This window comes from Vulpes lagopus, chromosome 2, assembly GCF_018345385.1.
Source record: "Vulpes lagopus strain Blue_001 chromosome 2, ASM1834538v1, whole genome shotgun sequence".
Taxonomy (NCBI): domain Eukaryota; kingdom Metazoa; phylum Chordata; class Mammalia; order Carnivora; family Canidae; genus Vulpes; species Vulpes lagopus.
The window spans coordinates 52,157,464-52,299,122 of NC_054825.1; the positions used below are offsets into that span (position 1 = coordinate 52,157,464).

Below are 141,659 nucleotides of genomic sequence, written 5' to 3' on the forward strand. Positions count from 1 at the left end.
TGTAGCAGCAGCCAAGGGGTTGGGGCTGGGGCTGGCTAAGCCACCACTCTCACACTTTGACCTTCCCTGCCACCAACCGAAAAAGGCCAGGAATTACTGCGACCGTCTGGAACACCGTCTGGGACTACAACTCCCGGCATGCATCACTCGAGCGTCCGCACCACCCTTTTCGAGGCTACGATAAAGGCGCTTTCGGGAAGAATTGCATGTCGGGAACTGTAGTTGTCCCAACTGGGGCTGGACGCCTGCCGTAGCGCGCTCATTGGCGCCCAGGTCACCGCCCCCTTCCCCTCGCCGCTCGTCGGTGTATCACGCACGTACACGCAGCGCGTGCCCACGCCCCCTCCCTAGGCCTAGGACGCAGGCGCGCGCACGCTCCCCGGGCCCGGTAGGCGGAGGGGGGTGGGGGGGGAAGAGGAGGAGGGGGAGGGAGGGAGGGGGTTTAAGTATCTACTTTACAGAGTAGACGGCAGTCGGGTACGAAGAGCGCGAAGGCCTGGCTTCCAGGCAGGTGAACTCTGCCCTGAGCCTGGGGCCGGCGGGACGGTCCGGAGCCAATTTAGCGCGCCTGCGAATAGGAGTCGGGCCGCCGAGACCCGGAGGGCAGCGGGGGGCAAAGCCCCGGCCTAGGCCCCGCGGAGATGTCCGGCTGCGGCGCCTGTACTTGCGGCGCGGCGGCCGCGCGGCTCATCACCTCTTCGCTCGCCTCCGCGCAGAGAGGTAACGAAGTAGTCCCTCACCTGAGCCAGTGGCCGGCGGTGGGGATCCCGGGGAGGGCAAGAGGCCTGCCCCACCCTGCCGGTGCGACACCCCCCCTCCCGCTTTGCTCGTGGGATGGGGCTCTGCCAACCTCTGGGGCAGCTGTTTCTCTAATTTGAAGTAAATCCGTTGCGCTCCCCCCGCTTGCGCGCATTCAGGCCTCTTGACTTTGGGGCCGGAATGTGGCCGCTTAGCAGGAGCCCCGAAAGAGGCACGAAATGCTCCTCGCCTTCAGAAGTGTCCTCGGAGGTCCGCCGGCTGCTGCCACCTGCCCCGGCGGCGGCTGCTTCTCCGGAGCCCGGCCGGATTCCCTTCCGGCCTGTCGGGGCGCCGGGGGAAGGGCTGGGGCTCCCCGGGGGCCGCGGGGCGCCGCGCCGGCCGTCCCGGACGCAGGCCGCGCGACACCCACGCTGTCACCGTCATTGTGCGGCCGCTTGCACCGGAGCCTGAGCAGGGGTTCACAGCCCTCCCGGCGCCGGGAAGCCCTCGCGGCCCGCAGGGAAGCCGCCGAGGTGGTGCGGGAGATTCCCGCAGACACGGTTTCTGAAGTCCCTAAACGTCTCCGCAGTCGTTTGCCGGTTTTCCCAACTTGACGGTCCGAGAGAGTGTCTTCAGGGGTGGCGCTTGTTTACCTTTACTTTCTGTTTATCAGGAGCTGTGTGTGTGTCATCCCAGCCAATAGATTCCGGAAAAGAAACCGTTTTCCTCTTCCCCAAATCTATGAATATCAGACGACAGGCTAGATCCTGTTACAGGCACTTTTAGATGAATTCGTTTTATTTTGGCTTGTCAACGATCCTTGGATAGGTTTTGAAAAGTCCCCCTTTGCCTGGTTTTTATGAATGCCTTGACCCGTTCACTGAAGGTTTATTTTGCGACATTTGAGTTCACAAAGCGGGATTAAGTGAAGTAAGGTGGGCAGGAGCGTTTGTAAAGTGGTAACAGAAATGTAAAGGAGTGAATTTTGTTCCAAGACGTTGTTAAACCTGAACAACAGATGTTCTTATTCCAGGAATTTGAGTTGAAAACGCTTGGATTTGACCTTTAAGTTTATTTGACATCTTTTTCTTGCGGGTCTACTGTGTGCTGGGCTCTGTTTTGGTGCTGGAGATAGAGTGGTGGACAAGTCCTCATCTGCAAGTTTAAATCTACTAAAGCAGACAATAATATAATTTCCAGAAGTGGGTAAATGTGTGTGTGTGTGTCTGTGTGTGTGTGTGTGTTCTCTCTGGGCAGAGAAGTCGTCTTTGACAAAGCTCTTCAACCATTCCAGTCAGTTGTATTGTTAAATGGAATCATAGGAGGCATGTGGTAATTCATCTTTACGGAACAATCAGTGATTTTAAAATTTAATATATCATTAGGTGAAGCAACACAAATTAACAGCTTTAGGTATTATCATATTTGTTGCTCTAAGTTTGCCAGAGGTTTTCAGAAATACTGAACCATTGTCTTCACTGGGAAGGAGTAAATGAAGCTTAAAATATAGGATGTTACCTCATATTCTTGTAGAATTTAGTATTTTTATATGACAGTGAAACATCAAATGGTTTTCACATTGATTTAAGACTTACTCAAGACTTCATTAACAAACTGTGTATTGTCTGTAATAGAAACTCTAAAAGTATACACTAGTCTGCAATATAGAGATATTTTCTTTAAGAACTTTTAAAAGACTCCAGAAAGGGTTTTTTTTTAAATTTTTTAAAAACATTTTATTTATTTATTCATGGAAGACACAGAGAGACAGGTGCAGAGACGTAGGCAGAGAGAGAAGTGGGCTCCTTGCAGGGAGCTGGATGTGGGATCTGATCCTGGGACTTCAGGATCACGCCCTGGGCCAAAGGCAGGCACTCAACTGCTGAACAACCCAGGGATCCCCAGAAAGGTTATTTTTATTTAGGATATTTGGAAAGAGGAAGAGAGGCAAAAGAGAAAGAAAATTCAGAATTGAACTTAAGCTAGTTTATTCTTCTAGAGTTAAGAATCTCAACAATGTAATATAGGTAATAAAGAATGTAATCAAAATCAAAATAGTCTTATAACAAATTATACAATGAAGTAAAAATAAAAGTAGAGATTTCAGTGCTCTCTTGAAATATAGTACTATTCTCTATTTCCATTTGTTGTGTTAGACTTTAAAATTTTTAAACAGTAGTTTGAAAATTATTTGGTAACTTGCCATACTAGATACTGGATCTGTTTTCTTTTCCTGGTTGGCTTATATGTATTTCCAATTTAATGTGTTTTTTCTCACTGTTCTCTTTGAATATGAAACCTTTACTAGGGACGCCTGGGTGGTTCAGCGGTTAAGCTTCTGCTTTCAGCTCTGGGCATGATCCTGGAGTCCTGGGATCTAGTCCTGTGTCAGGCTCCCGGCATGGATCCTACTTCTCCCTCTGCCTGTGTCTGCCTCTCTCTCTCTTCTCTCTGTCTCTCATGAATAAATAAACGAAAGAAAAAGAAACCTATAGTAAAGTAGAAATTTTAAATATTTTTTTCTGCCCAAATTGCTGATACTTTTTCAATTTGTATACTAATACATGTATATGCAAAGTACATTATACACACACGTAACAGTTTGCATTCTAAATATGTACATTTAGAAATGCTTGACTCCATTTACAAAATTCTGAAAATCTGAATGACAGTACTTCATCTGAATTTGGCTGTGAGAATTGTGGAACCACATGTACCTCCCTTGGTTTTTCACTACTTTCTGTCCATGTCCAGTGAAAGGGTGTCACCTCATGAGGGTGTAAGTGAAGATGTGAAGATGTTCAAACATGTTGGCACCGATAATTTTCATAATAGTTGTGTAATGGGCCTACCTTAACAGTTTTTAGCTAGATTTTAAGTTTCTCTTTTTTGTTAAATATAAATTAAATAAGGCAAAGTAAATAAATGATAGAGTATCTTTATTTCTGCAATTGCAAACTATTTCTTAATAAACATTTTTTTGGCATATTCCTTTTTATTACTTATTTACTTATTTATTTTTATTTTATTTATTTATTTTTTAAAAAGATTTTATTTATTTATTCATGAGAGACACAGAGAGAGAGAGGCAGAGACACAGGCAGAGGGAGAAGCAGACTCCATGCAGGGAGCCTGACGTGGGACTCGATCCCAGGACTCCAGGATCATGCCCTGGGCCGAAGGCAGGTGCCAAACTGCTAAACCACCTAGGGATCCCTGGCATATTTCTTTTTAGACCAGCAGACTAGCCTTAGTGAAAACTAATCAGACATTTTTAAATTTGAGGAAAGCTATTATAGGACTGATGTTATTTTTCTTTATTCATATGTATTCAGGGGTTCCTGGGTGGCTTAGTCAGTTGAGTATGTGACTCTTGATTTTGGCTCAGGTCATAACTTGGCAACCTGAGGTTGGAGGCCTGCATTGGACTCCCCACTCAGCAAGGAGTTGGCTTGAGATTCTCCTTCTATCTCTCTCTGCCCTCCAACCCCACTCCAAGCTCGTATGTGCATGTGCAGGCTCTCAAATCTTTAAAAATATACATATTTTAAAGCAGTATTTGGAATTCAGGAAATAATAACTTGGGCATAAAATGAAAATTTGAGACCAATAAAAGCAATAAGTATCTACTAAGTTGCTGGCATTGTTTTTGTTGAATTTTTTTCCCCAATTTTTATTTGACATTAGAGGCCAGGTGGTTAAGCAAGCATTTAATTTGAGTTGCCATATCATCAATTGTTATACACTTAAGTATTGTCACTACAAAAAGATAATAAATTAAAATTTTTTATTTTATTTCTAAAATTTAAAGATCAGTTTATCTTTTAAGCTGAATCTAAGGAATGTTTTGTTTAAGGTTAAATATAGGAAATCAAATATTTAAAAGTTGAATAAATTACTCTCCTAGTTCTTTTTTTTTTTTTTAAGATTTTATTTATTTATTCATGAGAGACACACAAAGGCAGAAACATAAGCAGAAGGAGAAGCAGGCTTCCTGTAGGGAGCCCAATGTGGGACTTGATCCCGGGATCCTGACCTGAGCCGAAGGCAGATGCTCAACCATTGAGCCACCCAGGTGCTCTGTCCTAGTTCTTAATAGCCCTAAAATCAATGTACTTTATTCTAGTATTTCTTTTTAAAAATAACCGCTATAAAACTCAGAATATTTTATTTGTATGACAAAAGTTTTGTAAATGGTTTAGCGTTTAACTGTCTTCTCTTGTTGCTGCCAAGTATTATTTCGAAATACACTTTACAGAAATACTTCCCTTTTTGACTTTTATAGGGGTTCTTCACTTGAGGTTCACAGACCTCCAAAGTGTCCAGAGAGAGAATTCAGAAGTTCTGTTAATCTTATTTTCATTGATCATTAACTGAAATGTAGCATTTCCTTCAGTTATGAATGTAGGCAACAACTCACAGTAGTATTAGCAATATCTGTGGACTTGTTACCAAGTAAAATCAGAAATATTTTCTTAACACATTACAGTTCATATCTCAAGATATTTTTTATACTTTCCAGTATTTGAGATCATGATAGTTACTTAAAAAGCTCTTAAAGGAGCCTCTGGATGGCTCAGTTGGTTAAAGGTCTGCCTTCGCCTCAGGTCATGATCTGGAGGTCCTGGGATCAAGCCCAGCCTTGGGCTTCCTGCTCAGTGGGGAGTCTGCTTCTTCTCTCCCCAACCATGCCCACACTCTCTCAAATAAATAAATAAGACCTTTAAAAGATAATTTTTTAAAAAATTTTATTTACTTATGATAGTCATACAGAGAGAGAGAGAGGCAGAGACATACGCGGAGGGAGAAGCAGGCTCCATGCACCAGGAGCGCGATGTGGGATTTGATCCCGGGTCTCAAGGATGGCGCCCCGGGCCAAAGGCAGGCGCCAAACCGCTGTGCCACCCAGGGATCCCTAAAAGATAAATTTTATAAATAAAAAGCTGTTAAATATTATTTAATTTTGTTTATAGAGAAGCCCATTTTATTTTATTTTGTTCTTTTTTCCAAAATAAGTGAACTCTATAATTCCTGTCACATATTTCACTGGTCTTCCTAGTTACTTCCCAGGTGGTAACTATCAAGTTTGTTCTCTATAATTAAGAATCTGTTTCTTGATTTGTCTCTTTATCTTTTTTTTCCCTTGCTCCTTTGTTTTAGTTCTTAAATTCCACATATGAGTGAGATCACATGGTACGATCTGACTGACTTATTTCACTTAGCTTAATACTCTTTAGGTCTATGCTTGTCATTGCAAGTGGCAAGATTTCATTCTTTTTTATGGTTGCATAATGTTCATCTATCTATCTTACCTTTTCTTTGTGCATTCATCTGTAATTGGACATTTGGGCTGCTTCCATAGTTTGGTTATTGTAAATAATGCTGCAATAAATATAGGGGTGCATGTATCCTTTTGAATTAGCGTCTTTGCACTTTTTGCATAAATACCCAGTAGTATTGGGTACTGGATCATAGGGTAGCTCTATTTTTAATTTTTTTAGGAGTCTGCATATTGTTTTCCAACTGGTTGTACCAGTTTGTGTTCCCACCCAACGATGCAAGAGGGTTCCTTTTTCTCCACATCCATGCCAACACTTGTTGTTTCTTGTGTTTTTTTATTTTAGCCATTTTGACAGGTGTGAGATATCTCATTGTAGTTTTGATTTGTATTTCCCTGATGATGACTTATATTGAGCATCTTTTCATGTGTCTGTTGGCCATCCAGATGTCTTTGGGAAAATGTTTGTTGATGTCTTCTGCCCATTTTTATTTTTTTTATTTTTATTTTTTAAAATTTTTTTTAAATTTATTTATTTATGATAGTCACAGAGAGAAAGAGAGAGAGGCAGAGACAAAGGCAGAGGGAGAAGCAGGCTCCATGCACCGGGAGCCCGATGTGGGATTCGATCCCGGGTCTCCAGGATCGCGCCCTGGGCCAAAGGCAGGCGCTAAACCGCTGCGCCACCCAGGGATCCCCCTTCTGCCCATTTTTAAATTGGATTATTTGTTTGATACTGACCCTTTATTGGTATGTGATTTGTGAATATCTTCTCCTATTTAGTGGTTTGCCTTTTAGTTTTGTTGATTCCTTCACTGTGCAGAAACTTCTTGTTTTGATATAATCCCAGTAGTTTATTTTTGCTTTTATTTCCCTTGCCTCAGGAGACATATTTAGAGAAATGTTGCTATGGCTGATGTCAGAGAAATTATTGCTTGTGCTCTCCTCAAGGATTTTTCTGGCTTCAGGTCTTACTTTTTTTTTTTTTTAAAGATTTTATTTTTTTATTTATTCATGACAGAGAGAGAGAGAGAGAGGCAGAGATACAGGCAGAGGGAGAAGCAGGCTCCATGCAGGGAGCCTGACGTGGGACTCAATCCCGGATCTCTAGGATCAGGCCCTGGGCTGAAGGTGGCGCTGAACCGCCAGGCCACTGCGGCTGCCCCAGGTCTCACATTTATTTGAATTTTGAATTACATTTTGAATTTATTTTTGTGTATGGTGAAAGAAAGTGGTCCAGTTTCAATCCCTCATATGTTGCTGTCCAATTTTCTCAACACCATTTTTTTTTAAGAGACTGTCTTTTTCCCATTGTGTATTCATTCCTACTTTGTTGAGGGTAAATTGACCATAAAATTGAGGATTTATTTCTGGGTTTTCCATTATACTGATCTATGTGTCTATTTTTGTGTCAGTATCATACTGTTTTAATTACTGCAGCTTTGTAATATAATTTTCAGTCTGGAATTGTGATACCTCCAGTTTTCTTTTTCTTTTTTAAGATTACTTTGGGTATTCAGGGTCTTTTGTGAGTCCATATAACTTTTAGGATTGTTTGTTCTAGCTATGAGAGAGATGCTGTTGGTGTCTTAATAGGGATTGCATTAAATCTGTAGATTGCTTTGGGTAGTATGGATGTTTTGACAGTATTCTTCCAACCCATGAGCATGGAGTGTCTTTCCATCATCTTGAATTTCTTTCATCGTTGTTTTATAATTTTCAGAGTACAGGTCTTTCACCTTTTAGGTTAAGTTTATTCCTAGATATTTCATTGGTTTTGGTGCAGTTGTAAATGGGATGTTTCTTTTTATTTTATTTTATTTTATTTTATTTTATTTATTTTATTTTATTTATTTTATTTTTATTTTATTTATTTATTTTTTTATTGGAGTTCAATTTGCCAACATATAGCATAACACCCAGTGCTCATCCCATCAAGTGCCCCCCTCAACGCCCATCACCGAGTCACCCCCAACCCCCACCCACCTCTCTTTCCACCACCCCTTGTTCGTTTCCCAGAGTTAGGAGTCTCTCATGTTCTGTCTAAATGGGATGTTTCTTAACTTCACTTTCTGCTGCTTCATTTTTTACCATTTAGGAATGAAACAGATTTCTGTACATTGCTTTTGTATCCTGTGACTTTACTGAATTCATTTCTTTGGTGCAGTCTTCAGAGTTTTCTATATTTATTATCACATAGAGTTCTACTCCTTTACCATTTTGGATGCCTTCTATTTCTTTATGTTGTCAAATTGCTAGTGGCTAAGACTTCCAGTATTATGTTGAATAAAAATGGTGAGATTAGACATCCTTATCTTCTTCCTGACATTAGGGATAAAGCTCTCAGGTTTTCACCCTTGAGTATGATGTTGGCAAGAAACAGATTTTTAAAATATTCTAATAAGTACTTCAGATTGGTTTCCTTTGTCATGTACTTTGTTCTGTACATTTAAAAAGATTATTCTAAGAAGGGGTCCATCCGTAGGCTTCACGGACTCCTACAGGGGTTCATGGTACAAAAAAGGCTTAAAACTCCTGATTAGGGGACCCCTGGGTGGCTCAGCCATTGAGCATTGCCTTTAGCTCAGGTGGCGTGATCCTGGGTCCAAGGAAGGAGTCCCACATTGAGCTCCCCACAGGGAGCCTGCTTCTCCCTCTGCCTGTGTCTCTGCCTCTCTCTCATGAAAAAATAAATAAATCTTAAAAAAAAAAAAAAAAAAACAGCCTCCTGATTAGATGACTACAGTGATTTTTGTGAAGATTTTATAAGATTGGTAAGTGACTAATCTTTTAAACTGACCAGTACTGTGTTTTAAAAAGTGGGGTTCCCAAGGGCACCTGGCTGACTCAGTTGTTGAGCAGCCAACTCTTGCTTTTGGCTCTAGTCACAATCTCAGGGTTATAGATGGAACCCTGCATGGGATTCCATGCTCAGCGGGGAGTCAGCTTGAGATTCTGTCTCTCCCTCTGCCCCCGACCCAGCTTGTGTGCACACTTTCTCTCTCTTGCTCTTCCTCTCTAAAATAAATCTTTAAAAAAATTAAAAATGTGTGGTCCCCAGACTAACATCAGTATAATCTGGCAGTTTATTAGAAATATGTTCTGGGGTCCCACTTCAAACCTTCTGAGTCAGAACCAGGAAATAGCCCTTGCAATCTGTTTCATTTTTAACAAGCTCTCCAATTAATTGTGGTGCATGCTCAAGTTTGAAATAGTACTTAGTATTATAGTATTAGTATTTATGGCACCTTGTTGGTACAGCCAGCCCATAGATTATAGAATGTTAAAACTGTATCAGGGCTAGCAGAGAAATTCTTAAATTTAGAAGTTTAAATGACATGAACATGTTTTTCAGGTAGTATTTTCTGTGGTAACTATGATCGCATTGGTTTCATATGTTACTTGATAAGTTATTTAAGGCGAAGGACTTTTTTTTCTATTCTATTTTCTATTCAGAAGTCTATAGACTTTAAAAGGATCATGTTCAGGGATGCCTGGGTGGCTCAGCAGTTGAGCATCTGCCTTTGGTTCAGGGCATGATCCTGGGGTCTAGGATCAAGTCCCACATCAGGCTTCCTGCAGGGAGCCTGCTTCTCCCTCTATCTATGTCTCTGCCTCTCTCCCTATGTATCTCATGAATAAATAAAAAAATAAAAATAAATAAAAGGGTCATGTTCATAATTTTTCTCTTAAATTTTTTTTAAGATTTTATTTATTCTCTGCCTTCAGAGAGTCTCTGCCTCTCTCTCTGCATCTCTATGAATAAATAAATAAATACATCTTTAAAAAAATTTTTTTAAATATTTTATTTATTTATTCATGAGAGACACAGAGAGATAGAGACACAGGCTAAAGGAGAAAGGGCTCCATGTAGGGGGCCTGACGTGGAACTCAATCCCAGGTCTCCAGAATCAGGCCCTGGGCTGAAGTCTGCACTGAACCACTGAGCCACCCGGGCTGCCCTGACAGAGTCTTTAAGCCATATTATATCCTTTGAAAAATATTAATGTTTAGCTTAAAATTCATGAACTACCTTAAGTCTCAGTCTAATGAGAGTAATGGCCATCATTTACTGCAAAAAATAAAATTGGAATTGTTACACTTGAGAAAATTTGAAATTCTTTTGAAAACGTCACTTAGAAGAAAAATATCAAATGTAATTTTTTAATATTATTATTCAAGTTTATTAGTATTAAGCAAAACATTATAGTCTATGGATTAGGGACCAATATGTTATAAATCTTAATCCTTTTTTAGTGTTGTTTTTGAATTTATATAGAGATGAGAATATTTATTTATATCTTTCCTGGGATCCCTGGGTGGCGCAGCGGTTTGGCGCCTGCCTTTGGCCCGGGGCGCGATCCTGGAGACCCGGGATCGAATCCCACATCAGGCTCCCAGTGCATGGAGCCTGCTTCTCCCTCTGCCTGTGTCTCTGCCTCTCTCTCTCTCTCTCTCTCTGTGACTATCATAAAAAAAAAAAAATATATCTATCTATCTATCTATCTATCTATCTATCTATCTATCTTTCCTGAAGTTTGATCATTTTATTTTTGTATTTTGTGGAACCGGCAATAAATAGCTAAAGAAACTAGTTCTAACAGGGTACACACATATGTTGGAAAATTGGAGTTAATAAAGTCAATTAGGGGTGCCTGGGTGGCTCAGTTGGTTAAGCAACTGCCTTTGTCTAAGGTCGTGTTCACTGGGTTCTGGGATGGAGCCCCCCCCCATCTGGGCTGCTCAATCAGGAGTCTGCTTCTCCTTCTGCCCTTCCCTCTGCTCATGCTTGTGCTTGCACATGTGCGCGCTCTCTCTCTCTCTCTCTCTCTCTGAAATAAATAAAATATTTTTAAAAAACTAAAAGTCACATATAACTAAGCAGTTGCTTTTGAATTGTTCAAAGGATGTTATTTTATTTTATTTTTTTAAGAGGGGGTGGGGTAGGGCAGAAAGGAGAGGGAGAGAAAGAAAATTTTAAGCAGACTCAATGCCCAGTGCAGAGCCCAGTGCAGGGCTCGATCTTACAACCCTGAGATCATGCCCTGAGCCACAATCCAGAGTTGAATTCATAATCAGCTGACCCAGTCCCAGGTGCCCCTGGAAGGATGTAACTTTAAACCAGTTTTTGTGTTTGGGTACAATATATACATATGTGCATGATCTCTGAAAAGCCCTAACAGGTACAGAAATAAAAATTTTAAGCCTGAGTTGAGAATTTTGCAGGGAATAAAATGAGGGAGATAAAATCAGTTTCTTAAATTTATTTAAGTATTAATTTTAACCCCTTTACCCCCTTTTTGTTATTACGTGCTAACAGCACTCTGATACACTGCTGGGAAACTTCCTTTGGCAATTCATTAGGATTCATTAATGTACGTTGTACATTAGCTTATGCAGGGTTGTGAGTAGCTCTACCATACTCAATACTGAAATCTGTGGAATTTTATTTAACCTAAGACCACTGGGTTTTCTTGTGTAGGGAACACTCTTTTAAAGACCAACTTGGGAAATGCTGCCTTATAGTATGCAGTGTGGCTTTTTGCCATTGACTATAATTTATTTAGGGGTTTATTTTGTATTTATATGAGAAAAACCAGGGGTTAGCTAACAGTGATCCCATAGACCAAATCTGGCCACACCCATTTGTTTGCATATTGTTTTCATGTTACAAAATAGTTGGAACTGAAACTACAGGGGATCCCTGGGTGGCGCAGCGGTTTGGCGCCTGCCTTTGGCCCAGGGCGCAATCCTGGAGACCTGGGATTGAATCCCATATCGGACTCCCGGTGCATGGAGCCTGCTTCTCCCTCTGCCTGTGTCTCTGCCTCTCTCTCTCTCTCTCTCTCTCTGTGACTATCATAAATAAAAAAAAATTAAAAAAAAAAAAAAAGGAACTGAAACTACATAGCTGAGAAAGCTGAAAATATTTACTATACTGGTCCTTTACGGAAAAAGTTTTTGCCACAGAAGTCAGCGATTAACCTGTACCCTTTTTAATAATTTTAACTTCAAATATAGTAAAAGGTTAAAATGTTTGAAGGCAGGATAGCTGTTACATAGTATTTACTGAATTACGTTTTTTTATAGGATTGAAGTGTTTCATTAAAACGTGTGTTTTAATGAACATGCTTAACTTTTTTTTTTTTTTTTAAGATTTATTTATTTATGATAGACATAGAGAGAGAGAGGCAGAGACACAAGAGGAGGGAGAAGCAGGCCCACGCCGGGAGCCCGATGTGGGACTCGATTCCGGGACTCCAGTATCGCGCCCTGGGCCAAAGGCAGACGCTAAACCGCTGAGCCACCCAGGGATCCCCACATGCTTAACTTTTTAAAGAATATTTGAAGTTTGTTTCCATTCTCTAGGATATTACCCCCCAAAGAGTCAAGGAGACAGATAAGAGTTTGCTTATTTTCATTGGTAGAAATACTGTAAGAATAGGAATAGGATGTAAATAGCCTTTTCCCCCTAGGGGTGAGGCAGATGTTGAACTGCTTATCTCTCACACTTTCAGAGCCACTCATTGTTATAACCTGGGTGGTCTTTCTTCACTTCCAAACAACAAGCCCAGAAAGAAACATCTTTATGTACCTGGAATCTGTAAGAGGCCCATGTCCGGCCTATTTTTATGGGGACTTTGCCTCCGATTGTGTCACTATTTTCTCTACTCTTTTGTTATTACTGCTGTGAAAACTGTAGCTTTTTCAGTCTCCTTTATACTTAAGTAATTTTTGTTTTCAGGGAATTTATTGAAGGGATGTTAATAATTGATGTATAGACTAATAAATTTCATCATATTTCCAGGTATCTCTTGTGGCCGCATTCATATACCCGTTTTAGGAAGGCTCGGGACCTTTGAAACTCAGATTCTACGAAGAGCTCCCTTTAGAACCTTTACAGAAACACCAGCATACTTTGCATCAAAAGATGGCATAAGTAAAGATGGCTCTGGAGATGGAAATAAGGTATTTTATCTTTATTGGCATTTATATACATATTTGAGTTCCTTCAGGCAATTAAATGTAATAATAGTATTCTGTATCAGTTTATACGTTTTCTTTTTTTTTTTTTAAGATTTTATTTATTTATTCATGAGAGATACAGAGAGAGGCAGAGAGACACAGGCAGAGGGAGAAGTAGGCTCCATGCAGGGAGCCCAATGTGGGACTCAACTCCGGGACCCCAGGATCATGTGAGCCCTGAGCTGAAGGCAGAGGCTCAACCACTGAGCCACCCAGGCATCCCTGGCTTATATGTTTTCTGTAGGAAATGTGAAATATATAAAATGATAGGAAGAAGTTTATATAATTTTACTTTTAGTTTCAACCATAAAATAGTTTTATAAGCATTGCACTTAGTCAGCAGTAGTTAAGATTTGTAACACTCCACAAAGTAATAAAGAAGCTACGTTAAATTATCTATGCAGTCAGCACTCTGTAGATTGAATTAGGAATAGCCATCATTTCTGCTTTCACACAACCCTTTTTTTTTTTTTAAGATTTTGTTTGTTTATTTAGTCATGAGAGACACACACACACAGAGAGGCAGAGACACAGGCAGAGGTAGAAGGAGGCTTCATGCAGGGAGCCCGATGCGGGACTTGATCCTGGGACTCTGGGATCACGCCCTGGGCCAAAGGACCCAGGTGCCCCAACACAAAACTCTTAACAATACATGATAGTATAAACCCCACTTCATTCTTTACTTAAAAAGTTTTGGTATCTCAGTGACTTAATGTTGGACTACTCTGTAGCTACCAAGTAGATGATTGGTGATTGTATTGGGTCAGTGAATTATTACCAGTTTCTTTTAATATGTGAATTTTACTAAGACTTGAGTTAATGTTATATGCAAGACAAAATGTTAGGTGCTTTCCTATTCACACTCGATCCTAATAGTGACTCTCTAAAGTAGGTAAAATTTTAGAGATGAGAAAAGTTAGATTCTCTGCCTCTCTCTCTGCATCTCTATGAATAAATAAATAAATACATCTTTAAAAAATTTTTTTAAATATTTTATTTATTTATTCATGAGAGACACAGAGAGATAGAGACACAGGCTAAAGGAGAAAGGGCTCCATGTAGGGGGCCTGACGTGGAACTCAATCCAGGTCTCCAGAATCAGGCCCTGGGCTGAAGTCTGCACTGAACCACTGAGCCACCCGGGCTGCCCTGACAGAGTCTTTAAGCCATATTATATCCTTTGAAAAATATTAATGTTTAGCTTAAAATTCATGAACTACCTTAAGTCTCAGTCTAATGAGAGTAATGGCCATCATTTACTGCAAAAAATAAAATTGGAATTGTTACACTTGAGAAAATTTGAAATTCTTTTGAAAACGTCACTTAGAAGAAAAATATCAAATGTAATTTTTTAATATTATTATTCAAGTTTATTAGTATTAAGCAAAACATTATAGTCTATGGATTAGGGACCAATATGTTATAAATCTTAATCCTTTTTTAGTGTTGTTTTTGAATTTATATAGAGATGAGAATATTTATTTATATCTTTCCTGGGATCCCTGGGTGGCGCAGCGGTTTGGCGCCTGCCTTTGGCCCGGGGCGCGATCCTGGAGACCCGGGATCGAATCCCACATCAGGCTCCCAGTGCATGGAGCCTGCTTCTCCCTCTGCCTGTGTCTCTGCCTCTCTCTCTCTCTCTCTCTCTCTGTGACTATCATAAAAAAAAAAAAAAAAATATATATATATATATATATATATATATATATATATATATATATATATCTATCTATCTATCTTTCCTGAAGTTTGATCATTTTATTTTTGTATTTTGTGGAACCGGCAATAAATAGCTAAAGAAACTAGTTCTAACAGGGTACACACATATGTTGGAAAATTGGAGTTAATAAAGTCAATTAGGGGTGCCTGGGTGGCTCAGTTGGTTAAGCAACTGCCTTTGTCTAAGGTCGTGTTCACTGGGTTCTGGGATGGAGCCCCCCCCCCTCTGGGCTGCTCAATCAGGAGTCTGCTTCTCCTTCTGCCCTTCCCCCTGCTCATGCTTGTGCTTGCACATGTGCTCTCTCTCTCTCTCTCTCTCTCTCTCTGAAATAAATAAAATATTTTTAAAAAACTAAAAGTCACATATAACTAAGCAGTTGCTTTTGAATTGTTCAAAGGATGTTATTTTATTTTATTTTTTTAAGAGGGGGTGGGGTAGGGCAGAAAGGAGAGGGAGAGAAAGAAAATTTTAAGCAGACTCAATGCCCAGTGCAGAGCCCAGTGCAGGGCTCGATCTTACAACCCTGAGATCATGCCCTGAGCCACAATCCAGAGTTGAATTCATAATCAGCTGACCCAGTCCCAGGTGCCCCTGGAAGGATGTAACTTTAAACCAGTTTTTGTGTTTGGGTACAATATATACATATGTGCATGATCTCTGAAAAGCCCTAACAGGTACAGAAATAAAAATTTTAAGCCTGAGTTGAGAATTTTGCAGGGAATAAAATGAGGGAGATAAAATCAGTTTCTTAAATTTATTTAAGTATTAATTTTAACCCCTTTACCCCCTTTTTGTTATTACGTGCTAACAGCACTCTGATACACTGCTGGGAAACTTCCTTTGGCAATTCATTAGGATTCATTAATGTACGTTGTACATTAGCTTATGCAGGGTTGTGAGTAGCTCTACCATACTCAATACTGAAATCTGTGGAATTTTATTTAACCTAAGACCACTGGGTTTTCTTGTGTAGGGAACACTCTTTTAAAGACCAACTTGGGAAATGCTGCCTTATAGTATGCAGTGTGGCTTTTTGCCATTGACTATAATTTATTTAGGGGTTTATTTTGTATTTATATGAGAAAAACCAGGGGTTAGCTAACAGTGATCCCATAGACCAAATCTGGCCACACCCATTTGTTTGCATATTGTTTTCATGTTACAAAATAGTTGGAACTGAAACTACAGGGGATCCCTGGGTGGCGCAGCGGTTTGGCGCCTGCCTTTGGCCCAGGGCGCAATCCTGGAGACCTGGGATTGAATCCCATATCGGACTCCCGGTGCATGGAGCCTGCTTCTCCCTCTGCCTGTGTCTCTGCCTCTCTCTCTCTCTCTCTCTCTCTGTGACTATCATAAATAAAAAAAAATTAAAAAAAAAAAAAAGGAACTGAAACTACATAGCTGAGAAAGCTGAAAATATTTACTATACTGGTCCTTTACGGAAAAAGTTTTTGCCACAGAAGTCAGCGATTAACCTGTACCCTTTTTAATAATTTTAACTTCAAATATAGTAAAAGGTTAAAATGTTTGAAGGCAGGATAGCTGTTACATAGTATTTACTGAATTACGTTTTTTTATAGGATTGAAGTGTTTCATTAAAACGTGTGTTTTAATGAACATGCTTAACTTTTTTTTTTTTTTTTAAGATTTATTTATTTATGATAGACATAGAGAGAGAGAGGCAGAGACACAAGAGGAGGGAGAAGCAGGCCCACGCCGGGAGCCCGATGTGGGACTCGATTCCGGGACTCCAGTATCGCGCCCTGGGCCAAAGGCAGACGCTAAACCGCTGAGCCACCCAGGGATCCCCACATGCTTAACTTTTTAAAGAATATTTGAAGTTTGTTTCCATTCTCTAGGATATTACCCCCCAAAGAGTCAAGGAGACAGATAAGAGTTTGCTTATTTTCATTGGTAGAAATACTGTAAGAATAGGAATAGGATGTAAATAGCCTTTTCCCCCTAGGGGTGAGGCAGATGTTGAACTGCTTATCTCTCACACTTTCAGAGCCACTCATTGTTATAACCTGGGTGGTCTTTCTTCACTTCCAAACAACAAGCCCAGAAAGAAACATCTTTATGTACCTGGAATCTGTAAGAGGCCCATGTCCGGCCTATTTTTATGGGGACTTTGCCTCCGATTGTGTCACTATTTTCTCTACTCTTTTGTTATTACTGCTGTGAAAACTGTAGCTTTTTCAGTCTCCTTTATACTTAAGTAATTTTTGTTTTCAGGGAATTTATTGAAGGGATGTTAATAATTGATGTATAGACTAATAAATTTCATCATATTTCCAGGTATCTCTTGTGGCCGCATTCATATACCCGTTTTAGGAAGGCTCGGGACCTTTGAAACTCAGATTCTACGAAGAGCTCCCTTTAGAACCTTTACAGAAACACCAGCATACTTTGCATCAAAAGATGGCATAAGTAAAGATGGCTCTGGAGATGGAAATAAGGTATTTTATCTTTATTGGCATTTATATACATATTTGAGTTCCTTCAGGCAATTAAATGTAATAATAGTATTCTGTATCAGTTTATACGTTTTCTTTTTTTTTTTTTTAAGATTTTATTTATTTATTCATGAGAGATACAGAGAGAGGCAGAGAGACACAGGCAGAGGGAGAAGTAGGCTCCATGCAGGGAGCCCAATGTGGGACTCAACTCCGGGACCCCAGGATCATGTGAGCCCTGAGCTGAAGGCAGAGGCTCAACCACTGAGCCACCCAGGCATCCCTGGCTTATATGTTTTCTGTAGGAAATGTGAAATATATAAAATGATAGGAAGAAGTTTATATAATTTTACTTTTAGTTTCAACCATAAAATAGTTTTATAAGCATTGCACTTAGTCAGCAGTAGTTAAGATTTGTAACACTCCACAAAGTAATAAAGAAGCTACGTTAAATTATCTATGCAGTCAGCACTCTGTAGATTGAATTAGGAATAGCCATCATTTCTGCTTTCACACAACCCTTTTTTTTTTTTTAAGATTTTGTTTGTTTATTTAGTCATGAGAGACACACACACACAGAGAGGCAGAGACACAGGCAGAGGTAGAAGGAGGCTTCATGCAGGGAGCCCGATGCGGGACTTGATCCTGGGACTCTGGGATCACGCCCTGGGCCAAAGGACCCAGGTGCCCCAACACAAAACTCTTAACAATACATGATAGTATAAACCCCACTTCATTCTTTACTTAAAAAGTTTTGGTATCTCAGTGACTTAATGTTGGACTACTCTGTAGCTACCAAGTAGATGATTGGTGATTGTATTGGGTCAGTGAATTATTACCAGTTTCTTTTAATATGTGAATTTTACTAAGACTTGAGTTAATGTTATATGCAAGACAAAATGTTAGGTGCTTTCCTATTCACACTCGATCCTAATAGTGACTCTCTAAAGTAGGTAAAATTTTAGAGATGAGAAAAGTTAGATTCAAGAAAAATTATGAGTCACTTTTTTGTCATGATAGTAAGTCCTGATTCAGTTTCATTGAAATGTATTTTACCTGTAGTAACTTTTTTTCCTAGTGTTTATTGAGTCATGGAAAGAACACTTGATTACACAAACTCATACTATGTGAGGAAGGAATACATGTAAAATATATGTGTTTACTAGAACTGATTTTATTTTTGTGGTAAATAGATCTTTTGATACCAGTGATACTAGAGATGTAAATTATACTAATAATTCCATTCTAGAAATTATAGAAATTGGGAAGCCCCGGTGGTGCAGCGGTTTAGCACCACCTGCAGCCTAGGGCGTGATCCTTGAGACCCGGGATTGAGTCCCACATCGGGCTCCCCGCATGGAGCCTGCTTCTCCCTCTGCCTGTGTCTCTGCCTCTCTCTCTCTCTCTCTCTGTCTCTCTGTCTCTCTATGAATAAATAAATAAATAATTTTAAAAAAGAAATTATAAAAATTGTCAGATTAATTACAACCTATCTTGCTTATATTTGTTACATATAAAATGGTTGCCTGAAAGTAATAATTGACACTCTCTCTTTTTCTCCTTTACTAACATTAGAAATCAACAAGTGAGGGAAGCAGTAAAAAATCAGGCTCTGGGAATTCAGGGAAAGGTGGAAACCAACTGAGGTGTCCTAAGTGTGGCGACTTGTGCACTCATGTAGAGACCTTTGTGTGTAAGTATTACTTCTTCTGTTGTTCTTTTTCTCTACCTTTTCTATAAATCATAGGCTGCATAGAAATATATATATATAGAGATATATGTTCTTTCTGAACTTACATGATTCAGTCTTATGTTCACCAAATACTAAACATCCCCTGGACTGGTAATTCTTTGCACGGTGGCATAAAAAGTAATATAAGAAGACTATTTCCTTCTTTATTTTGTGTGTGTTTATTTCAAATTTTGATTTTGCGAGTGTTCTTTGATGTAACAGTTGAGCTGTAGGAGAATGAAGGCTTATTTATTCTGTATTCATTAACTGTATTCTTTGAATAACTGTTGAGCATCTCATACAGCTGGAATGGACAGTCTTTCATATATTAAGGTATTTATCCTCTCTAAGTAACAACAGGAGGAAAGCCCTCAATTCTAGAAAGTATGATGATTATTAATGATTCAGACACTAAGAGCAGGGAGAAATCAGCAGTCCTGTTTTTTGCTGTTAATGTGAGTACCTCTCCCTGGAATACAGATGCTACTGTAAATCTTTTGTTTCATGAATCAGATAACTCCTTTCCTACATGATTAGAGTTAATGGTAATGATTCCAGAGTAAATTACATTGTACTTACTACATGTCAGTTACTATATAGTCAAACTGTGAAAAAGTCAGTGGTGAGGTTTGGCAGAAGTTTCAGTTTCTTGTGATTAGCTGGAGAAGATTCTCTATATTCTAATCCAAATCATTGGGATTTCAGTTACAGTTTCACATTTTTCATTGATATTAATTGGCCACTGTATGAAAAAGCATTGTTATGTTGTAGCATGTTTTTACACTTTTGGAAAGACCTTTTAAAGCAGTTCCATTCTGTAGGTGGAATGTTTGAGATTCTCTTAACATTGTTGCCTGGAAAGAGGTCAAAGAGAAGAATCACTTTGAATGAATACTAATTTGGTTGCAACATAAAATGAAAATGGTAGAGCTAGATAATGTAACTTCTGAATAATATTTGGTATTAACAAATTTTGTGTGAAATAATAAAATTGCTAAAAGGTCTGAGAATTGCTTAATTCATGATGGCAGTGTCATAGTAACTTTTTTTTTTTTGTAGAAACATTTTAATCAAGAATTTTATCTTTTCCTTAGAGAAAGATTTCAATCTTTGTAGACTTAGAGAGTAATCCTTTATAGTAGAAAAGGAAAGAAACTAATATTTAATAAACGCCAGTATATACAGTTTTATTCTCACAATCTTATTTTTGTCAGGATGGAGAATATCCTCAATTTATAAGCTAAGATTTATCAAGTTTAAATAACTCATCCATGGACACAGTGCTATGAAGATTTGCTATTTGGAAGTTCCTATCCTGTACATTTTTAGCAACTGGAATTCTTTAGGATAAAGTAGCTCTTGTTGAGATTACATTTATTTTTTATTTTACACAGTATTTTTTTTCTTTTGTTCTTTTTTTTTTTTTTTTAAGATTTTATTTATTCATGAGAGACACAGAGAGAGAAAGAGAGAGACAGAGAGGTAGAGACACAGGCAGAGGGAGAAGCAGGCTCCATGCAGGGAGCCCGAAGTGGGACTTGATCCCGGGTCTCCTGGATCATACCCTGGGCTGAAGGTGGCACTAAACCGCTGAGCCACCTGGGCTTCCCACACAGTATTTTCAAAACTTGCCAGGTCCTATTAATCACTGAGGGTTGTTGTTCAACATATAGATTCTCTTCACCAGATATGAGATTCTGTAGATTTTGGGTGGTATTCCAGAATATGTATGTTTAACAATAAGATGAGGTGTGGACAACACTAATTCTAATGTTATATAATCTACTCAAGGCTGAGATGGTTTCTTTTAGGAATTCTAATTGAGGAGAGGAATATGGGAGTAGAGAATGGGGACAAAAAAAGTAAAAGAGTAGTAGATACTTACATATTGTTTAGTAAGCAAACATCTGTGAGACAGCCACTGCTAGGCTTAGAAAATAAACACAGATAAACATGACATTGTCCTGTCCTCTGGAATTTTACTGCATAGGAGTGATAGGACCTCAACAGTGAGACAAGGCCCTCCTGTCTTGATTTTTGCGGACCCATAATACAAGTCTCTTCAGAATGCATCTCTTTTGAATGCTGAGGATCTTCTGTGTCTGCTTACTGGAAATTCAAGAGTTTGTTGAATCTCGGGTTATTCATTTTGTTTGAATCTGTTTATTTGGTTATTGGTTCATAAACATCTTTTTATGTACTTTTTGATCACTTATAGTTCTTTTATGAACAGACTGTTTAGATAATTGTCCACTTTTTTGTCATTTTAAATTGTTTTTAATTGCCTGATGAATATATGTGTGTACCCCCCCTTTATAAAAAAGTAGAGGGCCGTCTGGGTAGCTCAGTGGTTTAGAGCCTGCCTTCGGCCTGGGGCGTAATCCTGGGGTCCTGGGATTGAGTCCCACATCTGGCTCCCTGCATGGAGCCTGCTTCTCCCTCTGCCTGTGTCTCTGCCTCTCTCTCTGGGTCTCTCATGAATAAATAAATAAAATCTTAAAAAAAAAAAAAAAGGTAGAACTTTGTAAAGATATATTTCTGTAATATATCTTCATCAAACGTGTAACTTTTAAGAAGCATAACTGGTATCATTTTCATGTTTTTATAGATTTTTTTTTCCTACCTCAGCAGTGTTTTAGGAGATACGTATGTTAAGACATACGAGTCTAGTCCTTTCCTTTTAATGTGTACGCTTCAGGGGTTTTTAGTATATTCATTAAATTGTTCATTCCAGAACATTTTTTTTCACCTCAAAGAGAAGCCCCATCCCCCTTAAGGAGTCCCTTTCCACCCCTTCTCCCTGGCATCCCTGTCCCTGGCAACCATAAACCTACTTGCTGTCTCTATGGATTTGTCTATTCTGAGTACTTCATATAAATAAATAGAATCGTATAATATGTAGCATTTTATGTCTGGCTTCTTTCACCTAGCATGTTTTCAAGGTTCATCTGCGTTGTATTATATATCAGTATTTCATTACTTTTTATGGCTGATAGTATTCCTTGTTTATCCATTCATCATTGATGGACATTTGAATTGTTTCTGCTGTTATGAAAACCAGTTTGTGTGTGTACATGTTTTTACTTCTCTGGCATATGCTTAGGAATAGAATTGCTGGGTGAAATGGTAACTCACGTTTATTTAGCTTTTTTTTTCTTAAGATTTTTATTTATTTGTTCATGAAAGACACAGAGGCAGAGACATAGGCAGAAGGAGAAGCAGGCTCCATGCAGGGAGCCCAATGTGGGTGGAACTCGATCCCAGATCCCAGGATCACGACCTGAACCGAAGACAAGTGTCCAACTGCTGAGCCACCCAGGCGTCCCGTTTATTTAGCTTTTTAAGGAACTACCAAACTATTTTTTTTTATAGATTTTTTTTAAAGATGTATTTCTTTCTTTTTTTTTTAATTTTTTATTTATTTATGATAGTCACAGAGAGAAAGAGAGGCAGAGACATAGGCAGAGGGCGAAGCAGGCTCCATGCACCGGGAGCCCGACGTGGGATTCGATCCCGGGTCTCCAGGATCGCGCCCTGGGCCAAAGGCAGGCGCCAAACCGCTGCGCCACCCAGGGATCCCGAACTACCAAACTATTTACCACAGAGGCTGTGCCATTTGACAACTTGACTAGCAATGCTTAAGGGTTCTAATTTCCCCACACATTCTTTAACACTTTTTTGTTGTAACCATCATAGGGATGTTAAGTGGTATCTCATTGTGATTCTGATTTACATTTCCCAATGACTAAAGGTGTTAAGCATTTTTTCATGGGCTTATTGGCCATTTGTATATCTTCTTTCGAGAAAAGACTTCAACTCCTTTATCCATTTTTAAATTAAGTTGTCTTTTTTTGTTGAGTTATACAAAGTTCTTTATATATTCTGAATACTAGACCTTTATCCAGACATATGATTTAATTAATTAATTAATTTTCAGACATTTTCTTTATTTATTAATGATTTTATTTATTTATTCTTGAGAGACACACACACACACACACACACACACACACACAGAGGCAGAGTCACAGGCACGGGTATTGATCCCAGGACTTCAGGATAATACTCTGAGCCTAAGGCAGACACTCAACTTCTGAGCCACCCAGGCGTCCCTGACATATTACTTAAATATTTTCTCTCATTCTGTGGGTAGTTCTTTCCTTTTAAATACTGTATAGCAGGAGCCAACAAACTTACTTAGAAAGGCCAAGTATATATTTTAGGCTTTGTGGGCTCTTGTGATTTGTGTTGCAGCTATTCTCCTGTGCTGTTAAAATGAGACCTTGTAAATGAATGAGGATCGTTGTGAAGTGTAAAACTATAAGCTCATGGACCTTGCTATATATATTCCCATCTCACAAGTATATTTGTCATGATTTTTATGTTCTCTTACAGTGCTATTACTTTTGACTTTTTTGAAATAAAATGCCAGGGACACCTGGGTGGCTCAGTGGTTGAGCGCCTGCCCTTGGCCCAGGGTGTGATCCTGGAGTTCCACGATCAAGTCCCATGTCGGGTTCCTGCATGGAGCCTGCCTCTCTCTGCCTATGTCTCTGCCGCTCTCTCTCTCCTTGTCTCTCATAAATAAATAAAAATTAAAAGAAAAAAAAGAAAAGAAATAAAATACCATTTTTATAGGTAGCATTATGAATGCATCAGAAATCCTCAGAAATTGAAATAATATCTAAGGAATTTTTTTTCTCTTTAGAGAGCTTAGAGAGAGAGAGAGAGAGAGAGAGAGAGAGAATCTTAAGCAGGCTCCATGCTTAGCATGTCATGACCCTGAGATCATGACCCGAGGTGAAATCAAGAGTTGGATGCTTAACCAATTGAGCCACCCAGGCACTCCTATCTAAGATTTTTTTTTTTTAAGATTCTATTTATTTATTCATGAGACACACACAGAGAGAGGCAGAAACACAGGCAGAGGGAGAAGCAGGCTCCATGCAGAGAGCCCAGTGTGGGACCCGATTCCGAGACTCCAGGATCACAGCCCAGGCTGAAGGCAGGCACTAAACCACTGAGCCACCCAGGTGTCCCAAGAAATTTTTTATTATAGGGACTAATATATACTGTTCTTTAGTTTTCTCTTGCCTTTCTAAATAGTTTATTCAAACATGAATAGTCTCCCCACTTTTTAAGGTAGAACCTGTAGCTGTTTCTTATGCATATAATACTTTTTGAAGGCTTACTGTACTTAACATGTCTTATACAATAGGAGTTAAACTTTCTGTTTGGTTTTGAGATTTTATGTTGGGCTCTGAAGAACTTTAATCAAATCTGAGAAGGTTTTTACTGAGGTAGTCTATCATTGGCATACTATACAAGCATGTTTACTGGGATTAAATTAGCATTCTGTATATAAAGAAATATACTTGTAATAATCATTTAAAGGAAAGTAGTTTAATTATCCCCTGATAATTTAACAAAATTAGATTTTGCCACTTGTCTTTAGGAGTAAAAAAATAAGCATTGCAGTGCTTGTAGTATTTTTTTTCTAAAATAGCATTTTTATAAATAAAATTGAATTTGGGTATATGTTGATATGTTTCATTGTGAAAATGGTATTGTGATATTCCAGTACAATGTAAGCAACTCTTCTACATAAGCAAAGAGGGATGTGATTTGTTGGTGTTGAGCCTCTTTCCCTTTGACCTAATTTCTTTAGAGAAATATTTTGTTCTTGTGTTCTCAGGCCAGATAGATAATCCTGTCGTTCAGCTTGAACTAGATCAGAGGCTTCTCTCTGCCCTTTAATCCTTGCCTTGCTTACCATCAGTAACAGCCGTAAGGTGACAGTTCTTTATAAAGTTAAGGCATTGACTGTCTTTCCCGTAGGTGGGGAATGCTGATAATGTATTGAGGCTTGTGTGAATCAAAGGTGCTTGGAATAGCTTGGTCTTTTTCTTTAGGTAGGCATTTGCAGGTGATCAGGACATAGAAAACATGGATGATCTCTCTTTTAGCTTAAAAGTTGCTGCTAGAATTTATTCAGAATGTATTTTTGATTGATCTTGTGTTTAAGAATAGAGACATAAACATTAAATTGATTGAATTAAGAGTTAGATTTATTTTTGAAATACAGAATTATTTTTTTAAGTTAGATTATTTTATGAAGATTTAGGTGTGCTTACTAGTACAGTTTTTCTGGTAATCTTTGTTTTTTTTTTTTTTAATATTTTATTTATTTATTCATGAGAGGCAGAGAGAGAGAGAGAGGCAGAGACACAGGCTCCGTGCAGGGAGCCCGACGTGGGACTCAATCCCGGGTCTCCAGGATCACACCCTGGGCTGAAGGTGGCGCTAAACCGCTGAGCCACCGGGGCTGCCCTCTGGTAATCTTTGGATAGGTAGTTATAATATTCCCAAAGGAGAGAGATTCTCACTTTTTTTTTTTTAATTTTTTAAATTTAAATTCAATTTAATTAACATATAGTATATTATTTGTTTCAGAGGTTGAATTCAGTGATTCATCAGTTGCATACAACACCCACTGATAAAAAAAAAAAAAAAACCCAGTGATCATTCCATCAAGTGTCCTCCTTAATGTCCATCACCCAGTTATCCCATCCTCCACCCCTCACCCCTCCAGTTACCCCCAATTTGTTTCCTATGGTTAAAAGTTTCTTATGGTTTGTCTCCCTCTCTGATTTGGTTGTTTTATTTTTTCATCTCTTCCCCCATGATCCTCTGTTTTGTTTCTTAAATTCCCCATGAGTGAGATCATATGATAATTGTCTTTCTTTGATCGACATATTTTGCTTGGCATAATATCTTCTAGATCTGTCAAGGTCGTGCAAATGGCAAGATTTCGTTCTTTTTGATGGCTGAGTAATATTCCTTTGTGCGTGTGTATACCACATCTTCTTTATCCATTCAGCTGTTGACAAACATCTGGGCTCTTTACATGTTTGTGGACATTGCTGCTATAAACATTGCGGTGTCTGTGCCTCTTTGGAGATTCTCATAGTTTTAAAAATTATTTTTCTTTGCAATTTTACCCATCTAGTTATATTACACAAAGGTAACACAAAAATGTATTATCCAGACCTACCAACATATCACTAATTCCTTTGTATCTTTTGCTCTGTATCTTTTTTTTTTTTTTTTTTAAGATTTAATCTATTTATTCATGAGAGATACACACAGAGAGGCAGAGACACAGGCAGAGGGAGAAACAGGCTCCTTGCAGAGAGCCCGATACGGGACTTGATCCCAGAACTTCAGGACCACTCCCCGAGCCAAAGGCAGACGCCCAACGGCTGACTCACCCAGGCATCCCTCTTTTGCTCTGTATTTTAGTAATCTGTGTGAGATTGTCTTCTGTGATGCTTTATAAGGTCCCTGGTTACCATTAGTAGGATTAGGCTTGGAGAAGATTAAGGTGTATGTCTGTATACCTACATCCTATAGCTGGGTTTTAGAAGGAGAGAGAAAAAAAGCAATCACCTTTGGTTTAACACAGGATATTTCATAGTTGATGCATTGGAATCAAGACACCCTTTTAACCCTCACTTTTATTTATTAATTAAAAAAATTGTTTTGCCCTCACTTTTTTTTTTATTTTTTTAAAGATTTTTTTTTAAGTTTTTTTTTTTAATTTTTTATTTATTTTATGATAGTCACAGAGAGAACGAGAGAGGCAGAGACATAGGCAGAGGGAGAAGCAGGCTCCATGCACCGGGAGCCCGACGTGGGATTCGATCCCAGGTCTCCAGGATCGCGCCCTGGGCCAAAGGCAGGCGCTAAACCACTGCGCCGCCCAGGGATCCCTTTTGCCCTCACTTTTAATTGTTCCTGTGTTCTCAAAAGTTACATGATTATCTTTAAGTCAATATGAGTTGAGAATGTTATTTTGTTAATTTCTTAGTGGTTTTTAGGTCAAAGAAAAAGGAATTAGTGGAGTTTTTATTTATTTATTTTTTAAAGATTTCATTTATTTATTCATGAGGACACAGAGAGAGCAGCAGAGACATAGGCAAAGGGAGAAGCAGACACCTTGCAGGGAGCCCGATGTGGAGCTCGATCCCCAGACCGGGGATCACACCCTGAGCCAAAGGCAGATGCTCAACTGCTGAGCCACCCAGCATCCCAAAGATGAGGTTTTAAAAATGCTCATAGCTTTAAAAAGAACCTAAAGAAAAAATACATATTTTTCTTTCTCTGTATATATATGTATGTATATATATGCATGTATATGAATATAATACATACATATGTATGTATATATATGTATTTTATATTTTTAGGGATTAGAATTTTGATTTCTCTCTTTCAGCTTCTGTGTATATTTGAATTTTTCATAAGAAAATGTTGGAAAAATAGAATAATTTACTTGTGCTTTACTTTTATTCCACAATTTTGTCATTCAAGTATTTCAGTAAAATAAATGAATAATATTTTCATAGTGGTTGTTTTTTAATGAATGGGAAATTGAAAGAACATCAGTCTTTTCTCTTAATGAAGTATATCACAAAATGAAAGAACCTAGTGGAAATGAACAAATTGTGTTTTACCGAACTCACCTATCTTAGGTATAAATTTAAGTTGTTTGTTGTGGCTGGTGGAGTGAACTACAAGCCTACATTTTTGTCGAATACATAGTTTTCATTTACAGTGAGTCCTTAAGGTTAAACACTATTTAAATTATTATTTTCCACTGCTGACCTTTCTTTTCTTTTACAGCATCAACCCGTTTTGTGAAGTGTGAAAAATGTCATCATTTTTTTGTTGTGCTATCTGAAGCAGACTCAAAGAAAAGCATAATTAAAGAACCTGAATCAGCAGCAGAAGCTGTAAAATTGGCATTCCAACAGAAACCACCTCCTCCCCCCAAAAAGGTATAGGTCTTAGCTTAGTTCTTTAAGTACTTTATCTTGAAAACACTTCATTGTTCCCCTCTTCCAGTTTATATTGGATCTTAATACTATTACCTAAACAAGTATTAAAATTTTAATATGAACTACATCTAGCTAAATTCTTTTTGATATTTGATACTTGGAATTTAGGTATGGGGTCTATTGCTCCTTTCCTATGTCATGATTACTGCATTCAATAGCAATGAAATATAGTTGGATGATTATTAAAATAGTGTTAATACTAAATCTAAAATGATATCCATAAAATTGAGCGGCTATGGATTTATTTTTCTTAGTTTGGACCCCTAAATAACACCAGCTTGCAGTTTCTCCCATAAATCAGTCTACTCTATGATAAAGCAGCCTCAGTCGAACAATGGAAGCAAATGATTTTTTTCATAGCCAGTGTGCCAAGGCTATCTTGTATAGCACCGTGGCTTTTCTGGTGTGGGCTCCTACCAGGAGTCTCAGGTTGTACTCAGCCATATGAAATATGGCAGAGTGTATATCGCCTGCTCCGTTGGGTACTTGCATACTTAGATTATTTCTCATCCTCTGCCTCAGTGTAGCTTTTTTCTGCTGCATTATGACACCAGTGCAGTTATCTCTACCTCGAAATGTGCTATGACAGATTTAATAATACATGGATATAATTCATGAGGAATCAATAAGATCTTTAAAAACCATGGTAAAATGTGTATGGTCAACAACTAAAGAATTTGTTGTGTAAAAACAAATAATGTAATGAAAAATACAACTATTGACGTTTTATCCTCCACTAATTTGTGTAGACTTTAGACATCAGAGTTCAAAGATAGGCAACTTTATTTTTAGGAATTTGTATTAACAGTGAATTTCTATTTAGTAAAAGCCAGAATTTACCCCAGGTTCTAGGCTGTTCGCAATATCCAAGCCTCAAACAGAGCTTTAGTTTCTAACAGTAAAGTTTTTTGATCACCATCTAGATTAATGAGTAGCTTTAAAGTTAATGTCTGAGAAAAAAACTTTGTGAATATTCAAACATATAGATGCTGGTAATGGCTTTGATTATATAATGCCTTTTTAAAAAGGTAATTTTAAAAAAAAGGTAATTTATTTTTTTAAAGGTAATTTTATAACATGTTATCTTTGTAAAGAATATTATTCCTATGATTGAAAAAGGTATAGAAAGAATTTATTTTATTTTATTTTTTTAAGAATTTATTTTAATGATGTACATTAATGGTGATATCTTTAGACCCATGGTGGCATATATAGGTTTTCTAAGTGACGTTAATTAACTTTTAAAAATTAGGATTAGAATTAATGGCAATGTTTATAGAATAGAAAATGACAGAGCATTAGGAGAGTACAGTGATACTTTGTTAAGCTAAAGAACCAGTGAGTTGTGTTTTGTCCACTTAGGTTTGTAGCCTCTGAATCATTGCTACATAGGTATCATATCATTGGCATTTTGTTTTTGATGAGTCTTTGTTCAAATTTAAAACTGTAAGCAAATATGCTCAGTGTATAACTTCTTAATGTGTGTGTTTTTTAATGATTGCTCATAGTAAATTTTTCATAACTAATCATTTTTCAGATTTATAACTACCTCGACAAGTATGTTGTTGGCCAGTCATTTGCTAAGAAGGTGCTTTCGGTTGCTGTGTACAATCATTATAAGAGAATATATAACAATATCCCAGCTAATCTGAGACAGCAAGCAGAGGTTGAGAAGCAGACATCATTAACACCTAGAGGTTAGTGTTTTGATAACTGATCAAAATAGAGGTTACTGTGCTTAGAGGTAATCTTTATTTGCAACTCCTTGCTTTTGTCCTGAAATGCTTTTAGCTTAGTACAGCATCTTTCAAAGTACAGGCCTCTTCCCATTAGTGGATCATGAAATCATTTTGGTAGGTTAGGTTGCCAACAGCATTTTGTAAACAAATTTAATAGATGTAAATAGAAAATACCAGAGTACATTAACTTGTAGTTATGTATTCTTTTCATAAAACTTTTGTTTTCAGTTATATGTGCATGCATTCAGAGTCAGAGAGTAAAATGTATTTCTTATCAAGGGTCTTAGTGAAAAATGTTTGAAAGTTACTGGAGTAGAGATTGAGACATCATCTTTGAATTGTAGACTTGATCACAGCTAGTTCTCTATGACTGGATCATGTGCCTTGGTCAGAGATAATGTGAAGATAGATGGTAACTGTCATAGAACATATCTAGCATTCTTTCCTTTTTAGGCCCCAGCTACAGAGTGTAAGGTTAAGGGCAGACTTGTATAATTCCTTTTTTTTTTTTTTTAATTTTTTTTTTTTTTATTATTTATGATAGTCATCAGAGAGACAGAGAGAGAGGCAGAGACACAGGCAGAGAGAGAAGCAGGCTCCATGCACCGGGAGCCCGACGTGGGATTCGATCCTGAGTCTCCAGGATCGCGCCCTGGGCCAAAGGCAGGCGCTAAACCGCTGCGCCAGTTAGGGATCCCAGATTTGTATAATTCCTATTAAAGATAGATTCTTAAAAAAAAAAAAAGATAGATTCTAATATACCAAACATTATATAATCAATTTACTGTAGACAATAATGTGTATTTTATTGATAGAATGATATTATTTTTAAAAAATGGAATAAAATGGAAATTTTTAAAGATGTTTTTGTTTTTAATTGGCTGGGATGCCCTGATTTCTTACTTAGGCCTGTAATCTATCATTTTATATTCTTTTAGTCATCATTTTACAATTTGAGGGATAAAGTCCAAGTAGTACTGTCTAGTCATGAAGCAAAATAGATTTTTTTTCTGGTTTCTTTAGTCAGCAAATGAATAGTTAAGCCATTCTAGACATTGGGAAAGCAAATGGTTATATGGTATTAATGGCATGGGGGTTTAAACTTTTTTGAAGACTCAAATTAATACTACCCTTTTTAAAGTACCAACTTAGTATTTGGCAAACATGAATGTTAGCAACTGGATGTCCATCATTAACATGTTTGGGTTTTTTTAATATGGGGTTTTTAAACTAATACAAAATGTTAATGGACACAGTCTTTACATATATTTGGAAGAGGGCAAAAAAGTAAGATATTCCTTCTTTGTTGCTCTAAGCTAAACAAATATATATTTTCACATAATTTTATCCTCTTTTCTTAGAGTTAGAAATAAGAAGACGGGAGGATGAGTACAGATTTACAAGTAAGTGACCTCTCCTCACATCCTCCTCTGTAACCATTCTTCCTTTTGAGATTTACCTCATTGAAGTATGTCAGCAGTAGTAATGGTAGACGTGTATTTATTTATGTATTACGAAGAAAGATATTGTATATGAACATGTTTATGTATATGATACGTGATATATTTGGAACAGTTTTTCATAGCTAGTTTATTTAGTTTGTATATATTACTTCAAATATTTGATTTTTCTGTTGTGATATTTCTTTTCTTTCTCTCTTTTTTTTTTAAGATTTTATTTATTCATGAGAGACACAGAGAGAGGCAGAGACACAGGTGAAGGAAGAAGCAGGCTCCACGCAGGGAGCCCGACATGGGACTGGATCCTGGGTCTCCAGGATCAGGCCCTGGGCTGAAGGTGGCGCTAAACTGCTGAGCCACCTGGGCTGAGCCACCCCGGCTGCCCTCTGTTGTGATTTTTCTTTTCTTTTTCTTTTTCTTTTTCTTTTTCTTTTTCTTTTTCTTTTTCTTTTTCTTTTTCTTTTTCTTTTTCTTTTTCTTTTTCTTTTTCTTTTCTTTTCTTTTTTTTAAGGTTATTTATTTATTTATTTATTCATGAGAGACACAGAGAGAGAGGCAGAGACACAGGCAGAGGGAGAAGCAAGCTCCATGCAGGGAGCCTGACGTGGGACTTGATCCCAGGTCTCCAGGATCACACCCCAGGCTGCAGGCAGCACTAAACTGCTGTGCCACCAGGGCTGCCCTGTTGTGATATTTCTTAAAGCTCAATGTAGAGAAATAAAATATATAGTTTTTCTCTATAAATATAGACCTTGTGCATGCTAACAGGAATTATATTTTTAAAAATCTGTAGCTTGCTGTTTTATATCCTTTTCCCCCCATACAATTGGAATTGCACTGCTTATATGTGACAGAAATTTTGGGGGAGGCAGATTATCTTCCAGCTTCCCTTTGCCAGACACACTTTATTTTTTATTTCTTTGATGTTTATGAAACTTGGTATAACCTTGCAAATTATGAATAAGCCCCCAACTCACTGTTTCCAGCCCTGGATGGCCCCTGTAAGCATCAGATGGTCTGATGGAGGGTGTGGAAGTACCTGATATTCCAAGAACTGTGACCATTCTGATGTCTTGCACCCATTCCTTTGGAGGTGGATATATAGTTGCTGCAGAGATGGTAAAAGGTTCATAAAAAGATTCACATGACCTTTTGTTTCAGTAATTAAAATAACAAAAGAACAAATAATAAACCATTCTAAATACTTTTCACTTCTAAGTTTGGTACTTCTACATTTGCCTTTGAACCAAGATATATTTTTTTAAAAAATTATTTACTTATTTATTTAGAGAGAGAGAGCACAAATGACCAGAATAGCTGGAAGAGGGAGAAAAAAGCTCAAGCAGGCTCCACACCTAGCATGAAGTTCAAGGGAGGGCTCGATCTCATGACTCTTGAGATCATGACCTGAGCCAAAATCAAGAGTTGGACACTTACTTGACTGAGCCACCCAGCTGCCCCTAAACCAAGATATGTTATATACCTCCTATTTGAAGTATACTATATATGCAGGATGGGCCAAGAGAATTAGTTTATCAACTGACATGAGATCTATTACATGTAATAAAATTGTATTATTTCTAGTTACTTAAATTGTATGCAAATAATGATTATATCACATATGGTAAGATTAAATACAGTGCAGTAGAATTAGGTTATATATAAGAATGTGAGCTCTAAATAATAAACTTTAAGTCCATGTATAATTTGCTTTCTGATCCAAAGATATAATCAAATATGCTATTAATACTATATTCATAAATTTGGACAGAAAGCTAGTGAAACTATGAATTAGTAAAGGAAAGTCTATAGTGAATGTTTGAAAGTAATGCATGTAGTGATTTAATGTAACTTAAATGTTAACAAGTAACACTAGGAACTTGGGTAAAAGCAATTTGTGATTATATATATATTGATTGACTTGGAAAGTAATATTTTGAAAGCTTAAATAGAATTCATTTTCATGTATAGTTTCATCTTGTCCTTCCTATAGTTTTAGTTTCTAAAGTTAGGGCATTAAGCCAAAATGATACATAATCAAAATATTCTTTAAAGTTGCTGTTGGAAAACACATGTCAGAGATCAACATAGTACTCTCAGGAAGACTGATGGGTTTTTTTCCCATCACTGGAATATGTTTTTCTTCAGTTGAGCATGAGATGAAACAGTTGGCTTAATTACATTTGGGCTATGATGTAGAAATACTTAAACATTAGGAAAATAGCAAAACTGATAGCAAATTCTTTTATAACATTTATAAAACTCTGCCAGGCACAGTTCTAAGTGTTTTATATATTTTAGCTGGTTTAATCTTCCTAAAACCTGTGAGACTGAAACTATTATTTTCACCCCCATTTTATACATAACATAACTAAAGTGCAGGAGTGCGTGGGTGGCTCAGTCAGTTGAGCACCTGCCTTTGGTTTAGGTCATGATCGCAGAGTCCTGGGATTGGGTCCCATATCTGGCCAGGGAGCCTGCTTCTCCTCTCCCTCTCCTGCCACTCCCCCTGCTTGTGCTATCTTTCTGTCAAACAAACAAACAAATAAAATAAAATCTTTAAAAAAAAAACTGAGGTGCAGAAATTTTAAGTAATTTTTCCAGGACCACATGGTGAATGAGCTCCATGGAACTAACCATACACTAGGTCTGCTCAGTCAATCTCAGAGAGATTATAGAGATTATAGAGAGCTGCTCATGCATTGAGAGAGATGCAGAAACTAACTGAAAGGACAGGAGAGTGATCTCAAGTTTACTTTGGAGCATATTTTTATGAAATGGAGTGACAAACATCATGTACTATTTAAATTATTCCTCTTTTTAAAATTTAAATTAAATCAGGGCACCTGAGTGGCTCATTTGGTTAAGTATCTGCCTTTGGCTCAGGTCAACATCTCAGGGTCATAAGATCTCAGGGTCTTGGGATTGAGCCCCTTGTTGGGCTCCCTGCTCAGCAGGGAGTGTTTCTCTCTTTCCCTCTGCTCCCCTCCCCCACTTGTGCACACTTTTCTCTCTCAAATAAATAAAATCTTGAAAAAAAAGCTTTTAACTTAAATATCATGTGTTAAGTACATTTATTCTGTGACTCCACTATAGTTCATATGAACAGACTCCTTGCTGAGTACAAAGCTCCATGACTGGCTAAATCTCACAACTGCGTGATCGTGGCATGAGCTGAAACCAAGAGTCAGGCGACTTACCGACTGAACCACCCAGGCACCCCTACAGTGCCTTTTTTTTTTTTTTACAATGCCTATTTTTTTTTTAAAGATTTATTTATTTATTCATTCAGAGAGAGCGAGAGAGAGGCAGAGACATAGGAAGAGGGAGAAGCAGGCTCCATGCAGGGAGCCCGATGCGGGACTCGATCCTGGGTCTCCAGGATCACACCCCAGGCTGCAGGCGGCGCTAAACCGCTGCGCCACCAGGGCTGCCCAACAATGCCTATTTTTGATGACTAGAATAACCATTTACTTTAACCATGACCTTAAGATATTTTGAAAGTGCCAGCCAGATGGAATAAGACCATAATAATAGTTATATGTGCTTAACATCTATTGGTTTGATTAAGATAGTAGTACATTGAGAAGTAGTGATATTCCTTTTTTTTTTTTTTTTTTTAAAGATTTAGAGTGTGCACATGCATGTATGTGAATAGGGGGAGGGGTAGAGGGAAAGAGAGAATCCTCAAGCAGACTCCCGGGTGAGTACAGAGCTAGATGTGGGGCGATCCCAGGACCCTAAGATGATGACCTGAACCGAAATCAAGAGTTGGCTGCTCAACTGATTGAGCTACTCAGGTGCCCCAAAAGTACTGCTATTCTTAACCCACTCATTAGAAACAACCTAAAAATAAATCCAGAAAGCCTAAACAAGTAGGATATGAACATAAATACATTGCTCTTGAGAACCAAGAGCAATGTGGATATTTATAAATCTTGATAATTGAAAAAGACTGTTGGAATTCTTTCCTTCATCCAAGAGGGTAAGAACAAAGTTTGGCTTTTAGGCAACCAGTTGACAAACTGATAGTTCACCAGCAGTATCATTCCCATTTAGCTAAGTATTGTGTCTAAGTATTGAGAGCCTATAAATTAAAAAATTCAGATAGAGCCAAGGAGTCTTACCATATTTGTTTTCTCAGACTCACAAAATCATTTTTAGATGTGAAAAGAGACTGTAGAAGTCATATGTATTGATATTTTCACTTAATAGTTAAGGAAGCAGACCCAGTAAAGTTAAATGATTCACCATGGACCTATAAGTACACAGTGACAGAGAAAGACTAGAACCCAAGTTCCTCATTTCTCTGTTTTAGTCACTGTGTTCAGTGTGTTCAATGTTTTTCCCTTTATAGTCCTGCTTCATTTGTACTGAAAAAAATCTATATACATTTGTCTGTCTTTTAAAGTGCCTCCAAATCAATTGCATTTTATTCTTATACCTTCTAACCATGTATTTGAAATTGATAGGACAGTTATTATTTGCATTTATAGGTTAAGAAACAAAAACACAAAGTTTATATGACTTGCCCAATATCATACTGCTATTTAGACATAATAAAAAGACCAAAGTTTTGTGACCTCTAGCACTCTTCTTTTCCTTATACTGCCTTCTCATAAGTGAAATAGGCATTCCTCATGCAGATTTACATAAATAAAGAGGGTGAAAAGAATCCATTTACTTTGCTTGAGGTTCCCTGAATAATCGTTGTATGTTGTACATTTGTTACTAGACAATTTAAGGTTTTCTTCCTTTTTAGGTAAGACAATGTCAAAATATTTAAGTTTTTCTAAATATGTGATTGGTCTTAGATTTAGGGTTCTATTAGGAATTTTTTCAAGTAAAATCAAATGACACTCTAATAATTTCTTTGGCATTCTTTCAGAATTGCTTCAGATTGCCGGAATCAGTCCACACGGTAATGCTTTAGGAGCATCAATGCAGCAACAGGTAAACCAACAAATGCCTCAGGAAAAACGAGGAGGTGAAGTATTGGATTCTTCCCATGATGACATAAAACTTGAAAAGAGTAATATTTTGCTGCTTGGACCAACTGGGTCAGGTAAATAGCTTCCTGAAAAAAATACTCATTAAAAAAAATAGAATATAAGTGATTCTGTAACCTGTGTCTTAAATTAGGGGATTCTGGGTCTTGAGAAGAAAATCTAAGGCCAATTTTAGGGATACATTATTAGTATTTCTATATAGACTTCAAGCTGAATTTGAGGAATTGATACTGCCCTTTAGGCCAATCCCTTATGTCTTTTTTGTTTGTTTGTTTTAATTTAATATTTATTATTTACTTATTTATTTTAGAGAGAGAATGTGTATATGCACATGAGTGGGGGAAGGAACAAAGGGAGAGGGAGAGATTCCTCAAGCAGACTCCCCACTGAGTGCAGGACCTGGCTTGGTCTTGATCTAGATCCTGGGGCCCTGAGATCCTGACCCAAGCCAAAATCAAGAGTCAGAAGCCCAACTGACTGAGCCACCCAGGTGCCACCAATCCCTAACATCTTAATGGGAATAATAAAAATAACATAGCATCTAAATAATAGTAAAGATGTACAAGTAATTTTTTATTATCTACTATTTGGATTTAGTTTTACATTTTTGTAGGGGAATTGTATATCAACATCTTTTTAGTAAACTTTTAGTTGCTGTTTATATTTGTAGGTAAAACTCTGCTGGCACAAACTCTAGCTAAATGCCTTGATGTCCCTTTTGCTATCTGTGACTGTACAACTTTGACTCAGGCTGGATATGTAGGTGAAGATATTGAATCTGTGATTGCCAAACTGCTCCAAGATGCCAATTATAATGTAGAAAAAGCACAACAAGGTATGTTTTCAGTATAGCTTATCTTTCCCCAGATGTAGTCTACTGGGGAAGCATCTAATATTAAGAAATACTATAATTCTTGTTTTGAGTCAAAGAGTAAAATTCTGTAATTGTATAATGATGGCTATGTTAAACATTTTCCGCATACTAAAGGGCCACAAAGTTTGCTTTGTCTTCTTGTCATAAGATGTCAACTAGGGTGAAAACAGGCCAAATTACTATTCCATTGGATTCTTATGCTAACATTGTTTTTCCTGTTCTGACTCTCCTCTAGACTCCTAACCCTGGGGTAGGGTGGAAGAGGGGGCAAGGACAAGGGTAGGAGAGTACAAGATGAATCTAGAAACGCATTCGCTTATTGACCTACAAGATGTCATAGATTCTGCATTTCACCTTTCCCCATCTATCATATGTTCTTGTTTACATGAAAAGCTTGACAGCCTGTCCAAATCCTTGATAAGAGTATAAATGGGAAAGAGCAAACATTTGCTAGTACCAGCACTGCATGTATTTCCTACTTCCCCACTATACTTCTGTCTTAGCTTCCTAGAGTAAAGAACCTGAAAACATTAGTAGATAATTAATATCAGAGAGAATTGGTTATTATACCCAAGTGATTACTCTAAAAATGAATTATAAAACATTTACACAAAATGTTGACTGAGAGAGTATATTTTTATGAAATTAAACTTGTATATGTTAAATGTGAAAGATTAAATAACCTTGCTCTCTAGCTACCTAGCCTTTTAAAACTGAGGTTATCTGTGTATATCTTTTTCATATTATAAATAGAATCCTCCTTAAATTATAGGAATTGTCTTTCTGGATGAAGTAGATAAGATTGGCAGTGTGCCAGGCATTCATCAGTTACGGGATGTAGGTGGAGAAGGCGTTCAGCAAGTAAGCAGTTGAATATTTTGTTCAAGCCCACTAAAAGGAAGGGAATACATCAACCTCCCAAATATTGTACGTTTGGTTTCACATTCAATTAGATTCTGTTTTGTTTATTTCTCCCACCCCAAACTCCACATACCATTTTTAAATAGTTCAGACCCTAAGAGAAAGCTGTTGGTGATTTTAAGTACCAAAATACTTTTCTTACGAAATTAAAAATAGTTGAAAGATTAGAAAAAATGAAATTTGATTTTTTTTGTTGATTTTATTCTTTAGAGGCCCAGGTAAACATTTCTAGAAGACTCTTGAGAGTTCTGGTTCTAACTAGACATAAATGAAGTATGTACAAGTACCTTATTCTTTTCACTTAGACAATCAGATAAAATTGTGGTTCCTCTATGTAGAGTCATAATTGAAGGCTTAATGATCTATTGGCCAGCTTTTTATTGGTAACTAATTATGATATAAACTACAGGGTAAGGAAAATTGCGTTCATTTTCATTTTGACCAAGACATAGAGATGTCACACTTATTAAATGTGCTGGATAATTTTTATAAAAGCATCTCAAAAAAATAAAATGAAATAAAAGCATCTCAAAATATAGGTAGTCTCAAAGTTTAACACTAGAAATAGAATAGAATTTTAATTTATATGAAAGACAGATTAACTATATTCAGATTTCGAATGTTCCCACTGTGGTTGGCAACCATCTTACAGAGTCATAATTCTGACAGAATTATGTCTTTACCATCAAAAGCAGCCTTTTAGGTTGACTTTCCTGAGTGTATCAGGAGTCTATTCCAAATAAATTTACAAATTATTTATGTAATAGTACTTTAGATTTTCATGTTAGTTGTAGAAATGTGGGAGTTTTCTTTAATTATGCTCATTTACCATAACCACATATTATTTTCCCCTTTGAATCCCATTATCTAAAGTGTAATAAATAATACACTTATACAATGATGCTATAAATCATTTGTTCTTTATTTAGGGGTTATTAAAACTACTAGAAGGCACGATAGTTAATGTTCCAGAAAAGAATTCCCGCAAGTTACGTGGAGAAACAGTACAAGTTGATACAACAAACATCCTGTTTGTTGCATCTGGTGCTTTCAATGGCTTAGACAGAATCATCAGCAGGAGGAAAAATGAAAAGGTGAGTTTTTCTGAAGGGTAATAGGGTAGAGCACATTTGAAGTTATAGAGGATGGTTAGTCTTTTTTTTTTTTTTTTTTAAGATTTTATTTATATATTCATGAGAGAGACAGAGAGAGAGAGGCAGAGACACAGGCAGAGGGAGAAGCAGGCACCATGCAGAGAGCCTGACGTGGGATTCGATCCCAGGTCTCCAGGATCACGCCCTGGGCTGCAGGTGGCGCTAAACCACTGTGCCACCAGGGCTGCCCAGGGTTAGTCAGTTTCTATTTTCATGCCTGTTGACAGCCAGTTGTGGATTTTTAAAGTTAGGTTTCCTTAGAGCATACCAGAAATATATTCCTAGTTATATTTTTAATTCCAGAGTAATAAATTGGAAGATTTCTAAAGATACTTATTTAAAGTTCATTTTATTATTTAAAAAAATTTTTTTAAGTGCATTTAAAAAGACATTTTTGAAGTGTAACTTGATTATTTCAATTTTATTTTATTTTTTAAAAATTTATTTGTTATTTATGATAGACATAGAGAGAGAGAGAGGCAGAGACACAGGAGGAGGGAGAAGCAGGCTCTATGCCAGGAGCCTGAGCGGGACTTGATCCCGGGACTCCAGGATCGCGCCCTGGGCCAAAGGCAGGCACTAAACCACTGAGCCACCCAGAGATCCCCCTCAATTTTATATTTTTATCTAAGGAGTTCTTTTGTTATTTGAAGTATCTGCATCACATCAGTAAAATTTCCATTTATGCCTTTTGTCGAGTTCACTGGAGACCAATAAATAAAGTTTGTCTCCATTGCCTCCACCCAAGAGTCTTATTATAGATTACCTCTGACATTCACAAAACAAGGGAACCAGTTTGGCGATTGGGGGAAGGAGTTGTTATCCCACCTAGTTTTATAGATGTTTTCTTAAACATTCTTTTTTTTTTTTTTTTTTTGAAGATTTTATTCATGAGAGACACAGAGAGGCAGAGACGTAGGCAGAGGGAGAAGCAGGCTTCCCTGCAGGGAGTCTGATGTGGGACTCGATCCCAGGATCCCGGGATCATGACCTGAGTCAAAGGCAGACGCTCAACCACTGAGCCATCCAGGCGCTCCTAAACATTCTTGATTTTAACTTAAATAGCCTTGATTTTAACTGGAATTTATTTCTTCATATCTGCAAAGTACTTGTCCAGTACCTATTTGTTGATTGATTATAATAAAATGTAATGTCAACATAGTGTCAGGAAGCCCAAAACATACCAGTATTTATAACATAATATTCTACCTAAATGAATATTTCATAAATCAACTCTGCTACAGTTGTTTGCTTTAAGTCTCCTTGGTTTTGCACCCACTAGTTTAAATAGTTTATTAGCAGTAAAAAAACAATACTGCTAATGGGATGGTTGCCTATGATAGTTCCTTTGCATAGCCTAGATGAGAAAACACTCTTGTATGAGCCACATAATGCTGTTATTCCTTAGTACCCGACATTACTCAGCATGGATTAGGTTAGATTTTAATTTTTCATATTAGCTAATTTGTTATTCTTACTTTTGAAATTCTGCATAAATTACCCTAACAAATTAGAAAGAAGAAATTATTTCTTTGTGTGTGTGTGAGAGAGAGAAAGGGAGGGAGGGAGATAACTTTATATTTAAAATTCTGGGAGCACCTGGCTGGCAACTTTTGATCTTGGGATCATGAGTTTAAGACCCACATTGGGAGTAAGAGTTTACTTAAGTTTTGTAACCAAAGACAAGAACCATGTTCTGATACTTAAAATTAGTACTTTGAAAAATAATTTGAAGGTAGTAGAAAAGGACAGTTAAAAGTAATGTCAAGAAAGAGATCAGAAACATGTAGAAAGAAGGTTTAGTCCTAGGTCATTTGAACTTCTTAATGAAAAGTAAGGAGAAGAAAAAAAAAAAGAGAGAAAAAAAAAAAAAGAAAGAGGAAAAAAAAGAAAAGTAGGGAGAAATCAGGGCTCCAATCAAGTAGGGCTCCAGTTCTCATTACCTGAAAGAGGAAGTATATGAGGTCTTCAGGAGAGACACAGGTTAAAAAAAGAGTTTGTCATATACATCTTTATGGAAAAGAGACAGAGATGTAAGAAAGTCTTCAATAGTAATTTTATAGAAGATTAAATACGTTCATGTGGCTATTGTTTTTATCAGCCCTTGTTGGAAGCCAGGGGTACAATATTAAATAATACACCTCTGTAGTAACCTATCAGACTGCTTGTTCTCCTAATAAGTACTCTTGCCTTCCCTGGTGCTCTCCCTTACCCAATCCAGTTGGCAAATCTGTGTTCATCTTTTAAGACTCAGTGAAACTTTCTTGATGACCTCCTACCGTCCATCCCTCCCCAGTATGTGCCTCTTTCTCTCCTTTCTGCTGCTACAGTTTCCTGGATAGTTGTCCTTCATTGCACCTGTGATACTCTGATTCCTTTGTGGGTTCTCACTCTAAATAAACCCTTTTAGGGTAATGGCTATCTTCAGATTTGTGTTTGCAGTGTTTTATAATAATGCTTTGTAAATGTTTATATAAATTACATTAAATAAATATTTATTTTTTACTATATATGCTTATATGTATAATAAATGCTTACTAATGTTTAAAATACTGAATGGAAAGTATTTTTTTTTCTGATATACTGTTCATGTATACTGCTTAGAGAATCAGAGGAATGAATTTTTAACTTAGGCTATTTTCTCAAATACCATGTTCTCTTTTGGACAAAAGCTGTATGACTTATCAAAATTAAACTTTCTGACAATTGCCTGGAGTATAATTCTTTTATATTGAGTGAACCGAGACCCATACACCTTAGATACTCAGCACCCCCCCCCTTTTTTTTAAACAATGGATGCAGGGTTTTGTTGTTGTTTTTTTTTAAGATTTTATTTTATTTTTTTAAGTAATCTCTACATCCAGTGAGGGGCTCTTACTCACAAACCCAAGATCTAGAATCATATGCTCTACAAAGTTAGCATTCTCATTTGATATCATTCTTATATGTTTTTTATAGAATCAGAATTATTCTAACTTATAGGTTGATGTGTGCAACCTCAAATCATTTTAATAGAATGCTTAGCAGTGATTTAAGATATTTGTGTGTAATTTTCTTATAAGGCTCCTTGTTCTATAGGCACTAGTACTATTTACAATGTTACAAAATTAATTATGATTACAAAATAATTATTGTCTCTATTTTTACAGTTCATAACACATTTTAGAAACCACACTAGTGTAGAAGTCTCAGAAAAACCCTGCACCATCATTATCTGAGTTCTAAGGTACCTCCCTTCATAGTTTTTACCTATCTACTTTTACTAGAATTCATTCTTTGAGAGTTAGTTACTAAACGATTATTTAGTTCTCCATTCTAAAGGCAGATAAGCCTGAGTTCGAGTCCTGACTTCACTGCTTACAAGGAGAACTTTGTCAAGGTACTTAACCTTTCAAAGCTCATTTTATTCATTTGTAAAATGTGAATGATAATAGAACTTTCATCTTTTGCAAAGGTCACGTGAGATACTTATTCAAAGTACTAATTCAATGCAACATCATTTTATTTACATCTGTCTTTTCTTGGTAGTATCTTGGATTTGGAACACCGTCTAATCTGGGAAAAGGCAGAAGGGCTGCAGCTGCTGCAGACCTTGCCAATCGAAGTGGAGAATCAAATACTCACCAAGACATTGAAGAAAAAGATCGATTATTACGTCATGTAGAAGCAAGAGATCTCATTGAATTTGGCATGATTCCTGAGTTTGTGGGACGGTTGCCTGTGGTAGTTCCTTTGCATAGCCTAGATGAGAAAACACTTGTACAAATACTAACTGAGCCACGTAATGCTGTTATTCCTCAGTACCAGGCCTTATTCAGCATGGATAAGGTTAGATTTTTATTTTTCCTAGTTAATTTATAGATTTTTGCTATTGAAACTCTGCGTAAATTAGCTTAACAAAAAGTAAAAGCAATCCTGCTTATCTGGAATACCAGACTATTCCTTACTAAATCCAGATTTAGGCATCAGGGAAGGCACATTGTGTTGTATTAGACATTTAGGAGTTGGCTTTGTTTTTTTCCTAATTATAAATTGTCACTGAGGTTGAAGCCCAAGGATATATTGAGAGAGAAATTATGCCAGCAGCCTAGTCCCAACCCCTCGGGTCAGACACACGGGATTGTTCTTTCAGCCTTAAAATTCTAAATGCTTTTGTTGCAACATACTGTGTGTACTTTCATTTACTTTTGTCTAAAGTTCTATCACCTTCCACATCTATATTTCTGTAGCCAGACATTCAATCCCACAAGCCCACACATCTGATCATATAGCATATGTTTTGGGTTTTATGAACTTAGTGTCTCTAAATATTAGTTTCCTTCTCTTCATTCCATTGCCTCTACCTCACGTCAATCTCCTTTATCATTCTTTACCTTGGCCCATGCATTTGGCTCCTAAAAGGTCTCCCTGTCTCAAGTCTTTTTCTGACCACTACCACCACCATTATATTCCATTTTACTTCCAGAATGGATCATTTATATTATTAAACATAGTGCCCAGCAAATAGATAATAAGTTCTTAATAAATATGTAGTGAAGGAATAAACACAAAGCTAGTTCTTTTACTCCTCTCCTTAAATCCTTCAGTGGTCCCCTTGCTTTGTTTAATGCCCCCACATTGGTGCTCCCTTAGCACCACATGCATACACTGCTGTAAATGCTAATTTGCTGATTTGGCACCACCTAGTAGACTTAAGTTCCTTGAGGGTGAAGATGGTAATTCCTCATTCCATCTGTAGTATGTACACACATAGGGGCCAAATAAATGTTGAATAAAGTCCTAGAAAGTCCATATTAATCTAGAAAACCTCTTCAAGGACTAATGACAAACTTGTGATTCAAAATACTGTTATCCCATAAAAAAAAAATACTGTTATCTTCTCATAGGCTAATTGACAGAAACAAGTGGTTAAAGGCAAGGCTGTAAAGTACCATGAGAGATAATTACCTTAAATTCTACATTTTCTAGAAGTAGAAATTGATAACCAAAATTACCTTAATACCAAGATCTTGTGAAGTCTGATGTTCCAAAGTATTTTGGTGGCTTTTTTTTTGGTATGTTAAAAATCTTGTGATTTTTTAAAATTTGTCGTAATTTAGAGAGAGTTGTCTAAAGTTTTGCCTTTGTTCTTTAGGATAAGAGGTTAGTAACACTCTTTAAAATGAATAATGAGTGTTTTCTAGGAAGAAAGTGATGGTCAAAAAATGCTTTTAGTCTGAAAGGGAATAAGGTCAGTCAAGATGGAAAGATTCTGACTCCATGTTTCTAAATATTAGTGAATCAGTGTACTTAATCTGCTTGAACTTATTTCTTTGTCTGTAAAGTTAGGGCATTAGTCCCTTTTTGTTTACAAAGACTAGAGATGATGGTAGATAATTAATACATCAAAGGCTATATGGTTATATTAGGAAAATATAATGAATTATTATCTAAGTTCTCATTTCTTTTTATATGTTTGTAGTGTGAACTGAATGTTACTGAGGATGCTTTAAAAGCTATAGCCAGATTGGCACTAGAACGAAAAACAGGTGCACGAGGTCTTCGGTCCATAATGGTAAGTTGGTGTTATTATACAAAAACTAGATTATTTTCTTGGTCTCAGTTTTGCAAAAATTAAGCCTCCGTGTTATTTCTTTGGACGTATATCCAGAGAATTGGCCTGATATTGTTTCTTGTGATTTTTTTGTTTTGGTCTCAGTAGATTATATTTTTATTATAAAAAAGGAACTCAACAGGGCCATCTGGGTGGTTCAGTTAAGTGTCTGACTTAATTTCAGCTCAGGTCATGATCTCAGGTTGCCTATTTAAGATCCTCTCTTTCCTGGATGCCTGGGTGGCTCAGCAGTTTAGGGCCTGCCTTTGGCCCAGGGCGTGATCCTGGAGTCCCAGGATTAAGTCCCACATCGGGCTCCCTGCATGAACCTGCTTCTCCCTCTTCTTTGTCTCTGCCTCTCTCTCTCTGTGTCTCATGAATAAATAAATTAAATCTTTAAAAAAAAAAAAAGTCATAATACCATTAATGAGATAGAGAAAATCAGGATTCTGGGAAGGAGAATTTAGAAAATTTTACTCAGGCCTTTTATTTTTATTTTTTAATTTTTTTTTACTCAGGCCTTTTAACTAACATCCCCAGAGCACCTTCTGAGACCCACTGAAATCCTCATTCTTGTCTGTTTGAAATTAGGTGGCAGATACCAAGATATTTTACTCTTAAATTCATTATGATAATGAACTATTCTTTTTTCCTTTCTCTTTCTCTCTCTCTCTCTCTCTCTTTCTTTCTTTCTGAGAGAGCGTGAGCAGAGAAGGGGAGAGGCAGAAGGAGAGGGAAAGAGAATCTTAATTAAACAGGCTCCATGCCCAGCGTACAGCCTGACTCAGGGCTTGATCTTACCACCCTGAGATCATGACCTGAGCTGAAATCAAGAGTCAGACACTTGATCATCTGAGCCACCCAGGCACCCTGTGAACTCAATATTTTTTACTCCATTACAAATTCTAGAGACTCAGTCTATTTTCTGCCATCACCCACTTTTTTCTTTATAGTGCTCTCTTCCCTACTGTACTGCTCTGGCTGTACAGTGGGTTACTGTTTTCCTGTCTACTCCCAAAGCAAGCACGTGTTCCTATTCTCTTTTAAGGATTTCAGTGTTAGTTATTACTTCTCTTATCTCAGTAACACTTTTTGATTGGAACTACACATTTATCACAGACAGTTTGAAATTATATTCTCTAATGAAGTCCTGGACTTCAGGTGTTACTGATTAAGAACAGATTTATAAGAATGCAAACTAGAAGAGTATGTGATATAGTTAACATTTTTTTTTTTTTAATTTTATTTATTTATGATAGTCACACAGAGAGAGAGAGGCAGAGACACAGGCAGAGGGAGAAGCAGGCTCCATGCACCGGGAGCCCGATGTGGGATTCGATCCCGGGTCTCCAGGATCGCGCCCTGGGCCAAAGACAGGCGCCAAACCGCTGCGCCACCCAGGGATCCCCATATAGTTAACATTTTTGAAGAAATTTTATGTACTCAACCAGTACTTTCCTTAAGATCTACTGCAGCCCTGTTGAAACACACACTTATTTGAAGTCCTAGTTCAAATTAAAGAATTTGGTAGAGATGGTTTAGGATTAAATCATTTTCAAAGTAAAGAATACCAATTGACTTCTTTGGTAATAGAATATGTAAAGAATTCTGAGTAACACCTGAATCCAGAAGGATAGTCTTATTATATGTGCATGGTGATCTAAGAAGGCAGAACTACAGAGAAAATAGCTTTCTCTTATAGAATGAATTCTCTCTGAATTTAGTTAACAGCTGCTTTAATATGAAAAATATGAAATCTTTTTATATTGATTTTTTTCAACATTCAGTTCCTGTACAAATTAGGGATTCAGTAATACTTGAGTTAATGAATTTGATTGGTGGCCTATAGAACCTAAGTATTTTGTATGTAATCTGAGTTTTCCTTGTAATTCATTACTTTATATCTCTTTAGGAAAAGCTGTTACTAGAACCAATGTTCGAAGTTCCTAATTCTGATATTGTATGTGTGGAGGTTGACAAAGAAGTAGTAGAAGGGAAAAAGGAGCCAGGATATATCCGGTAAAGTATATTATAAAGCTTGAACAAATCTAAAACTTAAATTCACCTCTTTATTGCTATGGTTTATTGGTCTGTCACAAAAATTGCATAAACATTTTTCTATTCATAAGAGAGCAATAATCTCATAAATTTTCTGTAGAAAAAATGTTCTAATTTTGGTTTATAAAATAACAGCATTTTGTGAGTCTTTGAAAATGATCTTCAGAATTAGCCTGCACTTTTTCCCCCTAAGGAAGAAGTATCAAAAGAGACATAAAAGTCAGTCAAATAAAGAGATTTAAATGAACTTTGCTGCTAATTGTCATTTATGAATGACTTGTTTGATGTCGGTTGACATATCTTCCACTGCTTCATTTATTTATACCAGGAGTCAGCAGAGTTTCTTGTAAAGAGCTAGATGAATATTTGAGGACCATACAGTCTGTATTGCAGCTACTCACCACTGCCCTCAGAGCACAATTGCAGCCATAGGTAATTGTAAATGAGTGAGCATGTTGGTGTTCCATTAAATCTTTATTTATGAAAACAGATGATGGGCTTTATTTGGGCTGCAGCTGTAGTTCACTGACCCCTGATCTATTCAATGAGTATTTGTTACACAGCACTTGACATTAATGTTACATACCAGAAATTAGATTTCTGTTTTAACTAAATTAGATTTCTGTTTTAACTAAGTCACAATGTATCTTATGTTTTATGTTTACTTATCTTCTGGGATAACTTAGGAGTTAGTTGATTGATTAGTTATTCAGAGACTGGGATGACTTAGGAGGTAGTTGATTGGCTATTCAGAGACATAATCTTTTATTGGTTATGTATAAAGAAATTGTGGTTTGATCGTAATTTTGGCTCATTTGAGTCAAATCGGATTTGGTCGGAAGCTATTGACTTCTTTACTATAGTTATATGCTAAATGTCAAGCCTTTGAGTTGAAATAATAGATTCATACTTTTTTGGTGGAGAAATGGATTTTTTTTTTAAGATTTTATTTATTCGAGAGAGAGAGAGAGGCAGAGACATAGGCAGACTGGGAAGCAGGCTCCATGCAGGGAGCCTGCTGCAGGGCTCCATCTTAGGACTCTAGGATCACACCCTGAGCCGAAGGCAGACGCTCAACCACTGAGCCACTCAGGCATCCCGAGAAATGGATTTTTTAAGACTTTGCAGTTGAAGCCTTGTCAATTTATTTCAGTAATAAATCTCTTAGGGAATATATTGGGAAAATTACAACTCTTGGTTATGTGGTCTCAGTGTTTCCCATATTTCACCACTAAGCAATTTGATTATTAAAAGCGCTCACAATATTTCCTTGTTTGTGTGTTTTTTCTAGCTATGTGGATTAATTTATTATTTTGAGTCTAGAAATCATGTTTACCCCTGATTTTTATTAAAAAACAAAACAAAACAACTGCTGTTTATTATAGGGCTCCAACAAAAGAATCATCTGAAGAAGAGTATGACTCTGGAGTTGAAGAAGAAGGATGGCCTCGCCAAGCAGATGCAGCAAACAGCTAAACTGTCAGAGACTTCTGTCTTGTATATAAAACTTTTCCTTCTTTTGTTTAGGATCATAACTGTCTCTACAGTCTGACATTAAAAGCATTGCATCTATCTTGGATAGCATACATGGTCAGAAGCCTTTAGGATAAAAATCAGATCATGTATATTATGTAACATCACATTGATTTATACAGAGGACGTTACGTGGACTTTAATGATACAGTGTTCAGAGATAAAATGTACATTATTTTGGTTCAGTTTTTTTAAAATATGCTTTAACAAAATACTTAGGAGTTCCTTTAAGCAATGCAGGTGTTGCAATAACTGTGGATTTTACAATAATGTTACTCTACAAATGGGAAAATAAATTCTTTAAAATTAAAGATTGGGATACCATTTTTTAGTTTAACCTTTTTTCTACCCATATCTGTTACCTGAAAATATTGGAATTTTATTCATCTTAAAAATTGGAACAGGTAGTCTCCAAGTATTTAAAAATTTCATGGAAAAAGTACCCTGAAGAACCATATTTTGCTGATTTATTTAGCTATGTTCTTAGTCTTATCTGCTAATGCATGATACCAACAACCCAGTTGGTACTATAGAAAAGGCCATTCCCTTGCTGACTTGTCTTGATTTATTTTCCATCTTTAATCCATTTCAGTATGATGAATGTGCAGATGGAATTGAAGTCTGACTTCAATCTTCAGGAAAAGACCATCTAATTCTAAAAGTAACATGCAGCATCAATCATAGTAACAGTCATGTGCTAAACTATTCTAATATCCACTTAGCTTAAAGTGCTCAGCTAATTCTGTTTTGTTTTTTTTGGTGCTAGGTATGTGTCTAATTCCCATTGAAGAAAATCTGTGCTTTGCTATCAACAGAAATGAATGTGTTCACGCTAAAATATACGTTATTAACTCCATTATATAACAAAACTAAACAGTGGGAGAAATTTGGAGGGGTTTAATAATGAAAGTTATTTCATTTGATTCTATAAATATCAAAATATTTGGGTACCTTTTAAGCTTAATGATGATATAAATTTCCATACTATTCATTCAGTTCAAACTCATTTGAAATTGTTACATTTAAAAAAAAAAGAAATTGTTACATTTAAGTATTTGTTTTCATTATTTGGTTTATAGACGCTTGAATTTTCCTGTTACCCCCTTTTTCTTAGGAAAAGAACTTTAAGCTATTAGCAAATTCTAAATCCTATTGGTGAAAAATTGGGCTTTCTATGATAAGAGATGTGACATATGTATTTATGGCTGGGTAGGACCAGAAATGCACTTTTGCAGAGTCTTTAAGCTTGGTTGCTATAAAATGGAACAGAAACAGGTATTCTTCTTAGTCTTTATTAATGGTTAAAGTTCTTCTCAGGAAGTCTTTCATATTATAACTGTTCATTATCTTTCTTTTATAGTATCATCATTTCCCTTTTTGTAGAGTGAAAATTGGAGTAGCTACTAAATATATTAAGGTTAATCCTCCAGAAATGGACTGGGAGACATTTTAGTCACAACAACTTACATTTGGTTTTGGAAGTTGTTAACAAAGCATAATTGATGTTTTTAAATCAAACAAACTGAGTATAACTACGATTTGTATCTTGAAACTTATGTTTTGGCATTTGAATAAAACAGAAGTACTAAATGAAAGTCAGTGTGGTAGTATGTCCATATGCAGTACCATTTTAAAAAGGACACATATCACGAGCTGCTTTATTCTAGTGACTGGTTAATCTTGGCACTTTCATATCCTTCTAATAAATTCTCCTAGTTGTAGATTCCACAAAGTTCTGTTATTAAAGTTTATGTTAAATATTTATTGAAAACTTGCACTTAAATGTCCTGCATGGGCCCCACACTAGATAAATAAGACCAAGTTTTTCAAGAGGATTACTAGTCTATGAGGAGAAGCAAACACAAATATCTGTACATCACAATAATGGAAGTGAGATAGGTACCAGATGGGGTGACACAAAAAGTAGGTGGCCCAGATGGATGTGGAAGATCAAGTAGGAATTTGCCAGAAAGAAATAATGAAAATTAAATCAAAATCTTGACAAATGTAAACAATAGAATATCTTGTATGCCATGTTAAGTTGTAATTTTATGCAGAAAATAGTAGGGTATTGTTAAAAGGGTATTAATCAGGAGAATTGTTCATTAGATGTGTATTTTAGATTGTTGGGAAGGGAAGGCTCTGAGGAAAATGGAGGGAAACATGACTAGAGGCCTCATTGTGGACACTCCTCCAGCACTTGCCCCTCTGTCTCTTACCTGGTTGCCTTCCTCCTGTTTTTCAAATCAGTTTTCATCATAAACAAAACTTGGAATTCACATCTACTCGCACACAGTAAACTAAAAAAGTGAGTCGTCCTGTTTCAGGTTCCCGTTCAGAGTTTGATTCTGGGCCAGGTGAGAAGCTATTGGAAAGTTTTGCACAGAGAAATGACATAATCTGACTTAAGTTTTAAAAGACTATTCAGGTTACAGTTTAAGCAAACAGACTACAGAGGAGCAAGGATTGAATCAGATACCCTCAGGCCTTCTTAATTTTTTTGAAAGAAGATAATGGATTGAACTAAAGTGATAGTGGAAGAGCAGATGGGTAGGTATTTTTGGATATCTGAAAAAAAAAATGTATTCCATTCCTTCAGTGGGGAAACTCAGTATTATAAAGATGTCTATTAACTATATTAATTTATGAATTTAATATTGCAATAAAATACCAGTAAGTTTCTTTCTTTTTTTTTTTTTTAACTTAACAAAGATTTATTCATGAGACCTAGGCAGAGGGAGAAGCAGGCTCCCCTGCATGGAGCCTGACTGGGGACTCAATCAAGACCTTGGGATCAGGACCTGAGCTGAAGGCAGACGCTCAACCGCTGAGCCATACCTGGTATTAGCCAGGCACCTGAGCCATACCTGGTATTAGCCAGGCACCGCGGGACCAAAAAGATTTTATTTTATTTTATTTTATTTTATTTTATTTTATTTTATTTTTTTAAAGATTTTATTTATTTATTTATTTATTTATTTATTTATTTATTTATTTATTTATTTATTTATTTATTTATTCTTGAGAGATAGAAGGAGAGACAGCCAGAGACACAGGCAGAGGGAGAAGCAGGCTCCATGCACCGGGAGCCCGACGTGGGATTCGGTCCCGGGTCTCCAGGATCGCGCGCTGGGCCAAAGGCAGGCGCCAAACCGCTGCGCCACCCAGGGATCCCCCAAAAAGTTTTTAAATTGAAAGTAGGCATGGACGCCTGGGTGGCTTAGTTGGTTAAGCATCTGCCTTCAGCTCAAGTCATGATCCCAGGTCCTACGATCCATCCTGGCACTGGGCTCCCTTCTCAGTGGAGAGCCCGCTTCTTCCTCTCCCTTGCCACCACCCCCCCACCATGTGCACTCTCTTTCGCTGTCTCAAATCTTTTTTTAAAAAGTGATGCAAGTAAAATATGGAATATTATTTAAAATTTAAGAAATATTACAGGTCCCTTGGGAAGTGGGGTCAGGCATTGATCAGTTCTCATGGTATATGATGTAGTTTTGGAATGCTGCTAAGTTCCAGACCCACTGGCCAAGAAAGAATTCCTGAAACATTATGGGTGCAAAAAGATGATTTTATTAAAAGCATGGGGACAGGACCTGTGGGCAGAAAGAGCTGCAGCACTGGGGTTGTGAGGAATGGCAGATTATATTTGGGAGTTGGGGGAGGTAAGTAGAAAGGGAAGTGTCAAAAACTTTGATATGCTAAAGAAGACTCTCCGGATACTGGAGGCCTGGCTATTGTCGAGCTAAGGTGGTTTTTCCCTCTAGCAAAGCATTAACATTAAGACAGCGGGAGTTTCCTGGAGGGATGTTATATTCTGCTTGCCTAAAGTATTTGTCAACGGGCTTCATGTTATAAGGAAATTTTATTTTATTTACATTCCCTTCTACCTTTGTTTCCCACTTCACTATGGAGGGGAAAGTGATGTTAGGGCTCCAGGACATTGAGTCTATGGGGTTTTGAAAATTAGGTTATTGAGAAGATGCTTTTTCTTTGTAAATCACTAAGACATTTGTTCACTGAGGGATGCCTCTGTGGCTCGGTCGGTTAAGTGTCTGCCTTCTGCTCAGGTCATGATCCCAAGTTCTGAGATCGAGCCACGCATTGAGCTCCCTGCTCGGTGGGGAGCTTTCTTCTCCCTCTGCTGCCTGCTCCTCCCTCTGCTTGTACTCTGTCAAATAAATAAAACCTAAAAAAAAAAAGACATTTTAAACTGATGGAGACTCAAGGCTTGCAGGACTGTGATCTCTCTTAATCCCTTAGTTTTAGGGCAGTCAGGAGTGCCTGAGGAATGTCCCATATCCCACCTGAGAGTGGGGCGGAGGGCGGTTTGTGGGGTGTCAGCTTGTGCTTTGTCCTCAGCTTGCTTTCTGCTGTACTCTGAACCAAGGAGTCATCCATTATTGCTTTGAAAAGTAAAAATCGAGTCATGCGATGCTGCAGCAATTGGACATGGGGGGGGGGCGGCGGGAGGAGAACCTCAAACTAAGTTTCACACCTTACACAAAAATTAACTCAAAATGGATCACAGACTTAAATGTAAACCTACAAAATTTTTAGAAAAAGCACAGGAGAAAATTCTCAGGATGTAGAGCTAAGAAAGAGTTCTTGATCTGACTCCAAAAGCATGATTCATAAAGGAAACACCAATAAGCTGGGCTTCATTAAAATTAAGAACTTTGGGGATCCCTGGGTGGCTCAGCGGTTTAGCGCCTGCCTTTGGCCCGGGGCATGATCCTGGGGTCAGAATCCCAAAATGCTATGTGCTGTATGATTGCATTTATATAACATTCTTGAAAGGACTAAGTTATATAGAGAACAGGTTAGCTGTTGCCAGAGCTTAAGGAAAGGAAGTGGGTGTGGCTATAAAGTAACCTGGAAGCAATGAAATGGAAACATTCTGTATCTTGACTATATTAATGTCAATGTCTGGATTGTAATATTGTACCACACTTTTGCAAGCTGTTTCCACTGGGAGAAACTGGATGAAGAGTACACAGAATCTCCCTGTATTATTTATTAATATATATATATTTTTAAATAGATTTTTAAAAATATTTTATTTCTTTATTCATGAGAGACACAGACAGAGAGGCAGAGGGAGAAGCAGGCTCCATGCAGGGAGCCCAATGCGGGACTCTATCCTGGGACCCCAGGATTACACCCTGGGCCAAAGGCAGGCGCTAAACCGCTGAGCCACCCAGGGATCCCCAGGTTTTATTTATTTATTTTTTTCTTTGTTTATTCATGAGAGACACCGAGAGAGGCAGAGACAGAGGCAGAGGGAGAAGCAGGCTCCATGCAGGGAGCCCGACGTGGGACTCGATTTCGGGACTCCAGGATCGCAACCAGAGTCACCCAGGCGTCCCTATTTCTTACAACTGCACAGGAATCTACAATTATCTCAAAATAGTTCAATTTTAAATATCTAATCATGTGGCATGGCCTCTCCTTTCCTCCCAGCTTAAAACCCTGCAGTGGTTTCCCATTGTTTTTAAGATACGAGCTCCTGGAATGCTAGGAGATACTCTCTCAGTCTCCCTCCAGGCTTTCTGTGCTCCATCTGACCTGTAGAAAAAAAGGCAAAATGAATCGTAGATCAAATTAAATTTCCTTACACCTTGCAGCTCAGTGACAAATACTTCAGACAGCCAGCAGAGTCGGGCATTCCTCCAGGAACTCCCAATTGTCTTAAAGTCAACGCTTTGCTAGAGGCAAAAATGCAACCTTAGCTTGACCACAGCCAGACCTTCAGGATCATGCAAGTCTTCTTTCACATAGGAAAATCCTTTTGGAAATTTCCTTTGTTTCTACCCCCACCGTGACATAGAAGTATATAACCAATTCCAGTGCAGCTCTTTCTGCCCATAGGTCCTGTCCCCAGGCTTCAATGAATCCACCTTTTATGCGCTGAAAACGTCTCGAGGATTCTTTCTTGGCTGTTAGCTGCGGGACCCCAACACCCCATCACCTCCGCACTGGTAATCTTTCAGTTCCCGGACTAGACCTACTATCAAGAGTTTTTGCAAATGCTGTTCCCATCCGAACTGTGCTCCGCTCGCTTCTAGTTAACTCCCCACTTATCCTTCAGGCCTCGGAAGGCTTCAATCCTTGGGACAGCCTCCCCTAACTTCTTTGACTACGTCAAAATCTCCCATACGCTCCTCTTGCCCAGGGTTTTCCTCTTTGGTAGTACTTCCATTCGCCGCGGCACCTCGCCATTTGTTCGCTCGATTACGTGATTGATGTGTTTTCTTTCCCAGACACGTAGTTTCACCAGGGAGACTCTATCTGTTCGTGACAACGTTCGCAAAGCAGCTGGCGCCGCAGCCAGGACGCTCAGGAGGAGCAGGGCTTGGAACTGGAACCGAACGAACGCCCACGAAGGCGCCGGGCGCGCCTCGGCGTCGCGCGAGTGCTACGTCACTTCCGCCCCGGAAGACCCTCTTTCTAAGGGAACCGCTCCAATTCCTGTCACTTCTCAGACTCCCTCCGTCGCGGATATGGCTCTGCCGCCCTTCTTCGCCCCGGGCCGCCCAGGCCCGCCGCCTCCGCAGCCGCCGCCTCCCGCTCCCTTCGGCTGCCCGCCACCGCCGCTGCCCTCCCCGGCTTTCCCGCCGCCTCTTCCCCAGCGGCCCGGCCCCTTTCCGGGGGCCTCCGCCCCCTTCCTCCAGCCCCCGCTGGCTCTGCAGCCCCGGGGTCCCGGGGAAGCCTCTCGCGGCGGCGGCGGCGGCGGCGGCAGCGGCAGCGGCGGCGGCGGCGGCGGCGGCGTCTTCTACCCAGTGCCGCCGCCGCCGCTGCCGCCGCCGCCGCCCCAGTGCCGGCCCTTCCCGGGGACCGACGCTGGCGAGCGGCCGCGGCCGCCGCCGCCAGGCCCGGGGCCGCCCTGGAGCCCGCACTGGCCTGAGGCGCCGCCGCCGTCTGATGTGCTTGGGGACGCGGCCTTGCAGCGCCTGCGCGACCGGCAGTGGCTAGAGGCGGTGTTCGGGACCCCGCGGCGGGCGGGCTGCCCGGTGCCTCCGCGCGCGCCCGCTGGGCCCAGCCTGGGCGAGGTGCGCGCGCGGCTGCGCGGGGCTCTGCGCCTGGTGCGGCGGCTGCGCGACCTGGGCCAGGCTCTGCGCGAGGCCGAGGCGGATGGCGCGGCCTGGGTACTGCTGCACGCCCAGGCCGCGCCGCTGCGCGCCGAACTGGCCGAGAGACTCCAGCTGCTGACCCAGGCCGCCTATGTGGGCGAGGCGCGGCGGAGGCTGGAGAGGGTCCGGCGCCGCCGGCTGCGGCTTCGCGAGAGGGCCCGGGAACGCGATGCCGAGCGGGAGGCCGAGGCCGCGCGAGCCGCGGAGCGCGAGCAGGAGATTGACCTCTGGAGGGTCAAGTGCGTGCAGGAGGTGGAGGAGAAGAAGCGGGTAAGAGCAGCAGATGCGCAGGGGCCAGGGGTAATGAGGTTTTGCGCTGTCGTTTCCCAGGGTTAAGCCTCTTTTTCCTCGTCCGTAAAATAAAAAGTCTTTCCGATCTCATATCTCCATATTGATTGCGTGTTAATGATACAAATAGTACAAAGCACAAATGCTCTTAAGTGCACCGCGAGGCCTGTAAACACAAGATTACACGGTGGCGTTGCAGAATGACAGACGTCCTGTCTCCTGCTGCAACGTCCTGTCCGCTTACTAACATTTAAGGCAAACAAGAATCTGGGTCCTTGTTTCTTCTGTTGGCCCGGCAGATTTTATTTTATTTATTTATTTATTTTAAAAGATTCATTCATTCATTTGTTCATTCATCCATTCATTCATTCATGAGAGAGGCAGAGACACAGGCAGAGGCAGAAGCAGGCTCCATGCAGGGAGCCTGACGGGGGACTTGATCCTGAGTCTCCAGGATCAGGCCCTGGGCTGAAGGCAGCGCTAAACCTCGGCGGATTTTAATACAAAGTATAGAAGCTCTTAGTGCCTTTTGCTAGTTGGTTTATGAGGGCCTTAGTGAGGAGTTCCCCAGGATTCCTTTGTTGAGGAATTTTACTCATTTTTTTAATTGTTACTACTCAAAGAAAAATGTATTTATTCGACAGAGAGAAAGCACAAGTCGGCAGAGTGGCAGGCTGAGGTAGAGGGAGAAGCAGGCTCTCTGCTGAGCAGAAAGCGGGTGGGAGGCTCCATCCCTGTCCCTGGAATCATGACCTGAGGTGAAGGTCATGATTATGGTGAACCATAACCAACTGAGCCACCCAGAAGCCCGTTTGGAAATTTTAAACCACAGATCCCCAGGTTAACAGTGGTGTTTGGGGGGCACTTGCTGCATATTAGGTGCTGTGCTCAAGACCTTGCATATACCAGATCTTTAATACTTGTAACAACCCTAAACCGTATTCTCACCAATTTACAGATTAGGAAATTGAGGCACAGAGAAGCTAAGTTTCGGACAATCACACAAGTGATTTGTAGTAGTTTTACTCCTGATTTGAGCCCATGTTGGCTGATTCCGAAGCCTGTTGATCTTAACCTCTTAAGTAGGGGCCAGGGTGAAAATGGAAATTGGTCAGGCATTCTCATTACTCCTGAGGGCCTCTGGGGTCCCCCCCCTTCACAACCAGCTTGTGTTTCCTCCCTCCTCTTCCTCCTTGTGTCTGTTATTGCCCTAGAATCTTTTTTTATTTTATTCTTTTATTCATGAGAGAGGCAGAGACACAGGCAGATGGAGAAGCAGGCTCCATGCAGGGAGCCCAATGTGGGACTCAATCCTAGGATTCCGGATCACACCCTAAGGCAAAGGCAGATGCCCAACCGCTGAGCCACCCAGGCCATCCCCCTAGAATCTTAAAAGAAAAAAAAAAAAAAAGATGTATTTATTTTTGTGGGAAAGAGAGAGCACAAGCCCAAACAAGGGGAAGGGCAGAGGGAGAGAGAGAATCTCAAGCAGGCTCCATCCCCAGCATGGTGCCACACGTGGGGCTTGATCTCACAACATTGAGATCATGACCAGAGCAGAAACCAACAGTCAGTCACTTAACTGACTGAGCCACCCAGGTGCCCCAGCCCTAGAATGTGATATAATTCCTGTCCCCATTTGAAATGTGATGGCAAGGAATATCATGCTTTAAAGGAGAATAGTTGGAGGCAACACCATGATCTAAGGGAGTCTGCATCAGTTCATTTAATAAGGATCCATTATTTTCCAGATCTGATGCTGGTGATAGGGATGAATAGGATATAATGCTTTCCTTGAGGGGCTTAGAGCCTCATGGGGACCATGTCTATACAGCATGGTTATGTGTTAGAGTTTCAAGTGCTGTAGGAACCCAGAGGAGGAATATCCAGTCCATTGCAGGTTGGTGTAAGGGAAGGCTTTGTGGATGATATAATGACATCTGAACTGTCTTGAAGGAAATGTCAAAGCCAAGTGAAAGCAACAGGTGTAGTTCTGGGCAGAAGAGGGAAGGAGTATGGTGTGGTCTTAATGGTAGGATTATAGGCACTTATTGGATAGATGGAAAGAGAGCTTTAGGTAAAAGGATCTTCCTTACCACCCACAGTAAGGGGATTGGAGACCAGATCCTGTGAGTGGTGGTTTAAGGAACCAGAGTCATTTTGTCTACATGTGAACCAACTTAAGAAGAACGTTCAGGATAGGATCTTAGTGTTTGAAAGGCTGCCATGGCAAAAGATCTAGGCACCTAACAACACTGGAGTCCGAGCTATGTGTGTTGGGTGTCACTGACAAATTTTGTAGAGTTCTGGGCCCTTCCAACCCCATTTCTTGTCTTCTCTCCTCGTCTCAATCTTTGGGTCTAGGAGTCTATGTTTTTAATAAGAGAGCCCCAACTTAAAGTTAGATGCAGATGTTCTTTGGACTATGCTTGAAGAAACTCCAAGGAAGAAACAAAAATTAGCATCCATGTGGAAACTTCAGAGAAGATACTCCCTGGCTGGACCAGTGTGGGAGAGGAGTTGTGTACAGCCCAGGAACTTGGAATGGAGATCCAGTAGAAACTCAACCCCAGAACAGTCTGATCTTCTGAAATCTCACTGCTGGGCAGCTGTTCTCTGCTTCAAGACTGTTCCTAGGGCAGCCTCGGTGGCTCAGCAGTTTAGCGCCGCCTTCAGCCCAGGACATGATCCTAGAGACCCGGGATAGAGTCCCACGTCAGGCTCCCTGCATGGAGCCTGCTTCTCCCTCTGCGTCTCTGCCTCTCTCTCTCTCTCTCTCTCTCTCATGAATAAATAAATAAAATCTTAAAAAAAAAAAAAGTGTTCCTAATACTAGGTCTGTCTCATGGACTCGGTCTTTTCCAGGAACAGGAACTGAAAGCTGCAGCTGATGGTGTCTTATCTGAAGTGAGGAAAAAGCAAGCAGATACCAAAAGAATGGTGGACATTCTTCGGGCCTTGGAGAAATTGAGGAAACTCAGGAAAGAGGCAGCAGCAAGGAAAGGTAACCATGGCTTTGCATTTCTACTTGTATTTATTCCTCTATTGCCTGTTCCTTCCCTTGCTTTACCCTAGTGTCCACCCTCCCTCAAAATTTTTGAAGAAAAAAAAAAGTTTGATTATATTTAATTTTCACCCAGTAGAATAACAGCTTGTCAGCCCCACCTCAGAACTTTTGAAGCAGAAGCCTGACTTTGTTTACTCCTTTTTGACAGGGTTGAAAAGAGAGGCAGGTGTGGGAACCCACTGTACTGCCTTTCCCTTGACTCATCATTCCCACAGCAAGTGTTCTGGCCACGCTTTTGTGAGTGAGGTTGGCGTGGCTCATCACTTTTGCCCATGTACAAAAGCAAAAGCTATCCTTTCTTTACTAGGTGCTTCAGAAGATGTTGAAAACTTGGCATGCGCTTCGGATATGTTTCAAACCTGAAACATTGATATTTAAAAAGGTGTGAGTGGTTGGACAGGGCAGGGAGTGCCTTGCAAACTGCATGGGTGTCCACTTCTGTACTTTGGGATCAGAAAACCTGAGTCCTCTCCTCTTGCCTCTAGGGGGAGCACTAGTTTTGGAGAAGCTACCTAGTTGTGCTTTCAACATTTGCCTGTCTTGATCTTTGCTCTTGCAAGTCTTTTTGTGTGGAGGGCCCTCAGTTCCATCTTTTCCGTTTTAAGCTCTCACTATCCTTCAAAACTAAATACAGATGCAACATCCTCCATCCTCCATCCTTCCCTGATCTGGATTGAGGTGACCTCCTTCTTACTTGCACCGGTTTGGACTACAAGCTGCCTTATTTAGTAGACTATAGGTCATTGATACCAACCAGGGATATTTGAGACTACACAAATTAGCAAGTACTGTGATAGCAAATGACTTCCCCTGTGTGGTTTAAAATATAAATGAAACCTGTGAATCAGACCCTTAATAAAGTTCCATTGGGATATGACCATTGTGTATTCAACCCAGCTCACTCACTAGCTAAATGATTAGCTTCTGCATGCCAGGCTTCAGAATAGCTAGTTCAAATTGAGGCCTCAGAAGAATATGACCCCATAGTGCATTCATGAGTCAAAGGGTAGTTTGCATCTACTATGTCTACCCTTATCTCTTCCTTGGGGAATGAAAACCTGAGGGCTGTTATTTAATATTCTTCTACTCCATGTCCTCTGTGAGGAGAGTATTCAGTAAACTTTTGCCAAGTGAATTTCGTAGCATAATTTCTCACTATTTGTCTTCTTTATTTTGGTCCAAAAGAAGAAGGAAATTTTGGAGGAATTGTGATCTATAAAAATAAGCAGCCTCTTTGGAGTTAATGGACTTGAATATAAAATGATTTGGTAACTAGCAGCTAGTTGCATCATATACTTAAAACTTTTCTCTCAAGGTGTGTACACCTTCAGCTAAGGGCTGAGAGAATGAGGCCAGATATGTAAGCAGGGCCACATTGCAGTGCCTTAGGGGCCAGACTAGACTTCTTACCTATGCTTAAAACTGAGCAGAACCATTGAAAGATTTTAAGCAAAAAGTGAAATGGCAGCAATAATCAATGCTGGTCCAGGAGAGAAAGGAGGGAGCTCTAGGAGGGAGGGAGAAAAGGAGAGACACTGAGAAGGCTATTTAGTAGTCTGGGCACAGATAATATAGGAGTGTGAACTAAGGGTCAGATGGTGACTTGGAGAAAAGTAAATGAACTTAAGAAATACAAATAAAGGAGAGGGGGAATGTGTAAGTAAATAACTTGGGGAACAGACTTGGGGTTGACGAGTTCAATTTGGGTTGTGTTGAGTTTGAGGTGCCTGTGGTACCTCTTGGATAAGAGGTCATTGGCATGTAGCCACAAATAGACATGACTTTAAGGAGGTTGTATAGTGCGAGTTGAGGGCCAAAATGACAAAATCCTAGGGAATGTCAAAATCCAGATGCATAAAGGGGTGGCCACAAGAGAGGTCAGAGAGATAGAAGGAGAAAGTAGGTCCCCTACCTCCTTCTGGAAAGTCCCAAATGCTCAGAGAGATTGTGTAATCTTGCTTGGGGAAGTTACCTAAATGCCTCTCTGCCTTAGTTTCCTCATCTGTAAGACTATGGGTATTTTATTTAGGTGTTATTAGGAATAATGATAGTACCTAAAAATTGAGAAATATCTGTGGGAATTAGTACCCAATAGATCATCAGTGAGCTATGCTAGGTGCAATTCACAGCAGAATGGTATGAGTAGAAGCCAGACTAGACTACAATAAAGAGGGAATAGGAGATAAGAAAACCAAACAGTGAGTTCAATATATGAGAAGTTTGCCTGTGAAGAAAGGAGAGAACTGATCAGTATCTGGCAATGCGGAAGGGCAAAGTGGTAATCTTAGGGTCATGGGAAAAATTTAAACATATTTCATTGCCAAGCAAAGGAATGAGTATAGGGAGAGTATCATAGAGAAGCAGGAAGGATAGTTGATGGCTCAAGGTCCTGCAGGAGGTAGAGAGATAGAGAGACTGTAGGTGGAGGGATTAACTTAAGTGTAGAAGGATCCATCTTCCACTGGAATGAAAATGAAGGAGACAAGGATGGGTAGTCACACAGATGAGCAAAATCAGGGGGTTGAAAGTTAAGAGATTTCCTGGCTACTAGCCTGTTTTCTCTGAGATGGGTTAGATTGTTTGCTCAGAGCCAGTAGAGAAGGAAGGCTTTAGGACAGCATTAAAATCTTTCAATGGTTCCGCTCAGTTTTAAGCATAGGTAAGAAGTCTAGTCTGGCCCCTAAGGCACTGCAATGTGGCCCTGCTTGAAATAACTGCTGTGAAGAATGAGTATGAGCCAACTAGAGATCTGTGGGAGTATGGTTGTAGGGAGAGGTGCCCTGGGCTCAGCTGATGTAGTTCTATAATGACACTACATCACATAAGCAAATGATTTCTTCCAGGAGTGCTCTGCAACTGGCAGATGAGTGCAGAACACAGGGCTGTTAGGGTTTTTTGCTTTATGAGTGACCCCAAGTTTTGGTGAGGATGAGTAAAAGAGGGGATAGATTTGGATACATTCAGTTGGAGGTTCTGGTGAAGCCAACCATTTCCAGGGAAGAGATAAGTGCACTGGGAGACTAGAAAGTCCTAGTCAGAGAAGAGAATTGTGCTTAAGACTTTAGAGGTAGCGGGGTTTTTCTTATCATGCGCAGGTACAAAGACTGGACAGGGGGCAGCCCCCGTGGCGCAGCGGTTTGGCGCCACCTGCAGTCCAGGGCATGATCCTGGAGACCTGGGATCGAGTCCCATGTTGGGCTTCCTGCATGGAGCCTGCTTCTCCCTCTGCCTGTGTGTCTGCCCCTCTCTCTCTCTCTCTCTCTCTCTCTCTCTCTGTCGCTCATGAATAAAGAGATGGAATCTTTAATAAAAAAAAAAAAAAGACTGGACAGAGCTCAAAGGTGGCTGGCTGAAGGGAAAAGGAGAAGGCATTAGTTATGTAGGAGTTGCAGGAACTGGAGGAGTGAATGGTAGAGGTGGAGGGAACCAAACCATGTAACAGTATGTGGGCTCAAGAGAAAGACTGGATGAGGATTGCTGTTCCCGAGGGAATGTGTCATGGTGATCAGAAGTGATAGATGAAAGTTTGAGGGAGGTATGGATTCATGGTACAGGTCCAGCAGCCTGAGATAGGCTACCATTCCTCATGGGGTCTGTGGGCACTTTGGAGCTGATGGAGTGTTTGTATTTCACCATACTGGTAGATTTAGTACTCTGGCTCTTTACAGAAGTTGGCCAATTCCTGGTTTAGGTAAAGAAATGAAGCAGTCAAAAAAAAAAAAAAAAAAAAAAAGAAATGAAGCAGTCATGGAATTGTTACAAAACAATGTAGTGACAGCTTGAGCTCAGTGCTTAAGAATTTTGTGGTTTTTTCGGAAAATAGCTGGCAACTTAGTAGAAGAGGGATTTGAATCATAGGGTTTCCATAGTTGGGAATGAGTGATTGTAAACCTGTTCAAGCAAAGCAGTCATGAGAAAATGACCTAGAGAAATGTTAGCTTTGGAGGTGAGGATAAGAAAGTCGGTTCCACAACCACTTAGTGGCAATGGTTGAAGGAGAAAAGAATCAAACGTCCAAAGGCCTTGATCAGCTCTTTTAGGAAGCAGTTTACTATCACATTTAGTTAATCCTGGAAGCGCCCCTAAACATTTCTTCTCTTGAGAATTTATCTTACAGAAATAATCTATAGAAGGAAAAAAGTAACATGCCTAAGAGTAACATTTCACTCGTGCACAAAAATAGAACACCTAAATAAAATACCCATAGTCAACTATGATGCCATTATCACTAACAAAATTAGTAATAATTCTTTGATATCACCTACTAACTAGTCTGTAATCAAATTTTCCCATTTGTGGAACTAGTTATGTTGCCTATCCTATTAGCTGACTAACCATCCCAGGCTTCCCAGGATGCTGGGTTTTCAATGCTAAAACTGAGCAAACTGAAATACTTGGTCACCTTATACCAAGCAGCAGACTGTGAGGGCAGTGTGATTAGTTATGCATATTTCTTCTTCATTTTCCAAGTGTGTTTTCCCAGAACTTCAGATTCCATCAGTAGGAGAATTGTTTATTAGTTGGTTCTGAGAGCCTGTGCTGTGGGGATATCACAGTGAAGAAATATAAGATAATTCCTCTCTTTAGTGAGCTTACAGCCCAACCAAAACCATTAGAAATAAAATTAGGTTAAGTGGTATGATCGAGAGAGAGAGAGAGAGAGAGAGAGAGAGAGAGAGGAGGGAAGTCATGGTGGGGTCAGATTAATTGGAGACTCAAGATCAAATTGAGCCTTGAGGGCAGCCCTGGTGGCACAGTGGTTTGGCGCCGCCTGCAGCCTGGGGTGTGATCCTGGAGACCTGGGATTGAGTCCACATCAGGCTCCCTGCATGGAGCCTGCTTCTCCCTCTCCCTCTGCCTCTCTCTCTCTCTCTGTGTGTCTATGAATAAATAAATAAAATCTTTAAAAAAAAAAACAAACTGAGCCTTGATGATTGGTTAGAATGTACAAATTCGAAGCAAATTTATAATGAAGTAGTACTTTGAATCTGCTCATTAGAACACAGATTTTGAGATAAAAAGTTGCATCTAAAATGCCTTTGGAAAAATAAAATAAAATAAAATGCCTTTGGATCTCTGCCTAGGCGTCTGTCCTCCAGCTTCAGCAGATGAGACTTTTGAACATCATCTTCAGCGACTAAGAAAACTCATTAAAAAACGCTCTGAATTATATGAAGCTGAAGAGAGAGCCCTCAGAGTTATGTTGGAAGGAGAACAAGAGGAAGAGAGGAAAAGAGAATTAGAAAAGAAACAGAGGAAAGAAAAAGAGAAAATTTTACTTCAGAAGCGTGAAATTGAGTCCAAGTTATTTGGGGATCCAGGTAAGTTCCTCTGTAAACCAGAGGAGAAAAGGAAAATACTCGATTGGCTGCTCTTTTTCCTCATGGATGGTCTCAACCTAAACTAAGAGGTGGTAGGCAGCAAATGGCACTTTCAAGACTTGAAATTCTAAACTGTGTACTGGAAGTCACAGGTAAAGAGGAAATATTTGATCACATTGTTATACTGTCATAGTCAGAGGCTCAGTCAGCTTGCATTGAGAAATATACTCTAGATATGAAGCATGATGATGTGGTAACATGCCTTTTCTTTTTCAGATGAGTTCCCACTCGCTCACCTCTTGCAACCCTTCCGACAGTATTACCTCCAAGCTGAGCACTCCCTGCCAGCACTCATCCAAATAAGGTCAGAGTGGGAATCTCTGTGTCATCTTCCCTTTAGGTAGCAAGAAGCATTCGAGGTGCTTGTGTTGTTGAGGTCTATTGCTATATCTTTTTTTTTTTAATTTCTTATGAGTTTATTTAAAGTTTCTAAGTTCTCAGGATGCCACACATACCTTTAGCCCTCAGTCCTTGAGAAGTAGATGTCTCTGTTTTAACAGGTGAAGAAACTGAAACTCAGGTTGTGATTTGCCCAACAAGTATTGTCTCATGATATAGCTGTTGTGTTGGCTTAAAGCACTGACTTCCTTTTCCTAATTGTCTTCTGCTACTAAATAAACCAAGGGCAGGAAACCCTTCCTGCCACTTGCCTGTGGAGACTGTTTAAGTCCCATACCAGCTTGTCAGTTCTCACAGGTGAAAGCTAGGAGAGCTAGGAACGAGGAGTCTCATCTCAATATGCAGTTACTAATGAGCTGGGTCAAGTTTTCAGCTCTCTGGGTCTCACTTTCCTCACCTATAAAATGCAAATGGCTGGACTAGAATGTGGCCTTTAAACTTCAGCAGTAGGGCTCTTCCCAAAGGCAGTCTTCTGAGAAATCCATTTGTGAAAATAGTTTGAATGAATGGGTTCCGTGAGCAGTTCAAATCTCTTATTAACTGGAAGCACTTTGTTGTTTTCTAGATTGCCCAGAACATTTGCTTGAGGCCTAGGGGTCTTTAAAGCTTAATTTGAAAATCACTGACCTAAGTGATCTCTCAGGTTCCTTCCAAAACTGTAAGGATGCTTGTAGTATACCAAGTTTGTGTTCTGGGAAAAGTATATTTCTGGCTAATATGCAAGTTTTAGCTTTTAAATATAAGTACAGTCGATTCTCATTATTCGTGATAGCTATGTTCTATAAAGCTGCAGGTACTGAATTAGAGAATATTGGACTGCTAGCCCTCAAGGAAATACAGGGTTGGGTTCCTGTGAGCCTGGGCCCATACCATTTTCATTAACCGATCAATACATAACATTGTTTTATGTGGATTTCTTTTTAAAAACATCTTATTTAATATATATTGATTCATTAACATTGAACTCCTAGCGAACAGCATTGTAATGCCTGCATCAACATAGCTTCTCTCACATACATGTATTCTCTGTAAGGCATACTCCAGCCTTCTCATGCTAGCCAGCACTACAACAGTATACGTGGGGGCCATTTAAATATAAAAGCACAAATATGTGAAAAACGTGGCACTAAATAGACTGCAGAAAGGACACTTGTTTATAGTATGAGGCTGAAAACAAGAAGACAGTGTCATCTTATTCAGTTAACCTCAGTTGGGAATGTACCTGTCAGGGACTCAGACTTTTCACTGCCCTGTGCGTGTTGGCAAGTGACATGAAAGCGCCACAAGTACTGATTGTGGTGTCACAAATGAATTTTTGTGAATAGGCAAATTTGCAAATATGGAACCTGCAAATAATGAGGATCAACTGTATATTCATTATTTGGTTATCCATAAGAGTTCTTTGCAGTTTTTGTCCTTTATATGTACATTTAAGAACTATTGTCTTTTGCATACTGCTTAGAAGTCAAGTTCTTTAGTGTACTAGTACATACAGTCATTTGAAAGCTAAGTCCTGAAATAGAATATTTAGTTGCTGAACATCTTGCTTGGAATAGAACAGAAATAAACAGTTGTTCTACATTGTTCTTATTAAGGCATGATTGGGATCAGTACCTGGTGCCATCTGATCATCCCAAAGGCAACTCCGTTCCCCAAGGATGGGTCCTTCCCCCGCTCCCCAGCAACGACATCTGGGCAACGGCCATTAAGCTGCATTAGTAAAGATGCTACAGGAGTGTGGTCCGGCCAAGCCTCTTTCCAGCTCTAAATACTAGTGATGCCACCATCTTCTTGTGCTGTAGACTAAACCACAACCTCTAAACTTCATGTGGCATTGCCCTACCCAGAAGTTACGTTTTCCTTGCATGGTCTGTCCTGGCCAGAGGTGCCTCTTGAATCAGGAGATTAATATGGTTCTTCAGGAAAGGACCTAGGTGAACTGGGGTTATTACCACAGGCAGTGGCCGTGGTTCACCAAATTTGCCTCTGTTTTGAAGAGGCTTGGTGCAGAGTGACTTGTTAATTTACTCTTAACTGCCTTGGTGGTGATGGGTAAGTACACTCCATACACTCAACACAAGTATGCACTGGGTAGACTTAGCAGCCCTTCCGCCAGTACTGAGTGTGAAGGCAGGCTTGATGCAAAACGTCCATACCCTTACTACCTAGAGAACCCTCTGACTTCTAAGAGGAAAGGTCAGAGATGCCTTATCTTTGGTTTTGTGAATCCCACTTTTGGTGCAGCTTAAGAAGCTGCAGGCTGAGCTGCCAGAAAAGCTCATGGCCTATCTGGTAGTCCTGCGGTTAACTTGAGAAAGCTGTACCCATATTGGATCGTGTTTTAATGGATAATGACTATATCTTCCCATGTTAGAAGGATCATAACAAAAACACCTGTTTTTTACGTTCCTATAGGCCCAGTTGTTCAGAATCCCCAATGATAGAAATCTGTTTCCCTATGGGAGTGGGACCTTAACCTCACTCAGTCACATTGGTAGGTGCCGGGATAGCTGTGGAATTTTCTTAGGAACTTAAGCTCCCCAAAACACCATGTAGTTAAAACTGGGAGGAAAGCAGATAAAAATGAAATTGAATTTATTTTTTTATATTAATAAATGCGGTTGTGCCTGGAAATGATTGATCATATAACATGTCAGGAGTTTGTTTTGTTTTGTTTTGCTTTTTGTCACCTATTGTATTATTTATATTTCCAAAAAGCTAAATAAATATCATTTTTATTTTTTAGCTTGAGCCTTTGCCCCCAAATTTGTTGCTTACCAAATCACTACACACACTTTCACATTGATGAAACACATTTTCACTTCAAAAATACAAATTTGTCAAATTGACATTTGCTGTATAGGGAGGTGAGTGAACCTCAAGCACCACACTCTTCTGGAATCCAACTCTAGATAAGCAGGGAAGGACACCAGCTTTGGGGATGATTCATGTGGCAGGAAGCTCTGGGCAGCAAGATGCTAACACCTTTGTTCTTTTTCTGTTTAATCTGCACTGTTAACCCTTAAATGCATAACATATGAATTTAACAGAGAGGATATGAGGACTAGCACTCCAAAGTGTATCTAAGCTCATAAACCTTAAAATCTAATGTGATTAGCCTCACATAACCCCATAGGCCTGGGTGTCCTTTTGTTATAAATCTCTACCATTTGCTCTCTGATGAGATGGCAGGAAGAGTAGAAATAAAAGATGAATTGTGTGATGTGTTTAGTGTCCAGGCAGCCTGTCACTAACATATCTGCATTGGTGGGAGCCTGAGTGAAGCAGGGATTCAAGAAAACTCAGCAGAACCCAAGGGAAAGGCATGTAACCTCAGGTTGAAAACACCATTCCCTCTTTCTTCAATCAGCTTCTGCAAAGTTTAGTAAAGTAGACATTATTCGTGATTGGTTTTGTTTTGTTTTTCCTAGTTTATTGCCTTGTGTGATGGGTGGCGGCAACAGCCACTGGTGATTTATGGGTTTAGAAAGAAAGACCTAATGTCTTTTTGTTTGTTTGTTTTTTAAGACTTTATTTATTCGTGAGAGACACAGAAAGGCAGAGACATAGGCAGAGGGAAAAGCAGTCTCCCTGTGGGGAATCCACTGGGGGACTCCATCTCAGGACCCCAGGATCATAACCTGAGCCAAAGGCAGATACTCAACCACTGAGCCACCCTAATGTCTTTAATGAATTATACTTCTGAGAATATGGATGGTGTCATTGTAATCTTTAACCACAGTCTCTTTAATTTATTGTGGAAAATTTCAAACATCCCAATGTAAATAGTCATAATTTTTTCCATGTACCGTGGTGGTACCCTGGCTTCAAATAATTGTCAATTCATGTCCAATCTTGTTTCATCTGTATCCCCACCACTCTGGATTATTTTGAAACAAATCCAAGACATCATAAGTGTTTAGAATGTAGCTCTAAAAGATACTTTAAAAACTTAACAATAGTGCCATTATTGCCCTGGAAGAAATGAATGACTCCTTAATATCAAGATTTCTTTATTTCATAAGTGTTTTCCACTTTGTTCAAATTAAGATCTAGATGCAATCCATACATTGTTACTGATTGATAATGTCTCTTAACTTTCTGATAATCTGTAGGCCATTCTCACTTCTGTGTACTCTTGTACTCTGTCTCTCCCTTGCAGTTTATTACTTGAAGAAATTGGGCCATTTTTTTCCTGAAGAGTTTCCAGTCTGGATTTTACTAATTGCATCCTCATGATAGTGTGTTCCTCATTCCTCTGTTTTCATATTTCCTATAATCTAATGGTTAGAGCTGTACTGTCCAGTAGGGTAGACATGTATGGCTATGGGGCACTTGAAATTGAGAGTTTGAATTGAGATGTGCAATTATATATACAGATCACATTTCTACTGGACAATTCTGACCAAGAGCACACCCATTTCTTGACCACATACAGATTTGAATTATCTGACAAGTATTTCGTAGACCTGGTGTGTACTCCATTCAGGACTAATGTCTAGTTGTCTCTTTTTGTGATCTTAACAGCCATTGATAATCAAGGTCTAAATTCATTCATTTGGGGTTGCAAAAGTGATAGTTTCTTTTTTTAAAAGATTTAATTTATTTATTCATAAGAAACCAAGAGAGAGGCAGGCTCCCTGTGGGGAGCCCTATGTGGGGCTTGATCTAGGCTTCCAGGATCACTCACTCCCTGAGCCGAAGGCAGATGCTCAACCACTGTGCTGGCCAGGCATCCCACAAAAGTGATAGTTTCATTCTGCCATTCTTTCTTTAGTTATTAGCTGGAATATTTGTAAAAAGAAATATCCGAGGCAGGTATAGCACTGCTGTGTTATCTTTATTTTATTTTTAGAGTTTTTATTCTTATTTTATGCACCTCCTTCTGTTTTATGGATAAGAAAACTGATATTCAGAGAAGTTAATGACTCACTCAAAGTCACACAATGAATCCGTTTCAGAGTCAGGATTCTCATCAACCATTTGGTTACCCTAGGGTACAATTTGTAAAGGAAAGGCAAATAAGTATTTCCTTTATTTGCTAGTTTTCAAAGTAATGAGCTGGTCCCCTAGCATTCTCCAAAGGTGACCAATGAATTTTAGGTATCATTATGAACTCAGATCTAAACATATTTGTCTTCCAACTGGTTGTTAATATTTTCTTCATCAATCGCCTCTTCTCTGGCTGGTGGGAGCCTCTTTAACTAAGTTCCTGAATTCCCACTCAATTCCAGTATTCCATTCCAAGTTTGTCATGCACGTTTCCTATCCCAAACCTGGAAGCAGTCATTTCTCCAGTGACCCCTGGTTCCTGGTCAGTGGTAAACATATTTATCTGCCACATTCTGCATGGCATGGGTGGTCAGTTCTTGTTAGTCGGTTTTTATGCTTTTCAGTTAGAATTAGGAACTATGGTTCTGTTGAGCCAACAGACCTTTTCTCAATCATGTCTTTTTTATACCTATGTTCTTTTCATGTTGAACATAGATTGGAAATAGAGAAATAAACTCATACAAAGATTAACCAGAAATGTGTTGATTCATCATGTCCTGTATGCAAGAATATTGTCTTATTTCCCAGTAGAAGAGACCTTGGATTTGTAAAATATTCTAACAAAAAGCATTTAAGATATTCATGGAAGATTAGAAAATGAAATAAAGAGATTAGTTATATGTTAAGTACTAAGTGTTCAGCACAAGTGGCTGAGTTGATGACGTCAAAGAATTTGCTACAAGCCAACAAACTTAATCACTCTAAGCCCATTCATGTTCCTGTGTTCATGTGACTTGTGCAAGGGTGTATCAAGAAGCTTTGCTGGGATTATACCATCTGTTGTAGCAATTCACTTCTACACGTTTTGTCCACAGGGAAGCTATCCTGGGAATCACAAGGTAAGTACAAAGTATGTCTTGTTCCATTCAAATAATAATACAAAATATATAGAAGGAATATGAGTGCTATGAATTATTAGCAGTGATATAGAGACTAGAGATTACATGAGGCATTTCCAACTAAATTTTTGTTTTTCTTTCATTGTTTACAACCAATAACTATGCTTGTATAACTAACTTTTTAATTTAAGTTTACTATTTATTTGAGTAATCACTACACCAATGTGGGGCTCAAACTCATGACCCCAAGATCAACAAGAGTCACGTGCTCTTCTGACTGAGCCAGCCAGGCATCCTTGACTATTAATTTTTGAGTGTGCCCATACAGTAGTTCCTGAATTAGCATGTCTGGCTATCTATGAAGAACCTGTTTCTAGTCTCGGTTCCATTTGCCTTTTGGAATCAACTTGAGTTTCTCATAGTCTCTGAAATAAGAATCAAAGTCTCTGAGGTAGTTGGTGCTAGAGTGTATAACTGTGCAGAGCAGTAGGCATCTCTCAACTTTATTAACTCATGCTTGCCGGAATATGGATACCAGGACTTGAACTGTGTTCTTGGGAATTGTTTTATCATTTGCTGGAAATGATATTAAATGCTAGAGACCTAAAAAAGCACAAAAACACAGGGCTCCTGCCGTCCTGGAGTTAGAATCTAGAGTAAAGAAGCTTATTATACAGATAACTAGTCTGTATATAGTTATAATTGTGATATGTGCTACAAAGAAAAAGTGGTTAGTCATGATTTATATTTTCCATTGTTCAAATATTTATTAAATGCTTGTTAAGGCTCAGATTAATTAAGATTAACTCAGATTAAGTACAAGGGCTATAATGGTGAGCAAAATACCAAATACTCTGTAACATAGGTTTTGAAGGGGATAGATTAATATCCAGTTAATCCAACAATCGTAAAAAAATGTGCTGAATGCTTTGAAGGAAAGGTATAGGCCCCCCTCTTTTTTTTTTTTTTTTTCAAATTGAGGGTTGTTTTTTTTTAAGATATTATTTATTTATTCATGAGAGACACAGAAAGAGAGGCAGAGACACAGGCAGAGGGAGAAGCAGTCTCCCCGCAAGGAGCCCAACACAGGACTTGATCCTGGATCCTGGGATCATGCCCTGAGCCAAAGGCAGATGCCCAACCACTCAAATTGAGTTCTACAATGCATTTAGATGAAATAGAAAATAACTATATATCATATAGTAAGGGTAAGAATTGTTACTCAGTTTACATATGTCTATGCTAGGTTACAAAGTCAAATGTATTTCATACTATGAGTCACAATGAAAAAAAAATGTCTTAAAAGCCAGCTTGCTGGGTAGATCTATCCAAGTTTGGGGGTGGATCAGGAAAAGCTTTTTTGAGGAAATGATGTTTCAGCTGAGCTGTGAAGAATGAACAGCTATTAACTAGTGCAGAAGAGACAAGGAAAAAGAAGGTAGCTAGAATTTGGGATAGCATATACAAAGGCCCTGTGTTGGGTCAAGAGACCAAGGTAATTGAAGACTAGCATGGCTAGAGTTAAGACAGGAGAGGAGAGAGTAGGGGCCAGACAGGGCAAGGCTTTGGAAGCCCTAGTGAGGAGTTTGATTTTTATTCTGAGAGCAGCTGGGAATCATTGGAGGCTTTTAAGCAGGGGCACTGCCTTGGTTTGCTGTTTTGAAATGATCACTTTTGTTGCAATGTGTGAAACAGAATTGTAATATTAGGGCATCAGAGGATATGTGGACACCAGCCGTCCAAGTGAGAGATAATGGGGGCTTGGACTCCCGTGTTAGCAGTGAAGGGAGCTTGAAATGACTGTATTCCAGAGATTTAAGAGAGAAAACGAGGCAGGGATTTGAGATGGGTGATGGTGAAGAAGAAAGTGTCAGGCAGGAGTCCTCAGTTTTGTATACCTTTAGACATTCCTTGAAACAAGGAATCCAGGGGGAGGAGGAACAGTTTCGGGGAGGGGAAAATCAGGAGTTCACTTGGGATATGTAGAGTCTGAGACACTCTTGAGACATCTCGAAGGAGATGCCTTGTAGGCAGTTGTGTTTATGAGTTTAATCTCAGAGAAGAACTGGAGAATTCAATGTGTGAGTCATTGGCACATAGATTTTTTTTTTAATTTTTTTATTTATTTATGATAGTCACAGAGAGAGAGAGATAGAGACAGAGGCAGAGTCACAGGCAGAGGGAGAAGCAGGCTCCATGCACCGGGAGCCCGACGTGGGATTCGATCCTGGGTCTCCAGGATCGCACCCTGGGCCAAAGGCAGGCGCCAAACCACTGCGCCACCCAGGGATCCCCCATTGGCACATAGATTATTGATGCTGTGGACAAGGATGAAGTCATTTAGAGACTAGTGAAGCTTTTTAAAAAATAATACTAATGTCAGTGCCTGGGCTCCACGTAGACCAGTTACCACAACCTTGCCTCTTCCCCTGCCTCTCACCTAGGCTCTGATGCAGCCAAACCGCCACAGACCCACCGAGAAGTCCCAGATAATGCAGCCTGCGGAAGCAGGCACAGACTGGCTTTGCCAGTATCCCCACTCCCATACCCTCAGCCCAAGCCTTCAGACTCCTTCAGAGCTTTCTTAACTGCCTACTGAGTGGAGTTGGTATTCAGTATTCAGGGCTCTCCCCAACTCCACCCCAGTCTACCCCTTGTCTTACTGCAGGCTACTTCCCAGCATAATCTACTTGGGTCATGCTGCTTGTCTCTCCCTCACTCTGCCCTGTCTCTGCTCCCTGGCTCAACCTGGAGTTACATGCTCTACCTTTTTCCTGCTCACAGGCCATTTGTTCCCTTACCCTCAGGGTCCAGGTGAGGGTCCCATCCTTCCTGAAGCTTCCCCAACCCCCCTAAGGACTAGAATACTTTCTTTTCTTTGAAGAATTTCAGCACTTGATCTGTACTTCTCATTTTCTGTATAGCAGAGGTAATTGTCATGTTCGAATTAGATCATGTCTTGCACTGTAGCTCTTGTTATTCTAAAGAGAGGTGTTTCCAGAATCCTCACTCTTAAATTACTCCAGAAACAAGTATAGAGCTGAGTAAAGAGTATCTATTAGGTTATGGATGCTCGGTCAGAGGTGAGGGAGGAGGACGATGGCCCTGTACCTGCTCAGCTGACAAGCAGTTCACATGTGAGTCTCAAACTGTGGCCCTTCCCCATAGCTGAGAATTCTAATGATAGCTGAAAATGTGAATGAGAAATCTGAAAATGCCAAAACTTGTGAACTTTCCTATGTCCCCTGCAACTTCCTATGCCTCAGAGGCCCCTTTTTGGAACAGGCTGATGGGACAGATAACTTACTGATCACACTAGCACTTGTCTGATCCTGTAGCATAAAGAGTTACTCCCAGTATGCTGGGAAGCTGTCTCTTGGCATGGGGGAGAAGCCTTTTGAGTCTTACATACAGTAAGACCCAGACAAGAGTGGGCAGACAGTGGAGATGAGGGAATTAAAGGATTTGCCATCTGGCCTCATTTGACCTCTCTGCTCTCAGATTACTTACTCTGCCTCTTCTCATGATGTTATCCTGTGGGCATGGGGATGACCCCGGTGACCCCTCGGGGCTTTGCAACATCCCAGTAGGGGTGAGCAGAGATGCTCCCGAATGCAGGCTCCCTGATAAACCCTGATTGTTTGCAGAATGCTAGACTGTGGTCAGAATCTTTATTTAATCTGGTTTAAAATACATTAACAAATGAAATCCCTGGTTGTTGTGGCTATTATTAAACTAACAGATACATACTTAGATCTTAGCCAAAAGGCTCAGAAGCTATGTGTGAATTAATTTTTAATTCTTAGATTTCAGCTTTAGTAGTAGATGCTGTTGACTAATACTAATTGACTCTCACCAACAGTGCAGGAGCGTTCCAGATGTTCCACATCCTCATCAACATGATATCGTCAGGCTTTTTAAAATTTTAACCATTTGTGTGTGTCTGTTGGAATCTCATTGTTTTGTTTTGAATTTTCCCGGTGGCTAATGAGGTTAAACAACTTTGAGGTTTATTTGGATATCCTTTTTCATGAAGTGCCTGTTAATGTCTCTTGCCGGTTTTTGTACTAGGTCTTTTTCTTATTGCTTTGTAGTTCTTTGTATATATTGGGTATGGATCCTTTGTCAGATATATATGCTGCAAATATCTTCTCCCACTCTGGTTTGTGTTTTTTGTTGTTTGTATGTTTGTTTTTGTTTTGTTTTTGTTTTTTAAATTTATTTATTTATGATAGTCACAGAGAGAGAGAGAGGCAGAGACACAGGCAGAGAGAGAAGCAGGCTCCATGCACCGGGAGCCCGATGTGGGATTCGATCCCGGGTCTCCAGGATCGCGCCCTGGGCCAAAGGCAGGTGCCAAACCACTGCGCCACCCAGGGATCCCTGTTTGTTTTGTTTTGTTTCATTGTTGTTTTACTCCTTAATGATATCTTCTGATGAATGGAAGCTCCTTAATGTAACCCAGTTTGTCGTGTTTTCCTTTATGGTTAGTCTTTCCTGCAAGCTGCCTAAGAAATGTTTACCATGAATATATTTTTCATGTTAGTACCACACTATCTTAATTCCTGTATCTTTAAAGTAAGTGTTGATTATCTGATAGTATAAATCTTCCAGTTGTGTTGCTTCTTCAAGATTGTCTTGGCTCTTCTTGATCCTTTGCATTTTATTTAAATTTTAGAGTTAGTTTGCCAATTTATCCCCCAAAATGTAATGGAATTTTGATCCATGGGATCTATAAATCAATTCAGGGGAAAATTGATATCTTTACAATATTGAATCTTAACAACTCATGAACATGGTATATTCCTCCATTAAATATCATATTTTATAGTTTTCTGTATAGAGGCTTCACACATCTTATGTTAGGTGGAGTCCTAGGTGATTTATGGATAATATGAAATAGCATCTTGTTTAAAATTTCATTCTCTAACGACATTTTTAAAAGACAACATTTACATAGCTTGTTGTTTGTATATAGAAATATAGTTGATTCTCATATATTGACCTTGTAGCCAATGACCTTGTTAAATCCACTTACTGAGAGTTTTATTCATAGATTCTTTTGGATTTTCTACATATAATTATGTCATCTACAAGTAATGATAGTTTTATTTCTTTCCAATCCTTATTCTTTTATATTTTTCCCTCTCTTTTTGCATAGGCTAGTATCTCCTGTGCAATGTTGAACAGAAGAGCTGATAGGGACATCCTTGTCTCAGTTCCAATCTTAGAGATATCTTTCAGTATTTCACTATTAAGTGGGATGTTTGCTTTAGATATTTTAGTGATATTCTTGTTTAAGTTAAGGGAATTCCTTTCTCTTCCTAAGCTGCTAAATGGGCTTAATTGTTTTTTCATAAAATCATGAATGGGTATTGATTTTATGAAGTGATTTTTCTGCATCTACAAAATAGATCATCATATAATTTTTCATTTTTATTCTACTGACATTTATCTTTATTCCTACTGATTGATTTCTGAATGTTAAGCTAGTCTCTCATTCCTGAAATAAACTCAACCCTCAACCTAGCAGTATTGTATTTTTCTATCCATAATTATTTTTGGTGAGATTTTTGCAGCTATGTTCATAAGAGATTGGCATTTAATTTTGTCAGATTTGGTATCAAGGTGGTGAAATCAAAATGAGTCAGGAAGTATTTCTTTTCTGGAAGAGTTTGTGTTAATTTGATATTTTTTTCCCTTTATGTGTTCGAATGAAAACTCTTGATGACACACTTTAGAACTAGTATTGTAGGCCACATTTTGGGAAACAATGGTCTAGAACAAAGCTTAAAGCATGAAATAATCCATTCCTGTCAGTTTGAATGCTGTCATTTTTATTTCCTCCCTATGCAGCATCAGCCACTTTACCTTTTCTTTCCTGGCTGTGTGGGGCTCAGCTAAAGTCAACACACAGGAGAGTGGTGAGGCCATTTGAGACCAAGCCTGGTCCTCAGGACTACGCTCTCCCTGCCACCAGGCGGCCTGCCCCAGCCCTGCTCAGCCACATCCACACTCCTCTGATAGAATGAATGCCCTCGATGGCGTCCCCTTCAAGGTGCCCAATGGCTTTGTGACAGACACAGAGCCCCTTCCTGGGCTAGAGCTCAGCATCCCAGCTTGCAGGGAGCTTCTGCTGGGCTCTATGGTAAGTATATCTCTCTGTCCATCTATTTCTTGTTCCTGGGTCTGTAGATGTGATGCTGAGACTCATGGGCCTTGTTCCTTGATTTTAAAAGGCAGCCAGGCCAGAGCGCCTGGGGTAACTCAGTTGGTTAAGCAACTGACTCTTGACCTCAGCTCAGGTCTTGATCTCAGGGTCTTGATCTCAGGGCTATGAGTTCAAGCCCCTTGTTGTACTCCACACCCAGTGTGGAGCCTACATACATACATGCGTACACACATATATAAATGGCCAACAAGTCCATTGCTGGTATATTCTAGAAAGTTAGACATGACCCAAGGGGAAAAGTTTCATGAAGAAGGCTGGTGGCCTCGTGATGGGGATTATTTAGTAGGTCTTATTTTAAGCTGAGAATAACCGGAAGCTGCCTATAGGAAGTGACTGAGAGACTTTGCAGAGATACTCCAATTCCTCTCTTCCCTGTCAGTCTGCTGCCATGTCTAAAATTCTACCATTTAGAATCATTCTTGGGAACTAAGACACTATCTTCAGGATCCTCTGTTAAAATGCAGACTGTTACATGGGAACCATTAGAAGGGATTACTGTTCCATTGACCCAAAGCACATCTGCCCTGGAGGCACCCTGGAAATGCCCCATGCCCCACAGCTCACACACTGGGATACGAACCTAGTGTCTGCGCTGGTACCACATACCTTCAAGATACACATAATTATTTAACTTCTGGGAGAGTCCAGCTTACCTGAAGGTTTTAGGGGAACCTATTGCATTAGTATTCTAACAGATATTTCATGAGATAGAATGCAAAATTCACATGGATTATTTATTTATTTTAAAGATTTTATTTTATTTTATTCATGAGAGACACACAGAGAGAGGCAGAGACATAGGCAGAGGGAGAAGCAGGCTCCATGCAGGGAGCCTGATGTGGGACTTGATCCTAGGACCCGGGATCATGCCCTGAGCCAAAGGCAGACGCTCAACTGCTGGGCCATCCAGGCATCTCATTCACATGGATTTTTAAAAATGAAAGAACAGAATTGCAAAAAAACTATGGAACTGGTGCCGGGCCACTCAGACTGTTATGTGGTCATTCTCTACAGTCTTCAGGGTACTTTGTAAAAAAAATTCTGGGAGGATCTAGTGTGGCCCTCACTCATTTTACACATGAGAAACCTGAAGTCCAGAAAAGGGAAATGATTCATTCATAGTTAGGGGTCATGGCAAGACTAAAACCCAGGTCCTAACTCCAAATTGTTTTGTATTAGCTGAGAGCAGGTTTGGAACATGAGACACTGTACAGGTAATGCTCCAAGGCAGAAAAGCAGGTTGCAGGAAGTGAGGTGCCCAAAGTACAATCCATGAAGGAAGGAGCTTGGGTGACTTGGGAGCACATAAGCAGGAGACTCAGTGCAGTTTTGTTTTATCTGTAAAACTTTGGACCAAGATCTCCAGAAGGGAAATATGCTTTGTAAAACCTAGAGCATGGTGTCTGGGGGCCCATCCTCTTTGAGGCAGGAGCTCTCACTTTTCCCAGGCAGCCTGCGTTGTGGGCTCTTGCCCTGGCAGTAGAACTTGTGTCATGGGAAGAGGAATTCATTTTACTAAACTCAAATGGAGATGGATTATCACAGCTTTTCCCTCCCTGCTGAGCTCAGCCCAAGCTGGGAAGAAGCTATCCTGAAAGTTACTTCTCTTAGAAGCAGAATTTGGGCACCTTTCTGCCAAATCTACATCTGGTATCCTGGCCCAGGTGCTGACCCCAGCTCTGCCCCCTACCCAGCGAGGGTATCTGTACTCTCTTGAGCCTATTTCCATTCCTGGGCTCCCATTTCTTTTACTGCTGGGCCAATCTAACAAACAGAGAAGCATGGGATTTCAAGTATGATTTACAGCCTCTCCCAGTAAGTCCTCTGGAGTTCATCAGACTGTATCCCCAGTGTTGTAACTTGGAATACATTTTCCCATAACAACAATGTTATAGGTAGTGGTTAGATTGCCAGGCAAACCTACAGTTCTCTAAAGGGAAAAGTAATAATCAGAGCTATCATTATTGAGCACCTGCTGTGCACTAGGCCTGTGCTTAGGTGCTTTTTGTACATTCATTCTTCTCTCTCATATTTATGATAACCCTTTTAGCAGGTATGTGTCCCTACCCCATGGCACGGGAAACCAAAGCTCCTACCCAACTGATGTACTTGTGATTAACACAGCCAGGATTCCACCACATGTCTGTCAGACTCCAAAGCCCATGTCCACCCCATCCACCCTACTGCCTTCACCCTTTCTTCTGTACTTAAAGCTTTGGCAAGTCTGTGTTGTTTCATCATTTTCCTATATTTTTTAAGATTTTATTTATTTATTCATGAGAGGCACACAGAGAGAGAGAGAGAGAGAGAGAGAGAGGCAGAGACACGTGCAGAGGGAGAAGCAGACTCCACGCAGGGAGCCCGACGTGGAACTCCATCCCGGGTCTCCAGGATCACACCCTGGGCTGAAGGCAGCGTTAAACCGCTGAGCCACCGGGGCTGCCCATAGTTTTCCTTTAATTAGCGTTAATTGCCCTAACAAAAAATATTTTTAGAGAAAAAATACATTCACATTATTTAAAAATGAAAAAAACAAAACCCACCATGAAATCATATACAGCAGGGTTTGATAAACATTTTCTGTAAAAGGCCAGATAGTAAAAGCTGGTGATTACTCAACTCTGTTGCTGTAGGGAAAAAGCAGCCATAGTTCTGGAAAGAAGTGAGTAGGTAGGTTTGTGTTCAAATAACACTTTATCTACAAAGGCAAGGGGATTGGGCAGTGTGGCTCAAGGGCAGCTTGAAGGCTTTGGGAGAGTGAACAGCCTCCTCCTGACACCTTCCTATCTACCCAGTTCCTCAGCTCCACCCCCGCACTGGAGATATGTTTCTCATATTCTGTGTATACTCCCAGGGGGATTCTTATGTGTATACAGACATGCAAGTACAGCCATTTCTTCCTTTTTTACACCAAAGGTAACATTTTATATACACTGTTTTTCTTAACTTTTTTGCCTAATATATTTTAAAATCTTTCCATATGGGTACATAGAAAGCTTCTTTGGTTTTATTTTTCATTGTGTAGCATTCATGGCATTACATGGATATATTATACTTTATTGAATGAGTGCCCTCTTGATGGACACTTGGGTCCTTTCCAGTTTTTTGCCATGACAAACAATGGTGCAGGGAATGACTATGTGCAAATCCCTTCTTGAATTTGTTTTAAGTATTTTTCCAAATTGCCCTCTGTAGGGATCATACTGATGTATATCCCAGCCAGCACTCTACAAGAGGCCTGTACCTCCCACACTCTCCAATAGAGTATCCTCAGACTTTAGATCTTTGCTGAGGGGTAGGCGGATGATATCTCAGTTTTGATTTGCCTTTCTCTTATCATAGGTGAAGTTGAGCAACTATTTGTGTGTTTGTTTTTTATTTTAGATTTTTTTAAAATTTATTTACTCATGAGAGACACACAGAGAGAGGCAGAGACATAGGCAGAGGGAGAAGCAGGCTCCCTGTGGGGAGCCTGATACAGGACTTGATCCCAGGACCTTGGCATCACAACCTGAGATGAAGGCAGACACTCAACCACTGAGCCACCCAGGTGCCCCTCTTCACCCATCCATTTATTCTGCACATACTTACAAATGTCCCCTCTGGGCCAGGCCTGCCTGGGCCTTTAGGATGCAGAAGGGACTAAGACACAGCTCAGTCAAGGAGACACCCTGGAACCACCAAGTTATGTTCCTCTTCCCAACTGAGGATTGTGTCAGGACAGGAGGGAACAGTGTCTGTGATCTAAGTGTCTGAGTATCTGTCTTTCTGCCTCTCCTGCCCCTCACAAATACTACTTCCCCAGCCTCACTCTTCGTTCATTGGCCATTACCAAGCACAGAGATTGCTTTTTTTTTTTTTTTTTAATTTTACAGTTTTTAATGCAGTTTTGTATTTCTGGTTCTTATTTTTAAAGGTAGGCAACAGGAATACTTTATTTCTGACTCATTTATAAATTTTCAAATTAGATTATTTTTTAAAAGATTTTATTTATTTACTTGACACAGAGAGAGAGCACAAAAGCAGGGGGAGCGGCAGACAGAGAGAGAGGGAGAAGCAGGCTCCTGGCTGAGCAGAGAGCCTAATGAGTGGCTCCATCCCAGGACCCTGGGATCATGACCTGAGCCAAAGGCAGACGCTCAAACACTGAGCCACCCAGGCGCCCCTAAAGTTAGATTATTTATGTGAGCTCCAGACTGCCTTTTTTTTAGGTGGTCTGACACACAGTAAAGAAAGCACTGTCACACGGACAGAGAAATCCCAGTTTAAGCCACTCGACACCAATCTGACCTCCAGCAAATTAAAGTTTCCCAGCCTCATTTTCATGATCTAACACCAGAACGTACTAAGTAGAGTTTAACAGAGATGAGTGATTTTTACATTTCCTGGCCCGCAAAGTAACCTCTAATGGCATCAAACGGGAAGGGGCAGGTATTACTCCATTGAGAGGTTTGTGTGCCTCGGTGGGCATCCAAGGCTGGGTGCTCGCTGGCAAATAAATGGTGCTGGGCTGTCTCTTAAGAAGACTTAGAAAGTTTCTTTGCTAAGAACAAGTTTTATTGGAGGCATTTTTTAAAGCTGCCATTGTTCAGTTACATGCTGAATGGCAAAGAGACTTAGATATTGGATTTCAATACATCTCATTCTATTAACCTATTCCTCATTATGTCTCTCAGGCAGAGTTTACCATTCGATTGTTATCGATATCCAACCCCCCCCCCCGCGCCCCGTCCCCCCAGTGCTAGCTAAAACTGGGGCAGAGGGTGGGTGGTGATGGATACCTGGGGTGCAGAATCGGGGGAAGCTGCCCAGGCCTGGCAAGTTTTTGGCTGAACAGGTTCCCCGGAGGCAAGGGGGTCAGGGCTGCGCCCCCCTGGCCCCGGTTTGGGCCGCAGAACCTCACGTCGACGCCTCTCCCTGCAGCACGACTTCAGCCTGGAGAGGAAGGCGCTCTTCTGGGTGGAGGCTGTCCTCCGGGGACCCTGCCCGGTCCAGTGCGACGCCCCGGGAACGGCGTCAGCCCCTCCCGCCTGGCTCTTGCTGGTCAGCCCGGACCCAGGCCCTGAGGCCGGGCCCCCGCCGCGGCTGGACGAGGAGGACGACGGCCAGGAGGACGAGCACGAGCACGAGCACGAGCACGAAGACGAGGAGGAGCAGGGCGAGGAGGTGGAGCAGGGCGAGGACCGCGACCAGGAGGAAGCCGCCTCTGCCGAGGAGGAGGAGCCGGGGCCCCGCAGCCCCCCGCCCGGCTCCCCCGCGAGCCCCGGCCCCGGCCCCGCCCGCTACTCGCTGGACGTGCTGCGCGGCGTGAGGTCGGAGCTGGCCGGGGCGCGGCGGCGGCTCTCCGAGGGCAGGCTGGCCGCCCGGCCCCGCGCGCTCCTGCACCGCCTCCGCCAGCGCGCGCTGAGCCTCTGCCCCGGCCCCGCGCCCCCGCCCGCGCCCGCGCCCCCCCGCGCCCCGGCGCCGCCCCCGCGGCCCTCCACGGCCGGCGCCGTGCCCCCGCTGCGGAGCCACAAGCCCACGGTCGCGGTAAGGCCCGCGCAGGCAAGGCCCCCGGCAGGCGGTCCGGGGTCCCAGCCCACCCTCCCTCCTCTCGCCCCCTCCGGCGGGCTTTACCTGTTCTCCTCCGGCCCTGTACGCGCTGCCCTTCCTGTGGTCCTTGGCCTAGAATATTCCCTCTTTTCCGCTCTGTTTTTGCTTCTATTAGGGCACATGTCACAATAATTGTAATTATCCAGTACCTGGCTGTGTCTTCCCATGCAATAGGAATTCTTTTAGGAAAGGGATTAGAGGGCCTTCATTTTTTGTTTCCAGGGCACCCGGCAGCGGACTGGCCCCTAGGGGGTGCTCAGTGACCGCTCGTTGAATTAATGAACGTGACTCCAATCCAGGTTGTCCCCCACTGAGTAAGGCTTCCCGAAGGATGGGTGACCTGGAGGCTCAATCCGGGGATACGCAGGGAGCATTTATCTCCTGCTCGGCACTGAATTAGTTGAAATAGACAAGTCAAAACCTCGGGACAAGGAGAGTTGGCCCCGGGGGTGTGCACCAGACAGCATGCATAGTGGGAGGGATCAGGTGTAGACAGAGAGGAGGTGACAGTTTTTGCAGACCAGGAAGGTTTCAGGACAGAGATGTGCATGTGGAAGAACCAGGAGCAGAACTGAATTTCAAGTGAAACCAGTGAAGACCCCTCACTTTGCCACCTCTGAGGCCTTCTATCTAATTCTATAGTCACGGTCGTGTGCCTTTTTTTAAGAGGTTCAAGTTCTGTAAGTACCAAACTCCATAAAATCTGGATCTGGAGCAGATGGAGTGGGTCAAGACTGATAGCCAAAGGTGACAGTCGGGCACAGCTTTCTACCCCCTAGCTGCCCTACAATCAGGCCAGGAGTTACAACAGAATAAGGCCCAGGTAAAATTTAAATCCAAAAGACAGACTAGAGGTCTGGCTCTTCTTGCTCACTGGGGTGTGACCTTTGGCAAGTCACTGAACTGATCTGAGCTATCCCCTCTCTATCTGTAACTCGGGCCACTTCACCTCACACAGCTGTTCAGCGCAAACACAGAGAAGAGGCTCTGTGAACTGGACAGGTCACACCATGTCAAGGACCAGACCTTAATGCCAGGATGGCTCTACCCTGGTCCAGATTAAACTGAACTCTAGCAACAACCCTGTGCAGGGAATGGGGCCCATGTTATGCAGAGGAGAAAGTTGGGGCAGAGGACAGTTAAGAGTCATTTTTAGGGTCACAAGGGTAGACTCAGATCCTAAGATATTGGCGGTCAAAAGCAGACCTTGGGGTAAGGTCATGGCAGAAAAACCCCTGAAAAGATAAGGAGGGGTGGACAGTTCACGTCACACATATACACTCTGCCCCAGGAGCCAGGACAGCAGCTGGGCTTTCCTCAGGGAGAAGGGGACAGGGCTGGTCTATTCAGGGTTGGCAGGTAGGTACTTCTTTATGAGGATGATGCCAGGCAAACTGATTGAAATGCCTTCGAGCCACCCTCCTTGCTCTAGTGTCTGTGTGGGTCTCCCCAGCACATAGCTGTGCCCAGTCCCTACCCTGCTTTGTGCCCTGCCAAGCCCTAGACCAGCCAAACTGAAGGAGGAAGATCTATCCCTGCTCCCCACTCACTAAGGCATAGGGTAAAGAACGCTGAATTAGATTCTGAGTAGGGCTCAGGTCCCCAATGTGTGTTGCTTCCCCAGTCATTAACTTCTCTGAAGCTCAATTTCCATGTCTGTAAAATGGGATAATAGGATGAACCTATCATATTTTTCTTGTGGAAAAATGTCTTGCCCAGCCAGATGTCACTTCCAGTGGTAACTGACACATCCAGCCTGTCTGTATTTCAGTCCCTCAGCCCGTACACCTGCCTGCCACCTCTTGGTGGGGTGCCTCAGCGTCCTAGTGCCTGCAGATCACACCCTGCTTCTGCTGACCTGCTGTCTGCCCTGAGCCAGGAGGAGCAGGACCTCATTGGGCCAGTGGTTGCCCTAGGGTATCCTCTGCATAGGGCCATTGGGGCTCTGCAGAAGACAGGGCGGCAGAGCCTGAGCCAGGTAGGTGAATGAGGGGCCCTAGACTGGGGGGCTGGGGGGCTGGAGCCAGGCAAGTAGCCAAGTAGTTTTTGTCTCTAACTTGAAACAGTTTTGTTTCCTTCTTTTAGAAGCAGAACCTAAGCCTGGCGTTAATTGCTGAGAGTTATGAGCAAGTTTCTAGATCCTAATGCTATTTTCTCCATAAAGGCTTATCAGGAATCCCCATGCTCACTTGGAGAGTTTTAATATTCTACTCCTGTCCTAGTCTCTGCCTAAAGCACAGGGAGCTGGAACTTTGAGCAGCCAGTAATCTCTCCAGAGACACCAAATAGAACTTTCTGTAATGAAAGAGCTGTTTTATATCTGGGTTGTCCACCAGCCTTATGTGGCTACTTGAAATATGGCTAATATGACCAAGAAACTGAATTTTTTATTTTACTTAATTGAAATTATAATAGCCACTGTGGCTGGCTACTAGCTACTATGTGGGATGGCACAGCTCTAAGCACTTCCCTCAATGAACAGTTTATCCATATTCATATCCATCTTTTCCTCTTTTGATCTACCCATCCATCCAGTCTAGTCAACAGTACTCACTGGGCACTTCCTAGGTGTTTAGATGCAGCTAGGAGCTATGGGGGAACCTCTTCTTAGTGGAAGGGGCTACAAAGAATTTATGGCCATTCTTAATCGAGCACAAGGAAGGTCCAGTGATCACCAAAGGCTTCGTGGAGGTGCCACATCTTGGGCTGGGCTTCAAGGATGAATAAACTCTGGATTTTAAGGAAGGAGAAGGAATGATATTCCAAGCAGGAGGAACAGTGTGAGCAAAGGAGTAGAAATAGCAAGGAAGGGTTTGGGAGGCCCTGATCCAACCTGTCTTGCTGGAGTAGAGGGTACATGATGCAGACTGGTAGGAAGTAAGACAGGGAAGGGAAATCAAGAGCAGATTGAGGGTATTTTGAGGGCTGGGCTGAGACGTTTATAAATAACCCACTAACAAAAGGAAGGAATGGAAGGATTATGAGTAGCAGCAGGAGGTCACACTGCATGCCATTACCTAAACCTCCCTTCCCGCGCCTGAAGATTACATCCTGCTTCACATTGTTTTCAGAAAATGTGGGCTCTTTTGGTTGGAAAGCTGAGCTGCAGGTATCAAAAGGTCCCAGGGCAGTTGGCACTTATTCCTTTCTTCTGTCTCTGCCCCATCACCATCAGAGGCCTTGGATACTCTCTCTATAATCACTGGTCACTGCCATATGTTGGGTGCCTGAGGTCCAGAGCTGCCTCTTCCTGGACAAGGCAGTGACAAAAGAGGGACTTTCACACTGGAGCTGAGGCAGGATGTGCTGCTGCCAGATTGAGGAGGTGGGCAAATGTACCTGCTTCTGCTCTCCTCTGGCTTCATCAGTCCTGGAGGAGAACTTCCAACATGATGACCCCTGTGTGGCTAACATGGGGCTGCTGACATTTACTGAACACCTTTGTGCCAGTCCCTCAGTCTGAGAGTATTCAATTAGGTCTTCTCCATTCTGCAAGGTTGTCACCACTGTGCCCACTTTGCACATGAGGAAACTGAGGCCAGGGAGATACATATAACCAATCAGTGGAAGAGTCAGGGTTGAGGCCAGACTGGTTTGACTCTCAATCTTTGTTGCGTGGTACTTTTCCTCATTTTCTGTGTGAGAACCTTCCAGGGAAACAAAATCTCAGGCCGATCTGAGATTTAAGAGTAGGTCTAAAGTTGTCCTCATCTTCAGCTGCTGCTGAAAGTCAGGACCCTGGCCAAGAAGCTGGCCAGGAGGATTGTGAAGGACCATGCCCACTGTGAGGGCTCTGACATGCCCCGTACTCCCTGCACTCCCTTGAGCCCTTGAGCTCCTATGACAAGGCCAAGGCCTCAGGCTCTCACTGGGAGGGGGTGGGTCTGAAGGTTGGAACCAGCTTGGAGCCCTGGCTCTCTGTGGGTAATTGGAAGAATCCCACTGCATCAGGAACATGGTGTTTCCAGATATGCACTGACCACCTGCCTGACTAGCCGGATCTCTGGGTGGTCTTCTTCCATGGTGGTCGGTCGGAGCCAAGCTCTGAGGCACGGGCCTGAAGGGCCATTGGATGACTTCATCTGTCTTCCCCCACCAACTTACTATTTCTCTGTATTCTGTGAAGTTCCACCATTAACTGAGCAACTCCTTTGGGTTCAGAGATTCCTTCCCCATTAAAGAATATACGCTATAGGGCAGCCTGGGTGGCTTAGCGGTTAGCGCCACCTTCAGCCCAGGGCATGACCCTGGAGACCCAGGATCTAGTCCCACAGAGCCTACTTCTCCCTCTGCCTCTCTCTCTCTCTCTCTCTCTCTCTCTCATGAATGGATAAAATAAAAATAAAATCTTAAAAAAAAAAAAAGAATATACGCTATAGTAAACCTTTCTGGCCAGGAATTAATGGCAGATGGTCCAGGAAAGCGAGCATCAGGTGACAGAGACAGAGCATTTAGAAGAGCCAGGGAGAAAGGAGGAGATAGAAAATACAAGCTTTGTCCATCATTCCTTCTTTCCTTCCACAAGAATTGATGTGCCCACTGGCTGCCTACAGGACAGCATGGGTGGCATGTATGAGCATCCACAGGCCAGGCCCAGACTTGGTATGGGATTCCAGGCACCTCGGGGTCCCTCTTAAACCTCACTTTCCCTCTTTACAGAATGGAGCGAGAATATGTGTTTATAACCAATGATTGCTGAGGGCCCCACTGGGGAGTGAAAGTCATCCTTACCCACCCTGGGGCCTGACACAGACCTGTTGGCTTCTACAGTCTCAAAGGCCTAAAAGTTGGCTAAGCAGCAGAATCTGTAGATCTGCAGGACCTACTCTGGAGGATCCCAATCAGTGGATCTGGAGTGTGCCCAAGGGCCTATCATGTTAAGGATCTGAAGGTGGTTCTGATACACAGCCTGCCATGGGGTGTACTGGTTTGAGGTCAGCTATCCCTTGAGTCAGTGGTTCTCAGCCTTGACTACACATTAGAATTATCTGGAGAGCTAGAAAAATCCCAGTGCCCAGACTGCCTCCAAGACCAATTATATCAGAGCCTCTGGAGGCAAGCATCAGTGGTTTATGGGTAGTTGTGTTAAAGCTCCTCCCAGGTAGCTGCAGTTAGCACCAAGGCGAAGAACCTTTGTTGTGGATGAACCAAGAGGCCAAGGGAGCATCCAGCATCTGCTCTTGACTTGCTCATGTTTTTAACCTTTGGAAATCCTGTCTACTTTCCAGGCAGCCCAGAGCCCCTCCTCTAGCACTGGGCCACTGATGGACAAAGCTGAGAGGTCAGGTATCTAGGCCCTAGTCCTGGATCCCTGGGCAAGCTACCCACCCTGCTTGGACGTGTTTCTTCAACTGCACAGGGAGGGCTTGGCTCGGTGGTTTACAAAACATGCTCAGAGCCAAGGTATAGGTGTCCTGAGGTCGGAGCACTGGACTCCTGGCTCCCCTGCTCCTACTCCCAGTTCTCCCAGAGCAGCTCAACTCTCCCATTATGGTTGTAGGCTCTTGATGCTTGGACAGCTCAGAGGCCAAAACAGTTTGAAAATCATTTATCTGTATGATCCATGCTTTCTGCCCAGCTCTGAAGGTCTGCAGAAACCCTACCTGTTTCTTCTCCACTTATCCCCATAATTTTTATGGCCTGGAGCCTTCATTTGACATTGACTCTTTATAAACCTTGCTTTGACTTGCCTGGTGCTCAGGATTTCCCGTATTTGGTTCATCTCCCTCACTAAGTTTTGAGCTCGAAAGTAGTTCTTAATTCATTTTATAAACACAGCATAACTTTATTGAACTCCTTCTGCCTGCCACACTGGGTGCTGCCACAGTAGTGAACAACTGATAGAACTCTTCCCTCGTGGAGCAAAAAGTTAAATGAGAATGCTGAGAAAGATAGTAGAACAACTAGAGCTGTATGTGCTGTGATGAGGGAAGCACAGGTCCTGTGGGAGCAGCAAGCAAGGCACTCAGTGGAGACTAAGGGCAGAGGCCCCCCAGGGAAGAGGAGCAAGGCTGGCCTTGGCTAAGCGGAGGGATGCAGAGGCCTGGGGATGCCGAGGGAGAAGCGAGCAGAAGCCCCCCCCCCCGGGGGGGGGGCAGGACTTTGGGCCCTGGTAGGAGCCCATACTTCATCCTGAGGGCAAAAGCAGCTCCTGGTGACTAAGCAGGGAGTGACTTGAACAGGTCCTCAGCCCTGTGGTCTCTTCATCTGTCCTGCTCCCCTTGCCAGCACTGGGGCTCCTGTGGTCCTGGATGGTAGAGATGTATGTGTCTGGGACAGGGTGGGTGGCACAGGTATGGATGCTGAAGAGGATGCTTCGCACAGGTGGGTGCTCACTAGGAAGGGGGAACATAGTGCAATGGGTGGTGGGTGAGGCACCTGTACCTCCGGTCAGTCCCACTCCCCAGTTAGGTTCTGGGAATACCTTAGCTCACACTGACAGCACTTTTCCTGGATTACAGCCCCCCACTGGGGACTGTTGGTAAGAACCTGCTGCCCACCCATCCCCAGGTCTACGGAGGGGGCCTCTGTCCCTCCTCTATTGGCTCACAGGGTCCCTGAGGCCATTTTGTGTGTGGTAGGTTGACTTATCAGCCTGGTCTGAGCTCAGGCCTCCCTAAGGTCCCCAGGGTGCCTCCTCTACCCCCTCTGTTGCCCCTGCCACTGCTCTTATCACCCCCTTGTACCTTCTTCTGGCCCAGTTTCTCAGCTACCTTAGTGCTTGCGACCGGCTGCTGCGGCAAGGCTACGAGGAGGGGCTGGTGGAGGAGGCCATGGAAATGTTCCAGTTCTCTGAGAGCCAGGTCAGCAGGGCCACCTGCCTGGGCCTAGGGGAAGGGGCGGCAGGGATGGGATTGCACACACAAGCCTAGTGTGCGGGGGCACACCAGTGCCAGAGCCGGAGCCTGGAGCTCATCAGGAGATAGCCTGCTTGCTCAGCCCTGGGGAGAAGGAGACAGCCCAGGGAGGTGAAGCATGGGGGAGAGGAGGGAAACGGGAGGCAGAGCTTTCTTGTTATTTAGCTGAATCAACACAACAAGTATTATCAAATGCCTACTCTGTCAGACACACAGAGGGTAGCTGTGCACAGCACGAAGACATAAACTCAGCTCAGGGAGTTTGCTGCCTGGAAACCCAGAATGCAGGCAAATGTGGGCCCAGTGGAATGTTCTGAGTGCCCAGTGTGCATGGCCTGGCCCCAATGGGCTGCTGGCCCAGGCTCTGCCGAGCACCTCTCCACAGAGGCTGAGGCAAGGACAGAGGGCTGGGAGAGGTGCCAAGGAGGAGAAAGGGAGGAGAAGCAGGGACTCTTCAAGCACTGGGGCAAGAGGAGGAAGGAAGGCAGAGGCTGTGCTGTGTGAAACTTCGGCAGGGTTTGGGGCTTGGGCAGAGACCCCAGGCTGTACATCCTCTGGGCACCAGGATGCAGCCTCCTTCTTTCTGCCCCAGTGCCCAAGCACAGGCAGTCAGCCAGCAATGAGCTGGAGTGAGGGAGTAAAGCCAGAATGGAGCCAGTGGCCAGGCCTCTCTCCTTGGCACAGGAAGGGATGTGTAGGCCCATGTCACCCTGAGGTGTAGGAAAAATGCAGGTGCTGCCCAGGATCAGGATCAGGCTTACCTGGCCTGGGGAGTCCCTAGCTTCCTGGGAATAGATACAGTGGGTACCAGAGAAGTGGCTCCCCAGGGAGGTGGCTATCCTGGCAAAGTCCCCAGCATTCTCTGCTTCCCCTTCCTCAGGCAGGGGAGTTCCTGCGCCTCTGGGAACAGTTCAGCGACATGGGCTTCCACCAGGACCGGATCAAGGAAGTGCTGCTGGTCCACGGCAATCGCAGTGAGCAAGCCCTGGAGGAGCTGGTAGCCTGTGCCCAGTGATGGCTGGTGCATTCCACAATGCCTGTGCATCCCCATCCCGCACCAGACCTGGAAATCCATTCTAACTGTATTATTAAGACTACATAAGAGGGGTGCCCAGCTGGCTCAGTTGGAGGAGGAGCATGTGGCTCTTGAACTCAGGGTTGTGAATTTGAGCCCCACATTGGGTGTAGAGATTACTTTAAAAAATAATAAACTTAAAAAGATTATATAAGAGTAACAGTGATGCATGCTCTTTGTAAAAATGTAAATAATCCCAAAGGTAGAGGTAAATACTGTAGGGGAGGCAAAACTTTACCCATTTTTGGTTTTCAGCTGGGGCACCTCAAGGAAAAGACAGATTAAGAAGAGAAAAACTGATTAATGCATGTAGCACACATCGTGTGGGAGAAACCTCAATGAAAAGCAACTCAAAGCAGCAGTTAGAACTCTGGCTTATATAGCATCTTCAACAAAGAGCAGTGAATTTGTAGAGAAATGACAGAATAAAGGAAACCAGTTTCGGGCTTCCAGGGATGGCACGCTGTTGGGTGAGCAGAGTGGTGTAAATATGAGGAAGCAGCAAACTGAGTAGGTTTGTTTGCAGATTCCTCTGGAGCTTGTCTGGGCTGATAAGAATCTGTCTCCAGAAAGGGAGAATTTATACCTGTAAGCAAAAAGTGGGGCTAGGGTCGAGGGAGCTTTTTTTTCTGCATTTGTTGCTTCTTAATTACCTTCTACTTAAAATAATTTTTATGTCAAAGAGACATATTTTGGGGTGACATTCGGTCTTTTTCAGTACTAAAACAATCGGCTGAAAGAGTTGAAAGTGGTTGCCTCTGGGGAAGAGCAGATGGAGAGCATGGACAAGGAACTGTGTTTTTTCCTACAAGCCTTGTAAAACTACCTGTCTTTAAACTATACACAGTAGTAACTGTGATTTTAAGAATATTAAAACAAATAAATGGTGGGCAGTTCTTTTCAGTCCTGTGGGCTCCTGGACTTAGTGTGGAAAGAACATCTAACTGTGGTTCAGAAAGCCTAATTTCTTATTTTGTTTCTGCCGCTGACTGGCTCAAGGCCTCTTTGGGCCTCATTTTCCCCAGGAAAAGTGGAGAGACTGAACCTGGCTGCTATCCGTAGGAATCCTTGAAGACTTTGTTAAAGAGTCCCAGGACCTACTCCTGGGTGATCTGATTTAGAAAGTCCAGCTTGGCAGCCTCAGAGAGGCTTTTTTCGTTTTGGTTTTGTGTTTGGTGGGCAGCAAAGCAAGGTTTATTGAGCGATAGCAAAGTGATAGTACAAAGCTCCCAAGGAGGGAGGGGACCAGAGAGGGTTTCCCCTGTTTTGTTTTTATAAGAAGCTCTCTGGGGGGAATTTTAAAAAAGATTTATCTATCTATCTATCTATCTATCTATCTATCTATCTATCTATCTTCTGCAGGGGGCGGGGGGGGGGGGGTTGGGGGTGGAGAGAACACAGAAGTAGAGGGAGAGAGAAGCAGACTCCCCGCCTAGCAGGGAACCCAGGCTCAATCCCGGGACCCTGGGATCATGACCCGAGCGGAAGGCAGACACTCAACCGACTAAGCCACCCCTCTCTGGGGACTTTTATTTTTATTTATTTATTTTTCTGGGGATTTTTAAAAATCTGTTGTTTTTTAAAACTTTCTTTTGTTGTTGTTGACCTTTTTCACCCGCTTCTCCCAGCCACCAACTGTTCTTTGTATCTGTCGGCTTGGATTTTTGGGTTTTTTTGTTTTTGTTTTTCAGATTCCACATATAAGAGAAGTCATATGGTATTTGTCTTTCCCTGTCTTTTTTTTTTTAAGATTTTATTTATTTATTCATGAGAGACACACAGAGAGAGGCAGAGACATAGGCAGAGGGAGAAGCAGGCTCCATGCACATCCCCAATGTGGGACTCAATCCCAGGACCCCGGGATCATGACCTGAGCCAAAGGCAGATGCTCAACCATGGAGCCACCCAGGCGTCCCTCTCTGTCTGACTTCTCTCACTTAGCATAATACCCTTGAGGTCCATCCATGTTGTCTCAAATGTCAAGATTTCTTGCCTTTTATGGCTGGATAATAGTCCATTGTGTATATATATATACCCCAGTTTCTTTATTCATTTATCCATTTATGGACAGTTAGGTTGTTTCCATGTCTTGGCTTGTAGATATTGCTGCAATGAACATGGGGGTGCATCTATCATTTTGAGTTAGTGTTTTTGTTTCTTTGAATAAACACCCAGGATTGCTAGAGCATATGGTAGGTCAATTTTTAATTTTTTGAAGAACCTCCCCTCTGTTTTCCATAGTGGCTGCACCAATTTACCCTACCACCAGCAGTGCACGAGGGTTCCCTTTCTCCACATCCTTGATTCATGAACACTGGTTATCTCTTGTCTTTTTGATGATAGCCATTCTGACAGGTGTGAGGTGATAGCTCCTTGGGGTTTTGATTTGCATTTCCCTGATAATTAATGCTGTTGAGCATATTTTCATGTACCTGTTGACCATCTGCATGTCTTCTTTGAAAAAATGTCTATTCAGGGGCAGCTGGGTGGCTCGTTCAGTTAAGCCTTTGCCTTTGGCTCGGGTCATGATCTTGGGATCCTGGGATTGAGCCCCATGAAGTACTCCCAGCTCAGTGGGGGAGTCTGCTTCCCCCTCTACCTCTCTCCCCTGTTTGTGCACACTGTCTCTCAAATAAATAAATCTTTGTTTTTTAAGACTTTATTTGAGAGAGAGAATGAGCAAGAGAGAGAAAATGCACACAAGTGGGTGGGGGTGGGGCAGAGGGAGAGAGAGAAGCCAACTCTGCAGAGCAGGGAGCCCAACATGGTGATCTTAGGACCCCAAGATTGTGATATGAGCCAAAGGCAGAGGCTTAACTGACTAAACCACCCAGGCACCCAATAAGTAAAATCTAAAGAAAAGAAAAAAAAGAAAAGAAAAAAAGAAAAGAAGAAAAGAAAAGAAAAAGAATATTTTCAGATCTGCCCATTTAAAATTTTTATTTTTTGCTGTTGCATGAGTTCCTATGTATTTTGGATATTAGCCCCTTATCATATATATGATTCACAAACATTTCTCCCATTCAGTAGTTGCCTTTTCATTTTGTTGATAGTTTCTTTTGCAGAAGCTTTTTATTTTCCACTTTTTTTTTTAAATTGTTGTTTGTTTGTTTTGCTTTTGTTACTTTTTACTTTTGGTGTCAGATTAAAAAAATCATCATCACGACCTATGTCAAGGAGCCTATCACTTATGTTGTCTTCTAGGAGGTTTATGTTTCCAGGCCTTACATTCTAGGCTTTGATCCGTTTTCAGCTCATGTTTGTGTATGCTGTAAGATTGCAGTCGAGTTTCATTCTTTTGTATGTGGCTGTCCCATTTTCCTGACACCATTTCTTGAAGAAACTCCTTTTTCCACTGTCTTGCCTCCCTAGTTGTTATTTAATTGACCATATATGCATGGTCAATTATATGCATGGTTCTGGGCTCTCTGTTCTTATGCCAGTACCTCTGGGAATTCTTATTCAATATAATGGGCCCACAGCCAGTATGTGTGAACCACAGGGCCAGCAGATCTAGGCCTCCTGCTCTGACAACATGTCAGTCTTTCCTCATTTGTGGAGGAGGCAGTTTGGACCAGAATCGTCTCCAGTCACCCAGGCCAGAGACTGAGGGGACCAGCTGCTGGGGCTGCCCATGACTCGGGCAAGCAGAGGCCGGAAGCCAAGCACCAGTGCCCCTGCCTTTCTCAGTTGGTCCCGTGCAAAGACCTGCAGCAATTACCACAATATCAAGACCTCTCAACCCTCTCCACCCAGGGAGCAGGACTGGATCTGGAGCTGAATCCTGTAAAAACCAAAATCTTCCATGTTTCTCATGGCTTCAAACCAGACACTTCATTTGGATGTGTAATGAGGACTTCTGCAGGCCTATCCAGGCCTAAAGAGCAAGTTTGGGACCAGAACCTAGCACTCCTCAGGCCTGTCCAGCCCCTGGGTGCTTTCCACTAAGCCTCCGTGCCTGCCAACTTGAAATCACATTAAAGATATTCTTTGGCCTTAAAACTTGCTTTGAATAACTTGCAGGCAATGCAAAACTATTTGAGAACATTGGCAAGACAGCATAAAGTTGGTCAAAAGTAAAATTGCACTTGAAAAAGAATAAAATTCAAGTTAAATTTCTAAAAAGCAGTGTTAAGTCCGAAGCTCTTTGTGTTTTGATTAAGGTAATCTGCCTTCCGTCTGCCACTTTATTAAGTCCCCTGGGTCAGAAGTGACCAGTGGCAGGCTCCTCACTCTCCCTGCATCCTTCCCCACGCCACTCCTCCCATTCTTCTCCCACCTGTGCTCAACTCCTCATTCCTGGGAAACTATATGGGACATCAATGGGCACGTTGGAAATTTAAGATATTTTTAGGAGGCAGAACAGTGTGGTAGCTGAAGGCATGTGCTGTGAAGTTAGATCCGAGCTGAAACTCTAGATTTATCATTAACTGGCTGTGTGACCTTGTGACCGTTTTGTGTGTGTGTGTGTGTGTGTGTGTGTGTGTGTGTGACCTTTTGAGAGTCACATATCCTCTCTGTGCTTCAGTTCCTTATCTATAACATGTGGATAATGAATGACTTAACGAGATTGCACACAGGAAGCTTATGGTGTAGTATCTAGCAGCTATTTATTTATGTATATAGATTTATACCCTGCCTTGGTTCTATAATCACTGCTACCTTTTCTCTGATCATCCTCTCATCCTTGTTTTTTTTTTTTTTAAGATTTTATTTATTCACGAGAGACACACAAAGAAGCAGGCTCCCCACAAGGAGCCTGATGTGGGACTTGATCCCCGATCCCAGGATCACACCCTGAGCCAAAGGCAGACGCTCAACCTCTGAGCCACCCAGGCATCCCCTCCTCATCATTGTTAAAGTTAACAAATCTCTAGCATTTATAATCGAATTTAGGAAACCCGGGAGATTTTTCCCCCTTCCTCCCTTCCCCCCCACTCTCCTGCCAGTGCGACTCAGCCGCTCAGGTCAGCGGGGTTTAAGGAAGCCACAACAGAGGATTCTGGGAGTATCCTAAGAAAAGGACAATCCTTACAGCTAATGCCAAGGGTCAGATGACTGTATTGGTGGCCCCCTGAAACCGCAGCAGATGACACACTTAGCTCCCGAAAGGCAGGGTCTCAACAAGATGATGACTCTTGGAGAGGAGGCCAAGAGGATGGCGGAGCCAGGGCACCAGGTGGCAAACCAAGGCCTGGCCCAAGGATGCAGAATGGAGCAAGTTCTGCCTTGGTTCTTGCTGTCACTTCTTTCCTCTATACTCTGTCTCCTCTTCTGTGTCCCCACCACGTTTCTCCAGAGGCTCAGTGACAACATATTGAAGGTAGCCTCCTGCCTCTGATGGGAGTATGTGGGGGGTGGGGGGTTCTGTCTCATAAAGTCTTTCAGGCTGGAATCTCAAGAGTGTTGCTCCCATTACAGGAGGAAGTGCACACTGTCCTCTAGTTAGCTGACCCTCTGCCTCCTTCTTATAAGGACCTTTTGTGATTAGATCGGCCCCACCTGGATAATCCAGGATAATCACCCATCTAAAATCCTTAACTTAATCACACGCACAAAGTTCTTTTTACCATGTAAGGTAACATAATTCCAAGGATTAGGACATGGATGTCTTCAGGGGACCATTATTCAATGTACCACAGAGGGGCAATGCTTAACCCAAAATAATACGTGACTAATGGTGGAATTTCAAGCAGTCACATAAAGAAGTTTTGTTGTGTTTTGCGTTACTCTCTATACAAGGGACATTTCTATTTTGGAACAGAGTGACCACGGAGCAGGCCTTACCCAGAGGTCAGGGGCTGAGGCCGGCCGGGGGCTCACCAGGCTTAGGCTGACACAGCTGGCTCCTGTCCTCTCCCGCCTCTGGGAGGACCCTGGGGCTCTTGCTTCAACTGGAGCCAACCTCCTGCCGCTGACAACATTCTCCTGGCACCAGGAACAGCGCCAGCTGAGGGGCTGCCGGAGTCTCCTCTCCGCCCTGACCCTTCCTCTCTGGGTGCTGCACCCTCAGGTGACCCTTGGCCTCCAGGGATCAAGTGGAGGAGTCAGGAGCTCCCGGTTCCTGGCCTCCTCCTACCCCAGCCCCCTGCCCTCCACTCTTCCTTCCAGGCCCTCTCCCCAGACTGCCCTCCAGCTGCCCTGTCCTCCCTCTTATCTGGTGATTGGAGCATTCCTTTGTTGGTCCCTGCAGAGAACACTCTGCCTGTTAAAAGAGGATTTAGGGAGACGGCAAGGCCTAACTCCTGAATAGTGGCTCTTCGGTGATGGACTTACAGGCCCAGTAAAAGCTGGCAAATGGGAGGGGCGACCCTCCCAGCTCTTCATTTGACCATCAATTCTGTCTCCTTGTAAGAAGCACTGACCTCTACCTCTGAAACTAATAATACGCTACATGTTAATTGAATTTAAGTGATTTTTAAGACTCACTGCAAGGAGCATTGGGGCTTTAGGGAGCTCTGAAAAATGAGCTAATGAAGGATGAGGGAGCCTTCCAGAGTCCCCCACCTGCACCCCCGGCATGAGACCTCCTGGTATACTCGTCTCCTCACTCTCCATCGTAAGGGCCAGGGCTTTGTGGCCAGGTGTGCTGGGGTCAGAGGAAAACTTCAACAACCAGGACTCTCCCAGAAACTCTCTTACATATGCACACCCACCGTCCTCCGGGAGAGTGAACCCCCTGCCATAGGCTTTCTGCGGAGGATTTGTGGGATGTGTATGTCTGCATGCTGGGGACAAGGGTGATCCTGAGTAGGGCAAGAACTGATCACTCTGTTCTACTTGAGAGAGGGCCCACCCAACAACTCACCCACCAAGTCCTTGGACAAGTGTCTGTCTCCCATGCATTTAGCCCTGTGCTAGTCTAAGAAGACTATTTCCAGGTGCTGCACCCAGTTGATGAGCTAAAACTACCACCAAAGACCCATCCACTTAACTAATTCTTCCACCCAACAAACCTTTATTCATACCAGCTGGGTGCCAGGCCCTGCTGGACCTACGAGTCGGGGAAGATGGGAAGAAGAGTGAGAAATGGTCTGTCCTGGGGCAGGAGAGTCAGCATGGCAGCTGGCCAAGAGCAGGTCAGTGCCTGTGCTGGTGACGATGGCAGTGAAGGCAGAAGGACAGGCAGGCTCTGGGCCAGTGAGGGCCTCTGGAGGTAGCACTTTGCTGGCTCCCCCTGTGGGACTGGGTCCCAGCCAGTACCCTGCAGTCCCTGCTCCCAAACCAGCAGTGGGGCACTCACCCCCAGCCCAGCCTCTTCCTCTCCTGGCGAGTGGCCCTGCCTCCTGCCCATTCTCTTCCTGAACCTGTCCTTATAAGGCCACCCACTCAGGAGACGTGTGTGTTCTCTGTCCTCTGGGAAGTTGCCCACACAGCGTCATCTGCTGTCTTACTGCTCAAAAGTTTTAACCTATGATTTTATTTATTTATTTATGTATTTCTGGTCATTAAAAGAGTCTTTTAAGGCTTTGCAGACATTAACTGGGTGTTGGGTGAAGACAGTAGGATGGAAGCCAGGGGGCCCTGGACCCGGGACAGGCCAGCCCTAGGGCATGGCTTCATCACAGATTCTGAATACCCTCAGCCAAAGAATCCCATGAACCTCAGAGGCCCTGAGCTGTGTGCAAGAAAGAGGGGTTAGATGGGGGCTCCCCAACAAGGGTTGATGCTGGAGCGGCATGGGCAGCCTCCTGTCGAAGTGACACCCCATGCTGCAGGAGCCAGAGCCTGGCTGAGAGGGAGGGAGCACAATAGAGCCGGGCCTGGCAGGGTGGGCGGGAGTTCTTCATGCGGAGAAATGAAGGAAGGACATTCTGGGCAACAGTCACCCAGGCATGGGACAGCCTAGGGCTGGCGCGGACCGCTGAACTCTGTGCCTGGACGGCTGTGGCTGGGCCTTGAGGAGTTTGGACTCGATGCTGTGGCCAGGGAGCAACAGTTGACACAGTGGAGTCAACACGGATGATGGAGGAGAGACCACAGTGGCCCCTATGGCCCCTAGAGTGTCCCTACTGGACACCCCCTACTCCATTCCCTTCCACCTATTCTATTCTATTCTATTCTATTCTATTCTATTCTATTCTATTCTAAGGCCACGCCCCATTTTTCTTAAGTGACACCAGTGAACTTGGAAGAATTTCCTTCCCAGCTATGGGCCATCTTAGTGTGTTGTGAGTCAAGAGGTCCTGTCCTCCCCTGACCAGAGGGTGGGCATGTCACCCACCCAGGGCCAGGCTGACTCTGCCACGTGACCTCCGAATCTTGAGTATCCGCCTTTGGGGGCAGCTTCAGAGGGCTGTACACAGTTCCTGCTGCTGTGGCTCCTCGCTGCTCAGCTCCCGTCCTCCTCCTGCCAGGTGCCGTGGCCTTCCCGGGGAGCCTGGAGCTGCCCCAAGTCCTCCCCATAGAATCCTGTTCCCCAATTAACAAAGCAGGAAACCACAAATGTTGGAGAGGATGTGGAGAAAGGGGAACCCTCCTGCACTGTTGGTGGAAATGTGAACTGGTGCCGCCACTCTGGAAAACTGTGTGGAGGTTCCTCAAAGAGTTAAAAATAGATTTGCCCTAAGACCCAGCAATTGCACTGCTGGGGATTTACCCCAAAGATACAGATGCAATGAAACGCCGGGACACCTGCACCCCAATGTTTATAGCAGCAATGTCCACAATAGGCAAACTGTGGAAGGAGCCTCGGTGTCCATCGAAAGATGAATGGATAAAGAAGATGTGGTCTATGTATACAATGGAATATTACTCAGCCATTGGAAACGACAAATACCCACCATTTGCTTCGACGTGGATGGAACTGGAGGGTATTATGCTGAGTGCAGTAAGTCAATCAGAGAAGGACAAACATTATATGGTCTCATTCATTTGGGGAATATAAATAATAGTGAAAGAGAATAAAGGGGAAAGGAGAAAAAATGAGTGGGAAATATCAGAAAGGGAGACAGAACATGAGAGACTCCTAACTCTGGGAAATGAACTAGGGGTGGTGGAAAGGGAGGAGGGTGGGGGGTGGGGGTGACTGGGTGACGGGCACTGAGGTGGGCACTTGACGGGATGAACACTGGGTGTTATTCTATATGTTGGCAAATTGAACACCAATAAAAAATAAATTCATAAAAAAAAAGAATCCTGTTTCCCTTAACTTCGACCAAGAAGGCGGTTGCTCTTGCTGACAGCCACAGCACCCTGATGGATGCAACGAGGGGACCTGAGTAAAGGCAGTTGCCACGTGGGGCGGAGTGTCCTGTCCCTCCCGGGAGCTAGACACAGGTCTGACTGGAAAGTGGGATGATGGGTCTCACTGAGGGGCTTAGCTTCATCAGGGTTTTGTCTTTTTTTTTTTTTTTAAGATTTTATTTCTTTATTCACGAGAAACACACAGAAAGAGGCAGAGACACAGGCAGAGGGAGAAGCAGGCTCTGGGCGGGGAGCCCGATGCAGGACTCTGTCCCAGGACCTGGGATCATGATCTGCAGTCACTCAATCACTGAGCCACCCAGGTGTCCCCCCATCAGGGGGCTCACCTTGGGGTCCTATAGTTGCGCAGAGGCCGCCTCCCTCGTTCCTCTGTGACGAACTGGGCACTGGGACTGAACTTGGTTTGTCTCTCTGCCCCTGACGCCTGGCATGGCTGGTGGCTAGAGAATGTGCTTCCAAGTATTTACTGGATGAAGAGGGAGGAAGGAAGGAAAGGAGGGAAGCCCAGGAGAGTTAGCCCACTGAGGGCTTCCCTGCTGGAAGGTAACTGGCTGCCACAGAGGGCTCACCGAATTGCCAGGTGACGTACTCATCTGAGTATGAAGGGAAGCCCTGGGTACTTGGGAGAACACCATCAGTGTGGTGATTTCAAGGGACAAAGGCAGCCAGTCCCCACTCCTTAACGCCTGCCTCTCAGAGCCTGGAGGGACCACATGCGGGGCCTGGTGGCTGCCAGGAGGATCCTGGTATGTATCTGTACGAGGCCCCCTAGTACCCCAGGAAGGGACAGAGGTCCAGTTGGTTCATGACCCTTGCATGTGCTCTTTTGGGGAGAATATGGCCCCTTGGAGATAGTGGCAGAGCTGAGCAGAGACAAGCGCGGGCCACCATCCCACAGGCCACACTCTCTGTGGTGGACCAGGTGGTGCTCTGAGGAGTGGAGTGTGTGCTGCAGGTGAAGGAATCCACCACCCCTCGTCTCTGTCCATCCCCACCCCAGGCTAGGTGGGGACAGATGACCAAGGAGATGGCTTAGCAGCAGTCCGGGACTATTTTCTGGGTTCAAGCTAGGTCACTGTTTCTGAAGCTAAGTGTTTGGAGTTCCCAGGGGTTCAGGGCCTCGAGTTACAGGTGCTGGGGCCAAGGATCACAAGGCTGAGACATTTCAGGACGTGCTGAGAGGATGCACATGTCTGCCCCTCCACCTCTCCTGGCTTACATCCCTAAGACGGTGCAGGGTCAAGGGGTTATATCCTGGAGACAGTGGTGGCAGATGCTTTCAAGGCCAAAGCCTGTCTTTGGGAATCCCAACCTCACCGTATAGTCATTAATCACCTTTTCCCCTCGAAGTCAAGAAGTCAGATCGACTGCTGCCGGCAAGATGATCTGCGGCCCTCGCCGGAGAGCTCCTTCCGTGTCCTAAGTCACTCACTTCTCAACACCCTCATTGACAGAGGCTGCCTGAGGCTCAGAGGAGTTAGCAGCCGCCCAAGGTCATGTGGTCAGAAAGTACTACCTGCTAGAGTTAGAACCCAGAAAGTCTGAGCTAGAAGCCAGAGTACCCGGCTCCCCTCACATGGGCCCGGCACACCAGTCCCCCACCTGACCGCACAGCAAGCGTATGCACCAGAGGGACTATCGTCTCCCATGACAGATATGAAGTGGGGCTCAGAGAGGTAGTACCACCAGGCCGGTATCACCCAGCAAATGGGTGGCAGGGTGGGCCTGGGGTGAGGATCTCCAGGGCTCCCCTTACGTGTCCTGCAGGACCCCTCGGTTAAACCTGGCAAAGGTCAGGTGTGGCCAGGGCTGCAGAGAAGAAGGCCCTGCCCAGAGGCTGGAGCCGCAGACCTGCCTGGTCCCTCCCTTGGGAAAGGACAGCAGAAGCCTGCTCCCTGACACTCATGCATCTGGTTTTGTTTCCGTTCCCAGCCACTCCTCAGAGAGCTTCGAAAGGTCACTTTTTTCCCCTCAAATTCAAGTGGTTCGGGAGGCAAAGCCCTAGCTTCCGGACACTGGAGGCTCCACCCCTTCTGGTAAGATGTTCTTCTGGTTCCCATCACTGTGAAATCAGGCCAAGGCGCCGAGATGGGCATCTTTCAGTATCCTTTGCTGTGTCCAAACCCAGCCACTCAGGGACTGATGCCCAGAAGATGAGTGCCAGCGGGGACAGGGCATGTATCTCAGCAGGAAAGAGAGGACACATTCAGATTGGGTCAGCAGAGGGCATTTACAAAGGCAGAAAGGCTATGAGAGGGATAGTGTAAGGCCAATGAGGGGTGATCTCGCTGTGCCTAGACCGGAGAGGGAGGGGAGGTGGTCACCCCAGGGGAGCTGTGACTTTGGCTGGCAGGAAGGGAAAAGGTCAGTGTGGGGTAGCCCTGCAGGGAGGAAGCCGGGAACAAAATCCCCTGACCTCCCATTCCTCCCCACCCCTCACCTGCTGGTGTCCCCGATGTGACCTGGGGTCAAGGGAGCCCAGTGATACAACCCCAAGGGCAGCCTCGAAAAGGAGAGTGGACCTAGCAGGGCAGACAGGAGCCATGAAGCACAGGGGCCTGGTACTGGCATTCAAGAAACAGGTATCTGGCTTCCATACTCACCACTCAAACACCTGCTGTGGATCCGCACTTCCTACAGAATAAGACCCAAATTAGCCCGGCATTCAAGGCGCTTTCCACTCAGATTCCAACCTATCTCCCTAATGGGAAGGCTATTGGCGACTCACATGATCTATCTGCACAGCAACTCTGTATCTTGATGAACATTTAAGTCTTAGCATGATGAACATTTTATAAACAAACCAAGCTTGCCCAGATGACACGGCTGGCAAGTGATGGGGCTGGAGTATGAACCCAGGTCCCCTGAAGCCGAAGCTTACGTGTTCTATCATCCTGTATCCTCACTGACTCCTCAGTGCACAGACTGGTGGACAGTCCTCGGCTCATCCAAACCCTGCCCACCTCACAGAAAGGGTCTGGATAAAGGGAGGGGATGGGGTAAGGAATATGGAAGGTGAGGATAATGTATGCTGGCCTCTAGGTTCTCACTTCACTCTCATAACAACCCTCCAGGGCAGGGATTGTCCTCCTTGTTTGGGCTTGAGACACTTCCACTTCAGCAAGGTCAAGGAACTGAGTTGTGGTCACAGGGCAGTTCCTGTCAGAGCCAAGGCCGGACCCCAAGATAAGCTGGCTGCCCGGCAGACAGAGCTGGCCCTCTGCGAGCGGCGCCTGCAGGATCCTCGGTCCCATCCTTCCGGCTGACCTGCTAGCGAGCTCCGTCTCTGGGCACCTGCAGTTGCCTCTGCTCATCAGGCCTGCGGGCTTACGCACATCTACGGAAGGCCGCTGTCAGATGAAAATACGTTACTGGAGAGAGAAGCGTACTAGGCGAATGGCATCAGGCCACTCTCAGTGTTATCAAATGGTGTGTGAGAAAGAGCGGGCTGGGGCCCAGATGCCACCGTTAGAGCTCAGTCCCCTTGTCTGTCAGCAGGGTGCTGAAAGCATGGGATGCCAGAGCAGGGAGGCTTAGTGGGAAAAATAAGGATGGAGGTCTGGAACCAGGGAGAGCAGGCCTGCTGGGTCATTTTGGGGAAGCTCCCTCACAGGTGTCCTGGTGGGCAGCAGAGAGATGCAGCATGGTGTGATGGGAAGAGGATTCGAGAGATGTGAGTTTTAGCTCAGAGTGGTGTGCTGCATGGCTGTCTGTCTCCAGGCAAGTTACTTGCCCCGCCTCTCCCCCAGAACTTCCCTTCCTCCCTGTAAAAGGAGGGGTTGCACGAAATGTTTATTATACCCTAGTCCAAGACTCTGCAGCCCCATAAAGGCCCCCTTTACCTTCTAATTGCTGAGTCACCAAAGAGAGGGGCTCCTCCTTCTCATGCTTCCCACTCCAGCTGGGGCTGAGAATCATGAGGGTTGCAGAGGACACTGCAGGGATGAGCCCCGTGAGGCCCTTCCTGGGGGTCCCCACATTCCCAGCCCACGATCAGGTGCTCAGAGGAGGCCCGTCTGCTGACATCTGCCTCTCCTACTAGCACAATTAACTTGCTACTATTCCTGGCAAATGACAGCAACCTGAAGCAAAGCAATTAGGGTGAAAAAGAGGCCCAGCTGCTTGAGGCCAAAGGAAAATAAACAGAAGGCTCTGTGCGTATTCCACCGCCAAGAGGAGCGATTCTTCACAGGATGATTAGCACTTCCAACTGCAGTCTCCTCCCCTCTGCTGAAGGCAGAGAAGTGACCTGTGAGCTGCTGTTGTTCTCAGATCCCACTCTCCCCTGGAAGTATATGGACCTCACAGCTCATCACCTCCTCATCAAAGTTTCCCCTGGTCACCTGCCCAGCCCCACCACCTGCAGGAAATGATAGCCCTCTGCTCTGAAATCTTCTACGAGTTTTCCTCCGATTGATCAATTTATTCATTCATTTTTCTGACATCTGTTGAGCACCATTCATTCATTAAATAATTAAGCCCCTACTATGGTCTAGTCACTGTTCCGGGATCCCAGCGATACAGCAGTGAACAGACAAAAAGTCTCTGCCTTCATGGAACTCAAGTTTTAGTAGGAGGAAATAGATGCTAAAGAAGTAAAAATATAGCATGGTAGACGATGCTAGATGCTATGGAGAAAAATAAAGCAGGCAAAGGGAGTAGGAACTGCAGAGAAGGGGAAGATAGACTTTAAGGGGAGCAGGGCCAGGAAAGTCCTCAGAATGAAAGTGACATCTGAGCAAAGGCCTGTAGGAGGTGGGGCAGTCACCTGGTCCCAGTCCTGGTGGCGCCACCTCTGGCCAGTCACACACCTGCTTGAGAAACCTCCGGAGATTACAACAGGATGAGAATCTGAAGTCACTTTTGGTATCCTGTACTAGGTATTGACTGTTGTATCAAGTATTAAGTGTAAACCTTTTAACTGACAATTAGTATAACTGTGGGTGGCTTCTGATTTTGGTTTTAATTCTGTGGATTGTGTTTAAATTCCAAAGTATGTTCCTGATTGTGAGATACTAAGTGGTATTGCACAGTTGTCACTTTATTGAATGTGTACAACAGTCCCATGAAATTGATAAAGCATACCCTTGTATAGCTTCAGGTGCTAGAATTAAAATTGATCTGTTATCACCAAAAAAAAAAAAAAAAAAGGAGGGGGGAACTGAGGGAAGTATGCCTGGCATGGGTACCTGTGCAAAGGCCCTGCAGCTGGAGTGTGTTTGGTGTGTTTAAAGTACAGCAATGAGACCAGGGGGAGAGTGGTAGGAGACACACAAGGGAGGAAATGGGGCAGGGGATCCTGAAAGGACTTGGGCTCTCACTTGAGTGAAATGAGGAACCACCTAAGGGTCTGAATGGAGAAGCAGCAAGGTCAGCCTGGCATTTCATTAGGATGGCTCTGGCTGCCACATGAGCAGACTGAAGGGAAGCAAGCAAGCAAGCAGGCCCTGGGTGGAGCGTAGGAAGTTCTGGCTTCTCCTTCTGCCTCTGTCAGGCAGGCTATAGAACCCAAACAGGATAGCTTCCATGAAGAGGAAAGCTTGGGGTGCAAGGCTACCAGGGTCAGGGTCAAGGAGAAAGTGTATGGAGAACTGGAGACAGCTCCAGAGAGTTGGGCTGCAGGGTTGCCAAGGAGACTCAGGAAGATGCTCCTTCCTGCATTAAGCTGTGTGTGTAGATCTTTCTGGAAGTATAGACTTCTCAGAGGGGGCCTCTGAGCTGGGATGGAGAGATTTTTAAACCCTGTCTTCTGGGTTTAGTAACCCCTGTGTCTCTGTATATTTGTCCCCGCTGCACCCCACCTGGTTTGGCCTCCCAAACCACACCTTCACCCAGAGGTCAAGTCTATGTGCCAGGGTATGAGAGCCTGAGAATCCCAAGTCCTTGTTCCGGGTCCTTGCTCTTCCACTTGACTGGCTATGTGACTTTGGGTGACTCATTTCAGCTTTCTGCTGGTTTCCTTACCTGCAAACAGACATGGTGACCACCCTTGTGGAGGGTGGTGGACTGTGGAAGGAACAGCACGGAGCCTGACTGGTGGGTGAGGCCAGAGGAGGTGGGCTGGATTATGAAAACCTCCCCCCACACTTTGTGAGAGGGAGGTGATCTCTGTGACAGTGCAAACCCCCTCAGGGCCTTAACAAGTCATTAGCACCCTCAGGGAGCAGGCCATTAGAATCTCAGCTAGATCCTCAGGCAAGGGAACCCAGGACAGTTAATTTTCCTATCACAGGGGGAGTGGAAAGGACTGGGTTTAGGGGAACAGGTAAACACTAAGAAAAGGTGGTGCAGAAGGAAGGGTGACAGGGAGGGGAGTGTTAAGGAGACTGGCAGAAACACCTGGTCCATCTCAGAATGTCAGCGAGGCAGGGAGGCAGCCACGGAAAACAAGCATGTGGCCCTGGGTTCAAGGCTGGGGCTCTGCTACTTCCTTGTCATGCCTCTTCCAATCACGTGACCTTTGGGTGTTTGGGTTTTTTAATCTTTAAGAGCAGAGGTTTTGCCAAGCTGCAAAACCACTTAAAATTCTTAGCTTAAATAAGTCAACTGTGGGAAAGCTCTCTGTGAACAATGTCATTGTTATGCACAAAAGACATCTCAGAAAAGGCTGCTCCGGACCAAGGAATAATACCACCGCCGCAGGAGCCGCAGGAGCCAGTAGGCCCTGTCTGGGCAGGTCCACACAGCCAGCTGCAAAAGGTGACATCCACAAGCTCTGTAGGTTGAGAGAACAGATGAGCAGATGGATCTCAAGATTGCAAATCTCAGGGTTCACCATTAGGAGTGAACAAGGAAGACAGTGCTCTGAACTGTTCAGAAAAATTATTCATAACTTGGAAATAGGTGAAAGGACTGCTTGTCATTTCAATGTTGCTGTGGGGCAGGGTTGACCAGCCAAGAGTTATTTAATTCTCTCGGGAAAAACGAAACGCCTCTGTTTTAGAATTCACTATTGACTAGAGTCCCGACTTTGTGAAGCTACCTGCTAACTTGTCGCTGCATGTATATATAGGCTGGTGCGTGTATGTGAAGATCCAAAGGATTTTACTCCGGTACAGAAACCCAAGTTATGGTTTGTAAGGTCCTGTAAGGTCCTGTAAGCTTTACCTCTTATCTTAGCAAACTCATTTCAGTAGGTCTTTTCCAACCAAAGACATAAATCTCGTCTCTCAAATATTCCTCTGAACCAGCTTTACCATTGTTTCCTTTATTGACGAATTAAATAAACCTTTAATATGTGATAAAAATTATACTTTGACAGAATCAAAAACCGAGGGGCTCTGTTATGCCCTGGCACGGGGACAGAGGCTTTGGGCAAATTGCTCAGCCTCTGGGCCTCACATACCTCATCTGTCTGCCATGAAGCGAAGGTACCTAACTCCCAGGACTGAGGGCTGGAGCGGGAAGACGGATGTGAAAGTACTATGCACATTATTCACAGGATGCAAAAGTCAGGATTTATTGTTGTGATTTAGGCTTCTCCAGTGCTACCAGGTCCTGGGCTTCTGGGGGCAGCAGTCCCCAAGGCTTGGGACATAGGTCAGGGCAAAAGGCAACGAGGGGCAGACCCGACACTATGCTCCATGCTGATGCTGCATACTATACTTCTAATGAGGCTAGGACTTCCCATGGGCCTCAGGTCTTGGAGGATGGAAACAATTGGGGACACACAGGTCATGGAGAAGTTGAAGGACTAGGGTATGCAGGTGACCAGAAATCAGGCCAGGAACATACTAAAGGAGGGACGAGAGTCCTCATCCAACACCAGGTTCCTAAGCGGTCTAGCCCTTACATCCTGGGTTCTATCAGGACCTCAAGATTTGATTCTCTAGGTGGGGAAGCACCCAGGTCAGTTGACAGCACAACAGGATCTCAGCCCCTGCTATCTGCACATTTGTGTGGTTTCACGCACAGAATGATGCCAGTCAGGGGTCCAACGAGCAACGCAGGCAGCCAAGGTCAGCAAGAGCCAACCCTGCACAGAGGAGGTGGGTACAGAGACAACAGAGTGGGGGGTGGCAGGGAGGAAAGGCATTCCAGGCCCCTAGAATGGCAGGAGCAGAGGCTTGGAAGAGGGACGCCACTGCGGAAGAGGAAGCAGTGAGACCTGGCCAGGAGTGGGCTCCCACGCAAGTGACCTAAAGTCACGGAAGTTAATAATCCACTGCCCACAGGGTGACGGCAAAAACGGGAGTGGGCGAGGGGCTTGCAACTGAGTTCTTTCCCCCCGCCAGCATCCTGTGAGGGGGTGTGGGGAGCCCTCTCTCTCTCACAGGTTCAGCTGTTACGGTCCCTGCAAGCCCTGCCAGCTTCGCCCGCTCCCCAAATGCCTCCGTCCACAGCTGTTCTGCCTCAAAGGCTGGGCTCACCGAGCCTCTTCCCATCTGTTCCAGCCTTCCCCCCCTCCTCTTCCCTCTGAACCTTCCTGTAGCAGCTAATTACCCCACCTGCCTTCTTCACGCACTTGGGATACTCTCTTCCTTCCTGGACTTAAATATTTTTCCTCTTCCCTACGTTCCCTTTGCCCTGATTTCTTCCATACTTTTATTCCACTGTGAGTTTTTCGTTTTGCGTGTTGCCCTTAGCCCTCAGCGGATCAAGACTAAGTGTGTATCAACCTTTGCTGGTCTTGGGCCAGACTCTAGGCTTCGTGGACCTCTCTAGCACCTACACCTACATTAGGCCTTGCACTGTACCTGGCACACAGTAGGTGCCTAATTCTTGTCAGCTGACTGGCAGTTTGATTAACCTCGCTTATCTCACTCCTAGCCATGCTCAATTATTGGCCCACTCACACACAAGCCTGGGTTAGTGAAATCCCACTCCCGCGGCCCATTCGGCCGGCATCGTGACCCACCACCTCTCAGCAGAGCCCACGTAATTCGAGGGTGCAGACCCCGGTGTCCTCGTTACTCTCTGAATTTCTCGACACACGTTCCTATCACGTGTCCCATCACCTTCCTAGCGCAAGGCCCAAGACCTGCAGCTCTCAACCAGGGGGACAGAAGCTCCGAGCAGCTCCGAAGGGCCTGCCTTATGGACTCAGCCGTGGCTCATGGAAGACTCCGGGTTATCCCCTCCTAAAGGGCAGCCGGGGTCACAGTTCTGGTGTCGTTGAGGCCACAGGCCCCGCGGCGCCAGGAGGCAGCCTAAGGAGGCAGGTCTGCAAGGAGCCCGGCCGCGGGAAGCCGGCCTTCTCCCTGAGCAGCCTCCAGGTGCCCCCCTCAATGGTATAGAGCAGTGTAAACATGCGGTTGACCGTGTAGACGGTGTCGCCGCGCACCACTGCCGTGAAGAGCGCTCCCTTGCTGTTAACGAACTGGCCGGGCAGCGCCGTCCACTGGCCGGTGGCCAGGTTGAGGCAGTCGATGGCGCAGTGCAGGAAGTCGTCGGAAGGTCCGTTGCGCACCACGTAGAGGCTGTCGCGGTGGGCCACCATGCAGTGGCCGTAGCTCTGCGGGCGCCGCAGCTCGGCCACCGGCAGCCAGGCGTCGGCCCGCGCCGCGTACTCCAGCACGGCCGTGGTGTCCGCCGGCCGCCACAGGCACACGAAGAGGCGGCCGCGCGCCTGGGCGCACGGGACGCCCGCCGCGGGCTGCGGCAGGTCCGCCGCGAAGCTCCAGCGGCCGGCGGCCGGGTCGTAGCGCTCCACAGAGCTCACGGGCGTCCTCTGGAACTCGCCGCCGATGGCATAGAGGCGGCCGTCGAAGCCGGCCAGCGCCGTGTCGTAGCGCGGCTGGTGCGGGCTGGGGAAGCGGCGCCACGTGCCGCCGTCGGGGTCGTAGCAGAAGCCCCGCTCCACCACCTCCTTGCTGGCGCCGCGCACGCCGCCCACGATGTACAGCTTGTTGCCCAGCGTGGCCACGCCCGCCAGCAGCGTGCTCGCCTCCAGGGGCAGCGCGGCCAGCGTGCGCCAGGCGTCCGCCTCCTCGTCCAGGTAGCACAGCGTGCGCGACGCGTCCTCCAGGAAGCCGGGCGCCGGCGTGTGCGTGCTCACCGCCACGTAGCTGCTGGGCCGCAGCGCCGCCACGTAGGCGCGGGCCTCGGGCAGCGCCAGCTCGGCCGCCAGCTCGCGCGCGCCGTCGCGGATGAAGAGCGCGGCGCTGCGGAACACGTCGTGCAGGCCGAAGGCGGCGGCCGCGTCGCACAGCAGCGCGCAGTTGTCCGACGTGAGGCTGTGCTCCAGGAAGCGCGCCAGCGCCGGCGCCTGCAGGAAGGCGGCGCACTCCACGGCCTGCAGCAGCTCGTCGGCGGCCGCCAGCGCGGGCCGCTCGCCGCGCAGCACCTGCAGCGTGGTGCGGAAGCCGCCGGCGCTCAGCGCGCCCAGGCGCAGCTCGGCGGCGCGCGTCTCCCGCATGCCCGAGCGGAAGAGGCCGCGGAAGAAGCCGCAGTGCTCCACCAGCAGCGCCCGGTCGGCCTGGAACAGCTGGCCGCCCACCCACACCTGCACCGGCGGGGCCTCCGCGGCCCGTGGCATGGCGAGCCGGAGGTGGGGCGCCGGCAGGCCTGGATTCCGCGGCCGCCGACTCTGGGGCTCCCCCGGGGCGGAAGAAACTTCCCGACGGCTATAAATATCTCCCTGTCTAAAGATAGTGCGGCTCATGTGACGCGGAGGCCGGCAGGCTGCATGGCCCTGAGCCCGTGGGCATCGGGAGACCTGCAGGGGCACCCGCTTCCGTATGGGCAAGAGTGACAGCAGCGACCCTGCCGCGTGCGCGGGCACTGTGAGGGCTGCCTACAAAGACCTCCCACCCCACCCCGTTTAGCCTGCACTAAAGCAGCTGTGTGCTCTTGTCCGAGTACTCTAACTCTGACCTGGTGACCTGGGCTCTCAGAATGTGACCGGCGATAGGCACCTATCTCATGGTATTGGGCCGATGGCCATAAAGTGTTTGAAATGAGGCTCCCGAGAATTTACATGACTTGTCCAAGGTCATTCAGCTGGGAAGAATCAAGGACAATATTCATACGTAGTCCACCTCGTTGGTTGGGGGCTGAGGGGGTGGTTCTTAGGCACTGGAGGGAGAAGCAGAGGTAGAGCAAGATGGAATGGACCAGGCTGGGGACTGGAACAGGTTCTAAAGATTTAATTTACTAAGGAGAGAGAGAGCACGAGCTAGCGAGCGAGCGCAGGGGAGGGTGGCAGCTCAAGCAGACTGGTGCTGAGGTTGGAGCCCAGTGGGGGACAATCTCATAACCCTGAGATCAAGACCTGTAGGGGCTGAAATCAAGAGTCTGCACCCAACCAACCGAACCAGCCTGGGCGCCCCATGGAGCAGGTTCTAATTTACCTGAACCTCTGCCCCTGACGCTGAGCTAATTCAATCTCCCTTTCAGCCTTGGTTTCCTTCTCTAAAAATGGGAGCATAGCAGGTGAGCATCCAATAAACCTCTGACTGTGGAAGTACTCCTTCAGTTGGTTTTTGGAATGGAAAGCTGATGTCTACTCTTCACCCGTCCATCCATTGCTGTGTAGCTCTGGGCTTTGGGGAAAAGTAAGTAGGGCTGCTGAGGGGATCGTGTATCTATAGATGGGAAGGGGAAGGGCCTCCTGAAATAATAGTTAACAACGTGCACTGTGTGTCAGGCACTTTTGTAGACACTTTGACTCCTGTAATCCTTGCAATAATCCTATGAGTAGACACTGTCATTTTCCTTCATTTAATAGTTACCCATGTATTGCTTTAAAAAATAGTATGAGTTTCTATTTCATGGATGAAGAGACTACGGAAGGCACCAAGAGTTTGGTCATATGCCCAAGGTCACATGGCCAGAGAGTGGCAGAGCTAGGACTGGCTTGCAGCCAGTCTGACTATAGAGCATGTGCCCCTAACCACTGTACCCTGCTGCCTGCCTGTGCTACAAATCCTGGGTATTCACCTCTTGCCAGGAGTTCACAGTTGGAAGGAATTTTAGGCTTATAGGGTTTGACACCTTCATTGACAGTGAAGGACCAAAAGGGGAATTGCCCAGTGTCATGTAGCTTGGGGCAGACAACCCCAGGCCTCCTGCTGCCCATCCCAGGGCATTTTCCCCACTGCAAAGAACTTTCCTGGGTGACCGGCTAAGACTGTGGGGTTGAAAATATCAGGTGGAGGAGAGCTTAGTGATTATTTTCTCCGGGGACCTTGTGCTACAGGCGGGGAAACTGAGGCCCAGACCTGGATAGGATGGTATCTGCCATTCAGGACATGTTCAACTACAGGCTTTCTCCAAGAGGGTGGAGTGGCTTACGATGACACAGCCACAGTTGGGAGGGGGCAGGGGAACTTCTATCACTCCTAGGACACACACATATGCACAGATTCTCACGTATGAATCTGCAGACCCAACACAAATGTGCCTCTTCTGCCAGGAACTCCCACCCAGTTCACTCCATCAAAGCAGGTCTGGGATATGGGGACCACTTGTGTGAGCCTGGGAAGCCAAAGGCCTGGAGGAGGCAGCCAGAAATATCCGGGACACTCTGCCCCAGGGACTAGACAGGAAGAGTAGGAGGGGATAGGGAGAGTGGGCAGGAGTCCTCACAAATACTCTCCCAGGCCCTCTGCCAGCCTCTCCTTTCCTGAGGCCAGATACTGGCTGAAAGCATGACTGTCCCCCTCTTGGAGGAAAGTGGACCCTGTGGTGCCCAGTCCTGATTCTGTCCTTGCTGGTGGCCCCAGGGGTAGGAGAGAAGGTGTCTGACTGTTCCCATTTCATAAATGATGAAAGGGAGGCCCACAGAGGGCATGGGCTTTTCCTTGTTATGCACAAAGATGTGGAACTAGATGGAACCCCGTCTGCTGCCCAGGCCTCAGCCCAGTACTAGCCTTTTTCTTAGGACAGGGAAAAAGCTGCCTCCTGCCAGGCCCCGGCTAAGGAACAGGGTTGGGGAAGGGCGAAGGGCTGACCCTCAAGGGGACACAATTGCCTCTCAGATGGTCTGTCCCAGGCACCTGGTGACAGGCAGACACAACAGACTGAACCTCTGCCCAGCCCTCTCCTGAGAGGAGTGGAAGGAGAGCAATTCTGGCTGAAGCTGGCTCCCAGAGTCAGTTTTTCACAAGTCCAGCCCTGGCTTCAGTGGGTTGAGATGCTGTGCACACACTCAGCTCCAACCCTCAGTAGCTAGGCATTGGGGCAGGGGTCACCCAAGGTTGAGGTTCATGGTTCTAAGGCTGGGCTGAGGACAAGCCCTTTGGCCTTGCTCCCAAGGCCCCAGTGGGGTGTCGTCTGCAGCTGGTGAGAGTTTCCTCTACCCAGACAGTGAGTGTTCCCTCTGGGACTTGGAGAGGACGAGGGACTATCCTGGCTGTGGCAGCCCACGGAGTTCCCAGGCTCTGTCCGACCTCACACCAACCTCCCTCCACTTTGCACCCCCATACTGTGTGAGGTTCAGGGTGGGGGCAAGGAAAGGGGAGCTGTGTCTGTGTCAGAATCTGAGCCTTTCTAGAGCTCACACCGAGCTTTGTTCATCTTTCCATCCACAGTGATTGGCATACAGTAAGGGGTCTGTTAAGTGGACTCCTGGGCCCTAACCTAAGTGAGAGTCCCTAATGTGATGGAAGAGACACAACCCTTGTGTCCCAAAAGAGCCTGCAGTCTAATAAAGGACACATAGCCCTGAGATACCCCGAGCCTGATGGCGGACCCCTGGCCTTGCCACCCATGGCACTACACAGGGTAGTGAGGAGCTTGCCTGGGCCTGAGGAAGAGCACTGGACTAGGAGTCAAGATTCCCGCTGGGCTCTAATGCTGGTACTACCACTAACTCGCAAAAGCTACCCAACCTCTCCAGGCCTTGGTTCTTCATCTGTAGAGTGGAACTTTCATCTGACTTCTAAGGTTCTGTTTAGCTTTGACACCTGAATTTATCATTGAACAGCCACAGAAATATTTGTCATATTGTGCCTCCAGGGAATGCAGACATCATCACAAAGGGGTCCCAATAGCTTAGCTTTGTGTGGAGTGCGTCCTGGGGTGTTGGTGGCAAAAGTAGGCCCTGGCATCTGGAAATCTTCAGAGGACCTACCTGTTTAGACCTATACATGTACCACTTATGTCACTTCAGAGACATCTATTGAACACCTACTGCAAGTTCACTGCTGGACGGACCAGGTGCCACATCCTCTTCATTTTGAGGGCCCCATATAAGAGCCTTGAAGATTGGGGATAGGGAATAAGAATTGTGCTACTTGCCCTTACAGAAAAACCTCTCCCTTGACCCTGAGTGTCCAAACTTCTGGCTGCTAAACAATTGTGGCTTCTTGGTAGACAGGTGAGAAATGTGTGCTATTCGTGCCCAGGGGGAGTGGGCAAACAAACGATCTTTTGTTCCAACCTCTGGGTGGGACACTTTCATGTCATCTCATCTAACCCTTAATACTATCCCTGTTTTAAAGATGAGGAACTGAGGCCCAGAAGAGCAAAGTAGCTTATTCTGTGGTTTGAGAGAAAGTGGCTGATTCCAAAGGCCTGTTCCACAGTGGGTGCTTCTGGGTGGACAAGCAGCCCAGACAAGGAGACTGAGGATGGGGAAAGGGACTGGGTGCAGTTGTGAGGTTGGCACTATTTTCCTCCCAAGCCTCCCAGGCCTCATAGGACAGGTAGGCTTTGGGCAATTAGCAATCAAGGCTGAGGACCTGAGTAACCAGCTGGCAACTAGTTCAAATAATCTCTAACCTAGAGGAGAGTTAAGGGTCATCCCATCTCATCCTGCAGGTCATGAGGGAGTCTCCTTACAACACCTCCTTGAAGTGGTCACCCCCTTGATTGCCTTGAGGGTTGGGAGGCTCACTTCCTCTAAAGACAATCCCTTCTAACTAGGGACAGCTCAGATGGTTCACATGAAGGTAGAACCCGCCTCCTTGCAATGCCTACCTACTGGTCAGTCTTAAAGTTTTAAGGCTCACACAAGCAGGGCCATAACAGAGCCCAAGTTTACACCTAGTTGGGCCTACAGGGGTCCACAGCTTACCCCTCTCTCCAGCAGTTCTCTGATGAAATTGGTTCTCTCCCCATAAGCCCCGTTCAGAACCAGCCTGTCTTCACAAGACTGGGGCCAGTCCAGGGAGGTGGCTAAAAACTTGGCTCCCAATTTTCTCCACCTACAACTCAAAGGAAAACCCTTGGGCATTAGTCCTAATAACACAGCTGGTTTACCATTATCTCCTACAAATACAATTAGGCTGAGTCAGTATTCATGTCCTACCCTGGAAAATAATTTTCCTTTCTGGTTGAGAAGTTATTACTATCAGGCTCTGACCCCAGACTCTGCCTACTGATCTGGCTTTCCATGGTTTCTTTTTCATGTGGGTGGGTAGATTAACTGGGGCAAGGAGGGGAGTTATGGAGGTTGGAGGGAGAAGGGCTGCAGCGAGGGGTTTCTGAGACTCCCATGCCCTTCTCCACTCTAGCCTGGAGTATTTCAAAAGAGAGGCTCCACGGGTTCTAGAAAGTACTAAACCTTATGCTGTCACTCTCTGTTAGACCTGAATCACATCATGGGATTTGGGATTTATTTTCTCCTTCCTCTAGTTCTATAGATGGGGGCACCAATGCTCAAAGAAGTCAGGTTACTTGTCCAAGGTCACTTTGTGAAAGAGCTGGCACTAGATCCTAAGCGTCCGGATTTCCCATGTGGGCCCTCTGCTCTGTATCCATCATGACCAGATTTACCCTGGGTCTCAAAAGAAATGACAGGTGACCCCTACCGGGTTCATCCACCAATCCTAGAATCATTGTAGGCAAGAGAGTGCCAGGTTTTAGAATAAAGAAAACGCTCCGTTTATACACTAGACCACAAACACCTGCAAGTCATTAGCTCCCATTAGGGAGAAAACAGTAATCCGGGGTGGGTGGTTTCTTTTTTTTTTTTAATTTTTATTTATTTATGATAGTCACAGAGAGAAAGAGAGAGAGGCAGAGACATAGGCAGAGGGAGAAGCAGGCTCCATGCACCGGGAGCCCGACGTGGGATTCGATCCCGGGTCTCCAGGATCGCGCCCTGGGCCAAAGGCAGGCGCCAAACTGCTGCGCCACCCAGGGATCCCCCGGGGTGGGTGGTTTCTTAAAGCTGAACCCATACTGACCATGAAATGCTGGTAAGGAGGTCTCCCCCTCCCCTGCGCAGGGCTCTGCTCGGGCACTGCAGTGATGCCTGCGAGTTCCCTTAGTGAAGGGCCCAGTTGTGTGCCACGCTGAGCTGGCTGCGGCTGTGACCTAGAGAAAGGCCGGGAGTTGAACCCGGCAGGCTTCCCGGAGGAGGAGGCGGGGGCTGCGGGGTAGAACAAAGGAAGGAGTGGATTTTCGTGCAGGTGGGAAGAGACCTCCTTCCGCTGCAGCCTCTACCCCGGGGCTGCCTCTCTCCCGCCCCCCACCCCCGTCCTTCCCTGCGGGGTCCGGGCGCCCGGGGCGGGGCCGGCGCGGAGCTGCCTCCCCGCGTGGGGAGCGGCCGAGGCGTCCCGCGGGGGCTCCCGCAGCCCTTACAAGGAGCGCGGCTGCTCGGGCGGCCCCGCCCCCCGGCCCCTCCTCCCGCCGGGCTCCGCCGCCCGGGACGCAGCCCGCCTGGCGCTCGACGCCCGCCCGGGCGGGACTCCGACGGCCGAGCCGCCTCTCGCGCTCCGGCCCCGACGGCGGGCGCGCTGCGCGGGGCCCTCCGACCGGGGACTGTCCCCAGCAGCGTCGCCATGTCCTCGGTGTTCGGGAAGCCGCGCGCGGGCAGCGGGCAGAGCGCGCCGCTCGAGGTCAACCTGGCCATCCTGGGGCGCCGCGGGGCCGGCAAGTCCGGTGAGTGGCGGGGCCGAGACGCGCGGGGGCGCCGCACCGGCGGGAGGCAGACCCCCGCGTGGCTGCGGGCTTCCTGCGCCCGTGCGCCGGCTCGACGCCCGGGGCTCCTTGCCTCGGTTTCTCTCTTGCTTGGTCTCTCTGCTTTGCCCTCACCTCCCCGCTCTCTCGTCCATCTTGGGTTCCCGGCCCGTCTTTCCCTGTGTCTGTGACTTCAGCTACCTCCCCCTCTGCCTGTCTCTGTGTCCCGGTCCCCTGCTGGTCTCTCCCCTCCCTCTGTGTCTCTCTGTGTCTCCCCGTCCCCTGCTGGTCTCTCCCCTCCCCCTGTGTCTCTCTGTGTCTCCCGGTCCCCTACTGGTCTCTCCCCACCCCTTATGTCTCTCTGTGTCTCCCCGTCCCCTGCTGGTCTCTCCCCTCCCTCTGTGTCTCTCTGTGTCTCCCCGTCCCCTGCTGGTCTCTCCCCTCCCCCTGTGTCTCTCTGTGTCTCCCTGTCCTCTGCTGGTCTCTCCCCTCCCTCTGTGTCTCTGTGTCCCCCCCCCCCCCCCCCCCCCCCCCCCCCCCCCCCCCCCCCCCCCCCCCCCCCCCCCCCCCCCCCCCCCCCCCCCCCCCCCCCCCCCCCCCCCCCCCCCCCCCCCCCCCGTGTTGTCTCTCTGTGTCTCCTGGTCCCCTGCTGGTCTCTCCCCTCCCCCTGTGTCTCTCTGTCTCTCCCCTCCCCCTGTGTCTCTCTGTGTCTCCCCGTCCTCTGCTGGTCTCTCTCCTCCCTCTGTGTCTCTGTGTCTCCCCTCCCCCTGTGTCTCTCTGTGTCTCCCGGTCCCCTACTGGTCTCTCCCTTGCTGTTGACCGCCTTGCATCTCCTCTCCTTGGAGCCCCAGTCAGCACTGGTGCCTGGCACCAAAGGGACCTGTTAGGCGCTGATCGGAAGCCCAGGCCCCTATGAGCTTGTAGGCTGGGGATAAAGGCATGTGGTAGAGGTCACTGGCTATTGGGATTTTCCAGGAAGGGGCTCACTCCAATTCCCTGGAATGGAACAAAGTGTACATTCCTATCATATGTATTTGTTTCAAGTCAGACCCCTCTCTTGACTTTCTCGAAACACATTGGACTATGGTCCCAGGTGCCTGGGACTTATTCTTGGTGAATCAACATCTTGGGTTGCCACTGACATCATTCCTGCCAACAACAAACTGCCTTAACCATTCCTAGCAGCTCTTATCCAGGTGGAGCCCAGGTGGGTAGGGGAGAAGGTGTCACTGTAGGCAGAGACCCAGAAAAAGGGTCTATACCCCCGCTCCCACCGCCGCTCACAGTCCCAGGCAGCTGAAGGTAGGAGAGGGCAGAGGGGGCTCCTCACCAGCTCTTTTACAGTCACAGTCATTAGTGGACTGGCCAACATGGGCTGTTAGCAGTATTCTTTGAGACTTGATGGGATCCTGCTCTCCACTTGTGAGACCAGCCCCCTGACTCAGAGAGGGGACTCTGAATCATGTTTTCCTACAGAAAAGTTTTGCTACAGAAAAGATTTGCCCTCTTCCCTTTGAAAGTCAAATTGTGTCTGTAGCTCTGTCACTGGTACAGTTTAGCCAGTGACTACATGAATGAAGGAATTTAAATTTTAAAGTATGTATTCCCTGGGTATTAGTTTGCAGAATGACACTGTTAGGAATCCTGGGAAAGAATTTTAAGGGTTTTCTTTAAAATATCACATTACTTTTAAAGAGTCCAGCATGACAGTTGGTTGGCCCTAGGCTTTATGTGGCGAAATTCTGAACAGAATCAGAATTCTATTAATGAATTCCACCGGGGAGAACTTCATTTTAGGTTTTACATTCTTTGGGACACCCATGATGAGTGTGGAGGCCCAAGCCTGGAGCCAAGACTTGAGATGAAGGGGATGAAGGACTGGAGTGTGTTTACTTGGGATGTGAGTGTTCATGCTCCTCCCGGCGTTCACAGACTAGTCAACTCAGCTCTTACTCTTTAGCTTATAGCCAAAACCAGACTAGATGTGCCCCACATTTCAGAATTTTCACAACTTGACCAGGGGGATGCCTCCCTTCCAGTTTGAGCTTCACCAGACTGTCCCTAAGGTAACTGGTTGTGTAGGTCCTGGACCCCTTAGTTCGAGTCTTTATAAACACCCCGCCTAGGCTTGCCTCTCACAGCTTTTCTTGCCATTAAAAAAAAAAAAAAAAAAATCCAGGATGCAACTGGAGGAAATATGGTTCCCCATATTTCTGGTTTCTGCTGAGCTTCTCAAACCAACTTCTCAGCTCCCAGACTCATCCCCCCAGAGGGCTGAGCTTAGTGTCAGCCAGGAGTCACAGAGGCTAGATGGGGCCTCCCTAAAATGAGAGAGGCAACCTCCAGGGGCCAGCAGCCAGACACAGCAGCGGAAGACTCAGCCACTTCTTTCTGCTTCCTGCAGCTCTCACCGTGAAGTTTCTGACCAGGAGGTTTATCAGCGAATATGACCCCAACTTGGGTAAGGAACCACTCCTCCTCATTCCTCCTACTGTGTCCCCCTTGAATCCCCCGGAGCACACGCCTACACTGTGGTGGGCTCACCAGGCCTGGCCAGGATCCATTATCTGAGGGCAGAGGGGAGGAGCCACTAGGATGAGTCAGCCCATGGGACAAAATGGTTTAAGTGCCAGAAATATATCCTTCCACAGCCTACCCCTGACAACTTGGGGGTTGGGTTAATTAAGAGAACCGAGACAGGCTGATTTGCCCTAGAATATGAGGTATGGTGAGACTTAAAAAAAAAAAAAAAATCAAACACAGCAGAATGTCTACAACCATTAAATGTTATTCTTCAAAATGATCACTCAGTGTACTTTTCCAGAAAAGCTGGACAAAACATTTGAGAAGTTCTCTAGTGGTACTGGCTTCTGGCCCATTCTGAATCACATGAGAAAACTCATCTTGTTTTATAGCCATATCATGACATATTGGAAGAAAGGATGCTCTGTTATTAGAGCTCAGTTTGAACCCTAGCTCTGCGACTTTCTGGCTGTGCAACCTTCAAACAATAACCTAACTTCTCTGAGCTTCCGTTTCCTCATCTGTTACATGGGCATAAAGATACCTATCTCAGAAAATTACTGAGAGGATTAAAGAAATAACACACGTAAAAGATTTATCCTAGTATCTGATCCACAGTAGACACTCAATGCATATTCACTTTTCCTTCCTATTTCTTTCTTTCTTTTTTTTTCTTTTTAAGATTTTATTTATTTATTAGAGAGAAACAGAATGGGAAGGGGGAAGAGCAGAGGGAGAAACAGATTCCCCGCTGAGCGCAGAGCCTGACTTGGGTCTCGATCCCAGGACTCCAAAACCATGACCAGAGCCAAAATCAAGAGTCAGAGGCCCAACAACTGAGCCATCCAGGCGCCCCTCCTTCTTCTTTCCTTAAAGTTTATATCTGTAACATTTGTTTATTGTAAACTGTTTACTGAGAAAAATAGTGTTGTCTGTATTCACTTAGCCTTATGAAAATGAGGGGTGCAGTCCTGGACTGTTTTTCTCATTCATAAGACTTAAAGCATTTGTGGGACCCCTGAGGGCCCTCCCAGAAACCTAGGGCAATGAGGCACGGACTGGAAACCTCTGCCACAGGTCTCAGATGGAACGTACTGTGACACCTGGAAGAAAGGGCCCCTGAGCCCATTGGTGCCCTAAGTTCAGGTTGGAATATTGAATCCCAGTGTCGGAACAGGAAGGGACCTCAGGGCTATTTAGTCTATTGATTTCTAGAATTTTTTTCCCTAAGTACCAGAAGCCCTTCTTTCCAGGTGATCTTAAATAGAATCCCAGGGTGTCAAACAGAGAAAGAGGTGGAGGTCCCCTGGTTAAGTCAAGAGTACAGGGCAGCCAGCTCACTGCCAGTCCCTAAGGGGTTTGTTTCTCAAAGCCTGGTTGGACCACCTGCACTCAGACCCAACCCCTTGGTGCCTCAGAAGAAGGAAGAGGCCCAAGGAGCTGAGGCTTCCAGGCCAGGGTCACACAGCAGATCTGAGGGGACCCCATTTGACTAGCAGAGCCCATTGCCCATAGGAGTGGGACACAGGATGTAATTGTGCTGGCAAGGCTCCCGTTGAGAGGGGCGAGGCCAGAACATGAAATCAGATGGAGTGGGGCAGTGAAGACAGGGAGGAAGTAGGAAGTCAAGGCATACAAGCAGGGCTGTCTGGAAAGGGAAAATGATTATTTCCAAGGATGGTTCCTCAAAAGCCAGATGCTGCCTAGCCTGGATGGGGAATACTGATACTAAAAAATATTAGCTGTTTATCTGAAATTCAAATTTAACTGGTCATCCTGTATTTGCTCTGGCAGCCTACTTCCAAGTGTCCTCCTCCCTGTCCCCAGTCCTTACCCTTCTTGAAGGGTCTTGCCAGAAGAGCCTAGTATAGTGGTTTGGGCTTCCTGATTGAGTCATTTTGGAGTTCTGACCTGAGAGTGGAACGTAAGATCACACTGTCCAGTGGGGGACAGGGGGGCGCCGGCAGCAGCTCCACAGTGGTCCGTCACCCCAGCCTAAGAACCTGAAGCTGGAGAGATGACCAGACGCTCTCCTTCAGCCTTCTGGGAGGCCAGTGGCACTCCTTGGGAGTTCTGCTCCACCATCTAAAAATTCCAGCCACTGTCCAGTGGCTGGCCACAGCTATAGTGGGGACTCTGGGACCAGAGCCTTTCTTTCTGTGGAGAGTGGTCTGAGCATCCAAGGGGGAAGGTTAGCCACTGGGACATGTGAAACCACTCCTTTTCAGAGGTCTTCCTTGAACCCAAAGTGAGCTTCTTGAGCGCGGAGACCTGTGTTACTCATTCCCATTTCCAGCATGGAGTATGGTACTAGGCACAACATAGATGCTCTTCAACATGAGATTGAATTTGGGTTTTGGGATTAGCCTTTAAAGAAGAGTTCCAACTAATATCCCCATTTTACAGGTAAAGACATTGAGGCAGAGAAGGCTCAGTGAATTGCCTTGGGGAACCTCAGGCACATAGGAAGATGGGTACCACTCCAGCAGCTTTCCCCTAAAGGCAGCCTATGCTCTAGAGGGCCTGAATCAGAGATCTGATGTGGCACTGGGCTCTCTGAGCCTCAGTTTCCCTGTCTGGAAGATGGGGCCCATAGCCTGTGCTCTGATTAAGGGTTGTGGCCAGGAAAGCTGGTAGGAGCTGAGGGAGTGCCTATGGAAAGTCTGTGCCTGTGCTGAATGCTCCGGGAAGATGTAGGGGTCCCCAGGAGAGCATCCTCTCACAGAGGAGCTGGGGGCTCCTTGCCTGGCTTTCCCAGGGCAGAATGACAGCTTCTCACCTCTTTTTCCCTCATCCTGCTCTGGAAAGAACATGGGCACCGTTTCTGATGCATCATCCTACACACACTCTGATCAGAGCACCTTTAGCACCTTTAGAAAATTATTGTTGCATAAACAAGGGGAAAATAGTTTGAGAAAGAGGAATCTTCTCTCGGCATAAAAGTCCTCAGAATAAGGGCAGTTGGGTGGCTCAGTGGTTGAGCATCTACCTTTGGCTCAGGTTGTGATCCCAGAGTCCTGAGATCAAGTCCCGCATCAGGCTCCCCACAGGAAGCCTGCTTCTTGCTTCCTCCTCAGCCTATGTCTCTGCCTCTGTGTGTATCTCTCTTTCATGAATAAATAAAATCTTTAAAAAAAGTCCTCAGAATATTAGGGAGAACTAGGAGTTATGAAACCCATGTGGTTAAGTACCCCAGAATGCCCTAGAGAGCAGGACTTGGAGATGAGAAGATAGGACATGACTGTGACTTGGAAAGGACCCCCCCCCCACCTCCAGTCACCTCACTTGCCAAGGGAGAGGAAGCAGGATAAGATGATCTCCAAGGCTTCTCCCAGCTTGCCCAGGCATGTGCCACATCTGGACTGGGAGCTTCTGCTCTTCCCCTGTACTCTGCCCAGACAGAGCTCGAGGATCAGCTGGTCCCCTCAGGAGGAGCCCAGCCTAGAAGACCCAAGGCCAGATTCCTTCCACTGATGGGGTGCTGTGTGGCAGTGGGCAAGTTCCCTCCTCTGGGCTTCATCTCCCTACAGTGCAGAGAACAGTAACCTTGAAAGGCTGTTTGCTATGAGGAACCACAGGAGGCCAATGTTGGACTAATATTTTTCCTTGGACTGGGAAGGACACAATGCCTGTTTGGGGGTAGGGATGGGGGGTATGTAGCAACTACGAGGGGTGCACTAGACAACTTTGGCAGGAAAGTAAAAATCTGAACAAGATGTAGGCATCTAGGGGCAGCTCTTCTTGCACCAAATATAGTTAAACATTTGGGGCATATTTTCCATTAGATTTTTTTTTTTTTGTCTTTGAATAAGAGCAGTTATTTATCCAAGTCCCCAAACAGGCTGGGGATGGGAGCTGTCTGTGATTCCTGCTGGCTGCTAGTAGACCTGGCATGTGTCCAGGCCTGGCTTGACTGCCAGTGGCTCTCAGAGAGAAGTGGTTGTGAATTCAGCCAGGGTTGGGGGGTGGAGGAAGACAGAGAGGGCCCTAGTTCTGCCCAGAGAGGTCTTCTTAGGGGTTACTTGGGGCACAGAGGCACCCAGGGAAGGATGATGGCCAAGTATATTCATACACATGGGCCAGTGGCATAGGGGAAGGTTGGAGGTAGGGAGAATGATTACCAATATGACAATGAGGTCCTCTTTGCATGCCTGGCCTCATGCTGCTTTCTCAGGTTTGAAGTCATGAGAACAACAAAAAAAGGTAGAAACTCATGAAATCCAAATAAGGTCAGTAGTTTAGTTCATAGTGTGGTACTAAAGTCAATTTCCTGCTTTTGATCACTGTACTATGGTTATGTAAGGTGTTAACATTGTGGGGAGCAGAGGGAAGGGCGGGCACACAGGAACTCTCTGTACTATTTTGCAATTTCTACATGAGTCTAAAATTATTTCAAAAGAAAAAAGAAAAAAAAACCACCTAGGAATGTGAACCTGCCCTGTAAGCTTTGGAGGACCACAATCCCCACTGTCCTTTACCACGCACTTAGGGTGGGCCAGGCCCCATACCTAGAGGCTCATCCAGTCCTCACACAGCCCTGTGAGGGTGCGGGGACAAGCATTTAGCACAGTGCCTGGTACAGGGTAAAATCTAGAAAACTTTTAGCTAATGTTATCATGTTATCCCCACTTTACTTTTTTAAAAAAGATTTTATTTGAAAGAGAGCAAGCAGGGGGAGGAGCAGAGGGGGAGGGAGAAGCAGACTCCAAGCTGAGAGTGGAGCCCGACGTGGGACTCGATCCCAGGACCCCAAGATCATGACCTGAGCCGAAATCATGAGTCAGAGGTTCGACCAACTGAGCCATGCAGGCGCCCATGTTGTCCCCATTGTAAAGTTAGGAAACAACCTCGAAAAGCTGCAGTGACTTGGCCAAGTCACAGAGCTAACAGGTAGCTGAAGTTGGGTGTGATTCCACATGTCCAACCTAACATACTCGACTACCCTAGACTCCTTTGCTATTATTTTGATAAGGATTATTTCTAAACTTTCTTGGGAGTTCTGAATGGAGTCACACACACATACACACACACCATGCCACATGCTGTGCGTTTTTCTTTTCCCATCCTTTCTCACACTGGGAGCGGGAGTTTTATCCTTGGGGGCTTCCCGTGGGCCAGGTACTATGGTCAGAGGGAAGAAGGTGGAGAAGTTTGGGAGGGATGCGCTGGCATTGCAACTGCAGAGGCCTCTGCTGCTAACCAAGCCTGTGGGCCACACACTCTATCCTGTAGACTTGGTGGGTGGACCTGGAATAGAGTCCCATCCCCTGTGGCATGTTCTGTGAATGACCTCTTATGCTCTGAGCCCTGACAGAGCAGCATCTCCTTGGTGGGAGGTTCTGTCCGTGTCCTCCATTTGGGTGAGAGCTAAGGCCTTTCCAGTTGTCCTACTCAGCCAGCCCCAGAATAGATACCCCCAGGGTCTAGCACAGGGAGGCTGGGACTCAGACCCAACCTACCACTGAGTGGCCTGCCCGGCCTCTGACCTGGCTGCCCATCTGTTGCAGAGGACACCTACAGCTCCGAGGAGACAGTGGACCACCAGCCTGTCCACCTGAGGGTCATGGACACTGCAGACCCGGTAACATTACCCCATTACCCTTGGAGAGCTGAGAGTCAGTGCAGCCTCCCGAGAAGTCCTGATCCCAGGCTGGAAGCCTCAGATGGGAATTTGTAAACTTTTTAAGCTCTAGTTTATGATGTGCCCCTGAATGAGGCACTGACCTCTCTGGGCCTGAACCTTTACTTTTGCCAAGTGAGAAGGGATGGGATGGGGCCTGGGGAGACCTGATGGTTGCTGGTGTCAGCTCTGAGATCCTGTGCTCTGGGGCTTGATGCTCATGCACACATGGAGACAGGGCACACACGTTTATGCGGAGGCCCCTCCTCAGCCCAGCTCTCCCCAGTATACACATTCCCCTGATGTTCTCACCACCCCCTACGAGGACTGGATACCAATTATTCTCAGAAGCCAAAGGGCACCATCAACCTGACCCCAAACCAGCAGTGCCCAGGGACAGCCAGGTCTCTGTAGCAGCCATACCAGAGTCTTGGCTCTGTGCCCCAGAGGCCAAGGTCTCCAAGCCTCTGGCTGGGTGCTGGGAGTGAGGCTCCTGAGACAATGTCTCCTTTCACACCAAGCCAAATCCACACTCAAGTGCCCCTTTGCAAAGGGCTCTGCTAGGGAACAATATACAAAGACCCAGGGAGTGGGGTGGTGGGATGGAGCAGCTCAGAGGACAACCTTTCCCTGCACCAAGGCTTCTCTCCTTTGCCCCAGGACACCCCCAGGAACTGTGAGCGCTACCTGAACTGGGCCCACGCCTTCCTGGTGGTGTACAGCATGGACAGCCGCCAGAGTTTCGAGGACAGCAGCAGCTACCTGGAGCTGCTTGCTTTGCATGCCAAGGAGACACAGCGTAGCTCCCCTGCCCTGCTGCTGGGCAACAAGCTGGACATGGCCCAGTACAGGTGAGTGCAGTTTGTCCTCATCCCTGGAGCTCAATTTCCTCATTTGGAAAGGCTGCGTGTCATCATTGGGGATTATTGGGCTGATAAGGAAGGTAATCCCCTCAAATTTAGGTTAAAGGGTACAGGGTGCTCGTGCTTCCAGACAGGCAAGGGCAGAAAGGGAGGAGCTTCTGGCCCACACAGGGGTTGGAGCCTAAAAGTCAGAAGAGAAACCACTCCATCCATCCTCATGGGGCTTTGTGGTCTCTCTTGGCCTCACCCTTCCTTGCGTTGCTAGGACCTTCCATCCTCACTCCCCATAGCTGGCTGGTTATTATTTGGTGCCCAATTCTGGTTCTGAGAAGGAAGGCTGTGATTGGCAACTTTAGCAGGTGTCTGTTCAGGACCAACCAGCTTTCGCCTCACCTAAGCATGGCCTCTCGCTTATTCCCAGTTGGCTGTGCTGAGGGCAGCTTCTCTTAGAATGGGTTGGACTTGAATCAGAGGTCACAGACTAGGCCAGAGGACAGATTATCAGCAGACACTGCAGCATTTTGCTTGGCGAGCACAGTGTTTTAAAAGACCCAGAATTGGAATGCTTTGAGGAGGGGCATGCTCTCTCCAGCTGACCACAGGCCTTACCACTCCTGCTGGCTTTCCTCCACTCTGCATACATTCGAGTTGCTTGCTTGGCCCCTGAAAGCACGATGCTTCCACTTGATGAGTAATCCCACTGCCCTTCTCCAGCACTGGCATTTATCCTGTGTGGCCAGTCCACCTTCAAAATACAGCACCTTCCACCCATCTTCCATCTATCCCTCCCTGTTCATGGCAATCACTCCTGCTTCCCCAGACCCCAATGGCCCATTGACTAGTATCAGCCAGGAGGGGACCTTTGGTGCAGAACAAATCAGATGGGCATTGGGAAAGGGAGGAGCATCTCATGAAGAGGGGCCACTGTAGGAGCCTTCAAAGGCCACCAAGCCCTCAGACGAAGACAAATTCCATCTCAGAGAATAAGGGAATGAAGGAAGTTGTATCATATTGAAACCAAAAGGAGGTTTTTGTTTTTGTTGTTTTTTTAAAAAAAGATTTCATTTATTCACGAGAGACACAGAGAGGCAGAGACAGAGGCAGAGGGAGAGGCAGGCTCCCTGTGGAGAGCCCGATGTGGGACTTGATCCCAGGACTCCAGGGTCACAGCCCAAGCCAAAGGCAGAAGCTTAACCATTGAGCCACCCAGGTGCCCCCAGAAGGTGGGTTTAGAGGAATCAGAGCCCACAATGCCTGAAAAGGGGTCAGAAGACTGGATTGTGGTAAATCTATCCTCAGTGTGAGGGGAAAAAACCAGACCATTCTTTTGATCCCAATCTTTGCCAAAAAGATTGTGTAAAAATGGTTTGGGAACAAGTAACAAAGATTATGGGGCTCAGACGGAGCAGCTTCAATTCCCTAAGGAAAGTCATGGCATTTACGTTCATTTCCTTTTCTGATCCAGCCTGGTAGTGGGTCAGGATTTGATGGGCAGTCAGTCTTGTAGCTGAGCATCAGCGTGTCGTCTCCCCTGACAGTCTTGGCACTAAAGGGGAGAAGGTGGGTTAGAACAGTGGTTCCTGAACCATTGATAAAATTGTCACCAGGCTGCAACAAAATAAGAGAGGGTAATGCTACATGCCTGTGTCACCCATCTACATACATGTCTGCATGCATGGGGTGCTGGTTTCTGAAAATTCAAGATTCAAGCCCCCAAATGAGAAGTCTTTAAACTCAAGTTCATCATAAAAGCAAATAATACCAAGTATTCCTTCAAAGAGGGTTCCTCAGGAAGCAGTGAGCTTATAGACAGGACACCAGCCCTGGGTGGGGAGTCTAGATGCTTTGCCCTTGGACTTTTTTGTCACAATCACTCTGTCTAATATTCCCCCTGGGCAGCTAGCCCACTCACAGTCCCCCCTACTCTTGCCAAATTAACCTCTTCCCACCAACACCAACTGTCTCATGGGTTATGCCACTGAATGCCGGGTGGGGCAATCGGCAGGGCCCACCCCTTCCTTCTTCTGGACATCTGACCTACCCAAGAGCCAGTCTTTTTTCCTTTCACCTTGATGTTCAGGTCAGAAGCTGCTAGGATCCCTCCAGTTAAATATTTGATCCCACTGTCATGAAAGAGGGCGTAAGATGAAGCTGACAATGGGTGCCGTTCCCTCTCCCCTTTTCACCCTTACTGTCCCTTGCCCCTCCCCTGGACAAACTGGCAAAACTCTGCCTGAGCCCTGAGACCTCTGCCAACCACAGGCATCCTGAGGCCTCTGTGGCCTCACATCTTTCAGTCCAGGCCTTTCTCTAGAGCTGATCCAACAGGCCAGGGCTGAGGGTGGCTCACTTCCTGAACAAGAATCCATGCTGGCCTAACCTAGAGAGAGGCAGGGCTGGAGATGACCACCTTCTTCTGGCCACAAGCAGGGTCTAGTCAGTAAGCTTCTCCCTTGCCCACGCTTTGTTCCTGAATTCTGGCTTTGGAGACATCAGCCACTGTTTATTGAGTAAGCCCTGCGCCGGGTACTATACTAGGCACACAGTACAAATGGTCTTTCTTAATTCTTTTTAACAACCCTGAGAGGCAGATGTACATCCCATTGTACTGATGAGATGACTCCAGGTCACCAAGCCAGTGAGTGGGGAGATGAGCGTAGGCCCTGGCCCACCCAACTTGGACACAGGCTCCTGACCCTGCCTCTCCCTGCTTTCCCACCAGGCAGGTCACCAAGGCCGAGGGCGCGGCCTTGGCGGGCAAGTTCGGGTGCCTGTTTTTCGAGGTCTCCGCCTGCCTGGACTTTGAGCACGTGCAGCATGTCTTCCACGAGGCGGTGCGGGAGGCACGGCGGGAGCTGGAGAAGAGTTCTCTGCCCCGGCCCCTCTTCATCTGCGAGGAGAGGGCCCTGCCCCACCAGGCTCCACTCACCGCCCGGCATGGTCTGGCCAGCTGTACCTTCAACACACTTTCCACCGTCAGTCTGAAGGAAATGCCTGCCGTGGCCCAGGCCAAGCTGGTCACGGTGAAGTCATCCCGGGCCCAGAGCAAGCGCAAGGCACCCACCCTGACTCTGTTGAAGGGCTTCAAGATCTTCTGAGGGCTCCCCCTAAGTCTGAAGATCCCAGACTCAGCAGCTGGGTGGGGCTGCAGGACAGGGGCTGGCCTCTCCCAGTGGCCTTCCCTCGAACAGAACGATAGCCCTTGCCCTCGTGAGCAGCTGACCCCTTTCTGGCACCAAACCCAGTTCACAGTGTGAGCCAGAAGGACAGGCAGGAATGCTGCTCTTGCTCACTCCAGGCCTTGGTTTCCATGGTAACCACCGCATTCCCTGACCCTGAAGGGAAATAGCTACTGAGACAACCCAGAGACCTTGGGTCAGCCTGAAGTGGAAGGAAATTGTGGTGTCCGTCGTGGTGCCATCACCCCTCCCTGCTCTAGCGACAGCCAGGCCAGATGTGGCCTCTAGTGGACAGCTCTGCATGGTCCAGCTCTAGAAAGGGTAGGCGGCGAGCGGTCTGCAGGAGGCGCACCCTGAGGTCCTAGCACCACCTGGTGGACAGGAAGGGCAGAGCGGCTACGGGTCTTGAGGTGGGGGCTTGAGCCTGGCCCTCCTGTTGTGCTCTGACTTCCCAGAAGCCCCAGGCAATAAATCCCACAGTTTACCCAAGTCAGATCTGGCTTAAATAATCCTATGGGACAGGCTGTGAGAAGTAAAATTCCCAGAAGGGCCATTTCATGTGCTTTGGCTTTCAATGAGGATGGGGGCTCTGGGTCGTCCAGAGTAGGGAGCCTCCAATGTTTTGTTTCACCAGGAGACAGGGCCCCCTTATTTTCCCATCTTAAACTATAGACGCTCTCTACAGAGCCTCAGATCCAGCCTCCTGAAGTTTAATGATCAAGACTGCAGAACAAAATCATTCTCTCTAGTGGCCATCACCCAGGACTCCAGGGAACCTGCAACTGGCAGTATTAAGCACCCAGTGGGCAGTTAGCCTGCCCCAGGCTCGTAGGAAGAAACACAGTATGCCAGCCGGAGCCTGGTCTAGCAGGACCCTGTACCTTCAACAATGGCTCTGAGTGTTCTAAGTCCACTTTCGAAAGATAGAACCTAAGGCATTTTTAGTTCATAAAGCAATTTTTTACATAAATTATTTGGGGCCACCCCCACCAATGGGATTCCATAGTTAGCACAGGGAGTTTCATAGTCTTCTAACGCTGTTTACCTTGGGGGGGGGCCCTGGCCCAAAGGAAGTCTCTTAGGATCCTCAGCAGATAAGCAGGTAAAGGAGAGGGCTCCGGTAGGAGGAAGGGGTGGAAGGGGATTCTGAGCCCAGAACCCTGCTCTTGGCAATCCCAGGACATGGAGTTAAGAACAACAGCTCTACCCCAGCCTTCAGCCACATTCTGTAGATGGAGAAGCTGAAGTCAGAGCAAAGCTGTGAACCCCTCAAGACCGCATGAGGAGTCCTAGTCGGGCTTCCTGATCCACAGGCCGGCTCTGGATTTCATGCTTTTGCTCCAAGCCGCTTGTGTTGGACCACTGCCATTTGAACAAACTATGCCATTCCAAATGCCCGCTTCCAGAAGCATTTTAATAAAAAGTTGTTCCCCCCCTCCCATAACAGATTATTAGTTTGATTGCAGTTCATTTATCTTATCTGACAGCATGGGGCAGTGCTCTGAACTCTTACTAGGTCTCTGATTCTTGTAGCTCTGGGAAAACTAGTGACACATCTTTCTCTTTTAATTTAATTTCCACCTGAACTAAATTTTCCTTTTCTGAGAGCAAAGTCTGTCTTAGGATGTTCAGGTTATTGTCATCTCTGGTTTCAGCCTCAGCCAAGTCTTGGTCTTCTGGAGTTTGTTTTTCTGGTTTGTTTCTCCCCCGGATCTTTTGATTTCTGGAAGGAGAGAAAAACACAGTTGAAGCTGGGTTCCCTGAGCTGGAGTAATGAGTGGTTGGGGCAATACTGGGTCTCCCAAGTGGATTAGCGGATTGGAGGGGAAAATCCAGGAGGCAGTTTTGGGAACTGTTAGGGGAGAAAGCGGAGATAGTTTGGTGTGCTTTCGGCAGAGAAACAGCTTATACTCACCCAGGCATCATCTCATCAAATCCTCATCGCCAACATGAGCTCAACTATTATCACCATACGCTCCCCTTACAGGTAAAATGGGGTTCAAAGAAGCACATATCTTGGACATGCATTTAAGTCTCCTGACATTTTCTCTATCCCAGGCCTGTCCTCCTGCTTAGTGCAGGTTCTTGCTACCCCCTCCCCACCTTCATCCACCTCATCCCCGACAGAGGACTCCAGGAAGTTCCTAACTAGTCTTCCTGCTTCTAGGTACTTGCTTTTCCAAACCAGCCCCCATACCCACACCAGTCTTTTTTTTTTTTTTTTTTTAAGATTTTATTTATTTGGGCAGCCCTGGTGGCTCAGCGGTTTAGCACTGCCTTTGGCCCAGGGCGTGATCCGGGGGTCCCTGGATCGAGTCCCACGTCAGGCTCCCTGCATGGAGCCTGCTTCTCCCTCTGCCTGTGTCTCTCTCTCTCTGTGTCTCTTATGAATAAATAAAATCTTTTTTTTTAAAAAAAATATTTTTTTTATTTATTTATGAGAGATACAGAGAGAGAGAGAGGCAGAGACATAGGCAGAGGGAGAAACAGGCTCCATGCAGGGAGCCTGATGTGGGACTCGGTCCCGGGACTCCAGGATCATGCCCTGGGCCAAAGGCAGGTGCTAAACCACTGAGCCACCCACAGATCCCCACCGGTCATGTTTTTAAAACTCTGGTGCACACATATCACACCTCAACTCAAGCACCTTTAGTAGCCCCCCACTGCCCATGTCCTTTACCTGGCATTCAAGACCTAGCCTTCCTTCCAGTAACTCCTCCAAATGTCCTCCCTTCAAAGGTGGTTTTATGCAAGGTACTCCTAGGCTTCGTGGCCATAGTGGAGGGACCCAGCTGTGGGACCAGGGGACTGCCCAGAGACTCTGCTGGGGCCGTAGAGGAAGCTGCTCAGTGTCTGCTGCTCCCATGGACAGCCACTTCGTCCCTGAGTTTACCTTCTAAGGGCCATGCTTCCTGACAGGGTCAGAAAGGCAAGGTCACCTTTTTAGAATCTACACCCCTGTGGCTCCTTTTATGTCCTATATACAGACTAACCTTGTTAAAACAAATCTTCATGTCCCTGTGCAAAGCCATTCTCTGGCTCCCCAACGCCCCAGAGCTAGAACCTGAATTCCTTGGGATGGAATTCTGGGTCCTGCCTGCCTCTTGTCCTCCCTCTGCCCCCACCCCATGGCACACTCCACAGCCATATGGCCCGGCCCTCCTTTTCCAGCATCTCAAGCTTGGTGCCTGTTGTCCCTCAGTCTAGAAGCCTTCCCTGGTCCACTCTCCCTCTCCCTCTTGCCCTGAAGGCCCCAGATCCCACCAGTGTGCTCCCACACACTCTATGTCCCACACAGAGCATCTGTCACTCTGAACTATACTTGGCTCCCCACCAAACTGTAAATTCTATAAGGCTGCATTTTGCTGTCCCAAAAGATGGCTAGCCAGCACATCTAGGTGACCACTCCCTAGATTTCCCTTGGGAGGGCAGGTCCCCAACCCCCCAGGGATCACCCCCAAACCAAACCAGCTCACCTGTTTGCCCGAATGCTCCTTCCCAGGAGAATGAAGCTGATCATGCCCACTACGCCCACCAGGGCAAGCATGGAGTAATTCCAAGGAGATGCTGGGGAAGGACACAAGGAACAGAGACTTGAGGAAAGGCTAGGTCCCCCTTAGGTTCATGCACAGTTGGGGCTTGGGCTCAGACTCAGCTCATGGCATCAGTCATCCCCTTCTGTGAGCCAAGTGTGGTAGAGACTAATGAAGATGAGCCCCTGCCCTGCAGGAGCTTTGGTGTTGGGGAGAGGCGGAGGGAGGGACAATTTCTGCTCTGCAGAAGCCCTTGTCTAATGAGGGACAGCACTACAGTTGGATAATAGTGTGGCCATGGGGAGAGAGGGGGAGGAAGGGGTGGCAGTGAAACCGTGTCCAACAACTGCCAACGGAGAGTACATCAAGTGACTATTTTGAATTTAGGTAAGAAGCTCTGTCTGCCCTGAACCAAAATGAGGCAGGATCCAGCTCCAGAGCTATTGCATTTCCTGTTCCCCCTGCCAGGAATGCTCTTCCCCCACATAATCTGTGGCTCATCATTTCACCTCTTGCAGGCCCTTACTCAAATGTCAGCTTCCTAGTGAGGCCTTCCTTGACCGTAGTATCTTCCCTTCTACTCCCTTTCTATGCTTAATTTTCCTCCTTACAGCTCATCACCAATGTGCTATGCATTTTAGTTGCTTATCTTGTTTATTTTCTCTTGTGTTAGAATGTGTGCTCCATGAGGGCAGACACTTCTGTGCTTCATTCCCAATGCTGAGAACAGTGCCTGGTACACAGAAGGAACTTATTAAATATTTGTGAATGATCCAGTAAATGAGACTACGAATGACCATGCCCTGAGAAGTGGAGGGTACAGTTAGGCCAGACCCTTCTGGGAATGAAGATCCCTCAGCCTCAGTACCTGCCTTGGGGAAAATGTGCAGCCTGCCATAAAGGAGACCCAGATTCCACTCCTTGTGTCGAGGAACAGACCCCACCACCCCCACCACCAGCCCTCCACAGCTTACCATCTTCTACCCGAAAAACCCAAAGCATTTCTTCCAGCAGTTCCTGAGGCACCACGGTACCAGCTGGGGCTTGGGTGACTCCCTCACTGTGGTCCATGCCCCTGCTCCTAGTTGGGTTATGTTTTGGAAAAGGAAATCCTTAGGTCTCTTGGCTCTCCAGCTGCCTTCCTGGCCCTTGAGCAAGAAGCCCTGAAGACGCCTGGAAACAAAGCAGAGAGCATGACGGGATAGCCCACTCCAGTTTGACCCTCTTACTGCCCAAATCCTTCTCTCCTCCGGTGCACAACTGGGTGTCAGGCCAGGTGGAGTCTGGAGAGGCAGACACCAGAGAAGTAGGAGTCACTCAAATCTTTAGTAAGACTCATTACACATGGAGAGGGACATTGACCTGGAGGGAGAACTCTGGGACCCTTGCAGGGAACATCTTTTCTTGCCTGCCCAGCATCCCCATCCAGCTTCTGCAGCCCAATGTGCTCCATCACCCTGGTTCCTTAGCGAATTGTCCCACTTTCCTCCATTGATTTTCATGTGATAGTGAATCATAGGCCCCCGTGTCCCCACCTAGGCCAGCCCATCAGTGTCTCTCCTGGAGACTGGCATACCTGTGAGCTGGAGCTGACAGTAGAAAAATGCCAGAGGGAGGTAGCTGCCAGCACCTGCTACCAAGTGAGGCGCAGCGGAAGAGCCTGAACTCCTGCTCCCTGGATAAATTCTTCCTTAATTTGAGCCTGTTTTCTTTCCTCCAGAACAAAGCAGGTTCAGCTAACTGTGTTTACCAAAGCTCCGTCCATCCCCAAACTGTCACAAATCTCGACGTATTCTTGTACTGCCTGTACTATTACTATCTAATACAAAAATGTTCACAGTCCACGTTCAAAGGAAAAGAAATAGGTACAATTAACTTTGACAACATATTTTCTTTAACCCCACATATACCAGATATTATCATTTTAATGTAATGAATATAAAAATGGTTGAGATATTTTCCCTTTTTGGTACTGTTTGAAATTGGTGTGTAAATTTTACACTTATTGCATATCTCAATTCTGACTAGGCACATTTCAAGTGCTCAGTGGCCTCATGAGGCTACTTTACGACACAGCCAGGTCTGTTCCCAGGCCGGACCAGGCCATGGCGCTGATTCTCCCAACTGCTCTGGGCTCCCGGCTTCATAACAGCAAGCCATCAGAAGTGAACTTTGGGCTATGAGCCAAGGAGCTGGCCCCTTATCTGGCTCTGCCTCTGGTTAATTTGTCTAGGCAAATCTCTGGGTCCTCCGAAGAACAAAAAAGGAAATAATAAAAAAGAAATAGAGGCAGAAATCAAGGGGAGAAATGGACATGATGAACAAAACCAAAAGCTGGTTTAAAAAATATATTAGTAAATAAATCTCTGGCAAGATTGACCCAGAAAAAGATAATGCAAACAAAATATAGGACCAAAAAAAAAAAGACCAGAGATTTTGAAATATAAAAATGTATTTTGAACTATATGCTAAGAGACTTGACAAACTAGATGAAATGGATGAATTTCTAGAAAAACAGAAAATATCAAAATTATTCAAGGAAGATACTTGAAAACTTCTAAATAATAAAGAAATTGAGGGGCATCTGGGTGGCTCAGTCTAATAAGTATCTGCCTTCAGCTCAGGTCATGATCTTGGGGTCCTACATAGGACTCTCTGGGCCCTACATAGGACTCTCTGCTCAACGAGGAGCCTGCCTCTCCCCCTTCCTCTGCCACTCCCCCTACTTGTGCTCTCTCTCCTTATGTCAGGTAAATAAATAGAATCTTTAGGGAAAAAATCTTATTAAGAAAAAAGAAATTAAAATGATAAGCCAAGCCTCCTCTCCAAAAAATAAAGCCTAGGCCTACATGGCTTTAATCGTGAGTTTTAATAAACTTTTAATAAGCAATTGATTCTTATTTTACAGAAGTCCCCCAAAATAGCACTAACTGGATTGCTCTTCTAACACTGGTTTCAAAACTAGATGAGGTCCATGCAAGAAGAGAAGATAATAGGCCCATTCACTTATGAAAGTAGACACAAAAATCCTAAATAAAATAGTTACTCAAATTCAACAATGTATTTAAAAAAGCATTATCAGGGAACTTAGACACCAGGAATGGAAGGACAGTTTGACGTCAGAAACGATATCAGTATAACTTACTACATTAATAGGCTAAGGGGGAAAAAAACCATATGATTGATACGTATGATAAAAACTCATAGGGCAGCCCTGGGTGGCTCAGCGGTTTAGTGCTGCCTTCAGCCAAGGGCCTGATCCTGGAGACCCGGGCTCCCTGCATGGGGCCTGCTTCTCCCTTTGCCTGTGTCTCTGTCTCTCTCTCTCTCTGTGTCTCTCATGAATAAATAAAATCTTAAAATAAAAAACTCATAGCAAACTTGAAGTAGAAGGAAAACCTCTTCAGTTTGGTCTAGACAACATAAAAATCCTACAGAAAACCTTATAGTTAATGGAGAAGCTTTAAATGCATTCCGTTTAAGATAAATGGCAAGGCAACAATTTGCTGGCTGAATTTGACCATTATAATAAGTCCTAGAGGTCCCAGTAAGGAAAGAAGAAGAAGTAAGTGTAAATTAGCAAATGGGATTATATAAAACTCAAAAGCTTCCATACAATGAAAGAAAAAAATCAACAAAATAAGCCTATAGAATGGTGAAAAGTTTTGCAAACTGTATAAGGGGTTAATATCCAAAATATATAAAGAACTCATACAACATAATAACAACAACAAAACAATCTGATTTAAAAATTGGCAGAACAAAATAGACATTTTTCCAAAGAGGACATCAAAATGGCCAACAGGCACATGAAAGGATGCTCAATATCACTCATCAGAAGGGAAATGTGAATCAGAAGCACAGTGAGATACCACCTTATACCAATTGGAATGGCTATCATCAAGAAGATAAGAGACAACAGGTGCTGGGAGGATGTGGTGAAAAGGAAACTGGCATATACTGTTGGTGGAAATGTATATTGGTTCAAGCAATATGGGAAGCAACATGGAGTTTCCTTAAAAAATTAAATCTAGATCTACCATATGATCCAGCAATTTGACCACTGGCTAAATATATGCAAAGGAAAAGAAAACATATATTGAAGAACTATATGCACTCCCATGTTTTTCCAGCATTGTTCACAATAGGCAGGATATGGGGGCAGCCTGGGTGCCCACTGACAGACCAATGGATGAAAAAGATGTGTTGTACATACACAGTAGAATATTATTCAGCCATGAGAAAGGAGGATATCCTGGCATTTATGACCAGATGGATGGACCTGGAGTACATTATACTAAGTGAGATAAATCAGACAAAGAAAGACAATTGTATGATTTCACTTTTATGTGGGATCTTAAAAAAAAAGTCAGATTTGTAAGAACAATGGAGTGAATGGTGGTTGTCAGGGAATGGGAGTTGGGAAGATAAGCTTTATATTGTTTAAAGGTACAAATTTGCAACTAATAGTAAATAAGCCACAGTCATCTAATGCATAATATAATGAATATAGACAATATCGTACTGTAATTATGTAATGTGATAACCATAGCTACAAGACAATAATATTCCAATATAGAAATGTATCAAAGTAACATATTGTACACCTTAAATTTACACAATATTTTATGTAATATATATTCAACTAAATGAAGTGTGAGATTTGATAGAAAGAGTTGAGACTTGTAATTCTCAGATGACAAGATCATCTACCTAGAAAGATATACAATTAGAACTAACAGAAGCATTTATTGCTTCTACATTTATACATTTGTTGCTGTATACAAGGTCAATAGCATTTCTCACATTAGTAGTGAAACTGGAAAATTAAATAAAAATAGGATATCATTCAAGATTGCATCAAAGCCATGAGTCATCTAGATAAACTTATCCAAGCATACGAAAGACCTCTACAGAGAAAAAAAAAAAATAGGTGGTCTGAATAAATGGAAAGACATCTATGTTTTTGGATAGGATATATATTATGAACATGTCAATTATCTCCAAATTAATCTAATAATCCCATACAGTCACAATCAAAATTCTATTAGATTTTTTGAGGACCTTGATGAGCTTATTCTAATGTTTATATAGAAAAAGTAAACACACAAAAGTAGCTAGTAAATCTTAAAAAAAAAGACTAAGAGGAGGACTGGCCCCAGTAGAGGTTGAGAGACAGTGATAAAAAAGGTGGTCTTGACACAAGACCAAATCACTATACCAAGGAATCAGAACAGAGATTTCATAGAGACCCATGTTCACGTGGAAACTGGATATACAATAAAGGTAGCTCTAATAACCAGTAGGGAAAGGAGGAATTGTTTAGTAGACTGTGTCAGGGAAACTAGCTCACTGTATGAAGAAAAGGAAGACTGGATGATGCACATCTAACAAATAGCAAACCAAAACAGACTCCAAAATTAAAGACCTAAATATAAGAGGAAAAATACATAAAGTTAATAGAAGTGAAGTAGGACTTCTTAAACAAAACCATAAAAACTCAAATCATTCAATTAAAAAACTGATGAATTTGATTATATAAAAAACAAGATTATCCATTCAATGAAGAATACCATCAATCAAGTAACAAACACATTTCTGGTTGGGATAAGATACATAAAATGCTCAAAATCAAGAAAAGACTGATATCTAGAGTATACAAAGAATTCTTGCAAATTAACAAGAAGAAAAGGACAGGAACCCTAAAAAAAAGGTAAAGGATGAAATGATCAATTTCTTTGGTAATCAAAAGAATGAAAATTAAAACAAAAATGAAATAGTACTTGGCATCTGTTAGATGGACTTGGTTTGGAAGGTAGCTAAGGCTGGGAGTTGGTGGGGCTCTGGGGCTATAGCCCCAGGCATTAACAGAGGGAGTGTAGACAGGCAGCCATCCTAAGAGCAAATCAGCCAAAGTAAGTATACACACCCCACGACACAGCAATCCCGCTCTTGAGTGTGTGTGTGTATATATATATATCCCAAAAAAATTATCCTCGAGGATCATAAGGGGGCATGCCATAGCATTTATGAAAATTCAAAATATGCACATAATACATATTTTACAAAATATATTTTAAAGAAAGATACACATTATGCACATTAGGATACTTATCTCTGGGGGAAGAGGGAAAAGGGAGCAAGAATGAAAATGAGAGTAACTAAAGAAATAAAACAGGAGAGAGGTTTTGAACAGACCAATCATTCATGAGAGACACAGAGAGAGAGAGGCAGAGACACAGGCAGAGGGAGAAGCAGGCTCCATGCAGGGAGCCCAACGTGGAACTCGATCCCAGGACTCCAGGATCATGCCCTGGGCTGAAGGCAGGCACTAAACCACTGAGCCACCCAGGCTGCCCATGAACAGACCAATCATGAAAACATGGTGGCACTACTAACAATGACAAACGCAGAGAGAACAGGAGGGTCCCCAAGGCAATCTCAAGTGCCCCTACTCTGACATTGTCTTCTGTAGTAGCCTCTGGATGCTCAGCCAGGAACATCCCAAAACAGCTGGATGGCAAACAGCCAAACAGAAAAGCAAAGTACTAATAAAAGGATTGACATCAGAGTTTTTTTCCAACTCTAAATACTCTGAGAAAACTGAAGAAGCGTCAGACTTTGAGGGAAAATATTTTGACACAAATATAACACTGAGCTAAGTTTTTTGTATATGAATGATCATTTGTGTGTCAAGATAGAGATGGAAGTTCAGGGAAAAAGAAAGATCTTTTTTATGCTTTCTGGGACTTGGATGCATACTACCTACTTACTCATTACTTACTGAATATATGTCGACTAATGGAAGGACAAAGTTACAGGAATGGCTAATCTATGTGATTTGCTATTCCAGCTCCAACTGTCTGTCCAGAGCACTTGCTAAAAGGGGTTGTGATTTTCTGCTCAGCCTCAGACGCAGGAGTGTCTGGATTAATTAGTAACATTGGCCATAGACTTATGTCACATATGCAGACCCCCCCAGATCCATAGAGAAAAGAGTGTGAAGGTCAAGATACTCAACACTCACTCCCCCCGGGGAAGTAGGATGGGGTCTAAACATGTGAGACGTTCACTTTGAACATTTCTGTATTACATACATTTCTCATGAGTATACATTATCTTCATGAAAACAATACATGTAATTATATTTTAATGTATGTATATTTTAAATATATATTTGATGTATTTGTGTGTATTTTTAATGCTCGTATATATTATATTTACCTTTTGAGACAACAGTTCCAATAGGGGTTGTTTAATGAATAGAACTAATAAGATGTCAATTCTTCCCAGCTTGATCTATAGATCCAGGGTAATACCAATCAAAAATCCCAGCAAGTTATTTTATGCATATGGACAAACTGGCTCTAGAGTTTATACAGATGGACAGGGGCAAAAGACCCAGAATAGTCAACAATACTGAAGAAGAGGAGCAAAGTCAGAGGACCAATGCTACCCAACTACAAGACCTACTCTAAAGCTACAGTGAGGGGATCCCTGGGTGGCTCAGAGGTTTGGCGCCTGCCTTTGGCCCAGGGTGCAATCCTGGAGTCCCTGGATCGAGTTCCGCGTCGGGCTCCTGGCATGGAGCCTGCTTCTCCCTCTGCCTGTGTCTCTGCCCCTCTTTCTCTCTCTCTCTGTCTATCATGAATAAATAAATAAAATCTCTAAAAAAAAATAAAGCTACAGTGAGCAGGACAGAGTGGTACTGGAACTAATCAGAAAAGTATACAAATTTGCATGTTGCTGATGTCCACAGAAGAAGGTGTGTTTTAAATTGTATAATATTGTTATAATCAACATACACCAACAAACAAAAAGACAAAATGATAGCATGACTTGAACTGAGCGTCAGCCCTCCCTGGTTGTGTTAGATGCCACAGGAACAAAGGACACATTTCCTTCAGAGCACTTAATCAGTTTCCTTCTACAGTGAGCATCATATTAATATATCTGCTTTTGAAAAATTATTAACCAAACTTCACGATTCATTTGGCTTTGATTTTTCCATTATTGTCCTTTTCCTATTCCAGGGTCCCATCCAGGATATCACATTGCATTTAGCTGTCATGTCTCCTTAGGCCACTTTGAGAGAGTCCTGCATTTTATACAGGGCTTCACCATCCATCTGCCGCTAGACTGGCATTCCTGCCAAAGATCCTGAGCCACCCATCCCCATGGGAGGTTGAAGACACTCACCCTGGATCCCGCTTCTGGGTCCTGCCTTGATCTGCTGTTAGGAGCAGCACTAGTTTCTGGGTCCTTCTCTCACAGGAGTGCCAAGGGGTCTCTGTACCGGAGCACCCCACACAGCTGTCCCCTGTGGGGCCCTGCTCCAGAGCCTGTGTCAGTGGAGCCCATCTGGTAGCTCTGGCACACACCCTTGGCACACGCCCAGGCCTGGAACCTCCTCCGTCACTCCAGGGTGAATGACCTCTTGAGTGAGTGGCCTCAGATGACAAACTGGCTCCATGTGACTTTCAGGATCTGAAAGAACCAGGAGCTCCATGCTTTCCTTATATGTTGGCCTCAAGTAAAGAAAAAACATCTAGATCCTCTCACCAGCCTAGGGAGTGGGCTGGGGAGGAACCCCGGTCTCGGAGGTCCATTGTTGTGGGGGAATATGTGGTCTGTCCACCCCAGGCCTCTGTTTCCTGCTATGATCAATATTTAACCATGGCACAAGGAGCCAAGCCTGGCCTTTTATAGCCTGTGCTTTCTCACAGTGAAGTTCATGGCCTTGTGTAAATTCTCTACAAGGAGCTGTAAAATAAGACCTTTTGAGGGCCAAGGGTGGGGGAAGGCAAAGCAAGGGAGGCTGTGAGTGACCCGGAGAGGAGGAGTTCCACAGGCTAGGTTGAACAGGATCATGTGGGGGAAAGACTTGGTGGAGAAGCAGAGCAAGGCCAGATCTCAGATCTGTTCAATTCTTTCATTTTTTAAATACGATTTTATTTATTTATGAGAGACATATAGAAAGAGGCAGAGACATAAGCAGAGGGAGAAGCAGGCTCCCTGCGAGGAGCCTGATGCGGGACCCAATCCCAGGACCCCAGGATCACACCCTGAGCCAAAGGCAAATGCTCAACCACTGAGCCACCCAGGTGCCCAGATCCGTGCAATTCTGATTGTCGGTGGGCTCTTCTGGGCTTTTCCACCCACTGGCTCCTTGCATCTCCAGCAACCTTTGGAGTTGGGTCAGCAAGGAGTTCCCATTTCGCAAATGAGCAAACAGGTCAAGTGAAGTCAAGTAAGAGGTCCAAGTTCCTTTACGAATTAATACTGATTAACAGTGTGGATGGCAGCATGGTGCAGAGGAAAGGAGACCCCACAGTGAACCTCGGTCTGAGGTTCTCCAGCCCAACGTCATTTTGTAACTCATTCATTCACTCAATAAATAGTACCCAAGCACCTACTGTATGGATGCCTGGCAAACATGCAGGCAAGGATACTGCTCTCTTGGAGCTCACACTCTAGGAGGGGGATACAAGCAACAAAAGAGTCAGCAAAAACATAAGATAATTGCGGCTAGTGACAATTCCTGTGAATAATTTAAACAAAATGATATACAGAGAGATGGGGCAGGGGAAATATGACTACTGTATTACTATACCAAAACCCGAAAGATCTGGGATAGGGGGTGCAAAGGCACCAAAGATTTAATGATCTTAATGAGTTTGAGAAAAAAGGGGGAGGGAGCAAAGGAGCTAGTGATTAAGGAAAGTGCCAGGAAATAAAGTTGGAGGTAAGACAGAAGCAGATTGTGCAAGGCCTTATAAAACAGGATGAGTTAGGATGTAATGAGAAATCACTAAGCAGGAAGTGATGTGGTCTGACTGATAT

The 141,659-nt window shown here is 44.2% G+C and overlaps 6 protein-coding genes across 7 annotated transcripts; 4 read left to right on the forward strand and 2 right to left on the reverse strand.

The window, feature by feature from the left end:
- The first annotated feature begins 425 nt into the window (after positions 1–425).
- On the forward strand, positions 426–49,786 carry CLPX (caseinolytic mitochondrial matrix peptidase chaperone subunit X). Of its 2 annotated transcripts, XM_041744130.1 has the most exons (14): positions 426–720; positions 12,825–12,985; positions 18,794–18,911; positions 27,636–27,790; positions 29,388–29,547; positions 30,951–30,992; positions 35,938–36,114; positions 36,729–36,893; positions 37,705–37,793; positions 38,783–38,947; positions 42,536–42,835; positions 44,469–44,561; positions 46,513–46,619; positions 48,044–49,786. In XM_041744130.1, the coding sequence occupies exons 1-14, from the start codon at positions 642–644 to the stop codon at positions 48,132–48,134; spliced, it is 1,902 nt and encodes a 633-aa protein (XP_041600064.1). In that variant the 5' UTR covers positions 426–641; the 3' UTR covers positions 48,135–49,786. The 2 variants fall into 2 exon arrangements, with proteins under 2 accessions (XP_041600064.1, XP_041600062.1); XM_041744128.1 differs by lacking the exons at positions 426–720; positions 12,825–12,985 and adding an exon at positions 17,012–17,221.
- A 4,772-nt stretch (positions 49,787–54,558) lies between these two features.
- Positions 54,559–67,113, forward strand: PDCD7 (programmed cell death 7). The gene is made up of 5 exons (XM_041745662.1): positions 54,559–55,591; positions 58,475–58,613; positions 63,761–63,997; positions 64,274–64,361; positions 66,052–67,113. The coding sequence occupies exons 1-5, from the start codon at positions 54,692–54,694 to the stop codon at positions 66,173–66,175; spliced, it is 1,488 nt and encodes a 495-aa protein (XP_041601596.1). The 5' UTR covers positions 54,559–54,691; the 3' UTR covers positions 66,176–67,113.
- A 9,247-nt stretch (positions 67,114–76,360) lies between these two features.
- Positions 76,361–91,350, forward strand: UBAP1L (ubiquitin associated protein 1 like). The gene is made up of 5 exons (XM_041746555.1): positions 76,361–76,495; positions 81,503–82,108; positions 83,943–84,149; positions 88,873–88,974; positions 89,909–91,350. Exons 1-5 carry the CDS (start codon positions 76,376–76,378, stop codon positions 90,041–90,043), a joined length of 1,170 nt encoding a protein of 389 aa, XP_041602489.1. The 5' UTR covers positions 76,361–76,375; the 3' UTR covers positions 90,044–91,350.
- Positions 91,351–106,518: 15,168 nt separating this feature from the next.
- On the reverse strand, positions 106,519–109,843 carry KBTBD13 (kelch repeat and BTB domain containing 13). The gene has a single exon (XM_041734938.1). The coding sequence runs from the start codon at positions 109,785–109,787 to the stop codon at positions 108,408–108,410; it is 1,380 nt and encodes a 459-aa protein (XP_041590872.1). The 5' UTR covers positions 109,788–109,843; the 3' UTR covers positions 106,519–108,407.
- A 5,969-nt stretch (positions 109,844–115,812) lies between these two features.
- Positions 115,813–129,724, forward strand: RASL12 (RAS like family 12). Its single transcript, XM_041744969.1, has 5 exons — positions 115,813–116,080; positions 118,503–118,559; positions 124,129–124,202; positions 124,902–125,092; positions 127,827–129,724. Exons 1-5 carry the CDS (start codon positions 115,981–115,983, stop codon positions 128,200–128,202), a joined length of 798 nt encoding a protein of 265 aa, XP_041600903.1. The 5' UTR covers positions 115,813–115,980; the 3' UTR covers positions 128,203–129,724.
- SLC51B (solute carrier family 51 subunit beta) lies at positions 129,677–140,432 on the reverse strand. Its single transcript, XM_041744970.1, has 4 exons — positions 140,016–140,432; positions 132,791–132,989; positions 131,760–131,850; positions 129,677–130,006 (listed from the first exon to the last, which is right to left on the reverse strand). The coding sequence occupies exons 2-4, from the start codon at positions 132,885–132,887 to the stop codon at positions 129,796–129,798; spliced, it is 399 nt and encodes a 132-aa protein (XP_041600904.1). The 5' UTR covers positions 132,888–132,989; positions 140,016–140,432; the 3' UTR covers positions 129,677–129,795.
- Between the last annotated feature and the right edge of the window lie 1,227 nt (positions 140,433–141,659).

What these genes read in the sequence shown, in the direction of transcription:
- SLC51B (XM_041744970.1), bottom strand. Translation starts at nt 132,887, where the DNA reads ATGGACCACAGTGAGGGAGTCACCCAAGCCCCAGCTGGTACCGTGGTG. An exon ending in GGTTTTTCGGGTAGAAGATG is followed by an intron (nt 131,851 to 132,790) that starts GTAAGCTGTGGA and finishes GTCCTTCCCCAG; the next exon opens with CATCTCCTTGGAATTACTCC. An exon ending in AGGAGCATTCGGGCAAACAG is followed by an intron (nt 130,007 to 131,759) that starts GTGAGCTGGTTT and finishes CTCTCCTTCCAG; the next exon opens with AAATCAAAAGATCCGGGGGA.
- PDCD7 (XM_041745662.1), top strand. Translation starts at nt 54,692, where the DNA reads ATGGCTCTGCCGCCCTTCTTCGCCCCGGGCCGCCCAGGCCCGCCGCCT. An exon ending in AGAGGCAGCAGCAAGGAAAG is followed by an intron (nt 58,614 to 63,760) that starts GTAACCATGGCT and finishes ATCTCTGCCTAG; the next exon opens with GCGTCTGTCCTCCAGCTTCA. An exon ending in CAAGTTATTTGGGGATCCAG is followed by an intron (nt 63,998 to 64,273) that starts GTAAGTTCCTCT and finishes TTTCTTTTTCAG; the next exon opens with ATGAGTTCCCACTCGCTCAC.
- UBAP1L (XM_041746555.1), top strand. Translation starts at nt 76,376, where the DNA reads ATGAATGCCCTCGATGGCGTCCCCTTCAAGGTGCCCAATGGCTTTGTG. An exon ending in GCCACAAGCCCACGGTCGCG is followed by an intron (nt 82,109 to 83,942) that starts GTAAGGCCCGCG and finishes TCTGTATTTCAG; the next exon opens with TCCCTCAGCCCGTACACCTG. An exon ending in GGCGGCAGAGCCTGAGCCAG is followed by an intron (nt 84,150 to 88,872) that starts GTAGGTGAATGA and finishes CTTCTGGCCCAG; the next exon opens with TTTCTCAGCTACCTTAGTGC.
- KBTBD13 (XM_041734938.1), bottom strand. Translation starts at nt 109,787, where the DNA reads ATGCCACGGGCCGCGGAGGCCCCGCCGGTGCAGGTGTGGGTGGGCGGC.
- CLPX (XM_041744130.1), top strand. Translation starts at nt 642, where the DNA reads ATGTCCGGCTGCGGCGCCTGTACTTGCGGCGCGGCGGCCGCGCGGCTC. An exon ending in GCTCGCCTCCGCGCAGAGAG is followed by an intron (nt 721 to 12,824) that starts GTAACGAAGTAG and finishes TCATATTTCCAG; the next exon opens with GTATCTCTTGTGGCCGCATT. An exon ending in GACATCATTAACACCTAGAG is followed by an intron (nt 29,548 to 30,950) that starts GTTAGTGTTTTG and finishes CTCTTTTCTTAG; the next exon opens with AGTTAGAAATAAGAAGACGG.
- RASL12 (XM_041744969.1), top strand. Translation starts at nt 115,981, where the DNA reads ATGTCCTCGGTGTTCGGGAAGCCGCGCGCGGGCAGCGGGCAGAGCGCG. An exon ending in CCGCGGGGCCGGCAAGTCCG is followed by an intron (nt 116,081 to 118,502) that starts GTGAGTGGCGGG and finishes TGCTTCCTGCAG; the next exon opens with CTCTCACCGTGAAGTTTCTG. An exon ending in TCATGGACACTGCAGACCCG is followed by an intron (nt 124,203 to 124,901) that starts GTAACATTACCC and finishes CCTTTGCCCCAG; the next exon opens with GACACCCCCAGGAACTGTGA.